This window comes from Dromiciops gliroides, chromosome 2, assembly GCF_019393635.1.
Source record: "Dromiciops gliroides isolate mDroGli1 chromosome 2, mDroGli1.pri, whole genome shotgun sequence".
NCBI classification, from domain to species: Eukaryota; Metazoa; Chordata; class Mammalia; order Microbiotheria; family Microbiotheriidae; genus Dromiciops; species Dromiciops gliroides.
In genome coordinates, this window is record NC_057862.1 from 551,718,276 (window position 1) to 551,862,454 (window position 144,179).

General features: G+C 38.9%; 1 protein-coding gene and 1 non-coding gene across 5 annotated transcripts; both read right to left on the reverse strand.

The window, feature by feature from the left end:
* Positions 1-1,168: 1,168 nt before the first annotated feature.
* Positions 1,169-69,691, reverse strand: ENTPD6 (ectonucleoside triphosphate diphosphohydrolase 6). Of its 4 annotated transcripts, none has more exons than XM_043989724.1 (14): positions 69,673-69,691; positions 42,751-43,060; positions 38,795-38,871; positions 36,633-36,776; positions 27,638-27,713; positions 25,903-25,938; positions 24,251-24,339; positions 23,031-23,110; positions 22,380-22,444; positions 20,017-20,109; positions 14,381-14,521; positions 7,577-7,633; positions 4,047-4,159; positions 1,169-3,021 (listed from the first exon to the last, which is right to left on the reverse strand). In XM_043989724.1, exons 2-14 carry the CDS (start codon positions 43,028-43,030, stop codon positions 2,923-2,925), a joined length of 1,350 nt encoding a protein of 449 aa, XP_043845659.1. In that variant the 5' UTR covers positions 43,031-43,060; positions 69,673-69,691; the 3' UTR covers positions 1,169-2,922. The 4 variants fall into 4 exon arrangements, with proteins under 4 accessions (XP_043845659.1, XP_043845657.1, XP_043845654.1 ...); XM_043989722.1 differs by lacking the exon at positions 69,673-69,691 and adding an exon at positions 58,170-58,231; XM_043989719.1 differs by lacking the exon at positions 69,673-69,691 and adding an exon at positions 58,040-58,200.
* LOC122744987 lies at positions 21,684-21,787 on the reverse strand. The gene has a single exon (XR_006355307.1). It is a non-coding gene; the product is annotated as a U6 spliceosomal RNA (small nuclear RNA).
* Positions 69,692-144,179: the final 74,488 nt, after the last annotated feature.

Consider the following 144,179-nt stretch of genomic DNA (forward strand, 5'->3'; position numbering starts at 1 on the left):
CTTTTTCCCCAGTTGGGTGTATGTGTGGATGCATCTTTAGAACTCTGCACTTCTAGCTTCTGTCTCTTTCTGTACTTCAGTTAAGCCCCATGGCCTTTCCTTCCAAATAAGATGGCCTAATTTTGGCGCCAAATAAAATGGCCTCCTAATTTTAGCATTGACTGGCTTGTTTAATTCTTCAGTGAAGCCAATTTTTAATTTTAATTTTTGCCTCAGAAAAGGAACCTTTACAGTTACATAAAAACTTCCAATTGCTTGTCTTCTCATTTTTGTCTCTTCATTAATTTTGTCATTAACATATTTGCTATTATGAGCTGGTAATCTGACTGTATACAGAAAACTAACTCTGAAATGACTTCTGTGTCATTAATCAGTCATCCCCTGTTTGTTTAGGGCTAATCAATTTCCCTTTTTGTTTTTTAGTGATCGTCACCCACAAGAAGTGCCTTCTACATTCAAAGAAAGTATTAGCATAGTAAGCAAATGGAGAAGCTAATAAGTAATCTTTTTTTTTTTTTTTTTGCCGGGTAATGAAGATTAAGTGACTTGCCCAGCTAGTACGTGTTAAGTGTCTGAGGCTGGATTTGAACTCGGGTACTCCTGTCTCCAAGGCCAGTGTTCTATCCACTGCGCCATCTAGCTGCCCCAAGTTCTCTAGTTCTATTGGTTATCACCATAGAGTACTTTTCTTTAACAGGTTTCCTCCTTTGGACTGTTGCTACTCACTGGAAATCCCTTCCTGTATGTCCTGCACCATGGGCATAGCTCCCTCATTAGGAAGGAAATAAACCTTTACAGAGTGCCTAATATGTGCCAGGCAAGGTGCTAAGTGATTTACAAATAGTATCTCATTTGATCCTTACAACCACCCTGATGGATAAGTATTATTTTATTTATCTCCACTTTACAGCGAAGAAAACTGAGATTGACAGAGGTTAAGTGACTTGGCCAGGGCCCCAGATCTGAACTCAAACCTTCCTGACTCTAAGCCTAGCGCTCTTTCTACTGTGCCAGCCAGCTGCCGCTAACTCATAAGCATTGTTTTTACTGATGACAATACAAGATTAGACTTGAGATTTAATGACTGAACCTTTTTGTACACTCACTCGTCAAGCACACAAAGAATTAAAGATGACGGTTGTAAACTTTTAAACTTTTATTTTGGGGAACGTGTACAACACTTGGCTGTTTCAGATATTTATGGGCACAGATGTTTTTTAAGGAAATGACCAATGAGTACCTAAACATTGTTTTGGCAGAACAAGAACAGTGACTGGAGGTGACCAATATACAGAGACAGTACCATGGAGGTAGTTTACAGTTAGATGCTTGGAGATCATTGAGGTGAGTTAGTACCTAATACTAGTAATTCTAGTACTAGTATTAGTACCTGAAATGCCACTGCGTGTTAATAAATATCCTACAATCTGTCTGTAACTTCAAGAAGAGTGGAGAGGAAATTTTGGGAACTTGAATCCAGTTTCAGATGGAGCAGAAAAAAATTTCACAAAGTCAGTGTTTGATGCTTTGAAACATTTCCCTTGATTTCCCTGTAGCACTGACACTGTTCCAGTTACCAACCCAGCTTGGCTGCAAACCTGGCTCAATGCAGCAATACATTCACTTGGACGAGGAAGACAATGCCCAGAGGAGGGGGAGGGACACTCAGAAAGTCTGAAAAGTCAGTGATCCTTCAAGTGAAGAATTTTTGAAAAGAAAAAAAAGTAAATGCATTTATATCCATTAATGCTCAGAATTTTGCTCATCAGTTAATTTCTTGTAGCCAGCCACACATAAAATGAAGATGAAATTCTACCACCTTTTATGGTATCTTCCCTGGAGATAGAAGTGTTTACAATCACAGTGACACCTCTTCTGATGAGGATAAAATTAAATCTAAAACCAAACCTTGTAAGCATATAACAGGGCAGGTCTCTCTGGAAAAAGTGAATTTGAATATACATACAGAGATAACCATTTTCAATTCTAAAGTTCACCATAGCCCACACACTTAGGATTAGTCTATCCTACCAGGGCTCAATTTTCACTTTGTCACCCCAAAGGGAAGACAAAACCCACCAAATTGTATGTTATCTCTTCACCAACTTCTCCTAGGGGCAAATGGAGAAGTTAAGGTCACTATGAAAGCAAACAGGTAGAAACAGAAGTATAGGACGGACATAACCCATGTTCCACTGGGGAAGGAGGGCTTCACAGTACTGGAAATGCTGGAAAACATGGGGATCTGTCAGTGCATCCTCCTTTCCACAACTTTCTGGCCAGTTGTGGAGGGGGTTGTTATCTACTGGCTGAAAAAAACTGGCCTAAACTTAGCTCACATAACTCTTGTGTCCACATAAAACTACTGAGAGACAAAAGAATCCTGTAAGTAAATGAAGAGTGCCTAGGTCCCTCATGATCCTCTAGAAGAACTATACAAGTCTGCCTTGCCATCAATATGGGTTGTATGGACACTGAACAAGTTACACACTTCAAAATTGGACTAAAAATGCATTCTGGACTGAATAAAACAAAGCAGTCTATTGCCCACACACTAACGTCAATGGATGTGTACCAGGGGTTAGCACTGAAAAGGCATCACAATGCACCAAGAGAAACTGTCCAAAACATAAATAGTGAAGTCTTCGTTAAAAATCAAATCATAATAAATTAGGATTTAATTAACACAGTTGGGAAATGTTTACTTGGTTGTTCACCAAACTGTTCCCAAATGCCATTCAATAGAAGATGGAGTCACATAAATTCCACAAAGGTGTCAGGTTCTCATGGAGACTGTAGCAATTTTTGTGGAAAAACTTCCAGAGTAATATCGCTGACTCCTCATTAAGGTGCTCAAGGGCTCTGCTCAAAATGGGTTTGGCAGTGTTCTCCAAACTAAGGCTCACATGAAGGTCTCAGGCACTAGGAGACTTTGTTCTGTTGTCTGCTGAGCGAATCAATGTAGTGAAAAGTGGCTCCCAGGGCCCAGCTGGTTTCGATGTCATCAATTTTCCGAGCCAGCTTAAAGAAGAGTGAGAGAGAGAGAGATCATGTTAAAGAGTGTGGTTAATGATCATATTAAAAATTTCACAAAATGAATGTTAAAAATAAATTATTTTTTTTAAGGTAAAAAAAGGTCATATTAAAAAATGTGATATATTGGATAGAAGGCTGAAATTGGCTTCATGGTGACCCTGGTTCAAATCCCACTTCTGCCACTTGGTAGCTGGCATAATCCTGGACAATTCAGTTACTCTCTCTCAGTCTCAGTTTCCTCATCTGTAAAATGAGGGGGTTGGGCTAAATACTTCTGAAGTTCCTTCCAGCTCTAAACTGTTCACTGGAATCTATGCTAAAGTAGGATACATACAGGATAGTCACATCTGATTACTAGCAACCAACGCATCCTAATTGATATGGGATACAAAAGTATCTGGACCTGGCCTCAGACACTTGACACTTACTAGCTGTGTGATCCTAGGCAAGTCACTTAACCCCAACTGCCTCACCAAAAAAAAAAAAAATATCTGGACTAACTCTAAAGTGTGATTTGATCACTTCATTATGTAGCTTACTTTTTCTTGTTTTCTTTTAACAAATTACCACAGGTCTATTTTAAAAGTTTATCCATCAAAAAGATTTAATTTTAAAAAAGGTTCATCCATCAAAAAGGTATAACTTTATATACAAAAAGGTATAATTATTTATTTTATGCCCTCATTTGCAAAAAAAATATGTAAAATATACTTAACTATGCATATGGTGTGACCAAATTATCCTCAGAGTACTCCTCTTGGTAGGAATTCCTTGAAATTTTTAACTCTTGGTATGGTCAGAATTTAATACTTCTCTAACTCTTAAAAGTTCTTTTGAGTTCTTGTAGCTATTTTTTAAATGAAATTTATGTTACTATCCTTTTCAAATTACCATAATAATTTCTAAAAGGAAATTATATTGGAGATTTCTGTGGTAGGATTACAGCTCTTATAATTCTGTTGTAAAGGATTATAGTGTTATTTTTGAGTACAAAAATAGCAGACACTTACCTTAAGCACTTTGGTTTTTGGAAACCCAAATTCTTGAAGTAGCAAATTAATATAGGTAAGATCCATACAAATAAAAGGATTCTCCTGTGGGTTAACATCCATGGTTCTACAAACTAGGGGAAATAAACAAGGGAAATCACACTCTATGTCATAGCTAGTTTTGAAGTAGTTAATGTAACAACAAGAATTAGCTTATTTTTCTTGATATAATAAATATGAAGAAAGCTGCATCTTTCCCTTATCTTCTCCCTTTTCTATGACTCTACACATGATTCAAAAAAGTCATTGTGAACACTATCTATTTACATTGCAAAAGCAACACATGCCTAGCTCAGAATAATTCTGTGACATTTTTGAGACCAGCTACAAAAAAAAAAAAAAATTGCTTGGCGATTTCCTTCTATGAAGGGTTATGGATAAACAGAAAAAAAATCAACAGGATCTGATAGAAATAAAAAGAAACTTAATTTAAATGATTAGAAGTTTTGTGGGGGTAGAAGATAAAAAATTAAACATCTGATTTAAAAATTAAGAATGGTAACATAAAATGCTAGTCAATTACAAGATTATTTAAATTGCAGTTTCAATTCCGTGTTACAGTTAGCTTAGGCCAGGAGAGCTTGGGCCAGAAAGAGAAGAAAGGGAGGGAGTGACTGAAGGGAAAGGGAATGGAGAAAAATGAGAAGACAGTCAGAGAGGAATAGCTTGAGGGAAAAACAGTGAAGAAGGGTTAGAAAAGAGCAGAAGAAATGGGGAAAAAAAACCCCAAAAACCAGGAGGGGAAAAAAGCCTTAGTACGTTAATAGGTAAAGTGCTATTTATTATGAAATTCAATTGAGGCTTCTCGCTTCCGAGAAAGAATATTTTTACCCTTTCCTTTTGCTGATTATGATTGTAATTCTGTCCATAGTTCTTTAGTCTGCCTAAGTATTATGCTGAGGAATTCTTACGCTATGATGCTGTTATAAATTTGCTGGAGAGAAATGTTTCTCTGGGTTGCAATGACAATGACCAGTACATTGTTAAAATGGACATAGTATACCTCTGCTTTTCCTTTCTTATATATTTATCAATAATTTGCAGACACAGAAACACTTATCAAATCTACAGATGACAAAGCTGGGAAGGATAATTAATATTCTGGATGACTCAATCAGAATCCAGGAAATTCTCAAAAGAATAGTATGATGGGCCAAACAGGTTCAAGAAACCAAGGGAAAAATTATTGTACTGAGAAGACATGGTTGGGAGGCCCAGGATAGGGGCTGCTAGGTGGTGCAGTGGACAGAGCACCAGCCCTGGAGTCAGGAGTACCTGAGTTCAAATCTGGCCTAAGACACTTAACACTTACTAGCTATGTGACCCTGGGCAAGTCACTTAACCCCAATTGCCTCACTTAAAAAAAAAAAAGAAAAAAAAAAGGAAGGCCCAGGATGGAAAAAAAGGCTTAGAGTTTTAAACTGACATCAAGCTCAGTGAGAATTAAGAGTGAAGCTGGTTATTAAAAATGCTAATTAATCCTAGGGGTTGTATTACAAGTAGTATTGTGTTTGGAATATGAGAGGGTAAATGTTCTTCTTTCAATTGATCACGTATTTTGGGTACTGTGCTCAGATCTAGCTGCTATATTTTTTTTTTAAAGTAACAAACATTTTAATTTAGTTTTGGGTTCCAATTTTTATCCCTCTCTCCCTCCCTCCCCTTCCCTCTCCATGAGGCGGTAAGCAATCAGATATAGGTTATACATGTACAATTATGTAAAACATCACCATATTAGTCATTTTGTATGAGAAAACTTGAATAAAAGGAAAAAAAATGAAAGAAAGTGAAAAATAGCATGCTTCAGTCTGTGCTCAATCAATATAGCTGCTGTACTTTTTTTTTTTTTTGGTGAGGCAATTGGGGTTAAGTGACTTGCCTAGGGTCACACAGCTAGTAAGTGTTAATTGTCTGAGACTGGATTTGAACTTAGGTCCTCCTGGCTCCAGGGCCGGTACTCTATCCACTGTGCCACCTAGTTGCCCCGGCTGCTGTACTTTTTAGAGAGTCCTTGTTAAAGTCATATAGAAGAAACAGTCTAGATAGTGAGGGATCTAGAAAGTATTTTATGTGATAAATGGTAGAAGGAAATAGGGAGGTTTAAGTCTAAAGAAGAGATCTGTTTGGGGGAGAGGGAAGTGGCTTTATAGCTATATTCACATATTTGAAGGACTGTTGCCTTATTCTTTATAGTTCTAGAAGGCAGAACTACAAGGACTTATATAGGTGCAAATTATAAGGAAGCAATTTTTGGTTCAATAAAAGAAAGAACATTCTCATAGAGGTATCTAGAAAATGGTATTTTGTTTTCTTTCACAACCTGACTACTATAGAAATGTTTTGCATGCCTACACATGTATGACTTAGAATAGCTTGTCTTCTTAAGGGTGGGGGGAGGAAAGAAGAGAATTTAGAGCACAAAGTTTTTAAAATGGACATGAAAATTGTTTTTTTTACATGTAATTGGGGAAAAACAAAATTCTAAATGAAATTAAAAAAAAGAAAATGGTATTTTATGGGGTCATTAAAAAGATTCAAGTATAAACTATATGTCAGGTATGTTACCTAGAAGATTCCTTTCGGGAAATTTTTTCATGGAGTGAGTTGAATTTGAATACAGATAGGATTCCTACAAACTCCAAGATTCTAGGTTAGTGTCCTCAAGGTCAGATGATATCCAGCCAAGGACTGGGGTTTTCCATCCCTGCCCTAGCGACATTACCTCACCATTGGCATCCAATCATGGACAATTATAAATTAGTTATTTTATACTACTGAAGATGTTTACTCTGGCTTTTCTTAAAAAGCCAAAGTACATTCAGTTCTACATCTATTATTGAAAGTCTACTATGTGAAAGGCATATCCCTTAAATTGAATAAAATCTGAAGAGAGATAACTTTTAATGTTTTTCAATATAAGAGAGAATGTAAGTTTCTTGAGGGCAGGGACTGTTTCTGTCCTCATATCACCAGAGTCTGGTGTACATTTAAGACATCTACTAGGCAGTTAGCATTTGTTGAATTAAAATGGAATTGAATTTTGGAGCATATATACAAACAATTTCAAAATTGCAGTTGTAGAAGTGAGCATTTGGAACTTACCAACCAGGTAAAGTAACATTTCTGACCCAAGTACAACTAAATTCTGTGGCATAAAGATGTATAAGACAGTGATCTCTTATCAACTGGCTACCATTTGTGTACTCATAAGAACAAACAATAGCTTTTATATTGAATTTAATGCAGCCCATATAAAATATTAGAAAATATCATGGGAGCAAATGGTGATACACAAAATTTATAACCAACCACTTTACATCTGATAGTGTAAAGATAATTAATTATTAGAAAGGTGGTATGGTCTAGTGGAAAGAATCAAGAACTGAGAATCCAGAATATCAATCCTGGCTACGTGGCTGCCTTCCATATTGCTATGGAAACTGTCCTTTGGGCCCTACTTCCCCCCATGCAAAAGGCCTAACTTTACTTGCCATATTTTGCTGCAATTTCAAAGTCTTCAACCGTGAGACTGCCTCCTTTCTCCTTGTCTGTAAAAAAAGAGAAAGAAAAATGTTAATTTTTATGAAGATTTTGGATTCCAAGTCATCACACACAGGAATCTGTGATTTCATCAGCTAGGGAATGTTCTATATGGAAATTCTTTCTACCAATGCCAGACATGGTCCATGACTTAGCAAGCAAGTTCCCCTTTGGAGCCAGTCACTGGTAAGGCTATGTGACTTTCTGAGGGTCACACAAGTTAGTGTCAGAGGCAGGTTTTGAAATAAGGTTTTCTTGACTCAAAACCCATCTCTCTAATCATGATACCATGCTGAAGATAGTACAACAATGCTAAAGATGAAATATGGAAAACTGGTGCCCTGTAGTGCTGTAATTAAAGTTCTCTACAACAATTACTATAATTATCTTTGCCTAATCAAGCTTTTAGGATAGAATGGTGCTGATAACTGAATCTGCAAAAACTGTTGCTGTATTTACTTACTGATCAAAATCTTTTCTTATGATGATAGAGCTTCATGAAAGGTATGCATTCTCTCCAAGGTCATAAAGGGAAAAGGGGGAGAAAAATAATCAAAGGGCCTTGGAGGGCTCTTTAATTACAAAAGTGTCAGGCAAGAGAGGAAAATCACCAAGTAGATACTTCCTTGCTCTACAGATCAATACAATTCTAAATCTAGGTTCATAAAAAAATTCTGATGTTCAAGTGTTTCCTTAGCTGTGGAACAGATCTGGTAGGTGCCTTCTGGAATAATTTTTCTGAGCCTAAAAAACAAACCCAGTAAACACAGTTGGCTGTTCTCAAAAATCCTCCTTGGAACAGTAAGATCTCTTTCAGTGGTATTCTGCAGAATGAGTGCAGGCATTAAAAGCTTGATTCATTTCCCTTTGGGAGGTTCCAAAGAAGACTATGAGGTCTCATTCCGAAGTCATTTGTCTGAGTTTTAAAAACAATTCTGTTTGGCTTTATACCTTCAAGAGTCACCTGGAGAGGCTCTACAGACAATCCAAAGGTGACACTGTTTAAAATATTTTTGAAACTCCTCTTTGGGAGTCTGGCATAGTTTTCTGAATATCCTCAGTGGTGGTCACTAGATGACTGTTGGAAATAATCCACAGGTTATTCAAAGCTAAGTGTGGTAATCAAACTAAATAATACCAGTTTTGGTTAAAAATAAATGAGGTGTGACTCTCTCTTGTATCTGTATGTACATAAATGTATTTGTGTATATATGCAAACTTGTATATATACCATATAGACATGTGTGTATGTGTATACATGTGCAAATATACATATATTTTACCAGACCTGCGATATTTTTTTTGGTAGGGATTTATTGGTGAAGAATTCCTGCAGATGAACACCTTCTCTGCACATTAATAGTATTACAAAGTTTTTTGGACCACCAAGAACTTAAGTGACTTCTTAATCAGGGTGGAATCAATTTTAAAACGAGATAAAAGGACAGAGCTGGAAGAGACCTTAGAGATCATTTAGTCCAGAGGCTAACAGATGCCTCAACAAGTTTATAGATTGATATCAGGGGGTACATGAACTTGGATGAGGAAAAAAAAAATATATATATATATATATATCAGTAGAATTAATTTCCTTTGCAATCCTATGCATTTTATTTTATGTATTTTGTGAAGGGGTTCAGAGGCCTTACCAGACTGCCACAGGGGTCTGTGATTGAGTTAAAAACTCCCCATTCTAGTCCAACTCTCTTATTTTATAGGCCCAGAGAGAAGCACTACCTTGCTCAAGGCTACATGGGTGGTTCATTGCACAGCCAAGATCTGAACCCAGATATTGAGACTCCAAATAAGGGCTCTTTCCAATTCTAAAACTGTTTTGAACAGTGGTTACATCATTGGAATTAAGTGTATAGTTTGCCAAGGTGAGAATACTCATTTGGATTGGTAAATTCTTCTATACTTTTCCAGGGGAGGGGGAAGTTTTATTATTTTCTTGTACCTTGAAGGACTGAACTCAAATAAGAGTATGAATGTTTTCTTCTTGTTGTTTTAGGATACATTTCCCAGGACATGAAAAATGAACAGATTAAGGGGCAAATAGTATGTATTGCCTTTATGGCTAACTAAACCAACTGTAGCCTAGATTGGAGTTTCATAACTTTTTTTAGTTTGTGACACCTGTGAATTTGTTGGGATATGAACCAGGGAACATGCTCTCCCCTCCTCCAACTCCCAAACCATCTGTCTACCCACACTGAAAAAAACATTATGTAACCATAGAAATAAGGACTACCTGTCTTCCTTTCTCTACCATCATTTACCATCCAATACTTTAACCAGCATGGTCAAAAATTGGCTACGGGCACTGAATACTAATGGACACATACAGTGGTTTAAAATTTGTAAAAGATTTAAAACATATGATCTCACTGAAAGCTTTTACAACAAACCCTGGGAGTTGCGCACAAAAACATCTTTATCCCCATTTTACAAGTGAATTTGACAAATGGTTATATAACTGGATGCAGGATTTAAACCCAGATCTTCCTGACTCCAAGTGCAGGACCCTATCAACTATACCCCAAGAAACCCAGATCATCCTATCATCAAAGGAATCTTCAAGAAGAAGATGAAGCTAAATGGAAGACTAGCTCATAGGTTATTCTTGGAGAGGTGAAAAAAGAAATTAATTGAAACATATCATGGGACATTTTATCTTCTTGTGTTTCAATGCTCCTGATAATTATTTGCAAAAAGACCACCAAAGAAATAACTGCAGCTTACACCATAACATCTGTTGCAGATTACAAAGAGGCAGAGACATTCTATAAAGAACTCTAAGATCCTCCAAGTTAAAATCAACATATATTTTGATATCTGATGACTTTAATCCAAAAGTAGAAATAAATGTGGGTGAAAATATGTTGGCAAATATAGCTCAGGATAATGAATTAGAGAGGCCAAGGACTTGCATAGTGTAAAGAAGTTTCATGTCTATACATCATTAACTCTCCCCCTTTTAAAAAGAAAAAAATTCCCAAGACACTGGGTATATAAATCACTGAATAACATCATCAAAAAAAATGAAACTGACTCTGTTTTAAAAGAGAATACATTACTGTTATGGGAGTTATTCCTGAATCAGCCGTCTGTGTACAGTCAGACAACTAACTTGTTAGAGCAAAAATCCAAATCAATACGAAGCTAAAGGAATAAAAATGAAAAAGATAGAATATACAATTAAATCTCTGACCTGTCTTATTTAAACAAACTACTGATACCAGGAAATAGAAAATGGATGGGAAAGTGATGTTAACACTGGTTATAGCTTTTTCATGCAGATATTTAATCAACTGTTATAATGAAGTCAAAAGTGCTTAAAAGCCTCAAGTCTACACTTGGGAAATAGAAAGGTATGACAGCCATGGGCAACACTCATTTGGAATATAAACTTGTTTTAAAAAGTTGTTTAGAGGAGGTTGTTGGCATTATTGCCTCATATGGGAGTGAGGAGGAATAGAGAGAAAAATTAGTTTAAAGAAAGTTTGGTAAATGTTATCCTGAGGGCATTTCAAGAAAAAAATTGTAAGGAAAACAATACATAGAAGTAAGATGGAAAATATTTTTATAACAAACTCTCCTCACCACTAAGGACAATGAAACCAACTATATTTGAACTCTAAGGTCACAGTACTGGATGTGCTTATAAAGAAAGTGAAATGGCCCTGAAGAAAGATGGGAAAGGATGGACTACACCAGGAACACACCAAGAATATCTGTGCTGTAGGTGACATAATTTTGAAGGCAGAGGCATCGATTCTCAAGGTATCTGAAGGAAGGGAAGATAGCAAAAGCACAGGGGGTGGGGAGGGGAAGGGGGAGAACAACCAAAAACTCAGACCTCATTATTCAGGAAAAAAAAGGCCAGGAGAATATCAATAATTACTACTGACCAATAAACCTATTCCCTTACCTATACAAAAACAAAAGAATAATCCACGATTAATAATCTGAATTTCCTTGAATAATAAAGGAGAGTATTCTTGATGGAATGGATTAAAAGAATTGGCAGGTTTTGGCAAGTGACATTTAACAGCAGATTACACCTTTACCATCAAACATTTGATTGAAGGATATGGAGAATGTAAAATCTCATTGTGCTTTTTTTCTGTTGATTATAAAATAGCATTTGATTCAGAAGACCTGTCTTAAATTTTTAAGAATTTGTCTTAAATCTTAAATTGTCTTAAAATTTCCAACAAGGTGACCCATAAAAAACACATCAAAATATGTAAGATGTTTGGTAACCATTAACAACAAGTGAAGCAAGGGCAGCTAGGTGGCACAGTGGATAAAGTACTGGTCCTGGATTCAGGAGGACCTGAGTTCAAATCCGACCTCAGACACTTGATACTTACTAGCTGTGTGATCCTGGGCAAGTCACTTAACCCTCATTGCCCGACCCCCCCCCCAAAAAAAAAAACCCAAACAAGTGAAGTGTAAGAAAACAAGATGTAGACTTGCCAAAGGTATATATAATCATAGTCATGGAAATCCAACACCAATTCCACAGATGAATTCTATTAATTGCATCAAGCTCTGGATTACTGCAGAGCCTAAATGAGATTCAGACATCCAGAGGAATATGTCTCATCTCACAGAAAATATACAAAGTGGATGAAGAATATTTATTGTCCAGACTATGAATAAGCAGTTGAATAGACAACCTACAAAGCTCTTTCATCAGTATATATACATCATGGACACTATAAATGGACAATGAACTGGGCATAAATGTAAAGAGGAAGAGAGTAGGGCAGCTAGATGGTACAGTGGATAAAGCACTGGCCTGAGTTCAAATCCAGCCTCAGACACTTGACACTTAACTAGCTGTGTGATCCTGGGCAAATCACTTAACCCTCATTGCCCTGAAAAAAAAAAAAAAGAGGAAGAGAGTAGGTTGTGATGCCTTTGGGACTCTGCAAAAGTTCTTTAATTAGCCCAAGCTGCTTCTGGAAACAAAGGCCCACTTCTTTAATAGCAATCTCTCTGTCTGTCTTTCTCTCTGTGTGTGATTCCAAGTCATAGGACACCCTGGATCCTAAAAGAACTCATGTTAAGGACTGCTCAAAGGGCAACATAAAGGTTCAGAGCAGACTAAAAAAAGAATTATGCAAATTATTGATGTAAAGGATGTAATCAAAGAAATGTCTGGGTGAAAAAGAAGTTACATTGGTCATATGACAAGAGCATGGGACAGCCAGTAGATAGCTCATGTGTTCTTTGGTATCATGGTAATGTCAAAAGAGAAAGAGGAAGGCTCCCAAGACACTGGGTGGACCTTCTGTTGAAAACTTATTGGAAGACATAGACAAAAATCACATGGGATGGGCAGGCACTGGTGAATTGCTCTAGACTGTTCAAAGAATATTCACATTAAAATCACAGTTCTATTGGAGTACTGCTTATTCCAGAGCTGTCAGAGGATCCTGAGACAGGTGGTAAATTTGTGTAATGATTCCAATCCTAATTTGCCTCTCCACCCCAGGCAGTATGCTTCTATTTAGGTTTTAGTTAAAAATGGAGATCAAAACTCTTAACCCTGGCTTATCTGATTAGGATAGAGAAAGACAAATTAGGTTCTATTTCTAGATCATTCTAAACTATTCAGAACAAACTGGTAAGATTGAGTAAGTAGGTCTTTTCCACTGCAAATCCTTCTTAGACAAGGAGAAACTTAAGATATAATCAGATAGGTGGCAGTGGTGATGCAAAAATAACTTGCATTTGCATAGTTCTTTACAGTTTGCAAATTTTTTTCCTCAGAAAAACGATGTATTCTACTCCAAATTCCAATTAAAGTAAAAGTTCAAGGGTGGGGACAGTGATGCTCTGTCCAAGGTGTCTGTTCCTAAGACAGGGTTAAGATGCTGCTTTGGCTATGTTCCATGGAAACTGGCTACATTTAGGGTCAATTTATAGGTATAAAGGTCACACCCCTGTCTTAAAGAAAAGTGTCATAAGGTATCTTTTAATATAAAAAAAGAAGTGATGGTTTCATGGTATCAATGAACTCACTAATTCCTAGACACTAAGCTAGTACAGCTCCTTAATTCAGAATTATGACTAATGGGGCGGCTAGGTGGCACAGTGGATAGAGCACCAGCCCTGGATTCAGGAGTACCTGAGTTCAAATCCAGCCTCAGACACTTGACACTTACTAGCTGTGTGACCCTGGGCAAGTCACTTAATCCCCACTGCCCCACAAAAAAAACAAAAAAACCCAAAAAAACCCCAAACAAACAGAATTATGACGAACACAGGCAGTCCTGGTGTAGTGCAGAATCAGCCTTAGACATGCATTCTAATTCTTCCTCTGATACATAGCAGCTGGTTGACTGTGGGCAAATTACTTAATGCCTCAGAGCACCTGGCAACTCTATAGGGCTATAAGATATGGAGAAGGTGCTAATCCACTTTTGTAGGAGTTTGCTCATTGGGAATCCCCTATAGCAATAAAATAACAGGTCTGGTCTACTATTCCTCTCCCAACTTTCATTCCCACCTCTCCCCATTCCACAACCCCACTATAATAAGATAAGCTTTCAAAAGTACTGTCAGTGATTGCTAAAACAGTTTCAAGAATATTTCCATAATCTTATCTCCCTGATTCCTCTGACATGATATTTAGTGAAGGGGAAAAAAAGTCTTTCCAGAGGTCATACAAGAGATCTGGAATTTGGAGACCACGCTAACTCTAAACTGGGCATGAAAAAGACAATGAATGCTATACTTACCTATGAGACCAACATTTGCTGCAAGATCATAATAGTAAGAAAAAGCATAAAAATCCAAGTTCTTAACTTCTTCAGTTTTATGCACCTTATTATGAAGGATTTCTGATACTCTTTTGGAGCACAATTCATACAGGTGAACTCCTAAAAGCAAAGAAAAACAGAAAGTTGGTTTTGGTTTCTGAAAATCAGTAAGCACACATATATGTATGCTAATGGTTCTCTGCATATTTAATTTGTGAAGTAGTTCAGTTACACATGAAACAAAGATGCCAGATATACCAAAGAAAATTCATATGCTTCTTGTTTTCTTAATCAGTGCTGGAAATTACTAAACTACTAAATGATGATGGAGAGAACAAGTTCATAATTTATTGGGCTCAGTGAATTTTCACTACCCTAACCCCAAATAGAAAAAAATTTATAGATTGCATGGCTAATGAGATGATGATAATAATCACTGACATCTTTTTGGAGCTTTAAGTTTTGCAAAGAGCTTTACATACTTTGATCTTCATAACAATCCTGTGACGTGAATGCTACAGGTATTATCATCAACACATTACAGATAAGGAAATTGAAACTCAGAGACATTAAGTGATTTGCCTTAAGTTACACAGCTATTGTAAGTATCATGGGTGGGATCTGAATCCAGGTCTCACTCTACTGAACTCTTTACAATATTACATTATCTCTTATACTACTGTCCATAAATGGGTGAAAATATATGAATTATGTTCTGAGAATATGAATATTTTCTGAGAAAAGTCATTGGTGTAAATTCTGTATTCTCCCCTTCTCTACAGCATATGTTCACTTAATATTATAATCCTTACTTTTGCCTCTGATAATGAGGTGGCCTTTCTTCTCACCAAGGCCACCCCCTCCACATGTGCATTTAATTGCATCCCTTTCCATATCCTTCAGTAGATAACTCCCATAGCCATCCCTTATCTTCGATTTCTCCCTATCACTGCTTCCTTGACTGATGCCTAAAAACATACCCAAGTCTCCCCTATCTTCAAAGAAAACATCACTAGACCCAGCCATCACATCACTACTATCCTATATTCTGCTTTTCTCAGCTAATTTCATAGAAAAAGCAACCCACATTCGTTGCCTCCACTTCCTCTCCTCTCATTTTCTTCTAAACACTTTGAAATATGGCTTCCAACTGTTTTATTCATATCAAATTGCTTTCTCCAAAATTACCAATTATTGCACAATTCCCAAATCTCATAGCCTTTTCTCAGAGTTCCTTTGTAACCTTTCTTGACAAGGCTGATTACCATTTCTTCCAGGACACTTTCTACATTCTGGGTTTCCATGGAAGTGCTTTCTTTTGGTTTTCCCCATACTCCTTTTCAATCTCCTTTGTCAGCTTATCAACCACATCACAGGTGTGTAACCTTGGTAGAGTTCTTGCCTACTCATTGTCACAAAGCCCACACATCCAATCAATCAGATGCTGAATCTTATCATTTTTGTCTCCTCCAAATCTCTTATATCAGCCCCATCACAACCACCATCTCTTCTTGGACTTTCCAAACAGCTTCACAAATGGCTTCCTGCTTGGGCTTCACTGCCCAAGTGATTTTTCCAAAGCTTCTCTCTTGACCATGTCTCTCATCTGCTCAAGAAGCTGAAATAGCCTTTTGTTGTCAAGATAAGGAAGCAATATCAGTAAACTTCTCAGAGATGGTGATCATTTCACCTTTGTCTCTGTGTCCCTGGCATCATGCCTGTTAGAGGGTGGGAACTAATTAGATTCTTGTGAATTCATTAAAATAATACAACTCTATGGCTCTTTTAAAAGGGACTTAGGGGATTGAGAAAACAGGAACAAAGTTTCCAGAATAATAGAGGCCCAGCAATGACCACCACAATGATATAATTTTAAACATCACAATTATTTGGACTGATTTTGTACAGTTTTTCCGAAGAGTTCTGAGTTCAAGTGGTGGTGTCCTCATTTTAAATAGAAATCAAATGCATATTAGGGATAGGTGATTTGTACTAAGTTAACACATTAACACATAGAATTAGGCTTACAAGATCTCTTGATTGGTTTTGTATAGTTAAGAAAGGTATATGAAATTAACTGAAATGAAAAGCCAAAAAGGTACCTCTAGACAAACAGGGAGACTATAGGTAATTCTAAAATCATTTATGTTCTATTCTGATACATTTCTTGGACATGAATAGGCCAAGTAGCCTACTGGTAACACAAACTTCCCTTTCTTTTCTATAGTCGATGATGGGATTTCCCTCCCTTTCCTTCTGGCTGTAGGAATTATCTATAATAGGCCATTCTTTCCCATTTTCTGCTCCATAATTCCTATTTCCCCAGAGCCAGTCAGTCCAGAATAAGGTCTGGGGTGGCAGGATTAGTGGAGATTAATCCTCCCTCCCACACCAGTCCTCCCTTCTGTGACATTTGCTTGGCAGCTTTCCCAGTCTCTGTCCTATCTTCTCATCACTGTCCCTTCAGAGGCCTGTCTCTTAACCCCAAATTTATGGTGAAACGTTCAGGAGAAGAATCTTATACATTAGCCCTTTGTGTACCCAAATATCTACCACCCTTACCTTTATTTTTTTTCCCTACAGGGTTTAAATGTGGAAAAGGAGAAAGTAGAAACATAGGAAAATAGGAGGGCAAACTTTTTATCTTCCATGTGTTCTCCATTGTTATTAGATAAAACTCTTTAAAAAAAGCCTTACATGGGCTATTTAGGCTTCCTTAAGGATAAGGGAGAAGATATGAGCCTGTGTTCTTTTTCAAACATGGACCCTGGTTAAAAGACACAGATAACTGAGATTATATAGCCCTTTAAAGTGTGCATATTTCATTTGAACCTTACAACAATCCTCTGAAGTAGGTACTGCAATTATTATCCTTGTTCCCATTTTATACATGAGGAAACTAAGGCTGAGAGAGATTGACTTTCCAAAGGCCACATAGTAAATATCAGAGGCAAGATTTGAACCGAGGACTTCATGACTCCAAGTCTAATACTCTAAGATGACTTGCTTTAGTGGACCAGGTAGCAGGAGATAAAAGGAATAATGGGAAAGGGAAGTGTCCATGAGGTTTCATATTGGCCCTCCATGGTTATTCACCCTGAAACTCTGGACCCCACCACCTCTACCTTTTGTTTCTATTTCACATCCAAACTCTTCAAACTAATACATTATTCTAGATTCTCTCTCCCAATCTCCATCATTGTTGTACTTTTCAAAAGGTCTCTGCCAAAGCTCATCTCCAACCTATCACCCCTTAACCCTGAGGTCCCTCACCTGACTCCCCATGGAGCCCCCTACCCTATGCCACAGGAATTATTACCAGTAGCTTGCAACTAGGAGAGTCCCTGCTCTCAATATCTATGTGAGGGTGGGGGTGGGGGTGGGGAGGAAGTTAAGGACTATGAGTTCCTGATCCTCCCAAGGTTGCTGTGGATGGAGATTAAGTGTCTAATGAGTAGACAGTACAGTTCTAGGCATCAGGAGGCAGAAAGCTTATATAAGACCTGGTGTCTGGTTGCAAGGACATGGTATTGTAGAGGAATAATAAATATATCAATATATCAACATATGCTCTAGAAGTGCCCTAGAGAACCCTAAAACAAGATAATATTTGATGGGACTCCAAATATAATCAGTCATGGGTATTTATCTTTTTTTTTTTTGGGGGGGGGGGTAGAATCTATGTTTTGAAATTTAGCTCAAGATGTCCAGGAAGACTTACTTCTCTGATTTTCCTGATCAGAAAAGATCTTTCTTATCTCCAGCCTTGCAAAAACCCATTTTATCTCTCTTATGTATTTATTGCTTATTCTGTGTTAGATTTATATTTGTGTAGTATTGCACATTTGTGTATATCTTGTTTTTCTTCTCTCTAGACTGTTTGCTCTATGAGGGCAAAGACCATGCCTTAATTATCTTTTCTTAATTACTGTAATAATTTTCTCCAGTGGCTTTGCAAATCACAAGTGCTTAATAGATAAGCTTTGTATAAGGGTGCAACGTGTATAAATGGTTAGATTCTCTAACATTAGACTCAACATACTTCAGGTACAGTATAAATTACATTTTGTGTGTGTGTGTGGAGTGGTTTGAGAACTTAAGGGTTTCTAACATTCTTTCTATAGGAAAACATGTTCTAATTTCTAAACTATTAACTTACAAATTATTTTTTGCAATTCAGTCTGTTCCTAAAATAGGGGACTTTCTAAAGTTGAGTAGCAAATTCACTATAACTTGAAGAAACCCATTGATAGGGCTATCTGCAGTAGTTTCATTTTTTTCCCTTGCTAGGCAGCATGGAGAGAGATGAGTGGGAAATTATTTCTGTGGCAACAGTTGCCAAAGTGAAAATGCCAAGATTCCACCCCCATTCCTATTCACAAACTTGGCAAAAAGGTTATGTTTCTTTGCCAATAGCACACATACGTTTGTTCAGCTCCAAATCCCAGGGGTGGGTGGGTTGATTGAGTGAGTGGAAGAACAGTTATTTTGCCAGGTCCCTGGGATTGCAAGAGCTTATTAGGAAAAGATACCCTTTCTGGAAAAAAGGCACAGAGAGGCCAGCAAGGGACGCAGAGAGACTTATGGAATACCAAATTGTATGCTTAGACTTAGTATTGTTGCTGCAGTGGTTTCCAACTAATTTTTGGCTTAGAACTTGACATCTAATTAATTTTTTCTTTCCCTTTTTTTTAGTATGCTTTAAAAATTGTTTTATTATGAATAAGAAAATCACCAACATGAACATTTCCATATACAAAGGCCAGAAAGAGAAAAGGCATGGGAAACTCTGACTCTTACATACAGGCTTGTTCATCTAATTAAATTTCATAGCTCAGCTTTTATTTCCCATCCAACTTCCTTCTCTTTGTGTTCTGTCCAGAACCCTGTACGTTAGGTGCATTCTTAGGCTGTGAGGACAGTGTGACTATTTAACTTGATGTTTATGGTATAGTTCTCCCCACAGCCTAATGTGTACCTAGGCACTTAGTAAATGCTCTCAGTGATTACGATGACTTTTAAGAGCCAGCCATCATGACCTTCATCTAGAATCTGGGACTTGAAGGAATTCTAGGCTCCAGGGAGGGACCCTGCACTGATAAAACAGTGAACCAATAAGTAGGGGAATAAGCATCAGAAAATGACCCCTGTTTCTGCTGTTAATTTATCACAAAAACCTGGGGAGAAAAATCACTAGAACTTTTGATACCATTCTTTCTTATTGTAAGATACAGGCTTGGTGACACTTCCTTTTTCTAAAAGGCACTGGAAGAAAATAAGTAAATAAATAAACAAATATATATATATATATATATATATATATATATATATATATATATATATATATATATATATATGGTACTAAACTTCTCAGAAGGCTGGTTTTTGTTTGTTTGTTTTTTGTTTTTGGCGGGGCAATGGGGGTTAAGTGACTTGCCCAGGGTCACACAGCTAGTAAGTGTCAAGTGTCTGAGGCTGGATTTGAACTCGGGTACTCCTGAATCCAGGGCCAGTGCTTTAACCACTGCGCCATCTAGCTGCCCCCATCAGAAGGCTGTTTTAAAATCTGTCAATATCTCCAAAGCAAAAAGAATAAATGAAAGGAATAGCCATACCTGTTTGGTGCCCTGAAATTTTGTATGTTATTTCAGCATGTTCCCATTCCCCGGCAAAACTGGGAGGAAAGCAGGGACTAACCAACTCCTCGTCTGAAACCAAAAACATAAAATATGTTTGCAACAAGACAAAGAAGGAGAATGGGCATTTGGATCCTAGCACTGAGATATTCCACTGGGCTGTTGGTCTGGAATTTCAACTCTTCTGAGGTGGTAAATAAAGAGGAAGCCATACCTAAGATTGAGAGACTAAGTTTCTACTTGCAAGGTCTCTTTCCAAAGACTGAATGGGGAATTCTAGCTTGATCAAAAGAAAAACTTGACTTGTGTTAATGAAATTTTGGGCAACACATTAGAAAAATGTTCCAGAGTATTTCTTTTTTCCCCCCTTTTCCCCCTCCAGAGTATTTCAAAATAGAAACTAGTGATGAACTAGTGACTGAAAATGGGGGAAGATATTCAGATTTGATAAACAAAAGGAAACAAAATGCCCCCCTCAATAATTAGTATTTGCACAAATAAAACATCCCTCTGGCCTTCACTGAATAGTTTTTCATCTCAGCTTCCTGATTTTTGATTTTGAAGGGCAATATAGAGATTGGGAATTAGTATTGTTGGCAGAAGAAGATGAATTAGAGCATCTATCATTTTCAAGAACAGAAGAGTTGGGAACCACAACAATAACATGACTCCACAACCAATGAGAGACTGAGCTTTAATGAACCTACTGTTAAATCCTTTATGATCAGACAAGAGTTTGCTGATCAGTGAAAAATAGATATGTATACATTATAGAGAACCTTGTGATTGGTGCCACCTTTGTGATCATGAGCACCATTATAAATGGAGATTGCTTTATGATAATGTTATTTATTTTGGGGGGGGGCACTTGCTCGGGGTCACACAGCCAATAAGTGTCAAGTGTCTGAGACCAGATTTAAATTGAGGTACTCCTGAATCCAGGGCCAGTGCTCTATCCACTGTGCCACCTAGCTGTCCCCATAATAACTTTAGACAGGGATACAAGCAAGGTATGCAAGGGAGAATTGAAATTATGATTCAGCAGACAAATTTTCTAAGATTTTGAAACTGGTGAGTGATAGAGAGGAGGTGATGCTCTGTCAGTGGTCAAAACTACAATTAATTTTGATTAGTATAAATCTAAAAGTATTTCAAAAATGACACCTGTATAGGAGAACCATCATTTGTTTAAGTTTTCAGTGTTCTACAACCATGGAAGTATGATTGATTTTCAGCAACTGAGGAAACTGGGAAGCCAGAAAAATCAGAGTTGAAACTGAGTCCCATCCTCTGAATTACCATAAAAACGTGTTTGTGGGAATAAAGCAATCTCTTAAGATAGCAAACTAAAAATGAGTCTTTTGAAAACTTGAATCATTGGGTGAAACTATAAAATATAGCAAGCTTTTGTTAAGGTATTCATTTTTACACCTAAATGCAGTTAAATAACTCAGGATCTCAAATGGATTTCCATCTAGCACATTCCATGTTATAAACCTCCCCTTAAAGGGAAAGTCTAACTTTAGCTTATTTTATGAGTTTTCATAGAACAAAAGATCTCAAAAGGTGAGTTCCCACAATGCTAGAAATCAAAGCATGTGTAAAGAAAAATAACTCCTATAGCAATTTGCAAAAGATTACAAAGTCATTCATTTGTAATATTCAGTATTTTACGTGTCATCCTTACACAGGGGCCATGCTGATTTCTGTATTGTTCTAGTTTTAGTATATGTGCTGCTGAAGTAAGCACTCGATATTTTATTTGTTTTTTGTTTTGTTTTTTTAGTGAGGTAATTGGGGTTAAGTGACTTGCCCAGGGTCACACAGCTAGTAAGTGTTAAGTGTCTGAGGACGGATTTGAAGTCAGGTCCTCCTGACTCCGGGGCCAGTGCTCTATCCACTGCGCCACCTAGCTGCCCCTAGCACTCAATATTTTAAAACTATATAGAAAGTAATGCAATATTTCAAGTCTCTGAAATTAGAGATATTCTCAAGACACTCAAGTTCAAAGCTTCCAAAGTCCATTTTGCCACAAATGACATGCAGCTGGATTTCTGAAGCTAATAAGAAGTTGTATTCCTGGGATTCATTTGTGATCCTATCCCCAAAACCTGCTTCTGACAAGCTAAGAGTGAAAGACTAAGAGCCACAATGTATTTGTTTTTCTAGAAAGGTCCTGGACACCAGATAGTGACTGCTGTGCATAGGGGCACCAGGATATACATCCCCACTTCAAGGGTACCCACAAGAGGGGAAGGAAAGCCTAACTGCTGAGTGAGCTGCAGAGATTTTTCAAAAACTATAAGCTTCAGAAACAAGTCTTCAAACTTCTTCCCACTTACCAGGTTTTCCCTCTACTCCTCCTAAGATTGCAAGCCTTGCTGACATCAAACCAAGTCCCAAGTAGCTGTTAAAAAGAAAATACTTGGTGAAAGAAGGGCTTGTACCTCAGGGAACCTACCCAGCCATTTTGCAATGCATCTTTCTGGCCCTTGTCAGAAACAAGCTGTTTGGGAAGTAGCTACAAAGGCTGTTTTCAGTCTTCTTTCAGAAACTCCCCTCTGCAGAGTTCAAGCTTTATTATGATAAGCTATTGAAGCTGATATGTAGCAATACAAAGTCTGGAAATCTTATTGCATAATTTAAAGCTTCTCTTTCCCATTTTCCTTAGATGTTGTCCAGATTTCCTTCAGTAAGGATTTACATTAATTCAGTAAGGATATACATTAATGGGGGGAAAAAAGCTAAGATGCTTCACTTTTATTATAACATTAAATAAAAAATGGATCTAGAATCTTCTTTGACAGAAATAAAAAAAAGCTAAAAAAATACACCCTGATTGGTTAAGAGGTAAGGGTGATCTCCCATAATTTTCAATATTGGAATTGTAAACAATGCAGCTCAGTTATTTCACTGATTCAAAAGGGACATACTATGCATCTCATCATTACTTCGTGACTAAACTGTAAACAGCTCTATTTCTTAGGACAAACCTGTATGAATATAGCTTGTAGGTACTATTGAACATCTGAAATGAAGTTATATATCCAGCTGGGGATGTCTGCAGAGTGACCTGAAGAGCAATAGAAGGGTTACTGTTAAAGAGCAACATTGTCACTTCCAGAAGAAACATTCTTCTTCCCACAAAGTAGAGCATTGGAAGGATTACAAACATTTACAGAACTACTTGATATAAACCATCTTGTCAAATTAAGCCACAAAGAACTTCACTTTAGCAAAGATCAAAATAAAATGTTCAAGGCCAAAATCCAATATTTTTTTTCCTTCAGGGATAACAATTCAGTCTGCTCCCCAATATGAGACTTAATCAGGATGATGAGAAATTAATTGAAACCAACGATAATTTTGATAAATTCAAAATGATTCCTGATTTAAAATGAGCAGAAGAAGCGGAACTTTTTTTTTTTTGAGGCAACTGGGGTTAAGTGACTTGCCCAGGGTCACACAGCTAGTAAGTGTTAAGTGTCTGAGGCTGGATTTGTACTCAGATCCTCCTGAATCCAGGGCCAGTGCTCTATCCACTGCGCCACCTAGCTGCCCCAGAAGCGTAACATTTTAAAAACAGTTTATGTCTCAGTTAAAACTATGTCAAATTTTCATAGGAGTTGAATATTTTGAAAAGGCTTAAAGCTTTTTATCTGTAAAAGAATATTACCTGGCTCTTCTTCATGTCACAGAAAAATTGCTGGGAAGAAGATGGCAATGCTGTAAAGTGCTTTTAACTGGCCTAAAGATACTAAGTTATTACCTTATTTATCACCCCATTATGCTGCCTGCCAAATGGTGAAAGACCAAATTTCTTTACCACAATCTTTGGTTTCTACTTAGGAGGTAGAAAACAAAGCTGTTAGCTTCAGTAAGACATTAATAGAATTATATAGATGCCTTCACATAACTTTGTCAAGGATACATTTTTTCCTGGGCAAATTTTAGCTAGGGTTTTTTTCTTGAATCCATACTACCAGTAATGCCCAACTGCAAAGTGGCTTTAAGCAATGCAGAAAGAGACTTTAATCGGATTCTCAGGGTATCGTGATAAATCCCACACCAACTCAGGATCAGATAAGGTAACTAAAACAGGAAAACACAGTTTGCTACAATAGTGACTATACAAACCAATGCTGAAAAGCTAATAAAGCTTATCTTGGGTCAGTGCTTTAGTTGCAGAAAACAGAGAATAGCATCAGATTACCTCGATTTTTGGAAGAAATGTGATTTGTGTTGATCCACCTCCTAAATCCAGCATGCCTACACTGTTCTTTCCTGGAGTGTTTAAATTGCCTAAAGTACACAAAATAGGATCAAAACAGTGCTGCCTCATGATAGCTATTAAATAGGTATCATAAAACGGTGTAAACAAAAGAATTAAAAACCCCAAACTCTTATCTGGACAGACTCAAAGGCTGTAGAGAATCTTGATTTAAAGATCTTACATGTTTTGAAGGAAATAATGGCTTCATCATTGATAACCTTATTTAAAATAATTATAGCTACAAAAATTAGCACCAAGGAAGATACTGGGATTGACCCACCTAATGGGAAGGCTTACCTCCTGGAGAATCATCCTCTTTTAAACATCTACCTACTAAACTAGTTCTCTTATACACTTATACTCTTATAGATCCTAGAAAGGAGCTCCATTCTTTGTCATTGGCAGGATAAGGCTCCATGACTATCCTAAATTGTGAGATGGTTCTTTTAAACAATTGGCTTAGATGCCTCACTAGATGCCTCAAATTATCATCATCTTAGATATTTTGAGTAATTTAAGTGAAATTTCCCTTTACCTCCCTAATAGGGGAAAAACCCCATAGCATCATGCCTTTAATGTTTCAGTTTCTTCATGTGTCATATATAACTAATACGTTTGTTGTGAGAATCAAATGAGAACATAGGATTATGTTTTTAGATCTGGAGAGCCTCTTAAAAGTCATTTAATTCAGCATCCAATGCCCATGGGGAACAGATAGGTTTTCTGTCCTTCAATATAATGAGTTTCCTACTATACCATACAGATTTCTCAACAGATTATAGTAGTGAAAATGCTTTTGAGAGCACTAATTAAATGTAAGGTGAGAAGGTAATTAGTAAGCATTTACACTATCCTTAATATTGGGAAAGCACTTCATAATTAGCTTTGTCAACTACTCCTCAGAAATGTGGCCCAAAGGAAGGATTTCACATTATCTGGGATCTAATACTGTATTTTTTTAACTCCTAAAATGATTTTGGGGTGGATGCTTAGCATTGAACAAAGTACTTGATGCTTCTGGATAAAGATGTTGGTGCAGGATGAAAGGTTAGGCAAATAGTTCTGCAATGGCATGGACTTGAAAAGTCAAAAAATTAATTCTCTTCAGCATTAAAGTACTCTGGATAACCCAGGAAGTTCTGCCTAAATGGGTTAAGTTGTTATAAGTGGAATAAAAATGCACAATGCTTAAGTCCAGGGCAATTTTGACCTTGCTGAGACATTTAGACTTTTAAAACCTATTCATTAGAATATTATATCATACTGAAACTATGGGAAATGACAAAAGAAATAACAAAATTAAAGTCTCCCACAACAAGGTCTTGCTTTCAAGAAGGTTGGTTGAAAATCCAGACTTGGAAGGTTAACTGGAGCCATCTTTGAAATAACATTTTTTTTTTTAGTGAGGCAATTGGGGTTAAGTGACTTGCCCAGGGTCACACAGCTAGTAAGTGTTAAGTGTCTGAAGCCGGATTTGAACTCAGGTACTCCTGACTCCAGGGCCGGTGCTCTATCCACTGTGCCACCTAGCTGCCCCTTGAAATAACATTCTTTAGGTCACAGCTTTACTGGACTATTAAGTTAAAGCATACCTGTTAAAAAGTTCACTGTGATCCACGCTGAAACTCCTATAAGAAAGAATTTCACAAATATTTAAGTTTGAATAAAACAATCATTCAGAAGATATAGACATTTTTTTTTTTGCAGGGCACAATCATTCAGAAGATATAGGCATTTTTTTTTGCCCAGGGTCACACAGCTAGTAAGTGGTAAGTGTCTGAATCCGGATTTGAACTCAGGTCCTCCTGAATCTAGGGCTGGTGCTTTATCTACTGTGCCACCTAGCTGCCCCCAGACATAGACATTTTTTTTTTTTTTTAGTGAGGCAATTGGGGTTAAGTGACTTGCCCAGGGTCACACAGCTAGTAGGTGTTAAGTGTCTGAGGCCGGATTTGAACTCAGGTACTCCTGACTCCAGGGCCGGTGCTCTATCCACTGCGCTACCTAGCTGCCCCTGACATAGACATTTAAAATATACAATACTGGATGAATAAATTTTAAAAAGTATTTAATAAGTGCAAGAACTATGCTAATTGGACCCTCTAATTCCTTTTCAGTCTGGAGGCCATGAATTTAATAAAGCCATTTCATCCAGTTTACTTACAGCTCTTTGAAGTAATTAATAAATGGATATATATACCTGTCTATTTATCTGTCTTTTTATATATACATGCACATATATGATATATAACTGTACCATACATATATATGTGTGTGTGTGTGTGTGTACATATATACACAATACATACACATATATGTAATCTCCAAGCAAAACTGGAAGAGACTATAAGGAAACTGGAAAATATATTTTACTATATAGTGACTACACATACCAATGCTGAAAAGTTAGAAAATATTTACTTCCTCTAATAAATATATGTTTCTCTCTTCTTCTAGCAATATGCACTTGAAGAAAACACATTTAAAAAGTCCATTGATTTTTTCAAACATTTATAAAGTTTTCATAGGATGTCAGATCTTTTTCTCGGGTTACTCCATAGATTTCCCTTCTCTACTTCAGTATCCTTGTTCCCACTCAAGAGAGGGGAGTCAGAGAAAATGTACCCTTGTATACATACGGAAGACTATTTGGCAGTTTTTCTTTCCTTCATTCCTTAAACTATTAAATTCCTTTTTAGAGATAGAGAGGAGGAAGGAAAATTTGAAAACTAATATTGTTCATTTCTCTTGAGAAGCAACTATCTACTTGGATGGAATTCTTATTATTTAGTATAATAAAAGGAAGAAAACCTATATTAGTTATACTGCAGTGTGGATTTTCCTTTCCATATAAAAAGTCCAAATATCTGGGGCAGCTAAGTGACGCAGTGGATAGAGCACTGGCCCTGGATTCAGGAGGACCTGAGTTCAAATTTGGCCTCAGACACTTTAACACTTACTAGCTGTGTAACTCTGGGCAAGTCACTTAACCCCAGTTGCCTTGCCAAAAAAAACCCCCAAAACCAAAACAAAACAAAAATAAATAAAAAGTCCAAATATGAGAGACACAAAAGTTGAAAAGTTATTCAGTTTAAGAATCACCATCTAAAGTTAAATAGTGACACCAAAATAGTGTTATTCAAAGGATTTTATGGATATGATGCAATACAAACATATTTTGAGGATTGAAGTATATGAGATATTAACTTTTACCCTACAAAATTCTTTAATCCACCCAATGTTTTACAAGGTAAAACATCTAATATGCTATTATTAAGTTTTTAAACATTAAGCAAGTAATCACTGAGGTGTTACTTCTTATCTTACCTTCATCACTTCCATTCATTATGGAAACACAGTCATCTCCTACAAGGAAAGGAGATGCCTGAAAAACTTCTCTTACCTAAATTTTTAGAAAGAAAAACAATTTCATTATTTATAATTATTTTATGTCACATAAAAGGACAGCTGAATATCATGATGATTTCTAAGTTTGTTTTGCACAGAGGGGCTCAGGGAATAAGACTAAAGTTCTCTCTTGCAGTTTCCAAATCTTTATCTATGAGATATCCCAGGCTATTATTTCAAGAATCTAAGCTGGGTTCTAGTACCACACTTGCAAAGTTTATTCCAAAATCATTCTGGAAGAGCTAGCTATAATATGGTCCTTATTCAGATGAACTATATCTAGAAGGCTAGACTGGTTTATAAGGTCTATCAGTACCACATCCTGTGAGGAAAAAAATTATTAATAATAAATTGTACTTCAAAGTAGTAATCATAAAAACTGATTAAAAGAGGTTGATCAGCAGAACAGAAAAGGCACATAACATGCAGAAACACAGTAGCACAGTGTTTAATCCAAATCCAAAGACCATAGTTACTGGGGGAAGGACTCACTATTTGACAAATCTGCTGGAAAAATTGGAAAGTAGTCTGGCAGAAATTAAGTTTAGACAAACACCTCACATCACACACCAAGAAAAGCTCCAAATGGAGATATGCCCTAGATATAAAAGTCATGTCCTAAACAAACTGTAGGTACAAGGAAGGAATTAATTTTCAGATCTGTGGAGATTGGAAAAGTTCATGACTAAACAAGTGATAGAAAATATTACATGAGATAAAGTGGGCAATCCTGATTATACAAAATTAAATTTTTTTGTACCAGCTAATCTAATCTAATAAAAACTAGAAAGGACAAAGGTAATTGGGAAAAAAAATCTTTGCAACAAGTTTCTCTTATGAGGGTCTTGTTTCTAAGACATAGAAAGAACTGACTCAAATTGATAAGACTGAGCTATTCCTCAATAGACAGATAGTTAAAGGATATGAAAAAATAGTTTCCAAAGGAGGAAAAAAACCTAAGCTATCAACAATCATATGAAAAAGTCACTTATAATTAGAGAAATGCACATTAAAGCAACTTTGAGGTTCTAGATCATATAAATAAGCCTGTCAAAGTTGAAAAAAGAAGAAATAACAAATATTGGAGGGGCTGTAAGAAAACACAGTGTACTAGTACACTAATGATAAAACCATGAATAGGTTTAATCACTTGGGAAAGGAATTTGGAAGTATGTTCACAAGGTTATCAAGTTGCATATACTTTAACACGGTTATAGTACTATTAGACCTATACCTACAAAGAAATAAAAGAGAAAAAGGATCTATACATACAAAAAACATTTACAACAGCTCTTTTCAGGGTAACCAAAATTCTCAAAACCAAGGAGGTATTTTCTTTCTTTCTTTCTTTCTTTCTTTCTTTCTTTCTTTCTTTCTTTCTTTCTTTCTTTCTTTCTTTCTTTCTTTCTTTCTTTCTTTCTGGTGGGGCAATGAAGGTTAAGTGACTTGCTCAGGGTCATACAGCTAGTGTCAAGTGTCTGAGGGAGGATTTGAACTTGGGTCCTCCTGAATCCAGGGCCAGTGCTTCATGCACTCACCACCTAGGTGCCCCAGGAGGTGTTTTCTTTTTGGGGAATAGCTAAACAAACTGTGGTATGTGAATGTAGTAGAATATTATTGTTCCACAAGAAATGATGAAAGGGATAATTTCAAACTGGAAAAACCTTTCTGAATGGATGGAAAGTAAAAAGAAAATGAGAACAATTTATACAATGATAACATTATAGAAAAAGAACTTTGAAAGACTTTAGAACTCTGATCAACTCCATGATAAATCACAAGTCCAAAATAATAATAATGAAGCATACCACTCATCTCTTGACAGAGAGATATACACAGAGGGATACATTTTCATTTTAAAAAAGGTTAGTAAAAGAATTTTTTTTGCTGTAGAGATGTATTGAGGGATTGGTATTTTGGGGTTTAAAAATTGCTTAATAGGAGGGCAGCTAGGTGGCACAGTGGATAAAACACTGGCCCTGGATTCAGGAGTACCTGAGTTCAAATCCGACCTCAGACATTTGACACTTACTAGTTGTGTGACCCTGGGCAAGTTACTTAACCCCCACTGCCTTGCAAAAAAAAAAAATTTTTTTAAAAAAATTGCTTAATAGGAAGTAGTGGAAAGGAACAATTAATTAAAAATACTTGTTTACTGGAAAAAATTTAAAAAGTAAATAACAGGAGGTTTAATTATTAATAAAGCTGAGGTTTATTTAGTACTTCAGAGTTATAAACTATTTTACATACATTATAGAATTTGACTTTCATGTTCTCTTAGGGCCAGTTCTAGATAGTAGCCATGCCTCCAAGGGTACTCAAATGTACATACTTTTTCCCTAAAGCTGCAGGGGATGGAAACCCTGGGGAGGAGCCTCCAGCTCTAGATCACTAACACTATGGTTCTGGAGAATTTAACAGGAATTCCTGGCATGACTCAGGGGCAGGGCCTCTCACCAGTGGCTTCTTAGTGGTAGTCTGAGTGGTAGGAATGCTCCTTTGAGCATTCCAAAGCAATTTATAACAGTTAAAAAGTCTGCCTTGAAAGCAAGCTCCCTGTGTCATGGGGGACTTGTTTTTGAGACTGGCTCAATAAGAGTATATATAAAATGCATTTAAAAACTGTTCATACCCTTTGACTCAGGAATTCCATTGCAAGGATTTTGACCTAAAAATATTATGAAAAGGAAGAAAAGACCTATCTGTACAAAAATATCTATATCTGATTCATTTATAACAGCAAAAAATTAGAAATGACCTATATGTGCAAAAATTGGAGAATGGCTAAATTACGGCATTTTAAAACAACATAAAAATGTGGAGGGAGACAAGGAAATATAGAAAGTCATTTATTCAGTCAATAAGCAGTTATTAAATGAGAACTTACAGTGTTTCAGGCACTGTGCTGAAGATACAAAGAAAGGCAAAATAAAACAAAACATTCCCTGCTCTCATGGAGCTACCAGTCTAATAGGGAAGACAGCAAGTAAACAACTATGAACAAACAAGATATATACAGGATAAATTGGGGATAATCAACCACAGGAAGGCACTAGCATTAAGGGGGATTGTGAAAAGAAAGAAGTCAGGGAAGTGAGGAGGCAGAGATGAGGAAAGGAAGAACTGCAGGCATGGGGGACAGTCAGTAAAAATGTAGAGTTGGAAGAGGGTCCAGTATCATTGAATGGTATGTGGGGGGAGTGGGGGGGGTGGAGAAGAGGAGCAAAATATAAGACTGAGAAGGGAAGATGGGGCCAAGTTATGTAGGGTTTTGAATATCAAAGGATTTTATCTTTAATAATAGAGGCACCACAGTTTACTGAAGGGCAGGGAGTGACACTGGGGTTTACTGAATGGGGGGCGGGGGCATCAAATTTGTACTTCAGGAAAATCAATTTGACAACTGAGAATTTGGGCAGGTGAGGCAGGAAGATCAATCAGGCCATTCCAATAGTCCAGTTATGAGGTGATGAGAGCCTGGACCAGAGTGGTGGCAGTGTCAAAGGAGAAAAAAAGAGAAACTATGATAGATGTTATGAAGGTAGAATTGACAAAACTTGGAAATAGACCAAATATAGGCTGGGGGTGGGGTGATTAGAGAAAGCAAGTTAAAGATGATGCCTAGGTTTTGAGCCTGGGTGACAGGGAGGATGGTGGTACTCTTCACATTAATAGGAAAGTTGGGAAGAGGGGAGAATTGGGGGGGGGGTGACAATGAGTTAAATTTTGGATATTTGAGTTTAAGATGTCTATGGGACATCCAGTTCAAGATGTCCAATAAAGAGTTAGAGATGTGAGACTGGAGGTCAGCAGAGAAATTTTGAATGACAAGTAGATTTGAGAATCATGAGCATAGAGATGTTAATTTTTTTTTTTTGGCTGTGCAATGAGGGTTAAGTGACTTGCCCAGGGTCACACAGCTAATAAGTGTCAAGTGTCTGAGGTCACATTTGAACTGAAGTCCTCTTGAATCAAGGGCTGGTGCTTTATCCACTGTGCCACCTAGCTGCCCCCTAGAGATGTTCATTGAAACTAAATGAGCTCATGAGATTACCACATGAAATGGCATGAAGGGAGAAAGAGAGTATAGGAATGAGCTGTGGGCACCACCCAAGTTGAGTGGGCACAATCTGGATGAAGGTCCAGCAAAGGAGACTGAGAAAGAACAGGTCATATATATAGGAGAACCAAGAAACATAAGCCACAAAAATGAAATGGAAGGACTCTCAATCTCTGTGTTTATGTATATGTACACGTATGTGTATATACATGTGTACATATGTATATCTGCATATTTTGTACATTATACATAAAAAGCAAAGAAAGCCAAGCAGAACTTCAGAAAGAGACACAAAGTAAACTTTTTGTTTATTTGCTTGAATATAGTGGAAGGCTTACCACATGTTTAGGTTTATTGTAAAATTTGGGTTTACAGTTACTTAAAATTCAAGTTTTGGTATTGGTGGATACACTAGTTTCACATGCTGACATGTGAATTGCTAAGACCATTTCACTTACTGGATTTTAACTCCCCAAATGTATTTAGAAAACTCTGAATCGTGTTTTCTAAGCACCAATCATTTGCTATATAGGATAATGTATCTGAAATAACTCTTATACTCAAAGGTTATATATTCTTCCATAGCTAGATGATCAATGAATAACTGTCAACTAGAAAACTACCCAGGAAACCTGTAAGAGGGCACACAGGTCTCAATACAGTCACCTAATTCTACCGAGCTAAACAGCACTGTTGTGTCAGGTTTCATGGATCAAAGTAAGATTTCCAGATGTATGTTACATTCTTTTTTTTTGAAACAAGCCTGTGGTACTATGTTTGGTGGGGGTGGAGGGAAGAGGAACCCATTAAAAATTTAAATTGAAATCTGTCTTTGAGCAAGCAAATGACAAAAAAGTAAAAGGAATGGGGAGGATTATTTAGCTTGGAAAATGAATGGCAGGGGACAGCTAGGTGATGCATTAGATAAAGCACTGGTCCTGGATTCAGGAGGACCGGAGTTCAAATCCAGCCTCAGACACTTGACACCTACTAGCTGTGTGACCCTGGGCAAGTTACTTAACCCTCATTGCCCCACAAAAGAAAAAAAGAAAAAAAGAAAATGAGTGGCTGAATGACTCCTTAAACCTAGGACTGTTACACCATGAATAATGACAAACTGCTCATCCCATGTTCATAGTGACCAAACTTGGCTTAAACTCAAACGTAAGGGATGTTAAGTTAGTTTAAGAACTGAGATTATTATGTCTTGGAAGAAATTACTGAGGAATAATATGAAATCTATACAGAAGTCCTTAAAAATAGAATCTATTTTTTAAAAAGCTATGTATATATACTCTTACCTGAAAACAAGGTTGACTAAATAAATATTTAAGAGCCGGTAGTGTAATTGTTGAAAACAATCAGCAAACCCTTTGATTCAATGTTTCTATGTTAATAGGAGATACTTCTTAAGAAGGGTCATTTCCTGATGAGCAGGAGGAGTTCAGAGAAACCTGGAGGGTCCTACGTGAGCTGATGATGAGTGAGATGAGCAGAACACAGTATCATCAACATTTGAGTGTTGATCTACTGTGATGGACTATATTCTTCTCACCAATGTACAGAAGAGTTCCAGGGAACTCATGATAGAAAAGGATCTCCAAATCCAAGGGAAAAAAAAAAACTGTGGAGTATAGATGCTGAATGAACCATACTATTTCTTTTGTTTTTGGTGCTGTTTTTTTTTTCTATTTTGAGGTTTTTCATCATTGCTCTGATTTTTTCTCTTATAACAGGACTAATGCAGAAATAGGATTAATGTTATTATGTGTATATATATGTGTGTGTATATATCTATATCTATATCTATCTATCTATATATATAAAATCTATATCAGATTACCTGCTGTCTAGGGGAGGGGGGAGGAAGAAAAATCTGAAATTGTAAAGCTTGTATAAACAAAAGTTGAGAACTATCTTTACATGTAACAGAAAAAATAAAATACCTTATATGTAAAATTAAAAAAAAAATAAGAAGGGTCATTTCCCCTACTTTCTTTCTTTATACAACGTATATGCCTTGAAATCAAGGCCTGTTTTATTTTTGTCTTTGTATTCCCAGTACCCACGTGCCTGACACATAGAAAACATTTAATAATAAGATGCTCGTTCAGTGACTGAAGTTTTTGTTTCTGACCTCCTTGGAATATACACCCAGTGATGGATTAATGAATGGGTCAAGGGATATGAACAATTTTAACAACTTTTGTTGCCAATTTTTAATTGTTTTCTAGAATAGTTGAGCCAATGCACAGCTTCCACAATAGAGTATCAATCTATATGCCTCTTTTACCACAATCCCTCTAAGATTGTTTCTGTGTTTGGAAATCTTGCTCAATTTTCAGAGGATAGGGTGAAGCCTCAGACTTTCTTTAATTTTCACTTAATATTAATGATTTGGAGTATGTTTTCAGACACCGCATTTCTCCTTTTGAAACTTCACATCCTTTGATCACTTATCTATGGAAGAATGGATACTTTTATCAATTTGCTGTATTTTCTTAAGATCAAACTTCGTAGTATTTGGTGCAAATATTCCCTAACCTCCTCTTCCCCCAAAATTTCTCTTAATCCTATCTGCATTATTTGTGCAAAAGCTTTTTAACTGTAAGTAATCAAAATTGTCTATTTTGTCTTTTATGTCTATCACTTGTTTGGTTACAAAATCTCTTTTAAATATACTTGTTATAGTACAAGTTATTACCTTCTCTTCTAATCTGTTCAAAGATTTTTTCCCAGCAGCATTATAATCTCTAAGCCTATGATTCTATGTAATTGAAACTGTGAATCCAAAAACTGGAGAATACTTAAATAAACTATGGTACACTAATATTATGGAATATTGCAATGGCCATTAATACCGACAAGTACAAAGAATAAAAAGAAATCTGACCTTGTGGAATAATACAAGGTGAAAAAAAGCAAAACTAGAAAAATACAATACATATGAACCAGGACCATGTAAGAAGAAAGTGAATGCTAATGGAAAAAGGATTTGATGTGTGATGAAATAATGGGATTTAGCAGATACTCAAAGACCCACCTGGAGATTAATCAAGACTGATTGAATCAAGTGAGAGTGATTGACTGCTGATTAAGCCTACTTCAAGTTAATTGGATTGTATCAAGTTAATTGGATTGTGATCACACCTGGCTATCCCTTAAGAAGGTATAATTCTCAGAAACTAGACTATGAACTCAACTTGAGAACACCTTCAAAGACAATGGATTTGGATGACGCCAACCAATCACCTTGAAGCAGGGTGTAAGGACCGCCTCTGTTCCAGATGTATAAAAAAGCTTCCACAAACAGCTTGGAGAGGATTGCTGATTAAAACAGGCTGGAAAAGGGTGTTCCTGATTAAAGCAGGCTCGTGGAGGAGGACTTCAGGAAGAACCCAACCAGACTGGAACTCTAGGCTAGACTGGAGCTGAAGCCTCTGATTTAAGGTGACCACAATTTAGATTTTAAACATCACAGTTGTGTGGGGGAAAATATGGGCCACTCCTCAAAAGCTGGTTGAAATTGTCTGGGGGACAATTAATATCTGGGAGGTAAATTTCAGCTGGGAGATGGGTGCTTACTAATGGCTCCTTTCTACCCCCCCTCCCCAGGAATCAGGATCACATGATGAAAGAGACCTAAGGCTGGTTACGTGGGTGATGAGTTTAGAGGGCTGTCCCTTTGACTATACTGCATTCCAACTGGCTAGCATTGGGTGCCAGTGTCTTGGCTTGGAGATTCTAACTGAGGAAGAAGGGTGGAGCCAGTCGGCTTTGAGTCCCATCTCCATTAGGGAGCTGGCCCATTCTCGAGTGAATGTATAAATAAAGGCCTTTGATACTTCTCCAACATTGAATCCCAGAAATTTTTAATTGGGGTTTCTCACGATATGGATTTAGAGGGGGTGATGATGGTGAGAAAAAAGTTCTTTACTTTATAAACTGAAATTAAAGTGTAAATAGTTATTAAGCAAGTTCATTTGATTGTACTGATGTTCAATATTAAGTTTCAAATAATACATTTGTGAGAAAATAATTATTAATAATGAATCACTTGGGGCAGCTAGGTGGCTCAGTGGATAGAGCACCGGCCCTGGAGTCAGGAGTACCTGAGTTCAAATCCGGCCTTGGACACTTAACACTTACTAGCTGTGTGACCCTGAGCAAGTCACTTAACCCCAACTGCCTCACTAAAAAAAAAAAAAAAAAAGAATCACTTTTTCAGTCTTTTTTCTCCCCCCCACCCCCTAAGTTCAGTTCTCCTAGAGAAACTTTATCAAATCTCATCTGGGACAAACCTAAAGGAACAAATGTCTAGAAGGGGTTAAACCACACCTAGATAATGGACTTTGCCTTAAGCAACTTCAGTGAGGGTCTTTTGCATTCTTTTCCCTAATGTCATCTCTAGAGTTCATTTTAATGAAGACCACTTTCAAGTCATGTCAACCAATGGAATTAAATCATACTAACCAATTAGTTTTGATCAATGTGTAATGATGCATCTATTAAAAGAGGATTAAAAAAAAGCCCTTGGAGGGCACCATGAAAAATGGTCTCTGAGGTACCTCTAGGAGACAGCATGGGTCTTTTGGAGCTTTTCTCCTGCTCTTGCTAACTGGCATGCTGAAGCTCTCTTCCTGCTTTCTCTACCATGTGGCCTGAGACCATGAGAAGTTAAGGAAACATGTGGTTGATCCTTTACTGGTAGAATAGTGATAAATTGATAAATGCTTACCCAAAACTGATGTCAATAGCAATAGCAAATTAATTTTAAAAAACACACATTTAATTTAAAAATACCTAATCAACAAAAATTCTATCTTATCTCAAAAGGAAACTAGACATGATTACCTTCTGTAACAACTTTTGAGCCTTTTCACCTGGTAACAGTCGCAAACCAGCTGTTGCCTTAAGAACCAAAGGTGTGACCTTCCACAGATCAAAAGGAATTTCTTCTTTAGCAACATCCAGTAGTTCTTGTATTCCCTGAGTACTCTGAGAATTTAAAAGCAAAATATGATAGTGACATTTTCAAGCTAGAAAAATGAACTTTTCTTTAAGACTCCGCTCAAATGCCACTTTTTTTGCATAAGACCTTTCCTGATCCTCCCCTGCTCTCCTTTGCCAGTGCTGACTTCCACAATATTCCCCTGTATCTGTTTTTTATAGGTTTGTATAAAGTTATACAAAATGTATAGTATCTCTACCATTAGGATGTAAGTTCCCTAAAGACAGGCGTTGTTTTGCTTTTAGATCTTCAGTGCCCAGCACAATGATCAAAACATAGAAGGCACTTGATAGATGTTTGTTGATTGAAAGAAACAGAATAGAATTCAACTCATGCTGGGAAATGTTAAAAGAAAATGGTAGTAATGACATCCTTAAAATAGGGTTGAGGTGTAGGAGAAATAGACTGGGGGAGGGGGAAGGGGAGAGATGGTCTGGGGAGAGGTTGTTCACATGAAGGAAACAAGAAAAAAGCTTATGGAGGGGAGGGGAAGAGGGGGAAGGAATTGGTAAAAAAGAAAAGAAAATAAAATGGTAGTAGTATATAACTGCACACCATCACATAACTATCATTACTGATTTACAAATCCATGGGTCAAAGAAGTCTTTTCAATATTTTACCAGTACCTAACCACCACATAGCTCAGTTAGTCACAAATCACTGCCATTTCCCTAAGCTGTTTCCCAATAAAACTGAATTGAATTCTATTCTCTATCAACTAACCAGCAATAATATGGCTATACAACTTAATTCTTACATGATATCACTATATTTATGGCCCATGCCTGAGTAATGTTGACCAAATCATTTTGTATCTGCTTTTCAACTGTAAAATGAGAGGTGAGGTAGCAGATTAAATGACCTCTGCCTCCCTGCCAGTTCCAAGTCTATGTTAGCAATCCTGAAACAAGCCTGTGGTACTATGTTTGGGACCACAATCCAAGTACCTCCAAAATAATCCCTTATTTTATGGCTTGAGATGACTTGGAAAAATCTTGTCACATAAAAGAAATAGCACTGGATTGGGAGTTCCGAAACTTGGGTCCTAATGTTAGCTCTGCTAACTAACTGACTTAAGCAACTTTGGACCAATCACTTAATGTCTCTAGAGCTCAGTTTCCTCATATATAAAATGAGAGGGTTAGTCAATGTGACCTCTTTTAGCTCTGGGTGCTTTTATTAAATAGTTTAAAAGGAACTCATGGTGAATTTTATAACAATAACAATAATGATGACAATAGCTAACATTTATTGCCTCATTTGATCCTTATAACAACTCTGAGAGGTAGGTGCTGTTATTATCCCCATTTTACAGATGAGGAAACTGAGGCAAACAGGTTAAATAACTATTCAAGATCAAACAGCTGGGTATGTATCTGAGACTGGATTTGAATCCAGGTTTTCCTGACTCCAGGCCCAGCACTCTATTCACTATAATTCTTAGTTTGATAATATTATTTCAGTTCATTATAACCCCAATGGAATATTAATCTCTAGGTAAAACAGAAACAGGCTTTAATTCTCAAATAGAAATATAGCGGTAGCTTTCTGTAATTTTGTACTCATCCTTCAATATAAACTCTCATTTGGGGAGAAGTTATTTACTACATCTTATCAAATATTTATAATTTATAAAGCTCAAAGCTGTTATTTCTAAAGGGAGTCTCATTCTTTAAATAGTTATTACTAGCTAAGATTACAAACTCTTCTATTCCCCCAAGAAAAAAAGAAGTTACTACCTTTCTGTTTTGTTTTTGTTTTTTTTTTTTGCAGGGCAATGAGGGTTAAGTGACTTGCCCAGGGTCACACAGCTAGTTAAGTGTCAAGTATCTGAGGCCAGATTTGAACTCAAGGAGTCCTGAATTCAGGGCCGATGCTTTATCCACTGTGCCACCTAGCTTTCCCTTAGTTACTACCTTTCTATACCTAGAAAGAGGGGCTGGTTTGAAAATAGTGTGAAGAATAATTTAATTCAGATACAGTGCTTTAATGAAAGTAAAGTTACCTTATCAACATCATCGGCATAAGCAGAAAGTCCTGGCTTCAGGGCTTTGAATGTCTCATGGGTCAAAGTGGGAGTTTCTAGGAGGAAAAAGAAGTTAAAAGGAAAAAAAAATCACTCTTAAATGAAGTTTGTTTAAATTAGATCTTTTTTGGTGACTGGTAACACTATGAAATTTTGTCAAGATATTTGTTAGTATTGATGATAAATTTTTAAATAGTAGATGTTAAAAAAATATCAAAGAACTAACCCCAAACTGTTGTGTAACTTATAAAACTTTATACATGGGGAAATATTTGTTTCATCATCTTTACTCTACATTTGTCCTTTCCAATCTGGCTCAACCAGATAACCCTGAAATGTGATATAATGGTGTTATTCCTTCTTTGGGATCTTAGAATATTTCTGTCCCAAAGTACTTTTACTTTCAACAAAGTTGCCATTTAATGATCTAGCCAACAGAGAGGAACCATGCTATGTATAATCTAAAACTGAACAGAGTAGCAAACATAATCTTTCTTTGGCAGATGCTTTATGGGATTCTATTGCATTACATTTAATTTTCTTATTGCCCTTTTATTTTGAAGGTTACCACGTATTTCATGAGCATGTTGAAAATAGGTAGTAAAAAGGTCACAACTTGAGTACAAATGCTTGGGATAGCTAGATGAAAGCGGAAAAACTCTGGGAAGAAAAGTATTTTTTTTTCAAAGATCCCACGGCCTCCTTCCATTCCATGCACAAATAAATAAATAAACAAGTAAATAAAATTAAAAAACCTTGCCTTAAAATTTTCTTACTCCTCCTTAAACCCCAGTTTTTACAGCTAATTCTAAATACAGTGATTGTGATAATTTTATTTGAAAACCAAGTTGGTTTTTTTTGGGGGGTAACATTTATATAAGTGTCTATTGCTCTGTAGAGTGCTTGATTTTTTTTTTTTAATTCATGCCTTTTAAATTTTTTACATCAGTCAGTTCAGGAAATTAGGCCCCTCTTTTGTAACAAAGAAAACACAACTAAGCAAAAACACCTGAAACGGGAAATGTGTTTGAAAATGTATATAAATGTTCTCCTCTTGTAGATATGTTTTATTATGTGTTCTCTGGGACTACTGTTTTTCTTATTTACTCATTGTTTGGCTTACTTTTTAGTCTTGTCACTCTCTATTTTTTTTTTTTTGGTTCTGTTGATTTCACTCTTTCATATAAATCTTTCCAAAGTTTCTCTGAATCTCATTTATCCTTTCTTACTTTGCAATAACATTTCGTTACATTTATACTTCACAATTCTTTCAGCCACTGACCAAATGACGGACAACTACTTTCTTTCCAGATGTTTGCTACCACAAATAGTGCTGCTATTAATATACAGTCTTTATTTCTATCTTTGACTTCATTGCAGTATATATCCAATAGTGGGATCACCGGACAAAGCTTTTTTTTGAGCTACTATATATATTATAACTAACTTCCCAACTTCCAACCCAAATGAATTTTATACCCATCACTATCTAAACTGGAATTAAAAAAAAAAAACCTGTCCATAATAATTCATGACAGTTCAAAGATCTGTACAAAAATATGCTAAATTACAAGAAAAATTTAATAAATATTAAATGATACAAATTTCATATGACAAGAAAAAAATTTAAAGGCACATAAATATGCTAATAATTATGTAATTAATTAAGGGAGAAAATTGCAGCAAAAGGAGGCAGAAAACAAAACCAAAAAAAGGAACAAAGAGAACAGCAAATAGCAAATACAGCAGTGGAGACTGGAAGAGGTGGTGGTGGTGTGTTAAGAAGCAGTAGGCATTCTGAAAATGGATCCAAATATATCAGGAATTATCTGGCTCCCTACCTCATTCAAGCATGCCACCATGTCTCCTCCTGTGGACTATTTTAATATTTTGAAAACAGTGTTGGCCTTGGAAGAGTAGGAAGCATGTAAGGAACCTCTACCTTAGAAGGATATTTATTCAGTACCAAGCTCTAGTCTGGCTACTAAGCTATACCTGTTATTCAGACCACAAAGCTACTAGATGATCCTTATGACATCTTATTGTCCAGATTCTGGAGAGAGCTTCTAACCTTGTACTGTACATCTACTGTATGTGATCCCCGTAAGATCACAGACATCTCACCTGCCTGAACCTTTATTGCCTGATTTTTCCCCTCTGCCTTGGCTGGAATCTCTGGACAAGACCTCTGATCTACTAGACTTTTGGTGCCTGCTATATATAATCTTCTTAATTAGCCACCATCCCCACCCTAGCCTCTTCTTTCAGGACTTCCCTGACCTGTTATTATCTACATTCTGGTATAATTAATGGACAAATTCAGGAACTGCATAAATTAGGAGAACCGGCAGGTGGGTGTCATAAGTGGAAGTCAAGGTCAGAGTCTGAGATTCAAGGCAAAGCAAGGCAGGCACAAAGAGCTCTGGATACAGTGCATCAATGTTCAGAATCAATATTTAGAGCCATGCATCACACCCTGGGATGGAGGTGGTTTTGCCCACCAGTAAAAGCTTCTGTTTTCAGATGGCCAGGTTTATTCATAGTTTGACTTCACTTTTTCTCTGGAATGGTTGGGCTGTCAAATTCAAAATACTCTCTTTTTTTTGCTACAGAGTCCTTAAGGAGTCAGGAAATCTGCAGATGCAATTTTAAACATATAGACACTTACAGAATTTTAGAGATCATCCAGACCAAACTCAAGGTATATACGAGCCAATTGCAGTCCATCACCTTGCTTAAGGAGATAACTTTTTTTTTTCCATTTAAGAAAATATCACAGGGGAAATAGAGAAAATGAAATTATCCATTTAAATATACTTCCTGAATCTCAATAAGAATGCTTAAGAGCCTATTAATACTACAATTCACTACCCTAATCATATCTTCCTTGTTATTCTATTTCTTTTCATTTCCTTCAAAATGTTCGAGTTGTACATGAATCAAGAGCTCTTGACTAAGTTCTCACTTCATTGTAGTGAAAAAGTTACAGCCAGAATATAAATTCCCAAGGGAAAGAACAGTATCATATGACTCTCTGTAGACAGAAAGCAGCATTATAACTGCTCCTTAACAAATACTTGATGATAAACTAATCAGTGTCTTCTGTATTGTGCTGAAGACACCCCACCAGAAGAATTCAATAAAAAAGTTCTGCAAGTGGTTATAGCTAAAATGACACCACTAAAGCATAATATAATATACACTTGATGCTCCCACTCTTCTTCTCAAAAGAAGCTGTGGGGAAGCCAAGAGTAGGAGTAACCTCTAGGAAGAAACAAACCAAAGCCCTATCCCTAAATCTCCATCTAATTCTTGTATGTTTCACAAAATCTTATGGAAGCCTGAACAGTAACTTTTAACCTGGGAGTTCAGAGACCATCTGAACTGAATGCCCCATTTTATAGGTGAGCCTATGAACCCAGAAAAGTTAAATGATTGTCTTCGCTTCTCTCTGATCCTGAAAAGATCCTCAATCAGTTTTCTGGTGTAGCTCTATGCTCTGGGGAATCACAGAAACCATGTGCCAGGAGGGTCCTTGGTCTATTTTGGGAAATGTTTCATTCCGACAACATGCTCTCAGAAACAGACCATCGTGAGGCAGATAGAGGGCCAGCCTCCAAGTCAGTGAGATCTGAGTCCCACACAAAGCTGTGAGGCCCTGGGCAGATCAACTGACCTCCAGTGCCCTAGGCATATAGAGATATGCCTTAGAGAGCTAAGACTAGAAGTTGAAGAAGACTGCTAATATATATTGGTAGAGAGAGTTTCCTCACTAGGCATTCCCTTGATAGAAGAAATCACAGCTCCACATGAAACAAAACCAAACGTCCTTAGCCAATAGAGGATTGTGGTATGAATAATGAAAAATGAAAAACACAAAAATCAAATATACAGGAATGAAGAAAATAAGGCCTGTGTTTTCATCTTGGTCGTACCTTTTGCAGTCTGAGTGAACTGAAAGATGTGTATTCGAGTTCCAGTGCTTCCAGCATCAAACATAATTCCATAGAAGACTGCACGATTAGCTGTCACCAGTTGTTGATTTATTTTTGTCCCTATAGCAGTCTCGGTTATGCTGAAGATTCTCTGGGTAGCAAAGGCCCACCGCCATTTTACATATGCAACATATATGAACAGACATACACAGAGTCCCAATGGATATGCAATTTTTGATATCTTCATGTTTCCATAACAATTTCTCAATGTTTTTCTCATTTCTTTGGATATCAGAATTCTGTGTTACAACTGCAGGAAAGGAAAAGCAAGAGACATATTTTAGACTACATGGTATTTAATTAAAATAAACATTTTACACATAAGTCTCATTGTAGCCAAGGAATCAAATCTCAACCAGAAACTGTTTCAAATGTTTTCTTTTCCTTGAACCAGAAATAAAACTTGAAACATTTTGAAGCTACTGTGAAGCCAATTATCTTTGAAATGGTATACATTTTAAAACTACATTGCTGAATCTTTTTTTTTTTTTGTTTGTTTTTTGGTGAGGCAATTGGGGTTAAGTGAGTTGCCCAGGGTCACACAGCTAGTAAGTGTTAAGTGTCTGAGGCTGGATTTGAACTCAGGTCCTCCTGACTCCAGGGCCGGTGCTCTATCCACTGTGCCACCTAGCTGCCCCCTGACTCTTAATAATAAGCAAAAATCTTAATAAAAACTGATCTGTGATACCAGTCACTGACATGATTTTTTATCTCTTTTATGTGTATTAATTTTGAGTACTACTCTAGTGATATCACTAATGTTTCTGTTGATCTTTGTTAATACATTACTTTTTACAAAGTTGTGATCACTGTGTATAAATTGTGTTGCATTCCTTTTTCACTTATTTCATATACATATTTTCATACAGTGATGACTTAAGTTTACATACTTGTTATTTTCCATAGCAACAAAATATTCCATTGTGTTGATATGCTTATTTGCTAGTTGCTACCCTGGGACCTTTCAGTCATTTGCAGTCTTCTGTGATTCTAATTAGTTGGAATAAAAATATTTGAATGGTCCTTTCTTTTTGAATTACATCCTTGGAGCACATTCCCCCAAATTACAATGACTAGGTCAATTAACATGGTCATTATTTTCCCAAAGATTAAACCAAATTATAGTGCCACTAGCAATTTCTTTGTATATTTATTTCTCAGTATCCTTTCCAAAACTAGGTTTCCCAATTATTATTTTTTTGCTAGCTGAATGTCCCTATGATAGTACCTTAAAGCTGTTTTGTTTTGTAGTTCTTTTACTAGATTGGATGCATATTTGAAAATGTATTGTCTGTATTTTTCCTGGAGAACTTGAGTAAAATCTTGATTGGGGGGGGGTAGTATTCCTCAATAAAGAATTGCACTTGGGGCAGCTAGATGGCGCAGTGGATAGAGCACCGGCCCTGGAGTCAGGAGTACCTGAGTTCAAATCCGGCCTCAGACACTTAACACTTACTAGCTGTGTGACCCTGGGCAAGTCACTTAACCCCAATTGCCTCACTAAAAAAAAAAAAAAAAAAGAATTGCACTCTCACACACAGTGCAATTAGAATTAAAGTGGGCTTTTATTTGGCACTAGAGAAAGTGACTGAGTGGGAAGTCAAAGACTTCACTTCCAGGGAGAAGGTGGTTTAGAAACAGCCTTCTCCTAGAACAGGAAGGCAAAAGCTTTTATAGAGGATACATGGGGTGTCCATCTGAAAGTGGAAAGTTCCTTTTGGGGGTGGGGAAAGCTTGGATGCTTGTCATATTCCTGAGAGTTGAGGGGATTTTTTTTTTTTGACTGATGGTCCTGACTACTGGGGTTGTCTCCTAGCTCCTGTCAGGTAGTAGCTACACCTATGTGACTTTTCTGCTGTAGAATTTTATCTCCCCTTACTTCTTATGTGTGTCTGTCCTGATATCTAGTTGGCCAATCTAAACTTTAATAGTCCCTAGATATGTTGGTCCTGTTATCTGGTTATCTTTGTTTTTTTGCTTCTCACAGGGGAAACTTCTTCTGAGTTATCCTAAGCCCCATGTCACTGACTTTACAAATTTGTGCCAGTTCTTTGTATGTTATAGTTTTTGTTTGCTATGTGTTATAGGGGAAATTGATGGGGGTTTGGGGTAGGGGTTCTTAGGAATTCCTCTTTAAAGAATTATACCCTCTTGTACACAAATCCAATTAGAGTAAAATAATAGTTTATTAGGTGCTAGGGAAAGGAAACCAAGAGAAGTCCTTGGACTTCTCCTGGGGAGAAGGCATGGCAAAGAGGCTTGGCTCTCTGAGATATCTATCTACTTTAGCAGGAGACAGGCAGATACTTTTATAGAGGACAGATGGTGGTCCTATGAGGTAATTGTGAGATTCAAAATTGGATATATGGAGCATAATTTTTACCACATAACCATTTGACTGTGGAAAGTTCCCTTATTGGGGGAGGACCATCCCCCTCTGGTGGTGGCTGGAGGAAGTTGGGTGAGGGGCAGCTCTGGATCTCTCAAGCCATCTCTCTCCCCCTCATACCACAAAGGCAGCAGCCACACCTAATCTTATCTCCACAAGGGAGACTGAAATGAAGGGTGGTAGTCCTGGAGCTAACTCAGTCCCAATTCGGTGTAGCTCATCTCTTTAGGTGTGCCTGTCCTTTGGTTTAGTTTCTCAAGGAGAAGGTTCTTTGATTTACCCCAGAAAACTTCTGAGCTACCTCGGGCCCATAACACTGTGTTTTTCACATACTCTACATAGTAGGTTCTCTATAAATGCTTAATTTTTTTAATTCTATTTCTTTCCTTTTTATTTTTATTCCTCTTCTATTGCAAAAAAAAGCTTATTATTATATAAAACAATGGATTGCTTTTTTTATTCCCATATGGCTTTCTTGCTGTTTTACTACAGTCAGTTACCAAGCATTTATTAAGTGCCTAGTGTGTGCCTGGCACTCTGCCAGGTGCTGGGAATACAAAGAAAGGCCAAAAAAACAAACCTGCCCCTAAGGAGATCACAGTCTAAAGGCTGGAGACAAGCTACAATAAATGATGGAAAAATAACACATATACAGGATAAAATGGAGATCATCAACTGAGGGGAGGCACCAACATTCAGAGAAAATGGGAGGGGGCTGCTAGGTGGTGCAGTGGATAAGGCACCAGCCCTGGATTCAGGAGGACCTGAGTTCAAATCCAACCTCAGACACTTGACACTAAGCTGTGTGACCCTGGGCAAGTCACTTAATCCTCACTGCCCTGCAAAACAAACAAACAAACAAACAAAAAAGAGGAAATGGGAAAGATTTCTCTTAGAAGGGGGGATTTTGGCTGGGACTTGGAGGAAACCAAGAGATGGAGATAAAGAGGGAGAGAATTCCAGGTGTGGGGGATAGTCAGTGAAAATGCAGAGTAAGGAGATGGAAGATCTTGTTGAAGGAGCCGCAATGAGACCCGTGTACTCTGTTCAATGACATTTCCCCTCCCCACAATGTATTTTGGATCACATAATACACAGAAGACCAGTAAGGTATAAGAAGACTGGAGAAGTAGAAAGGGGCCAGGTTATGAAAGGCTATAAATGCCACACAGCAGATTTGCTCCTGGAGGTGATAGAAATCCACTGGAATTTACTCAATAGGGGAGTGACATGGTCAGATGGGCACTTTTGGAAAATCAATTTGACAGTGGAGGATAGTCTGGAATGGGGAAAAGCTTGACACAGGGAGATCAGCTAGCAGGCTATTGCTATAGTCTGGCAGGAGGTGACAAACCTGGACCAGGGTGGTTGCAGTCAGAGGAGAGAAGGGGTATATATGATGCAAAGGTAGAATGGACAGAACTTGGAAACAGACTGGATATGAGGGGGTCAGAGTGAGGAGTTGAGTATGACACCTAGTTTATGAGCCTGGGTTACTGAGTTACTGGGAGGATGGTGCCTCCACAGTAATAGGAAAATTAGGAAGAAGGGAGATCTTGGGGCAAAAGTTTTGGACATGTTGAGTTTAACATATCTACAGAACAACCAGTTTGACGTGTGCAACAGGTAGCTGAAGATGCAAGGCCTGAGGTTGGGAGAGAAGTTTGGACTGTATAAGTAGATCTGCAAATCATTAGAATAAAAGATAATTACTTTCCCCCCTTCTTTACCTCTTTTTTTTTTTTTTTTGGCGAGGCAATTGGAGTTAAGTGACTTGCCCAGGGTCACACAGCTAGTGTTAAGTGTCTGAGGCCGGATTTGAACTCAGGTACTCCTGACTCCAGGGCCGGTGCTCTATCCACTGTGCCACCTAGCTGCCCCTTTAGCTCATTTAAAAAAATGGTATTTTATTTTTTTAATTACCTGTAAAAATAGTTTTCAACATTCATTTTTGTAAGATTTTGAGTTCCAAATTTTTCTCCCTCCCTCCCTCCATTCCCTGCCCCTCCCCACTAAAGCCAGCAAGCTATCTGATATAGGTTATACATTACAATCAGAACAAAAGGAAAAAACCACAAGGAGGAAGAAACAAACAAAACAACAACAAAAGTGAAAATAGTATGCTTCAATCTGCATTCAGACTCCATAGTGCTTTTTCTAGATGTGGAGAGCATTTTCCATTATGAGTCTTTTGGCACTGTCTAAAGTAAAAGGTGAATAATTCAATCCATGAGAACTAATGGGATCACGAAGCAAAACAGTACAAAGGGAGAAAAGACAGGTCCAGGACAGAGCACTGGGAAGAGTCATGATTAGCAGGGGTGATATGGATGAAGACCTAGGGAAGGAGACAGAGAAGAAGCAGATCATACAGGTATGAGGAGAATCGGGATAGGGCAGTGTCACAAAAACCTAGAGAGAAGAGTGTGCTGAGGGGAAAAGAGCATCACTGACAATGCCAAAGGCTATTTTAATAGAAATCAAGAAGAATGAGCACTGAAAGGCCATTAGATGAGGCAATTAAGAGATGATTGATAACCTTGTAGAGAGCAATTTCAGTGGAATGATAGGGTCAGAAGTTAGACTATGAAGAGTTAAGAGAGTGAGAAGAAACAAAAGTGGAGGTACCAATTAGAGATAGTCTTCTCAAGGAATGTGGCTCCAAAAGGGAGGAAAGACATGGGATGATAGCTAGCAAGGACGGATAGGTCAAGTGATGGATTTTTTTGAGGATGAGAGAGACCATTAATTCCTTGAAAACTCCACTAAGTTCTAGTTAGGGGGCTAACAGAATGTTACTTAAGAGCATTCCAGATGAAAGAAATGATTTGTTAAATTTATAGCACTTCTTAAAGACAGAATAACTTCTAAACATTTATTTTGGTTAAGGGACTTTGCTGATTAAAGCAATGCCCAATTATTCACTTAGCATCCTAATGCCATTAAAAAGAAATTACAGGGGGGGCGGCTAGGTGTCGCAGTGGATAAAGCACTGGCCCTGGATTCAGGAGTACCTGGGTTCAAATCCGGGCTCAGACACTTGACACTTACTAGTTGTGTGACCCTGGGCAAGTCACTTAACCCCCATTGCCCCACAAGAAAAAACAAAAAAACAAACAAAAACCAGAAATTACAGGGGAGCAGCTAGGTGTCGCAGTAGATAAAGCACTAGCCCTCAGGAGGACCTGAGTTCAAATGTAACCTCAGACACTTGACACTTACTAGCTATGTGACCCTGGGCAAGTTACTTAACCCTCACTGCCCCCCCCCCAAAAAAAAAAGAAAGAAAGAAAGAAAGAAAGAAAGAAAGAAAGAAAGAAAGAAAGAAAGAAAGAAAGAAAGAAAGAAAGAAATTACAAACTGCTTAGACCTGAAATAGGTTGAAGGGGCTGGCAGAACAGAAGACAGAATAACTAGTAATTGCAGCTTCAGAAGCATGGCATCTAAGGCAGTCACAAGAAGCACTTTTTAACCATTAAAGGTTTCCAAAATTGAAATAGGTTAGCTGGTAGAGTGCTGGAACTTACTAAATATTTGCTGAATGAATGATTCATAAGTTTGAGAGATCTCTACCATTGGGAGTGTTTCAAGCACAGGAGAGAACACAGAACAACATCATTTCAGAGTTAAAAGATATCTCTAGTCCAGCCTATATATCCAAGAGAGACTCGCTACTCTATCATCCTTGTAGTGTTCATATGAATCTTTGACTGGAGATCTCCAGTGAGGGGGAACCCACTCCCTCCCTGAGGAAGCCCACTCCACTCTCATCCTTAGGTTGTTTCTTCTTACATAAAGCCTGACTGTCCCTTTTAGCTAATTCTACCAAATACTCCTGGTTCTTTCCTCTTGCGGCAGAATAAGTTTAGTTCCATTTCCACACAACAGCCTACCAAATACTTAAAGACTATAACCTCAAGTCCCCTTCTCATCACCCACCCCAGTATTCTAATTTCTAAGCTAAATTGAGGTTGCTTCATCCAGTTTTCTTTTTTTTTTTTTTTAGTGAGGCAATTGGGGTTAAGTTACTTGCCCAGGGTCACACAGCCAGTAAGTGTTAAGTGTCTGAGGCCGGATTTGAACTCAGGTACTCCTGACTCTAGGGCTGGTGCTCTATCCACTGCGCCACCTAGCTGCCCCCATCCAGTTTTCTTTCATATGGTATAAGGCCCTGTACCATTTTGGTCTCCTTCCCTCCTCTGGAGGCTCACCAGAACTGAACACAATCCTTCAGACCAGGGCAGAGCATAGGAAGATAATCACTTTATTCCTGGAATTGATTCCTCTCTTAATGTAGCTCCAGACTGCACTAATTTTTTGGACTTCTTTATCACATTGCTGATTGCTAATGAACTTACACTTCATAAACCTCCCAGATCTTTTCCAGAAAAAAAGAAATTCAATCACGCCTCCCTTATGCTGTACTTGTGAAGCCGATTTCTTGAATCCAAATGTAAGACTTCATATTTTCCTTTATCAAACGTCATTCTATTATGTTCAACCCAAAGGCCTACCTTATGATGATCTTTTATGAAAAGTGACTGCCACATCATCTATTATATGCTTGCTACCTTTGTGTCACTTGCAAATTTTATAAGGATGCTCCCTATGCCTTTATCCAAATCACTGATAAATATCATAGAGCCAAGCACAGATCGCTGAGGTACTCTACTGGGGACCTCAGGGCCATTCAACTACAACCATTCAAAACTACTGAGATTAGTCATAAAATCAGTTCCAAACCTATCTAATTATACTATCATATAGTCCACATTTCCTTATCCTCTCCATAAGAATAGCATGAAATACTTTATTAATGCTTTGCTAAACTCTATGGGATCCTCCTAGGCTAGATTAGTAAACCTGTCAGTAAAAGACAGATTAGTCTGGCCCAACCTGAATGTCTGCCTGCTCTACAATGATCACTTCTTTAAATCAAAACGGTGCTTTAAAAATCTGTACTAAAATTCTGCCGGTAATTGAAGTCGAGTTCATTGGACTATAGGCTGCAGATTCAGTTCTCTTCTTTATTTTTTTATAAATCAAGACAGTTACCTCTCTCCAGTTCTACAGCACCTCTACTGTTCTCTATGATCTTTACAGTATCACCAATGGCTCAGATATTGCATCCACCAATTTTCAGCATCAGCAAATGTAGTTCATTTGGGTCAGATTAATTGAATTCATGAAGGGGAACTAAACACTTTCTTATTATTTGCCTATTAATCTTGGGTGTCAGCTTCCTAGTAGCTGTTTTTTATTTTGTTCTTTCCAGTAAAAGATCATTCTTCTTGGCAGAAATAGCAGAAACAAAATAAGAATTGGCAAGGCCAGCCTTTTCTCTGCTGTTGACTTGAAAACAATGTTGTAGAGATTATTGTACCTGATAGGGGACAGCCTAGATGATCTTCAGTCTTGAGATTTTAGAGCAAAAAAATGCATATAAAATAAAATATAAACTCAAGAGCATAGATTATTTTTCATTTTTTTTCTTTATATCTTCGATGCCTAGCACATTGGTCCTTACTAATACACAATGAATCGAGGACAGTGATTATTATCTTTTGGTTCTTTGTATCCTTAGTGCAAGGTGTCCAGTGGAACAACCCTGGTGGATGTGTACTTGGTCTTAGGTTGTTTAACATTTTTATCACTGACTCGAATAAGGGCAGAGATGGCATCACATCAAATTTGCAGATGAACCAGTGCTGGGAGAGAGAGCTAACATAATGGATTAAAGAACCAGAATGCAAAGATAAAATTTAAATTAATAGTAATAAATATAAACTTTTATGCTTGGGTTCATAAAATTGGTTTCACAAATACATGATGGGGAGAGGTAGAGAGCAGTTTGTATGAAAAGATACATATTATGGCAGCTAAGAAGGTGAATTTAACTTCTGGCTGCATCAGAAATGGCAGAATAGTAGAAATAGGAAGTCAGTCTTGTACTCTGCCCTGGTCAGACCACATCTAGGATATTATGTTTAATTCTGGGTCCTAGATTTTAGGAAATATATTGATAAGCTGGAAATTGGGCAGGAAAAGATAAGTACGATGGCAAAGGGCCTTCTGTTCATGCCAGGGAGGATTCTTATTATTTGAAGGACTGGGGATATCAAGCCTGAAGAAGACAGCATATGAAACCTATCTTCCTTTTGTCTTGTTCTGCTTTATTCAATAAATATTCAAGTAACTACATGTAAGATACTTTGGCAATAAAAAGAAATGTACAACAAAGTCCTTGGCCCTCTAGTAGCTTATAATCTACATGGGGTTATAAAATGTGTTAAAAATAATTACCACTACAGGGCTATATATGCTAAGTGCCATATTAGTGGTATGGCCACTATCAAAAAAGGAAGTAATTACTTTCAATTGAAGGGAGGTTTTCATGCCTGAAAAGATGTAAGTAGAGAAGATGCATGAGCAGGTAGAATGTAAATTTGGTGAGAACTGATGGGCAGGCAGAAAGGAAAAGTAAGGAGGGAACTCCAAGTATAAAAGATCTGAGGCAAGCAATCTCCAAGCACATTTAAGGGTAGGGAAGGAGACTATTTTGGCAGAAATAAAGGGTTCCTGTAGAGGAGTAGGAATAGGCAGGCAAGGTGGGTCAGACTTAAGGTATCTTAAACCCAACCTAATTAGTCTGGACTTTATCCTGTGGGCAGCAAGGCATGTCTGATAATTTTTGAATGGAGGAGTAACATGATGAAAAGGGTATTTCATAAAGCTTACTCTGGTGGTGAAAGATATGTTAAAAAAAAAAAAAGATGGCTCAGGAGTAAGGAATGAGAGCAGCCAAAGACTCGTGGACCACACAGGATCTTCACAACTGTGTATCATTAATAAATGATTTAGATAAAAGCACAGATGGAATGCTCATCAAATTTGCAGTTGATTAGAAACTAAGAGGCAAGTTGGATGACTAGATTTAAAAATATCTTGATAAGCAAGAGAATTGGACTGAACTTAATAGGATGAAATATAATAGGCATAAATATAAAGTTTTACTTTGGGTTCAAAAAACTGACCTCACAAATAACAAGCTGGAAAGGCATGGTTAGATAGCAATTTGTCTGAAAAAAGATCTGGTGGTTTTAATGGGTTGTATACTGGGGTGACTTCGTACCCAAAAAAGTTTCTGGGCTGAATGAAAGGCAAAGCTTCTAGGAATATGGCAGTGATTGTCCGCCCCAGTCAGTCATTATCTTGGCTATTGTTAGGGATGCCACAGTTTAAGAAGGACATTGATAAGCTGGAAAATATCCAGTAAAGGGCATCTAGAATGGTGAAAGTCCATGTCATATGAGGAATCGATGAAGGAGATAGGAATGGTCAGCTTGGAGAAGGGAAGACTTAGTGGGGAATGTGAGAGATGTGTTCTGGTAATGGAAGGGCAACCATGAGGAATGATTAGATTTCTTCTGTTTTGCCCCAGAACCAGAAGCAAAGGGTAGAAGTTGCAAAGGGGTAAATTTAGGCCTGATAAAAGGAAAGACTTCCCAAAAATCAGATTTAAAAGTAGAATGGAATGCTGTGAGAGGTAGTGGGCTTCCTCTCATAGGATGCTTTCAAGAAGAGGCTGAAAGACCAGGTATGGTATAGTGGTGATTCCTTTTCACATATGGGTTACACTAGACTATGGTCACTATGGTCTCTTATGTAGCATGCAATTAAAACAACTCTAACCTGACCTATTAAGAGAAGTTACAGGGGGCAGCTAGGTGGCACAGTGGGGAAAGCACCAGCCCTGGATTCAGGAGGACCCTAATTCAAATCCGGCCTCAGACACTTAACACTTACTAGCTGTGTGACCCTGGGCAAGTCACTTAACCCCCATTGCCTCTCAAAAAACAAACAAACAAAAAAGAGAAGTTACAGATATCAGAAATGCAAAATGGATAAAGGAAAGGACATCAATATAGATTACCATGATTTTGAAGATGTTTAACTAATGCAAACCAACTGCTATGATGGGAAGAGCCTAAAAATGACATTCATTATCAAACACTTGATTTCTGCCAGCAGAAAAAGAACAATATTTAGAATAGAAATATATTTGAAAAATCTTAAAGAGGGATGTTGGAAAATAATGAAGCAATATTGCTTCATGGTGATAATAATCATAACTAGTATTTATATAGCACTTTAAGGTTTACAGAAAGTTTTATAAATAATAACTCATTTTATCCTTGAAACAACCTTGAAATGGTTATCATCATACTAGATGAGGTAACTGAGGCAAATGGAGATTAAGTGATTTGTCTGTCTAGCATCACACATCTACTAAGCATATGAGGCTGGATTTGAACTCTGTTTTTGAGTCCAGTGCTATCTATTGACTGTGCCACCTAATTGCCTCTGAGTAACTATAAGAATCAGAAGATCACTCACTTGGGAAGCATAAACAGCTAGACTTAACTGAATTTATATAGGAAAGACCACATTAAGTAGGCCTTTAGCTGGGTTTTATAAACACTTAAAAAAGTAGCAAACAAGTCTTGCCATGACTTTGGTTTGGGAGAATCTACTTAGTGATTTTAAAAACAAGAGAAGGGCTGAGGTTTTCACTCAAATATTCCCTCTATGCAGGGGCTTCCGAAATGCCAGAAGACTAGAAGCCAAAGGAGCCAGAAAACACACTTTCTAGTTGTAGTTAATCTTATGGAAATCACAAAGGTCAGCCCTGAGAGACTCTGAGAGACAGCATAGTGCCTCAGGTACTCACAAAATGTTTTTTTTTAAACTATGCCTTTGGGCCAGGTCAGACAAGATTAGACTTGACAGGCATGTCAATAAGAAAACAACAAAAACTTGGTTCCCTTTAAAAAGTCACTGTCCTTTGTGACAGTTACTTTAGATTTGTTATTTTCATATAAATGTGTAAGCAGCAACCAATATTATCCTACATCAATACTCTCTCCATATATGTGGCTTTCACTGACCCTACAATCTATGTATCAGATTTAAAAAATAGGTCACTGGAGATAAAAACTGATTTAGCAGTTATATCTAGTGCCTCCTTTCCAGATGGGAAAGTGTTGAAAATACCAGAAAACAGGGCAGCTAGGTGGCTCAGTGGATAAAGCACTGGCCCTAGATTCAGGAGGACCTGAATTCAAATCCATCCTCAGACACTTGACACTTTCTAGCTGCATGACCCTGGGCAAGTCACTTAACCCTCACTGCCCTGCAAAAACAAAAAACCAACCCCCCCCCCCCAACAAACAGACAAACAATCAAACAATAAATAAATAAATGAAAAAGAAAATACTAGAAAACAGTTCAACTTCCCCAAAAAATGCTTGGATGGAGGTTAGATTTTTGTGTACATTGAATACATTTAGTTAAGAAATATCCATGAGGGGCAGCTAGGTGGCCCAGTGGATAAAGCACCGGCCCTGGATTCAGGAGTTCCTGAGTTCAAATCCGGCCTCAGACCCTTGACATTTACTAGCTGTGTGACCCTGGGCAAGTCACTTAACCCCCATTGACCCGCCAAAAAAAAAAAAAAAGAAATATCTATGGAAGCTCTATTTTGGAAGCACTGAACTTGGTGCCTTTGGGGTTATTATGAGAATAAAAAGGAATCACAGAATTTTTGAACTGGAAAGTTCCCCAGGTCCATCTAGTCCAAGCCATTACTCCCACCCCACCCCCTCAAAAATAATCACCATTACAATATAACCAACAAGAAGTCTTCAAGGCTCTGATAATTAAGTGGAAACATATTATGTCAGTCCATTATTCTTTTTAAGATAGTTATAATTTTAAATAAGTTTTGGACAAGGGTAAGAAAGAGGCTTAACCTGAAAAGACTGCTTTAACTACTTATTACTAATTGTAAAATTTTACCATTAATGGTTTATTAATTTGAGTTAAGGTTTGCATCCTTTTAAAACAAATATTTTTGGAAAGAGTAATACATGAAGTATCAGTCATTAACACTATAGTATGAATTAATTACCCCAAAACTTGTACCAAACAGTTCATGGACTTTGATAAGAGGGGTAATATATAGGTCCAGAACACAGTATTTGGTTTAGGATGGGAGGAAAAAGCCAGATGTAAGATGGATAAAGGACACTCTAAAGGGAAAAATGACCCCCCAAAACTTTTTTTTTGTTTGTGCCTTTCATAAAAGGTGAAATGAGGTTAATCAGAATTCACTCGAGGAAATGAACTGTGAATCCAGTCTTAAAGAGTGATAGACATTGTCCACCAGCCAGCTTTCTAGGAATTAGGTTCCTAATAAATTTCCTGAAACATTAAACATTATTTGGCTTGAGAATAAGCCTTCTACCACCCAACTTGCTCTGTAAGTAGAAATAAGTAGCCTATCTGTTAACTAAGTATACATGGATTTCTTTTAAAGAAAATGAAAGGGTTATGAAGAAAAATGACCACAATGTAACAACCACAATGTATGCTGAAAACTTGGTGACTATGGGCAGCTAGGTGGCGCAGTGGATAGAGCACTGGCCCTGGATTCAGGAGGATCTGAGTTCAAATCTGACCTCAGACACTTGGCACTTACTAGCTGTGTGACCTTGGGCAAGTCACTTGACCCTCCTTGCCCGGTAAAAAAAACAACAAAAAAAACAACCAATAGTAATTCTTTAACACCCTCAACTATGTCTTTTCCTTTCCTTTCCACAAAATGTCCATTCTGGTGTCATAGAAGAGTAGCAATTACAGCAAAATCTTACTTAGCCAAAATAGGATCCTTTAGCCCTACCTGCTGTTTCAAATTAGGGATTTCTCCACCTATGGTACTGTTCACTTTTTCCCAGTTTTCCATGAAAGCATAATGTGGAAGGGGGAAAAAACAGTAAGTCCCTCTCAAACTATTCCTTTTGTGAAATGGGAAAAGGGAAATATTTCTTGATTTGTCATTATATGAACTGTTAAGGGATCAGACTACAGTTTTTCCCCCCCTTTTTCATATTTAGCTATACTGGGAGCATATAATAATATTATTTATTATTAACAAGGAAGCGTCTCTCTGGACAAACTCAATTAAATTAATGAAATATTTATTAAATGCCTTATGCATGCAAGGACCTGGGTGAGATGGTAAAAAATAGCATATTTCTTGGCCTCAAAAAGTTTATAATGGAGTGCGGGAGGGAAAAAGGGGACACAAGATAAGTATCATGGAAGGTGAAATGTGATAAGTGAGAAGGAAGGGACCAGACAGAGACCTTTCAGTTTTGGAGGAGTAATCTGCTGCCTAGTCAAGGCTTTATGAGGGTGGCATTTGAGATGATGGGCTTTGAAGAGGATTTTGATAAGTAGTGACATGAAAGTGTGTGTCCCAGGCATGGGGGACAAATTCCAGGAATGCACAGAAGAAGTTAAGGGCAGGTTACAATCTGGGAACTGAGTAGTTCAGTCTGGCTGGAACACAGTGTGCAAAGGAAGATCTAAAGCAGAGAGGTAGGTGATAGCCAAAATGTAGAGGGCCTCGAACGTAATGTGGAAGAATCTGTAGTCTCTATGCAATGGGGAGTCCAAAGAGAAGGCAAATCCACAATCTGCAAAATTCATTTCATTTGCATAATAGAAATCTCCAGTAAACTGTGAATTTTACCATAGGCATGGCACTCCAAGCACAGGTAGATACAGACTAGCTGGCACAATGCCAACACTCAGAACAAACAACCCAGAAAGCCCTGGGCCTTCCATGTATGTGGAACAACCCTCTTGTCCCATGCAACCTCATCAGGGTGGGGCTCTGAGGTGGCTCAAGTAAGTACACCAGGGGTGGGGAAAGCATACGTCCATTTTCCTCAAATGCTGGAGCCAAGAGGACAGACTCTACCCAGTAGAATGCAACCTTCGTGAGGTCAGGGGCTGTTTTTCATTTTTGTTTTTGTATCCTCTGCTCTTAGCGTACTACTCTGCACATGGTTGGATTTTTGTTTTTTTGTTTTTGTTTTTGTTTTTTGAGGGGCAATTGGGGTTAAGTGACTTGCCCAGGGTCACACAGACATGGTTGGATTTTAATGAATGTTTGCTGAATTTGAAACAAAATGAATCTCACAACTACTCCAATCTAATACAACAAACTTTTTTTTTTTTGGTGGAGCAATGAGGGTTAAGTGACTTGCCCAGGGTCACACAGCTAGTGTCAAGTGTCTGAGGCCGCATTTGAACTCAGGACCTCCTGAATCCAAGGCTGGTGTGCTACCTAGCTGTCTCCCCTTCCCCCCCCCAAAAAAAATTTAAAAAGCACCTACTATAAGCCATAGGCTTTTGAGAGATACACAGACAAAATGAAAAACAATCCTTATAAAAGTGCTTACATTTTGGGGTGTTGAGGTGGGAGGTGGAATACAACATGCTCCGTGGCAACATCAGCCTGGGCATCAACTAGCTGGCACAAGGGGATAGAACACTGGACTTGGAGTCAGGAAAACCTGGGTTCAAAGCCTGCCTTAGACACTTACCAGATGTGTTTTCTCTCCCAGCCTCAGTTTCCCCAACTCTAAAAATGGAGCTAATAAGAGCATCTTCCTCCCAGGACTGTGAGGACCAAGTCAGATTATTAGAGCGTTTTGCAAACAGTTAAACATTATATACATGTAAGCTATTATTACTATTGCTAGGATTTGAAGGCTGACTTGAAAGGCATGGAAATGTGATGCACTCATTGGGTCCCACCCCCCAGGACCGCGCCACTGTAGGGGCCGCCTCCCGCGGCCGGTGCCCTCAAGAGGGGCGCCACCAAGGTTTCCCAGGACTACCCGGGGCCGCGCGGCAGAGCATACACTGAGCTACTGGGAGCCAGGAGCTGTCCCCGCCTAGCCCTTCTTCCCTTCCTCCCTCACTCACCCTCCGCCCGCCGGCCGCGCTCCCGGGGATACCCCCATCCAACGGCGAGGGCAGCTCGCTCCTCCCCCAACTCGTGCCGCTCCGAGGCCCCGACCCACGGCGTACAGCACAGCGCAGAGTGGCAGCTCACCAGCTCAGGTCCGGCTCCGGCTCCCGCTCCGGGCCCCGCCCCCCTCCCCCAGCCGACTCGGCGTTATGCGCCGTGGGAGGCGGAGCGTGGAAGGGAAAGCCACAAAGCCAAGGCCGAAGTGCGCAGGCGCCTTGCTCACGGTCCCGACCCCGTGGCAAGATTCTGGGAGTCGGGTCTCCTCCCCGACATGCCAGCTGCCAGAGAGTCCGGTGTCCTTCCTATCATGCTAGCTCCCTTTGTTTCTTTTCCGAGAGTCGTATGGTAGATTTTAAAGGGAGAGCCGACCTCGGAACCCTAGTGTACCACCACCTCTTCCTTGTACAAATGAGGAAATTGAGGCCAAGGGGAGTTAACTGGCTTGCCTAAGGTCACACAGGTCTCATTCCAACCCATGTCCTCTGACTCCAAGTCCAGTTCTTCCAGCCGAACTAGTTTCTTTGCTTTTCATTCATTTACACAAAAATTTAGAGCTGGAAGAGGTGTTAAAAGTCAAAACACCTCTTGGATCCCTTCTCTTTTCCCTCAGTACTGTTTTGATTGGCGGTCTCATTAGCCCGCAGGAGTTGTATTTTTAATTCTGCTGACGATTTTCAGATCTATGCATGCAGCCCTAATCTCAGAGATGTATTTAAGTACTTCACAACCTGGTCCTCTCCTACCTTCCCAGCCCTAAAAAGTTTTCTCCTCTCCACGCATTCTAATTTCCAGTTAATTATTCATTGCACCGAACATTCCATCTCTTGCTTGTGCCTCTTTTATTGACTGTCCTTCATATCCCGAGGGCTCTCCTTCCACTGCTTATCTTCCCTCTGAGATCGCTTGACTTTTAGATATCTTTTATGTACAGAAAGGAGTTGCTTGCATGTTTGTTTCCACTATTAGAATGTGAGCTCCCCGAGTCTGGCCCCCCCCCTTTTTTTTTTCGTTTTTCGATGGGGGGGGGCTAGAACAGTGTCTGGCACGGAGCTTGAAGACTTGGCGCAGACAGCTAGGTGGTGCAGGGGGTAGAGTCAGGAAGATTCATCTTCCTGAGTTCAAATCTAGCCCCAGATACTTCCTAGCTGTGTGACTCTGGGCAAGTCACTTAATCTTGTCTGCCTCAGTTCCTCATCTGTAAAATGACCTGGAGAAGGAAATGACAAACCACTCCAGTATCTTTGCCAAGAAAACCCCAAAGGGGGTTAAGGAGAGCTGAGACACAACTCAACAACAAAACACTGACTGATTCTCCTGAGGGCCTCTCCCTCTTCGAATATCCCTAAGGCATCTCAAACTCAACCAGTCCTAACAGAATTCTTTATCTTCTTCCTCTTGTGGTTCAGTTGTTTCAGTGGTGTCCAACTCTTTGAGACCCCATTTTGGGTTTTCTGGGCAAAGATACTGGAGTGGTTTACCATTTTCTTCTCTTCCATCCTCTTCCTCATCCTCTCTCTAATTCCCAACTTTACTGTCTGGGAACCACCATCTTCCCTGTCCCTAGGCCCACAGCTTTGCTCCCATCCTTTAATTGTTACACTCATATCCCATCTCAGCTGTCACATACACAATCTGTTGTTACTTATTATTTCTACCTTCTTAACATCTCTTGTATGTGTTCCCTTCTCTCACAGAGCCACTACCCTAGTACAGGCCCTAATCACCTTTCTCCTGGACTTTTGCCTTTTAATTGGTTTCCCAGCTTCAAGTCTCTCCCTACTCTAATCCATCTTCTACTCAAATGCCAAATTGATTTTCCTAAAGGGCAAGTCTAGCCATGTCATGCTCCCTTCCCACTGTCACTCAATAAATTCTAGTGGCATCTTATTACCTTTAAGATCTAACATAAAATACTCTTTCATTTAAAGTCCTCCAAAACCTAGCCTCTTCCTACCTTTCTAGGCTTTTTGCACTTGACTCTCTGGTCTAGCTACCATGGTCTATTTCTTTTCTTTCTTTCTTTTTTTTTTCCGGGGCAATGAGGGTTAAGTGCCTTGCCCAGGGTCACACAACTAGTAAGGGTCAAGTGTCTGAGGCTGGGTTTGAACTCAGGTCTTCCTGAATCCAGGCTGGTGCTTTATCCACTGTGCTACCTAGCTGCTCCCCTGGTCTATTTCTACTATTTCTCACACAGGACACTGCAGCTCCCAACCACATGCCTTTTCAGGGACTGTCCCCAAGCCTTTAAATGTTTTCCTGCTTACGTCTACTTCCTAGCATCTTTGATTCCTTTAAAAGAGCTCAAATTGGGGCAGCTATGTGGCACAGTGGATAGAGCACTGTCCCTGGATTCAGGAGGACCTGAGTTCAAATCCTGCCTCAGACACTAGACACTAGCTGTGTGACCCTGGGCAAGTCACTTAACCCCAATTGCCTCACACACACACACAAAAAGCTCAAATCCTACCTTCTACAGGTCTTTCTCTGTCCCACTCCTTCCTGGCCCCTTTCCTTCAAGATTAACTTTCATTTTGATTGTAAATTTCATGGAGGTACATAGCTATTTGCATGTTGTCTCCCCTAATTTGGGGAGTATTTGAGTGTATATTCCTTGAGGGTAGGGACTATGTTTTTGCCTTTCTTTGTGTTCTCAGTGATTAGCATAGTCCCTGACACACAGTAAGTGCTTAATAAATGCTTATTGTTGTTAATGATGAAGGCACTAGCACTGTGTGTGTGGGAGAGAGAGGAGAGAGAGAAAGAGAGAGAGAGAGAGAGAGAGAGAGAGAGAGAGAGAGAGAGAGAGAGAGAGAGAGAGCGCGCGAGAGAGAGAGAGAGAGAGAGAGAGAGAGAGTTAGTTTTAAAAGGTAAATTACGGGGCAGCTAGGTAGTGCAATGGATACAGCACCAGCCCTGGAGTCAGGAGTACCTGAGTTCAAATCCAGCCTCAGACACTTAACACTTACTAGCTGCGTGACCTAGGGCAAGTCACTTAACCCCAATTGCCTCACTTTAAAAAAAAAAAGGTGAATTACTAGAAGTTTAAATATTAGGGCATCTTTTATATTTTTTGGCCATAGCAACTCATACCATTCTATATTGAGGCAAGATGGAATGGTCATGGGGGAAATGGGGGGGGGCTCCTTAGGTATTCCTTTTTAAAGAATTTATCCTTTCTCACACAAATCCAATTAGAATAAAATAGTCTTTTATTTAGGCACTAGAGAAAGGAACCAAGAGAAAAGTCAAGGACTTCTCTAGAGGGGAAATGGTTCAGAGACATGATTCTCTGAGATACCTATTTCCTTGAACAGAAGAAAGGAAAAAGCTTTTATAGATGGTAGATGGGGTGACCACCTGACTATGGAAAGTTCCCTTTGAGGGTGGGGAAGCTTGAGTGAAGAGTGGTGACTTTGGGAGTTATCTCTGTCCCCTGGTACCAATCAGGCAGCAGCTACACCAAATAGGCTTCTCTCCCTTACTTCTCAAGGTATGTCAGTTCTTTAGCTAGTAGACCAGTTTAAACTTTAATAGTTCCAAATTCCTTAATATATCCCAATCCCATAACAGGACCACGGTGGAAAGAAGACCTACTATGATAAAATCATGGATCTTTTGATATACTTGAATTATAGAAATAATGAAGGCATGGACTAGGCCTATAGATTAATTTACTTCAAGATATGAAGAGGACATTGTATGGTGGGGTAGAAAGGGTTCTGGCCCTGGATTTAGGGAACCTGGGTTTGAAGTTTGAATCTTCCATTTGCTTCCATTTGCTACCATTCTTTCCAGGAACTGTAGGGTGGGAGAGAAGGGCACATGTGCAGTAGCATAGCACAAAGATAGTAAATAGTGCTGTTGCTCTAGGTAAATGCTTACCAATCAGAAACTCCATTTATGGGAGCCTGAATTCTAGGTCAAAGGTGAAGGAAGGAGTGAAGAAGAATGTCGGCTTGAAGATAATCAGAAGTATATCTACTTATATCTGTACATGTTGGTCCCCCCTTGCTAGATTATAAGCTTCCTGACGGTGAGGGAGTGACTCATTTTTGTCTTTGTATTCTCAATTCATAGCATTGTGCTTGAAACATTTTAGTCACTTAATAAATGGTCATTGGTTGACTGAACTGAATCTTCATTCTGTTTCAGCCACTATTATAGATGATTACATCTCAGATCTTATCATAGATAAGAATCTCTTATAACTGTGCTGCCTCTGTGATTTTGTGTGTGTGTGTGTGTGTGTGTGTGTGTGTGTGTGTGACAATTGGGGTTAAGTGACTTGCCCAGAGTCACACAGCTAGTAAGTGTTCCTGAATCCAGGGCTGGTGCTCTATCCACTGTGCCACCTAGCTGCCCCTCTGTGATTTTGAATTAAGAAATTCCCTTGGGGGGGCGGCTAGGTGGCGCAGTGGATAAAGCACCGGTCCTGGATTCAGGAGTTCCTGAGTTCAAATCCGGCTTCAGACACTTGACACTTACTGGCTGTGTGACACTGGGCAAGTCACTTAACCCCCATTGCCCCACAAAAAAAAAAAGAAAAAAAAAAAAGAAATTCCCTTGGGGCAGCTAGGTGGCACAGTGGATATAGCACCTGCCCTGGAGTCAGGAGTACCTGAGTTCAAATCCAGCCTCAGACACTTAACGCTTACTAGCTGTGTGACCCTGGGCAAGTCACTTAACCCCAATTGCCTCACTAAAAAAAAATTTAAAAAAAAAAAGAAATTCCCTCTATGATAATAGTTTGCTACATTTCCATCTCTCTCACTGCTACCCAAGTTGTAAATTTCATGACCTCCACTACTTGTTCCCCTTCCTTTTCTCTGAATCTTGCTTTGGTCTCCTTTTCTTCCCTTAACAAGCTTAATTCTATGGATGCCAAATTTAATTATACACTATCCTCTACACTTGAATCATTTGGCTTTTTGTCTTATTGCTGCTTATACCTTGCCAAAGAGTTACCCATACGGTCCTCCCTTTCTGTTTCTATTTGCATACTATTGAATACTACTAGGAATGTTATACAACTGTGTTGACTGGTTATATTACAAATTTATGATATCTCATTGCAGCTGGGCCCTCACTGCTGAATGGCAATCCTTTTAGTCTTCCTTTATTGATGATCTGTCACATTCCATGCAGCAGCTATTCCAAACCTTATCTCCTGTCTTCAAACCTATTACATCACTCTCTCTTCCCTTCTCATCCCAATGCCTTACCTCTTAATTTACTGAGAAAACAGATACCACTTACCATTAGCTTCTTCAACCTGCTCCATACCTCAAAGCCCATTCTGCATTGTTCCTCAGTCTCTTTTGTTTCAGTCTTAGAGCAAAAAGTAGGTATTGGCTTTACCAAGATCAAACTTGCTTTTTGTGACCTTGATCCCATGTCTTTCTGTCATTTTTAGGACATTTCCTCTCCTTGCTTTGTTATTGTTTTTTTTTTTTTTTTAGTGAGGCAATTGGGGTTAAGTGACTTGCCCAGGGTCACATAGCTAGTAAGTGTTAAGTGTCTGAGGCCGGATTTGAATCCAGGTACTCCTGACTCCAGGGCCGGTGCTCTATCCACTGCACCAACTAGCTGCCCCTGTTATTGTTTTTAAAATTAAATTATATTTTTCCTAATGAAGAAAGATCTGGCTTTATTCTTTCCCAGCCTTGAGAAAGGAAGAGGAACATAACCCCTGTTACAAACATATATAGTCAAGCAAACCAAATTCCCACATTGGCCTTGTCCAGAAAATATATTTCAATCTGCATTTTGAATCCATTAACTCTTTTTTTTTTTTGGGCAGGGCAATGGGGGTTAAGTGACTTGCTCAGAGTCACACAGCTAGTAAGTGTCAAGTTTCTGAGGCCCGATTTGAACTCAGGTACTCCTGAATCCAGGGCCAGTGCTTTATCCACTGTGCCCTAGCTGCCCTAATCTATTACCTCTTTATCTGGAGGTGCATATTTCATTATGAGTCCTCGAATTCTGGTTAGTCATTGTGTTGATCCGAGTTCCTGTCTTTCCAGTTTGTCTTTACTGTATTGTTGTATAAATTGTTCTGGTTTTTCCTCTGAATCAGTTCATATTAATCTTTCCAGGTTTTTCTGAAACCATCAGAAACCTTCATTTTCTTTTCAGAGTTAATGTTTTTGCTGACTTATTAAATGACCCAGAGCCCGGGTAGGTAAAATAGGGCAGAGTCCCTGCTTTTAAAACATTGATGAATTTACTTTTGACTTTTGCTATAATGTACTGATTTCTCCCCAGGTTCCCTCTCCATACTTGTTCCCTAAAATAGACCTTCAATATGAGAAAATGTCTAGTGTTGCATATACCAAAGAGGTGGTACATAGCTAGAATGTCTACAGTAACTAGCATTTATATCAGTTTAAGTTTTGCCAAGTGCTTCACATATCACCATCTCTGATCCTTACAACAACCCTGTGAGGTAAGTGCTATTTATTATCCTCATATTACAGAAGAGGACACTGAGGCACCGAGAGGTTAAATGATTTGCCCAAAGTCACACGTCTAGTAAGTTTCTGAGGCAGAATTTGAACTCCAAAATCTAGTACTCTCTCTGCACTGCACCATCTAGCAACTATTTCATGCCAGGGTTCTCAGGCAGAGGTGGGAAGGGGCACCAAATGGCTATGAAGAGCACATATATGTATGAACTACCTCTCTTTGATCTTCACCATCCCTAGAAACTGGTGCTGTGGATTTGAAGAAAGTGGCCAGTAAGATTGTGACCCAAATTACTGAAAGACTATCTTCGGTGAGGAAACTGGACTTATATGTTACACCATCATTCAGGTCTTAGGGTGGAGGAGGGGACCTAGGACAGTTTGTGGCTAAGGGAAATACCTCCAAAGGCTCTAAAGAACAGGCAGATGCTTCCAGTCTATCTGACAGAGGAAAGGAAAGAAATCTTGAAAGGCCTCTTAGGGAAACCTTTTTGCCACATGGCTTCCAACCCAATTGTCAGGGTAGGGGCAGGTGGATTCTCCTAAGAGCAGAATGTAAAGAATTAATTGTTATTTGAGGTTTTTATGACCCTATCTTTTGGCTAGAATTTAAAAAAACCTTGGCATGTATTGGCCTGGGGCTCCACAAACCTCATGGTGCTCCACCCACTGGTTGTAGCTGTTGCCATGGCGCTGGCACCTCACGTGATCACCACTCGCTAATGCCTACATGGGCCTGGAAAAGTTATAATGATTAGAAGCCCAGTGAGGGCAGTCATGTGACTGTCAGAGCGGCCAGCCAATTGGCTGGGGGCTGTGTGTGGTCAGCCTGGGGTCTGCCGGAAAGAAGGGAGGTTTTTCTGCCATTCTAGCTTGAAGCTGGAAGGTGGCAGGACACTGCTGTGTGTTCTCAGCTGATTCCTGGGCAGTGGTGTTGTTCAGGTTGTATAATTTCCCTTTCCCCATTTTATTTCCTTTCCCTTAATCCTACTGATCCTGTTTGTGGTTTTTTTTTTTTCAGTGAGGCAATTGGGGTTAAGTGACTTGCTCAGGGTCACACAGCTAGTAAGTGTTAAGTGTCTGAGGCCGGATTTGAACTCAGGTCCTCCTGACTCCAGGGCCGGTGCTCTATCCACTGTGCCACCTAGCTGCCCTATTACATTTAGATATCATAACTTGTCCAGCATTCCCCAAAGAATGGATACTCCTTCAGCTTCCCATTTTTTGCTTCAACAAAAAGAGCTACTATGAATATTTTTGTACATGCTTAGAGTTTGTTTTGCTTCTCTCCTTCCCTATTAATCTCTCCTTTTTCCTCTTTGGTACTTTTCCTATTGAATGAAATGCATTTCTGTACCCAACTCTCTCTATGTATATTCTTCCCTCCTTTGACCAGTTCAGAGAAGAGTGAGGGCTTAACATTACCTGTTCCCTTTTATTTTGGTCTTGAGGAAGACTCCTTCCTCTGCTCCTTCCTCCTGGTTTGTATAAACTTCTACTTGCATGCCCCAATTGTGTGAGAATATTTTCTTCATTCTTCCTCTCTTTTCCCTCCTATTGTATTGTATTTCTCTTTTCCTCCCTTTTTATTCTTTTCTTTTCTTTTTTCAGGGCAATGGGGGTTAAGTGAATTGCCCAAGCTCACACAGCTAGTAAGTGTCAAGTGTCTGAGGCCAGATTTGAACTTAGGTACTCCTGAATCCAGGGCTGGTGCTTTATCCACTGCGCCACCTAGCTGCCCCTCTTTTTTATTCTTTTTTGATCATCAGTATATAATAGAACCATTCCCTGGCCCTCTATGACACCTGATGGTCAGGTTCCAAGGGGAAAATCATCTGCCATTATTAGAATGTAAAAAGTTTATCCTTGTTTATTACCTTATGATTACTTATTGTTTACCTTTTCATATTTCTGACTCCTGTGTTTCCACTTCAGAATCTCTATATAGCTCTGCCTGTTCTTTTCATCAGGAATGCTTAGCAGTCCTCTATTTCATTAAAAGCCCATTTCTTCCCCTACAGGCTTATATTTAGTTTTGCTGGCTAACTTAATTTTGGTTGAAAGTCTATATCCTTAGCTTTTTGAAATATCATATTACAAGTTCTCTACTTTATTGTGGTGTCTGCTAAGTCTCATGTGATCCTGATTATAGATCCTTAGTATTTGAATTCTTTTCAGGGGCTTTCAGTATTTTACCTTTGACCTGGAAGTCCTTGATTTTGGCTATAATGTTCTTAGGGGTTTTTATTTAGAGGTTTTTATCAGGAAGTGATTGGAGGATTCTTTCTATTTCTACTTTGCCCTATGATTCTACCAGATCTGAACAGTTTTCATTTATACATTCTCTTTTTTTTGGGGGGGGGGGCAATGAGGGTTAAGTGACTTGCCTAGGGTCACATAGCTAGTAAGTGTCAAGTGTTTGAGGCCAGATTTGAATTCAGGTCCTCCTGGATCCAGACCCAGTGCTTTATCCACTGCACCACCTAGCTGCCCCTATACATTCTTGAAATATGAAGTCTATGCTCTTTTTTGGTCATAGCTGTTAGGTAGTTCAAAGATTCTTAAGCTATCTGTGAGAAAATTAATTATTAATAATGAATTTCTGGGGGACCCACAGATCCTCCCCGCCCCCCCCCCCCCCTTTAGAAAGGTCAGTTCTTAGAAGGAAGTTTTAATCTTGTTCAGGGCCAGCCCCAGGTGTACAATAGGAATGGAGATAGATTCTTTTATCTAGCTCATTGAAGGACTGAAGGGATTATACATCTCTCTGGACTTTGCCTTTGTCCTTTAGGCCACGGTGCTGTCCGCAGAGCCCATTTTAATTTGGACCACCCTCAGGTCATGTCAACCAATGGAAGTGAATGATGCTAGCCAATTAGCTTTGATCAATGCTCAACCTGCCTCTATCAAAAAAGGATAAAAGCCTCAACCAGTGAGGCTCGAGGTTGTGGCCATCTTGGCTCACACTCTTGGCTTGGAATGCTGTTAGTTGGGGAGGGCTCTCCTCTTAGAACAGTGTAGGTGTGTCAAGATAATGGAATGTGATAGATGAGATTTAGCAGATACTCAGGGGCCCACCTGGAGACTGGTTTAAACTGATTGAATTGGATAAGGGGACTGACTGCTGACTGGATTAACTAGATTGTAAACACATCTGGCTGGTACTTAAGGGTACTTAAGAAGGTAATTGTTCTCAGAAGCTAAAGACTTTGAACTTTACATCGAGACCACCTTCCGGTCCAGTGAACCAGTGAATTTGAATGACGCTGGCCAATCAGCTTGAAGAACCTCCTATTTCTGGGAGGGGAACAGAAAGGAGGAGGCAGACTCTGTGGAGAGAGCTTGGTCTCTTTTGATGAGAGAGATAGGCATGGTGGCAGAGGACTTCAGAAGTGGGAGCTTAGGAAGGTTAGGATTGCCAGATTATAGGAAATCTGTTCTCAATCTTTCTCTTTCTTTTACTATCTTTCAATAAACCCTTAAGAAATCTAAACTCATTTATCAGTGATTTTAGTCAGTTTTCCCCCAAAACTTGGGGGGACAGATTAGAACCCACATTTAGAATTTTAAATTACACATAGGCCATGTGCTCTCTGAGAGCTTTGGAACTTTTCTGCTTATGTTAACTTTCATGTGGTCAATTCTTCACTGATACTGATATTCAATATTAATAATAAATGCTTACTGCCCAAACAGATGCAATAGCCATTATTATATAAATAGCCATTAATATATAAGTAGCAAATATTTTAGAAAGTACCACCTAGCACAAATAATTTAGCAAATACATATTTCTCCTCAATCTATTGTCCAGGTCTATAAGATATATCATATTTTTTCCAGTCTTTTGACTTTGACTTAATATTCCTTACTGTCCCATGGAACCATTAGCTTCTATTTGGCTTTCTAATTCTAGTTTTCAGGGAATTTGTTGCTTGCATAAGATTTGTATCTCTTGTGATAAACTGTTAAGTCCCTATCCAATTCTTTCTTCCATAGCTCTCATTTCACTTATATAAAAATTTAAACTCTTTTAAAAAACCTTCTAGTTTTATCTTTTCTAAAAACTCTAGTTGAATCTAGTGTATATGTTGTGTTTTTCTTCATGGTTTTCCTTATAGGTGTTTTGGAGTTATTCTCTTTGGAGGTTTTGTCTTGAGTGTCCCTACACCTATAATAGTTTTTTATGATGGGATTTTTTTTCTCATTCTAGTGTACTTCCTGACTTCAGACTTGATAGCAGGGCTGAGTTTTTCAAATTTCTTGAAGGGATGTCCTTCAAGAACTTGTGATCTCTAGGTTCTTGCTACTGGTTTCTTGAGGTTATTGAAGTTTGTGTTTTTTCCAGGATATCTGGAACAGCTCAGGCCGGGGACCTGCAATCTTTTAGCTTTTTGACCTACTCTCAAAATAGTCTGATCAAGGATAAAGTCACTGCCCCCACAACTAGAGTGTTCCATGAGTCCCCCAGTGCTCACTAGCCTCTCTGTCTGTCTCCCTATGCCTACCTGGGCTGAAAAACTGGTGTGTTTTTTTTTTCTTGGATATATCCTCATCAGTACTCAGCATGGTGAATTTTCTATATCTATTTAAAGGGTTTGGGACTTAGAGCTTGGCTATACTTCTTCCTGCCACTGCATTATCTTGGCTGAACCTCCTGTGCTCTTTCCTCTTTTCTCTGTCTTCCTTCTCTTCCTCTCCTCTCCCCTTATCTTCTCCCCTTGTAGAATTCCAGCTTTCATGCTATGCTTTTCCTCATCCCCTTCTTTTGAAATTACTTGGTATATATTTTTTTTTTGCTTATGAAGTTTCCCAGAGACATCTCCCCAACTTGAATCCACAGATAAGGTATTCTAGATGTTCTGGGTACTCTGTGGTTCTGTAGTTCCTCAAATTACATGTTTACCTTTTAATAGTCAGTCAAGGGACACAATTATTTCAACACAAAGGTGCTTAATGAGAATAGTAAGGTAAGAAGAAGGTTTACAACAGAACACTCCTCCCATAATCTTAGGGTGCATTCTCCAGCAAACATACATGCCATCAGCAGGTATAGTGAACAAGTACAGAGATCCTGAATGAGGTCCACATATGGGGAATATGTAGAGATGAGTAAGTCCTACCTTCTATGCTACTAGTCCCTTATGCCCTCTCATGATGTCCCCCTCCTTGCCTTGCTTCTTACTAGGTGAGAGTCTTCACTGCACTGATTATGCTGTGGAGTTTGTTGGGACTGCTGTGGCAGTCTCTGCTGATACCATCTGCTGGCTGAACTGGAATCCTTGGCACTACTAAACTCTTCCAGAAAACAAAAACAGAACCTTTGCCCTATGACGACTAGAAAGTATCGCCAGTTCTGTTCCTTTTAAGGCCAGCTCTGAGGTCTGCTTTCTCCTAAGTGAGAGGAAGCCAAGTCTAAGAACTAAGCTTTCTCTCTTTGAGCCTCTCTAACAGGGTCAATTCCCCTATTTTTAAGCTGTCTTTCCTGATTGCCCACATAAATGAATGGTTGGAAAAAATGCAATGGGGCATCTATGATCAGAAGGATCTAGTTCATTGTCTCTCTGTCAACCTCATCCAATTTTCAGACCCTTTCATTTTCAAGTGTGATCACTCAAAGTCTAAAAACCCTACAGACTGAAAAATGTCCACTCAGAGTCTGAAAGGGGCATTGTCCTACATTCTTACATTTGTGTACCTATGGTATCTCTCCAGCTGATTATAACCTCCTGCAGAACAGAATCCATGTCATTTTTGTCTTTTTGTTTTTAATACCTGGCATAGAGACTTTCACATAAATACTGAATTTACTTACACACATATATTTAAGCAGCTACTCAGATTCTGCCTTCTTTTTTCCCATGCAGAGGTAACTATGGCTCAAAATTGTGCCAATCAGATGTTTACATCTGCTAAGTGTTCTTCATTATGGTGCCTGAAATGCTGATATTGCTCCTTGGGCATGGTATTGGGATAGAACCTAGGGACTGCAAACTCTTTGGTCAAAAGCACAGGCAAGGGTCACTTGACCTTGCATGAACTCCATACCTCACTCACCAAAAATACAATCAGCTCCAAGAACCAAACTCACATGCTCTTTCTCTGAACATGGAATGGATTCCAGGGGTCCATATTTAGACGCTCTTCTTTTCCATGCTCTGTTCTTCCCCCTGCTCCCGTTTCTTTTTCTCTTTTAGCCCATTCTACTTCATTTACTCAATAACTTCTCCATACATGACAAACTCATCCAGAGGTTACATTACTTTCATACCAAACCACCCAGGGGGAGTATGGATAGCTGCTTGCCTTTCCTTCATATAGTAGTTCAGATGATCTAGCCAGCCCCCTGACTATGTGAGGACAGAGTGATCTAATTATTACAGCAATGTTTTACAATCTTCAAATTGTGTGCCCTATAAAACTACATATTGCCTTTATTGGTAGTAGAATATTCTAGTAACTGTTGTGTCCCTATGAATCCCAGAGTTCAGAGATTTTGAAACCTGGGAGTGATTTTAGGGCAGGAATAGCATGTATTCTTGTGTTTATCCTTTGCCCAAGAAACAGCCAATTTGATCTGTTATTAAGTAAGCGTGGCAGCATAATCATTGGTTCAATTCAGATATCTATGCCACAGAGATACTTAGGATTCTTAGTGTTATGGGCCTGGGGTCCCTCAGAAGTTTTCTGGGGAAAATCAAGGAACCTTCTCCTTGAGAAGCTAAACCAAAGTACAGATACATCTAAGCTAAACCAAAGGACAGACACATCTAAAGAGATAAGTGGCACCTGATCTGGACTGAGTTAGCTCCAGGACCACCACCCTTCATTCCAGTCTCCCCCACCCCTCTGGGAGATAATATTAGGTGTGGTTGCTGTCTTTGTGGCATGAAGGCACAGAGGTGACTTGAGAGACAGAAACCCAGTCACCACCAGTGGGGGATGGTCCTCCCCCAATAAGAGAACTTTCTACAGTCAGATGATCACCCCATTGGACCACCATTGGTCCTCTATAAAAGTATTTGCCTATCTCTTACTCAAGGAGATTGGTATCTCAGAGAGCTATACCTTGGTGCCATGCCTTCTCCCCATGAGAAGTACAAAGACTTCTCTCTTGGTTTCCTTTCCCTAGTGCCTAAATAAAATATTATTTTATTCTAATTGAATTTGTGTGCAAGAGGATGTAATTCTTAAAAGAGGAATTCCTAAAAACCCCTACCCCAAATCCCCTACCAATTTCCCCCATAACACTTAGCCTAAATGATAGGCCTGTGTTTGATCCTGAATCAGGCTGAAAAGTACAAAGATAAATAAAGTAGATTCTTTTTATGAAGGACCTTGATATTCAATAGGGAAAAGGATGAGTTCACAAATAACTGCAATGTAGTTCAAAGAAGTTTATAAGAAATATTAGAGGGAACTTCCTTGTCTTGAATTCCCTATGCCAATAAAACTATAGGCCCAGGGGCAGCTAGGTGGCGCAGTGGATAGAGCACCGGCCCTGGAGTCAGGAGTACCTGAGTTCAAATCCGGCCTCAGACACTTAACACTTACTAGCTGTGTGACCCTGGGCAAGTCACTTAACCCCAATTGCCTCACTAAAACAAAACAAAAAAACAACAAAAAACCCCCCATAGGCCCAGATTACTCCTCTTTCTTCTACATTTCTCCTTCCCTTCCCCACAAGAGACATTAAATGTTAGAAGAATTTCCAGGACTGGAAGATGAATTAGGAACCTATTACAATAAATGGGGTTGTGGAAATGAGAGTGGAAAGTGTCACTGATCCTCTCAAAAAGAAGGACCAAATGTGAAACACATTATTAAAAAGAGAATAAACATGGTTTGACTGAAAAGCATAGAAAGGAGTCAAAGATCACTTGACTTTGGAGACCTGAGGAGTGCTGAATTTGGAGTGACAGAATCTGAGTTTAAATACCAGCCCTACCATTTATTACATAAGTGAGCCTGGAGAAATCACTTAACTTCTCTAGGCCACAGTTTCTTTGACTGTTAAAAATAGGGATTCAACTAGATAATTACTAATGGCCTTTTTTTCTTTAAACCTATGACTGACTTTATATGACTTTTTCATATAAAAAATATGAAAGTACTGATGGGGTGGTGGTTTCTGGGGAAAGATAACTGGTTATAAATAGAGTTTGAAATAACAAGTGAAAATATTGAGAAGGCAATGGTATGGGGCTGAAGCTTGGAATACAGATCAAAGCTGAAGTAATAATCAACTAAGAAGTTGTATTGATGCCATGAGCATGAATATTTCAGAATAACCATTAAAGGAGAGAAAAAAAATTGTCAGAGAAATAGGAGAATCAGGATATCAGCATCACAAAAGCCGAGGAAATAGTTTCGAATAGAAAGGCATAATCAAGAGTGTCTATTGCTACAAAATATTTAAGGGAAATAGAGATTTTAAAAAGCCATTGAATCGTACTTGTCTCATTTTGCAATTTTATATTCGAACCACGAGGTGGCAGTGTACTACCATTAACATAGTCTTTCATTTCTGAGTCTAAAACCTGAAACCATTTTGAAGGCTAGGAAAAAAATAAAATTAACTTTTTTTTTTTAAAAAAAAAGGTGCAACTCTCAATGCAGCCATTAATTTGTACACATAATACTAGCAATTCAATGAGCATTTTTCCGAGTTTTAATTCCTTTTGAAGCATTTAAAGAACCTGGCATTGAATGCAATTCTTGGGGAAATGATGATAATTTAAACATTCTCAGGTGCTGCTAACAATTAAAAAATAACATGAGGGGCAGCTAGATGGTGCAGTGGATAAAGCACTGGTCCTGGATTCAGGAGTACCTGAGTTCAAATTCGGCCTCAGACACTTGACACTTACTAGCTGTGTGACCCTGGGCAAGTCACTTAACCCCCATTGCCCCGCAAAACAAATAAACAAACAAACACATAATTAAATAACACGAAACATTAAGGTAATAAATGAAACATTTTTATCCTCTTCTACTTTCTCCATGAATTTTTTCAAAGGCGATTGTTGTTGATTCTTCCAGGTCTTCTTTCCACTTCAGGTCCCAGGTAAAATCTGACTTTCCATAAAAACCTCTCCCAACCCCCCTTAATGTTCCTTGTTTAGCAATTTCTTTTGCTCTGTTGATTGTTTCCAATTATCCTGTACATAAGTTGTTTGTGCATAGTTGTTTGCACTTTATTTCCCTCATTAGACTGGGAACTCCTTGAGATCAGGGATGTTTTTTTGGTCTTTCTTTATATATTCAGTGTCTGGCACTTAATACTTTCTTGTTGACTGGGAAATGTTGAAATGCCACTTTTCTTTTTAAAACACTGAAAATACATTTGAATGGTATCTTTTGTTTTGGTCTCACCTACATTTCTTACTGTATTCCTCTATGTCCAGAGAGCCACCTGTTATAATAAAGAATTAAAAAGAGCAAGAAAAATGTTTAGCAAAACTAATCAATGTACTGAAAAATTTCAATCCCATGTCTGCGAAGGATCATGGGGTGACCACTGCCTATCAGGCACTTCTTTAATGTATCACAAGACCACAGAATTTTAGAACTGGAAGGGACTCATATCTGAAAAGGAATATTTAGTACATATGCCCCATAACTGGCCATCTAGCTTCTGCGTGAAGACCTCCAATTAGGGGGAACACTCAGCTACCTGAGACAGTCTATTACAGTTTGGAATAGGCTGGATAGCTTTAAATTGTTAGGAAGCTTTTCTTGACCTCAAGCCTAGGTGTTCCTCTTTTCAACTTCTACTCATTACTCCCGTGTCTGTCTCCTGGACCAAATAGAACAAGCCTGTTCTCTAGTCCACATGATAACTAATAATAATAATAGTTAGCACACACAGATATAGATAGATAGATGATAGATAGATGATAGATAGAGATAGCACCTCTGTTGTACCAGGCACTGTGCTAAACACTTTACAAATATTATTTCATTTGATCCTTATAATAACCCTGTGAGGCATGTACTATCATTACCCCCATTTTACAGAAAAATGGGACAACCAGAGATTAAGTGACTTGTCCAGAGTCACACAGCTGGTATCTGATGCTGGATTTGAATTCAGGTCTTCCTGACTCCAGGCCCAGAATTCTATCCAATGTACTACCTAGCTGTCCAAATACCAGCCCTTCAAATACTTGAAGGTGGCTATTATATTTTACTAAACTTTTTCTTTTCTATGCTAACATTTCCATTGACTGATCCTTATATGACATGGACACAAGGCTCTTTACCATATCTCACTGTCCTCTGAACTGTCTCAAGTTTATTTATGTTCTTTCTAAACTGTGGCACCCAGAATTGAAGACAATACTCCAGATGTGGTCTAACCACGACAGAATACAGCAGACCTATTGCTCCTTATTCCCAGAAGCTATGCCTCTTTTCATTTAGCCTAAGATGACATTATCTTTAAAAAAAAAAAAATGGGGGCAGCTAGGTGGCGCAGTGGATAGAGCACTGGCCCTGGAGTCAGGAGTACCTGAGTTCAAATCCGGCCTCAGACACTTAACACTTACTAGCTGTGTGACCCTGGGCAAGTCACTTAACCCCAATTGCCTCACTAAAAAAAAAAAAAAGGCTGCTACATCACACTGCTGACATATTAAGTTTATAATCTACTTATTCCCCAGATCTTTTTTAAACAAACTGTTAACTATGACTCTCCCATCCTATATATATGAAGATGATGTTTTTCTTTTTTTTGCAGGGCAATGAGGGTTAAGTGACTTGCCCAGGGTCACACAGCAAGTAAATATCAAGTGTCTGGGGTCAGATTTGAATTCAGGTCCTCCTGAATCCAGGGCCAGTGCTTTATCCACTGTGCCACCTAGCTGCCCCCTATCTATCCATCCTTTTTCATCCTTATTGAACATCATTAAAAATTAAAAAAAAATGAATTTAACAAAATATAAATTAAAATTAGAATTTTAATATAACCGTTTCAAGTTTTGTTTGGTAGAAATGATCAAAGGGTCATTGAACATGATCTACCTCCGATCATTTCTATCAAACAAAACTTGAAATGGATATGAATACTCATCAAAGGTGTCTGCTTCTGTTATGGATGAAAACCATCATTGAGATTTGTCATATCCTTTTGTTTAAACATGATATTGTAGTGATTGTATCAATTCTTAAAATTTTAGGGTTTGCCAGCTAAGATCTATAATTACTCAAATGAATTTGGCCTATCCACTCAGAAAAAGCAGTCAGTGAAGAAAACCTGTTGTACAGACTAAGATACGGTATGCAATTGAATGGACAACCTGTAGAGCTTATCTGTTACCCCTCCCCCCAAGTCTGTCTATCTATCTGCTTATTATCTATCTCTGTATATCTTTATATCTATGTCTATATCTATTGAATTGATAGTATAAATGGATAATGATTTGAGACCAGAGTTGAACAAGAGGAATTTAGTGGGTTAGATTGCCTTTTGGCAAATTAAAAAAAAAAATTTCAAGTTTCTCTTTGAAACAAAAGCTCATTAAAAATACGAACAATCTTTCAGGAATATTATGTGATTGGAAGTCTTGGAACATTATAGTCTCTGAATAACTTAAAATGAGTATCTCTCAAAAGAGAATTCAAAGGCAGATGACAGACTTTAAAAGTATACTACATCATAAATGAAAAGAAGGGTAGTGGATAAAGTCCTGGATTCAGGAGGACCTGAGTTCAAATCTTGCCTCAGGCACTTGACACTTACTAGCTGTGTGACTCTGGGCAAGTTACTTAACCCTCATTGCCCCAAGAAAACAAAAAACAAAAAACAAAAACAAAAACATAATTGAGAAACGTTTAACAAAATAAACAAAAATATAATGCAACATAGATAATGTTAATTGGTGGTTTTGAAGGTGTTGTGTCTGTGACTCCTCAGAGTCTGAAACTTATACAAAATGGAAAGCAAAGGAAAGTGGGGGAGGGGCAGTGGAGAGAAGGCTGTCCTCCCTCTGTCTCATGAGATGAAAAGGTTTTCCAAAGCCACAAGTTCTTGCTACTCTGTCATTCAATTCTGTTCCAGGGTCTGCCTTACTTTATTAATGCTGACTCTAACTGTCCTGGTCAATAGCTTGCATCTTCACTTCTGTTTTGGCTATCAGCTCTCCCAAGCACTGGTTCCAGCCTCTTTTAGGTATGGCATGGGCAAGCATGAGCACTACCCACAACGGCAGACTGAATATCATAGCCACCCCATCTCTGAGACCAGCATGGTGGATAAGGGTCATTGGGTTCTAACAGTTCAAATTCTAATGCACAAAGGAAGGACCCAAAATGGATTTTGTAAGCATTAGTCAGCAGAGTACAGCCTTTGAGAGAGGGACAAATGGTAAACAGATTAAGAAAGGGTTCTAGTCATCCACAAATTTTATATTCTAATGTAGAATCTTGGATTTAATAATATTAAATTTATTAGTAAATGATATTAAGCTGACTGTGATACTCTAATACTACAATGAAGTAAAACCTCATGGTGACTAGCCCCATGATTTTAAGGAAAGGAAAGTTTCCTCTCAAACAGAAGGGTCAGCTTGAAGGTAGGGTTGGTTTGTCCTAGTTTTCACGGTATAAAAGTGAAAATCATGATTGAGAGCAAGAGAATAATGAACTCAGGTACTCTTGAATCCAAGGTCGGTGCTTTATCCACTGCCCCACCTATCTGCCCCTGTCAGGCTTTCTTTCTTTTTTTCTTTTTGTGGGGCAAATGGGGTGAAGTGACTTGCCCAGGGTCACACAGCTAGTAAGTGTCAAGTGTCTGAGGCTGGATTTGAACTCAGGTCCTCCTGAATCTAGGGCCGGTGCTTTATCCACTGAACCACCTATCTGCCCCCAGGCTTTCTTCTATACTTAGCTCTCACTCCACCTTTTAGAAGAGGCCTTTTCCACCCCTATCCATTCCCTACTTCTCTCTCTGCCTTTAAATTTACTCTGTAAATACCCTGTATATACATAGTTGTTTGCACGCTGTCTTAACTTGAATGTGAACTCTTTGAAGGTAGGTCCTATTCAGCTTACTTTCCCCTTTGACCTCTGGGCCCCCTTCTCCCACAGGTAAGTTTCTCCCGGATCTCTAATTTTTTCTTTCTTTCTTTCTTTCTTTCTTTCTTTCTTTCTTTCTTTCTTTCTTTCTTTCTTTCTTTCTTTCTTTCTTTCTTTCTTTCTTTCTTTCTTTCTTTCTTTCTTTCTTTCTTTCTTTCCTTTTTTTTGGTGAGGCAATTGAGGTTAAGTGACTTGCCCAGGGTCACACAGCTAGTAAGTGTCAAGTGTTTGAGGCCAGATTTGAACTCAGGTCTTCCTGAATCCAGGGCCAGTGCTCTATCCACTGTGCCACCTAGCTGCCCCTGGATCTCTATTTTAAGGAAGCCCCTGGCCAACACCATGCTTCCATACTATCTTTTCAACTCCCTTTTATGTGTTGTTCCTCACATAGAATACTCCGGCTCATGATTCCAGTTTTTCTATAGTATGCCTGGAATGCTCTCTCTCCAAATCTCTACCTCCTGGCTTTTATGGCTTCCTTTAAGTCCCAGCTAAAATCCTACCTTCTACATGAAGACGTTTCTGATACCTCTTAGTTTTAGTTCTTTTTCTTTGTTGTTCAGCCATTCAGTTGTATCCAGCTCTTTGTGACCCCATGGACTTTTTGTCCATGGGTTTTTGGGCAAAGATGCTGGAGTAGCTTGTCATTTTATTCTCTAGTTTGTCCCCATTTTATAGTTGAGGAACTGAGGCAAATAGGAGTTAAATGACTTGGCCAAAGTCACACAGCTAGGAAATGTCTGAGGCTGGATTTTCAATTTAGATCTTCCTGACTCCATGTCCAGTGCTCTATCCACTGCGCCATCTACCTGCCTTTTCCCCTCTGTGGATTATTTCAAATTTATCCTACCTATATCTTGTTTCTACATAATTATTTGTATGTTGTCTCCCTCATAAGATCGTGAGGTTCTAGGAGAAGGACTTTTACCTTTCTTTGTATCCCCAGTGCTTAGCACAGCAGATGTTTATTTTTATTTTATCATAAAAGTATTTTATTATTTTTGTTACATGGAAAGATAGTTTTCAACATTTGTTTTCATAAGATTTTTAGTTCTAAATTCTTCTCCCCCCTCCAAGACAGAAAGCAATCTGATATAGATTATATATGTACAATCACATTAAACATATTTTTGCATTAGCCATGTTGTGAAAGAAGAATCAGAACAAAAGGGAAAAACCTCAAAAAAAAAAAAAGTAGAAACAGTATGATTCAATCTGCATTCGGAATCCACAGTTCTTTTTTCTGGATGTGGAGAACATTTTCCATCATGAGTTCTTTGGAATTGTCTTGGACCATTGCATACAGCAGGTGTTTATTAAATGTTTACTGACTGACTGATTGTTGTCTTTCCTCATTAGAATGCAAATTCCTTGATGGTAAAGACTGTCTTTTTGTTTTATTTGTATCCACAGCACTTAGCATAGTTCTTGGCATGTAGTAAGTACTAATTAATGCTTGTTATGGACTTTACTGGGTATTTTCTGACCATACACTCACTGATTTTTTTTTTACATCATTTTTGATGATATTTCTTACTCTTGATGCTCTCTTTAATTGAAACCTTATGCTGGCTCTATTTGTTATAAGGCATTTAGTAAGGAGTAGAAGGTTTATCATTTAAAAATGCTTACTTTTCCTGGCTAGTTTGAACAAAGTAGATATAAAAATGATCTGTGGGCTTTGGGGACAAAGTGAAATGTGGTTATTTGTCTGGTGGAATTGATGCTTTTGATGCCAAAGGTCCTTGCCACAAATTTGTCATGACCTACATACTTGACCTATATTGTTTGTGTTTGGTAAATAAAGTTGTGCTAATTAGAAACATGAGCAAGAACATTTAAGTGTGCAAGGGTATCTTGAGCTATAATTTTGTTTCTACTATAAATTTCTATTTATGTTGAGTGAGAGTCCAAATATATTGAGGGATAAACTTATTTTTTATTTGGAGAATTTCCACACATTTCATTGATGAGGGCAAAATGCAGACAAGAACACTGTACTATTTCTTCTTATGGAGAGACTATTTTATGGGCACTGGGGATGGCCTCTCTGGGAAATAGTGCTGTAACCTATCCCAGTGTGTCTCTACCTGACTGGATTGTCTGTCCTCTGCATATCTCAACACTCCCCTACCCTGCAAATTAATTTACCTCATTATCTAGAATTCTTAATTGTATCTCTGGATTTCATGTAAATAAGTCATCCTGGATCTATTTGAAAATCTTTGAATCCAGATTTAATGAAGTTGGTGAAAGCCCTTTTCAAAGAATAAGTAATAGTCATGTTTTTAATAGCTGTATTCTAGTTGGTGCCATTGTTGTGAATTATACTTTTTAGAAAATGATATTTATAAGTTTAGCAAATTACTAACTTGCTTCATCCACTGTGTCACTTAGCTTCCCCCCAGATGTGTTTTTGAAAGATCAATTGAATGGAGGATGGACTGGAGTGGGAAGAGACTTGAGGCAGTTAGACCCACCAGAAGACTTTTGTGATATATTATAAAAGTAGAAATGATAGGACTTGACAACTGACTGGATATGGGAAGTGAAAGGGAGTGAGGAGATCATGAGGACATATACATTGTGTGACTAAGAGGATGGTGATACCCTTGATGATAATAGAGAAGTTAAGGAAAGGAGAGGGTTTGGAGAAAATGATAATAAGTTCAGTATTAAACATGCTAAATTTAATGTGTCTATGTGATATGTAGTTAGTGATATAGAATAGGCAGTTGGAGATATGACACTGGAGGTCAGCGGAGAGGTTAGGGCTAAGCAAGTAGACTGGAAAACCGTCTGCATAGAAATGATACTTGGGGAGCTGATGAGAACTTCAAGTGAAATAGTATAGAGAGAGAAGAGAAGGACCAGGATGGAGCCTTGATGGACATGCACCCACCTCTTTTTAGTAGGAGTGACTTGGATGAAGATACGGCCAAGGAGACTGAGAAGGATGTTCAGACAGGTAGGAGGAAAACCAGGAGAAGTGGTGACAGACACCTAGAGAAAAGAGATCATCAGGAAGGAGAGGGTGATTGAGAATGTCAAAGGCTATAGAGGCGTCAAGAAGAATGATGATTGAGAAAGGCCCATTAGATTTGACAATTAAGGCATCATCCATAACTTTAGAGAACAATTTCAGTGGAATGATGAGATTGGAAGACAGATTGTAAAGATCTGAGAGAGGAGCCATTGGATAGGAAGTGATTAAAAATTTATGAGAGAAGGGGCAACTAGATGGCACAGTAGATAAAGCACCAGCTCTGGATTCAGGAGGACCTGAGTTCAAATCCAGCCTCAGACACTTGACACTTAACTAGCTGTGTGACCCTGGGCAAGTCACTTAACCCTCATTGCCCTGCCCCCCCCCAAAAAAAAATTATGAGAGAGTAGGGATGATAGAGGGTGGAATGGGATAATTTGTGTTTGTAAAGGGGTTTACTTTGGCAAGGAAAAGGGCCACCTCTTCATGTGAAACAGGGTTGAAGGAGGAGATGGTGGCAGAAATCATCTGAGTGATGTGAGATGATGATGAGGGCAGAACAGGGAGGTCTCAGTTAATGGCCTTAATGTTTTCAGTGAAATATGAAGCAAAGTGGGGATTCTAGGTGGCACAGTGGAAAGAATGCTGGCCCTGGAGTCAGGAAGACTCATCTTCCTGCATTCAACTCTGGCCTCAGACACTTACCAGCTGTGTAACCTTAGGAAAGTCACTTAACCCTTTTTGTCTCAGTTCCTCACCTATAAAGTGAGCTGGAGAAAGAAATGGTAAACAACTCCAGTACCTATGTCAAGAAAACTCCAAATGGGGTCATGAAGAGTTGGACATCACTAAAATATGACTGAACAAATAAATAAATCAAGGTTCTCAACCGAGAGGGTAGGGGGAAAGGGAGTTTGGGGAGATGAGAGGGTTGAAAAAGTTTGAGAAAGCTGCTCTCATGAATTGGAGAGTGAATTCGTTAGAGAGGTATAAATGGATTGCTCTACTGCAGTAAGGGTCCAGTTCAGGTTATATGTAGCATAAACTCATAGTGGACCCTGTTTACACAGTTTTGTGTTTTTTCCTCTAGCTTTGTTCAGCAGAATGAGAATAGGAAAGAAGGCAGTGGTTGGTGGAGTAATCCAGGGCTGGGGTATTGAAGTAAGATCTTCATTAGGATAAAGAGATAAGGAACTTGAGAGAAGACATTGCAAAATTGAACTGGTTGACCAAGGGGCAGAGAAGAGAAGAAAATGTAGTCAGTTCAGGGGTGATAGTCTCAGAAAGAACTGAGGGGGTGTCGGAGGTCATGGTGAGGCTAAAAAACAGGATTTGGAGTTGTCAGAAGAAATGGGCTGGCATCAGATTATGAATAGATAAAGGAATTTCATGGTTCATGAGCATGGATGTGCTATACTTGTGGGATATGGCAAAATCAAGAATTTGACCATGTCTATGTTCTGTGTGGTGGTGTCAGAGGAATAGGTCATTGGAAATGAGTAAGTCATGGAATTGGGGGGTTGTGATATTTGAGGGAGTATCAATATGTAAGTGTGACCCTGGGAGAGTCACTTAACCCTGATTGCCTCAAAAAAAAAAGAAAGAAAGAAAGAAGGAAAGAAAGGAAGAAAGAAAAAAGAAAAAAGAAAGGGTGGTGGTGGTGCAGAGTGCTCAGACTGGGGTGAAGCAAGCCTTGTGGCTGGATAGGGTGACTAGAGTGCAATTATATGTTAGTAAATATTTAACAAGTGGTTCTCCAAAAAAAAAAAAGCATGTAGTATATATTTGTAAATTTAACCTGCATTATTAACATTTTCTTCATTACTTATGTCTAAACAATACATAGAATAATAAACAAAGACCTGATTTAGAGCATTTGCCAATTTCTTTTTTTGTTTGTTTGTTTGTTTTTTATAGGGGCAATGAGGGTTAAGTGACTTGCCCAGAGTCACACAGCTAGTAGGTGTCAAGTGTCTGAGGCCGGATTTGAACTCAGGTACTCCTGAATCCAGGGCCAGTGCTTTATCCACTGTGCCACCTAGCTGCCCCTTCATTTGCCAATTTCTGAGGTATAAATGCTCACATTGAAAATTTAACAATTGGCTCAGAAGACCAGGTTCAAGCTGGCTCCAGTATACATATCCCTGTTGGAGTTTGTTAGAGGCTTGAAGTCAGAGAAGACCCTGTGGAGGTGTAAGTGGCTGGAGAGGGGCTTGCTGGAGGATAATGGAGGTTTGTGGGCAAGGCAGGCTCTATGGAATGGGAGGGGGAAGGAGATGATGAGCCATTCAGGTACTCTAAGTGGATACTGCCTTGTCCCACAAACCTGTCTTCCACCATTTAACCATTTAATCAAATCTGTCTAGCAGAGGTTTTATAGAGCAAATAGTGACAGGCTTGTTGTATGGGGAAGAAAGAGCAGTTTGGCTAGGGGATTGCTTTCCTTATAAGAACAGACTACACAGCTCTTCAAGCTGATGATAGCAGTCAGTGCATGATATTCAACTTCCTCCTATTTCTATTTCTCCACCTCACACAATGGTAATGCTGCTAAATTACCCAGCACCGAGCAGGGATACATTAAATGGACATACTCTCTTACATCAACTCATAGTCCTATTGGTTAAAGAGACCCCTGGTCTTGAGTCTCAATTCCTCTGTATTGTATAATAAAGGATTCAGTCAAGCACTGCTGATATTGAAATGCCTCATGCTTCTAGATGAAAGAAAAATAAATCCATGTAGACATCCACTGAGGTACAGCTTCAGGGCTGAAGGGCAGACACTAGTTGGGTAGAAGGGTTTGAAAACCTCCCCAGTGGAGTTCTAAATCCCATTTGACCTGCAAAAACCTGTGGATAACCTTTTTTTTCCCCCTTAACCAACAATCCTGGCATTTCTTTGTTTTTTTTTTTTTGTTTTGTTTTGTTTTTGCGGGGCAATGGGGGTTAAGTGACTTGCCCAAGGTCACACAGCCAGTAAGTGTCAAGTGTCTGAGGCCGGATTTGAACTCAGGAACTCCTGAATCCAGGGCCGGTGCTTTATCCACTGCGCCACCTAGCCGCCCCCGATCCTGGCATTTCTTACTGACATGAACCTAAGCATGCCTGAGGACTCAGGAAATCCCATGTTTAACAAGAGGAATAGAGATTACAACTTCTCTTAAATCCCTGAATGGAATGTCTCTGGTTTGCTTATTGGAGAAAAAATCATTTGCTTTTTTTTTACTTGTCTACTTTTAATTTGCTTCTCCAATTAAATTCTGCTTTTCCACTAAATTTAAAGGCATCAGACTGTACTAAGTAGGTTGCAGTTGCTGCACAATGATTTATCTTTGATGCCAAGCAGTGGTTACTGACCCAAGCATGCTAGTTCCTAAGTGGGATGTTCCATTTCCATTATAGGGGAAATAGAACTGGCACCCTAAAACATATACACATGCTTGCAAACACTCAGCATCAGAAGTGTTAAGCATGAAGCTACAGGAGAAAAAAAAGTGACTCTCAAGATTTCTTTTGCTCATCAGACATCAAATCCAAGCTTTAGTTTTTAAGCAAACTGTTGTCTTTCGGCCTGTTGAGCACATCACTGTATCTAATGGTATGAGGTTTTGGGAAATCATGTGATCTTTCATTATCTTGGCAGAGTAAAGAAAGAGCAAGACTGTTGCAAATCATTAAAAATGGCCTCAAAAATGTTTTAAAAGAAAAAAAGAGAGAAAAAAATGCAGTTTGTTTTGACATTGGTACTGTCTGGCTTATTCCTTTGCTTTCCTGTCTGGCAAAAGACGCTTCACCTCTCCATTGTGTTTATGAATAGCAGGGGTTTAAAATTTACCAAGCAGGGGTACACAGGCCTTCCAATCCTTTTCTATTCATTACTTCAATTAATAATTAGTCGCCTGAAAAAAAAAAAGAGCCAATCTGTTTCAGTGAGGAGGAGTTCCATTAAAAGAATCATGAGCCAAGCCAATTAGCATCTTGGTTCTGGCTGCCTTGGGAATTTAATTTAGTTACTCGGCTGATTTAAGGTATCCAAATATTGTTGTCTTGTGAAGGGGAAAGTAATGTTTGTTAAATGAGAGAAGTCCCTCTGGGCCCATATGCTGTTGATATTTCTGCGTTGTTCTGGGCTGGAATGGGTAATAGGGCCAGGCTGCTTTTGTTTCGCCCACATGTCCTCTGTATTCTCATGACAGGACATAGCAGCTGGCCTCAGGCTGCCCAAACCTTTGCCACCCGTGGTGGGCGTAACTGCTTCCCCTTAAATAGTTGCACACTTGAACAAGTCCATTGTTTGCCCAAAAAGCATTTCAACTGCCCATTACCAGTCATCCTTAACACAAAAAGATGTGGGATCACTGTGTGGACAACCTGTCTGTACAGCATATTGTTCGGGGGCAATTAATCTGCAAATTGGCAGTTTGCAAATTGTCCCATGCATGAATTAGCTACATTGCCCTGAAAGGACTGTGGGACTCAGGGAGATGGGGCCAGAGGAGATCAGAGAAGGAAGTCACATGAATAAATAGGGCAATTTAACATGTGAATTTTGAAGAAATCATAGAATCACAATTTTAGGTCAAGAGGTAGAGCTTCAGAAGTCATTTTGTCTGTCTCCCCCACCTTCAGTCAGTCTCATTTAAGTCATCTGAGCTTGATGAGATTTTATCCTCTTTCTGAAGGCAATTCCATAGTCTTTCTTAGTCATTCATTCCATGTTTAACAACTGTTGCTTAGGACGTTCTCACTTAAATCTAATGAAAGCCTCTCATGTAGTTAAAACCTGCTTCCTCTGATTTGTTCCCCAGAGGTGATTAAGAACAGCTGATGAATCATTCTCTTTTCAAGAGTCCTCTTTAATTTGAAGACACTGATTAAATCAGGCTACACAGCCTTCTCTTCTCCAGGGCGAATACTCCATAATCTTTTTGGCTCTAGATGGGTTGAACAACTTAGTTTTGATGCTTGCTTTTAAGTACAGTCTGGTTGGACACAGGTCAAGTTGGGTTCTGGTCTGAGTGACAGGTCACAGGAATATAGTAATTCCCTCCTCATTTTTACTTGCCTTTCTTATGAACATTATGACTAACCAATACTAATCATTCACGTGAAAAAATGAGAAACACAGTAGATGATCATTGTCTTTATTTGATCAGTTAATAACTTCTAGCACTTGGTAGAAGTATTTTATGATAAAGGAAAAATATGATAACAAAGAACAAAATACCAATTCCCCAGGAACCTGCTGTAAAGCATTTGGGAAAAAATTTGTCTGGGATAATCCATCATTGAACAGATTTTGCATGAGCTGTAAAAATTTCTGTTTTTCAGGGAAGAGTATATGGGTTTCTGTTTATATTAAATGAAAAAGGTTGCCAATCCCTTGTTCCCCTAACCTTAAGTAACAATGATGGTTGATGAGAGAGAAATCAGATATTATTCTCAGCTAACCATGTAGCCTGCACTATAGCATTATTGAAGTCTCCTAGAGCCAGTGTTAGGACAAACTTCCACTGAGATTGAAACATAATGTAGAAAGAGCAATGGACTTCTATCCAAAGGACCTGGGTATGAAATCCTAGCTCTGCTGCTTGCTATCTGTGTAAATTATTTCACTTTTGAGGGGTTACAGTTTTCCTCAACTATAAATTAGGAGGTTGAAATAAATAAGTGATTTCTAAGGTCCTTTAGACTTCTAAATTTATGATCCTAGAGAAATAAAATAAAGTCAATAAAACAAGCACTTATTAAACACCTACTATGTGTTAAATGCTGTGCTAAGCTCTGGGAATACAAAGAATGGCAAAAAACAGTCCCTGTCCTCAAAGAGTTTATAATCTAATGGATAAAGTAAAGTGGTGAGTACATTTGTTAGCTTTCCTATGTCCTTTTTTTGGTCATCTGCCCAGAAACTGAACTCAACTCTAGTTATTTGACTTTTCTTCATTTCTGTAATTGTATCAACATGATCATTGCTTCTGGAATTTTGTTGTTCAGTAATTTTTCAGTTGTGTTCTACTCTTCATGACCCCATTTGGGGTTTCCTTGGCACAGGTCCTGGACTGGTTTGCCATTTCCTTTTCCAGCTCATTATACAGATGAAGAAATGGAGGCAAAAAGGGCTCAGTGACTTGCCCAGGGTCAAACAGCTTAAACGTGTCTAAGACTAGATTTGAACTCGGGAAGATGAGTCTTTCTGACTCCAGGCCTGGCATGCTATCCACTGTGCCACCTAGCAGACATAGCTGCTTTTGGGAAGAGCATGCCAATTGACTGTCTTATTGTTCCATTCACCATATCTGTGACTTCCCAGACTGTAACTTCCTTCCTTGGCCATGACTCTCCCTAATGTGTTATCTCTGCATTAGAATATAAGCTCAATGAGGACAGGGATTGTTTCACTCACATATTCATATCCCCAATGTAGCATAGTGCTTGGCACAAAGCAAACACTAAATAAATACATTTAATTAATTAATTAATTAATTAATTAATTAATTAATTAATTAATTAATTAATTCATTTTCTTGGTCATAAGAGTGAAAGGAATGAGGAAGTGTGGCTGGCTCAGTGAAATAATTTCTGCTCTTTGGAAGAACAACGAAAGAGCTTATGGCATTGTAATGGAAGTTGTACAGAACACATGCAGATATTTCTTGCCTGCTTTTACCTGGCCAGTTGAGCAGCTCAGCACTTAGACCCTTTGGAGATGTTTCTGGTCATCTGGTGGCTCAGCACTGAAAGGACGTGTTGCTTTGGGATGAAGAAAGTAGAAGACCTTGAGTGGTCCCCTTGGTTTTCTCCTGACTCACATTAGTGATAGTAGAATAAGGGTGTAATCTTGGTTAAAAGGAGAGACATTCTTTATCTTCCTGCTTCCTTTGGGTCTCCAGTGTGCAGAGAAGTTCTCTGTCTCTAGACTTCTTATAAGATGGTGTGGGGATGGGTGGTAGTCTTTCACTCTTACCTAGGGCTGCTCCCATATGAAGTTGGACTCTACTAGGTAAGCTTGTTCTTAGATCTCTGTTACCTTTCCCACTTATTTTTTCTTTCCTGAAAAAGAGTTTGGATATCATTCTTGAGATGGTTATGTCAAGGCTTGGAAATAAGTTTGTGAATTTAAGAGGTTTTGAGATTTTGAGTTCCACAAATGGGTTTGATTGACAGAAAGGGAAGCCTCTTCATTGGAGAAGATAGCCATCAAAAAGAAGAGGACCCCAAACCCCATAATTGGCTTCTCAGAAGATATGAACTCTGAAGGAGACAGTGAGGATTCAAGGTGAAATGTAGTCATGCAAACTGCTTTATGTTCCAATAAGGTTTAAGTATCAGCCTCTTAATAGATTATAGTAATTGGTTGGTTGATTGTTGTCCTTCATTCTCAAAGAGGACCAAAATGACATCACTATGTAGAAGTCAAGATATAGTGTGTTTGACCATGGCTGATCAGACCAATATGAGCTTGGAAGGCTCCACCATAGGTCAGGCACAAATAGTCCGCATAAACATTTGGAATGGAGATGTCTCTAAATTTGGGCATCTCACTTTTCTTCTGAGTTACTGCAATTCTGCTTTGCTCATAGAGCACACCACCTTCTTTGGTGCCAGGTGGTCCTTCGCCAGTGTCTCCCATGTCATGAAATTGATAGTTCTTTGAGGGCAAAGATTATCTTACTTTTCTATTTGTATCCCCATTGCTAAGCACAAAGCTTTGCACATAGCAAGCACTTAATAAATATTTCTTCCTTCCTTCTTTCCTTCATGTAAGTTGTAGAAAAGGAGGTGATTATACAAGAAATTATGTGGACTGTGTTTTACTTTCAAAGCTCTCTTGCTTGTCTGTGCTTCTTTCTGGCCCTCCTTTTGTTCTTTCTCATTTTTTTTCATTCCCTGTCCACAAGTTTCCTCTCCCTCCCTCCTTTCTCTCCCAACTGAAAAGAAAAACATGTAACAAATATGCAGTCAAAATGGCAGAATTTGTTATAAAATTTCCATAATACTTACTAAATCCTGAGGAAAGTCTTTGACTCTTAAAGAGTCTTTGAATGTGGCCAACTGATGAATGCTTCTATCTTCTTTGGCTCAGTACTTGTTACTTTGTGACCCATGTACTTGACAGAGACTGTACAGAAATGACACTTGGAAAGTGATAACTTAAGACCAGCAACTTCTTTTTCTCCCAATCTTAATAGTATTTTATTTTTTCCAGTTACATGTAAAGATAGTTTTTATCATTTATTTTAAGATTTTGAGTTCCAAATTTTTCTCCCTTTCTCCCTTCCTTCCCCCTTTCCCAAGACAGAAAGAATCTGATATAGGTTATATATGCAGCAACTTCTTTTAATTTTTTTCCCAAAGACTATAAGATTGTGTGGATAAGAGGTTCTTAATCATTTTTTGTGAGTCTTGAATCACTATGGACTTCTTAAAATAATGTTTTTAAGTGTCTAAAAATACAAAGGCTTACAAAAGAAGTCAATTATTCTGAAATGGCTTTCAAAATATATTAAAAACCCCAAATTCAAGAGCCACTGAAAACTATCCACAGACTTCATTAAGGGTTATGAATCCCAGGTGAAGAATGCCTTAGCTAGATATAGCAACACTTCAGGTAGTTCATATCTCCAACTGCCTTCTCCATAAACCTTTGAAAAGTGCCAGGTGTTCCAAAATTATTTCCAAGATTCCAAGGTCAAATGCTCAAATTATCATCCTACTGGCCATATGAAGACTGTCTTCCCCTTGTTCTTCTCTTATATGGAGTTCTGATCACATACACTTGCACAGTGTACAGTACTGAATACCACTGACTGCCCAGCAGACAATACAGGGATCCTTGACCTTTGTCATGTTGTAATTGTCAACTTTAGTTATCTTGTTCAAAGTTCTACTGGATCTCCCCAGTTTTCTTTCTGACTACCACTATAGGCAAGGCATATGGATTACAGGTCTCTGAAATCATGCTCTTGGCTAACAGTTCCTTCAGATGGTTTCTAAGGTCTTCCATCTCAAAAAAGGCATTCTTTGGTGATCACTATCTCAAAGACTGGGGATCATTGAGGTAGATTTCTATGGGTTGTTCCAATAGTGTGTTCTACAATTCTAGAATAGATTATTACAAAGATAGTTAAGGAGAATTTAGAAAAGGAAGTGATGGTCACTAAGAATCAGTATGTGTAATTATACTGACCAATTACATCCAAGTCTCAGAGGATGAACAGTATTTCTGTTTTCAGTCCAAAATGTGGAGGCTTGGTGAATCTACTTCTGACTATGAACAACTGATAAACACATGGACATTAATATGAAGACTAAAAGCCTTCTAATTGACTTTGGAGCCAGAACTGAGTTTACATACCAAAGAGTGATATATACTTCCTCAGGCCTTTTTGCACTTCTCTCTTTCTTGGCAACTTTCTAGTGAGGAAGAACAGCGTGAGATTCTGGGTGAAGGAAGGGACGCTGGCTTCACTTGCTTTTTCTCTCTAATCAGCCACCATTCATACCTGCATGCATGGTGCCTGTTTCTTTCATGTTTATTCTTTCCTGATCTTAGATGAATGAACATCTGGAGAAAGAATGGCCTACATCAAGATCCCATGAGCTTCAGAAAGTAGGAAGAGCCATCAGAGTCCTTTCAGCAGGTGGAGTCAGAAGCAGAGATATTGGAGCCCATAGCAGCAGTATCTGAGGTTGCTGAAGACTCAGCTAAGCTGTCAATCAACCTGTCAGTTGAGATATCTTACAAGGAACCATCCGGGCTAATAGATGAGTAACTCTTTCATTGGCAACAACACAACAAGAAGTAAGCTTGGCTTGGACTTTGGAAGGGGAGAAAAGGACTCACAGTGCTATCTGGGAGTCTTGAGGTATCCATGAATTCCATATATGTTCCCTCTAGTATCCTTAGAAGCAACTAGGAGGCACAGTGAATAGAGCCCTCAGCTCAAAGTCAGAAGACCTGAGCTCAAGTCCATTCTCAGAAACTTCTTAACTGTATGACCTTGGGCAAGTAACTTAAACCTCTTTATGCCTCAGTTTCCTCCACTATAAAAGGGGTATTATAATACCACCTACCTCACAGGGTTATTGTGAGGTTTAAGTGGGATAATATTTGTAAAATGCTTAGCATGGTACCTGGCACATAGTAGGTACTATAAAAATGCTTATTCCCTTTCCCCCTCCTTTTCCTTACTTCCAGTTTGATACCACTTTCTCTGGGAACTTTGTGTGTGTTTATGAAGGAGAGAGACTATGCCACAAAATGGGGACAACGTCTTATAACAACAAATTTAAGTTTGAGTCCACTTTCCCCAAGGGAGAATGTACCCTCTTATTTGGGGGTGGTGGTGGCATTTTTGTTCTTCTTTCCTTGTTATAACTTTTCAATAAATAGTTTTTTGTAAAAGCTAATTGAGACCAACTAGTTAACTGATATAGAGAAGAGCACACAGCTTAGGGACTCATGTGTTACTGTATTAGAAGCCACAATTCCTTAGGTTTACCTCTCGAATTCTGATGGTAGAAGTAGCCATTTTTAGACTTTGGAAGTGAAGGTTGAGAAGAGTAAGTCCAGAATGGATGCTGCAATGTTGAAGAATAGCTCATAGCAGATGAACAGTTTTATGGGGTTATTGAACTGGTAGATCAAATGAATGCTATAATTGTAGACTAGTATTGACTAGTACAAGCTGGAATAGGCATAGTTTTTCAGACAGTAATTTGTTTGAAAAAGATCTGGGAGTTTTGATCGCAAATTCAATGTAAGTTTGTAGGGGCCAAATTTAATATGGGGAGAGTTAATTGGGTGGCTTTCCATAATATTGAGATTCATAAAATAATGAGGGATCTCTAGGTCCAAAGCTTCCTCCCTTCTGAACTGCCTTTTTTAGTTATTTCTCCCAGGCCAATAAGAAAAGAGCTTAACAGCCTCTTTTCCAAAAACAAATCAGGTTTTATTTAATGGGAATAAAATACACAGCATAGGTGAAATTAATAAAGTTAAGGACAAGGGAATAAGGAAAGAGGAAAATGGATAATCTTCCTGGTTCTAGCAAAGGCTGTCTCAAACCCAAACTCGCTTTTAGCTCAGCTAATTCAAAGTGCTGGATTTAACTCACCACCAGGGGTCCGTAATTTCTATGGCAGCCAGTCTGCTCCAAAGCTTCTTCAAGGTCAGAGAGCGAGTGAGAGTGTATGTTACTTCCTGTTCGGGTCCCCTTTTCTACCTTTTTCTCCCTCCCCCGAAGAGGAGGTCCTTCAAGTAGTATGGCTGAGACTGGTTACCTGTTGATGAGGCAGTCTACAGCCTCTGAGGACACTCCTTCTCAGGGTTGACTAAGTTTAAACTAGGTGGCTAAAATTCTAATTGTCTTAAGTGGGTACTTAGTAGTTTCTCATTCACACCCAATTCAAACACTACTAAATCAATCAAGTCGGACCCCTGGGCATCTGCCAAATTCCATTATTTTACCACAAGTTAAAATGTTGAGGCATCTAGGTGATGCAATGGATAGAGTATCAGGCCTGGAGTTAGGGAGACCTCAGACACTTTCTAGCTGTGTTACCCTGGGTAAGTCACCTTAACTCTGCTTCAGTTTCATCAGTAAAAAGGGGTTAACACCTACCTCTTAGGATTGTTGTGAATATCAAATGAGAAAATTATTGTAAAGCACTTAGCACAGTGTCTGGCAGAAATACTATATAAACGTTATCATCATCATGATGATGATGTTGATGTGGTAACCCAAAAAACTATTATCTTGAGCTCAATTAAGAGAGAGATATCTTTCTGCAATACAAAAGTGGCAGTCTTGCTATGCTCTTCCCTGTTTAGATGACATCTGGATTATTGTTTTCAGTTCTTAGCGTTACAGTTTTGGAAGGACATTGTTAAAGTGGATAGAATCTGGAGAAGGGCAAGTAGGATGGTGAGGAGCCTTGATTTGTGTCATGTGGGGATTGTTGAAGGGACTGGAAATATTTAACTTGGAGGAGAAAAGATTCTGGGAGAAACATGATACCTGCCTTCAAGTATTTGAAGACATTGTCTTGTGGAAGAGTAATTAGACTTGTTTTGTTTTGCCCCAGAGCACAGAATCAACTACAATGAATGGGTGGAAGTTCCAAAAAGAAAAAAATTGAGACTTAATGTCAGAAACAAAACACTTCCTAACATTAAGAGCTATCCATAAGAGGAATGTACTGCCTGAGGAAGTAGCGAGTATTTATCACTGGGGGGCTTTAAGCAGAGACCAAACATGTCATAGTGAGGATTCCTTTCTGGGTAATGGTTGGACTGAAGACCACACTAACAAAAATTTTGTGATTCTCAGAATTAATTTGGTTTGTAAAAGTCACATTTGAAAACCTTGATGTCCACTTGTAGTCTAGGAATGGAAAAAAAAAAAACTTCAACAGGCCCTTATCATTCTTGGGCACTCAAAAGTAGAAATCTGATTATTCTCCATCTCCATCTACAGTACCTGGGACATCCCTCATATACGTGCCCCCAGAAAAGCTATACTAAGCTTAAAGAATTCTGTGTTTTGCCATCTACTCAAAACTATAGCTCATGAGCCCCCAGCAGTATTTTTATTTTTATTTATTTCTATTTTTACAAAGCATACCATAGTTCAAAGCAAAGGACGTTTATTAAAAAAAAGTTGTAACATTAAGCGTAACAAGATTCAACTTATGCACACATTCCACAAAAGAGCATGAATTTATGTTACACAGGTCAAGAACACTGCAGCCATGGTGCATGCATGGAGAGCATGTACATATAGGAATGTATTTGTCCAGGTCACACTCCAAGCTGTGGCAATCAGAACCTCTGAATGTACAGAGTTGCCAATTTTCTCTGACATTTATTGACACTCTCATTCTGCCCAAATCATCATACTTCTTTCTGCTAGGCCCCACATCTCCCATTTCCACCCCATTGTTTCCGTTGGGCCAAGGTGGCATTTCTGCTGTCCATTGGGTGTTTCTGGTAGTTTTGAAGTTGCTGAGCTGTTCTTTGCCACCATCTGCTGGTCTTCAGCTATTCAGTCTCCTTAGGCCATCTGGTGATGCTTTTTGCAATGGTTTGTAAGCCTCTCCCTTGCAAGGGAGGGTTAAAATTCTTTTAGTATATGGCTAAGATCTATATCCTACCACATGTAGCTAGACATGAATCAAAAGCCACCAGAAGTTCCCCAAGGTTAACTTCATTCTTTTGAGGTTAGAAAATTCATTTAAACCCATAGCAAATCCTTGAGTGTCAATTTGCATCCCCAAACAGTACTTTGGCTACTCTACTCAACAAAAACTCAGGAGACCTGTGAGAGATGTGACAATGAGGCTCCTCTTAGCTGCTTGATTGGCATAGAAATGGAACCAGGGGCAAGAACAAAAGAGTTATATGAAGCTGTTATCATAATTAACTTCACCTTTGTGCCTTTACTATGCATGTCTATAGGCATCAAATTGAGGTGGTTTGTGTGTGTGTGTGCGCGCGTGTGCGCACGTGCGTGCGCTTCTTTATGGTCAACACAAACCCAACCAGTCTCTTACATTATAACAAAATTATCACTAAGGTAAATTAAAAAATTATTAACTATTTGATTTGGTTAGAATGAGAGTTCCTGTAGAAGTCAGAATAATTGAAGTCTCCCTACTATGATCATGCCTCTATTCCAGGCTTATGACCTGTTTCTTGACTCTCTTGTGGATTTCCTCTTTCTGTTCAGGGCTGGGGTCTATAGTATTCACTGAGGACCATCTTGTTTCTCTTTCTGCCTCTATTGATCTTTACCCATATGCTTTCTATACCTTCTCTGGTTCTATACTTTCCTGAATTTCCTCACATGCATATTTATTGTTGGTTTTGACCTATGTGAGGAACACCCAAAGAAAGAACTTGCTCTATAATTGCAGCCTTGTAGATTAGCAGCTGTTTTGCAAGTTGTAGTTTTGGAGGGTTGTCAGAGGCACCAGAAAGTCAGGTGACTTGCCTAGGGTTACATAGCCAGTATCCTCAGATGTGGGACTTGAAGTCACAGAGATGCAGACTCTCTCTTTACTCTGTGTAGGTTGCCTCTCACTTGAATGTATCTTCCTAATATAAAGGATTCCCTCTTCACCTCCCTGTCCTTTCACCTAAACTGTTCTTTCCAAGTGAGGCATGACCTTCTAGAGTCATCAAATCTGCCTTCTTGCATAAGGTTGTAAAATTCGCCTTTCTTGTCATCCAGATAGTGTATTACTGCACAGACATCTGAGACCATTTCCTTTAATTGCTGTCTCTTTTTAAAATTTCATTTTTTTTCCAGCTTCTATGTTCACATGAAGCTATTACTAAGAATCTAGTGCTTAGATTTTGGCCTTTGGTCTGAATAGCTAGACTGTTTATCTGAGAGGGATTCCTTTTTAGATATGATTTTAAATATAAGTGAAGTTTGATTTTCCTCTTTAGGGGCCAAGGCATCACTGTAATCACTAGAAAATGCAGAAGTATCCTTAGTAACTGAATTCTGTGCATAATGAAGGATTCTATTTAGTCGAAGTTGTGGAACAAATGCTGAGAAAGGAATTCCAGCTATTTCAGCAGGAAAATGCAACAATAAATGCATATGTAACAAGCTGATCAGCAGCTTACTTCCTGTCAGACGATTCTACTCCTGCATTATGCCATTTTGTGTATTTCCTCCTCCAAAATCCCTGTATGTCAAATCAGATTGGGATTTTATTCCCTACCATTAACACTTTGGCATTAGGGAGGACTATGCTTCAAGGCATCAATTCACTAGAATAAGGATTATGTTATCAGGGAAACTAATGTGAAGTTCTCAAGGTGGCTTTGATTGCTCCAGTAATCAGAAAATCACTTATCTGTAAGCTGAAAGAGGGGATTGAAGTCTTTAAAAATGAGGTGAAAATGCTTTTAAGGAGATTTTTAAAAAATCATAAAAATGGCAATATTCTTAAAGCCACAGTAATTATTATCTCCACCTGTTTTTCCCAGGTAAGCCTGCAGGGAGCTTCCTTTGCTTTCATATGAACAAGAAAGCACATAATAGGATTGAAGGAGAAAAAATAATATTAAAAGGAAAACAGATTAGACTAGTGACCAGCAGAGCAGCCCAGAGGTAACTGTTAATGAATTGAAACTTTGAGGTGGGATAAAACTCCAGTTTGGTCATACCTTGGTTAACCACACAGCTAAAACTGGTTATGTTTTAGTTTCTTTCCTATTTTAAATGTTAGAGAAATTAAGTCAGGAGCAGTCCACCTTTAATAGCAAACCTCCTATCATAATCTTCTCTAATACTCTGCTGAGCATTAGGAGGTATAATCTACCCTGCCCAGGTTACTGGGGATGGACTTATAGACATTTAAAGCCCTCTTTATGAGAATTAAGTATTTTCTCATTATGAGGAGGATATATTTTCAATAAACGTCAAAGAATTTTCAAGTAAATATATGTACTATGACAGGCATTTTCTTTTCTTTTTCTTTTTTTGAGGGGTAATGAGGGTTAAGTGACTTGCCCAAAGTCACATAACTTGTAAGTGTCAAATGTCTGAGGCCAAATTTGAACTCAGGTCCTCCTGAATCCAGGGCCAGTACTTTATCCATTATGCCACCTAGATGCCCCCCATGATAGGCATTTTCTCACATACAAGGGACTCCCCCAAAGCAATATGTCCACTTAAAATACATAAAGGGCAATATTGAGTCTTGAATTGATAAATGTTTGATTAATTTGTGAGAAGAAACATAACACAGTGGATAAAAAGTCAGTCTTGGAATTACGAAGACCTGGGGTTAAGTCCTTCTTCTGACACGTACTACTACTATGTGACCACAAGCAAGTGCTGACTTCTCTGTGTCCCTGGCAGCTCTCAAAGGGTATAAATTACAAATAAGTAGCTATTTTGAATGTGTGGAAAATAATTCCCATTTTGGGAATACCTGACACCAATGAAATCAGAGGTTCAGACCATTAAAAAGTTAAGTAGTAAGCTGGGACCCTTCTCACGTCTCCAACAAGGCCCCTGAAACCTATATGTAAGTTCCAAGTAGTCTTTGAGTCACCATCTACTTAAATTTATAGCTTGTAAGCACTGATCTGATGCTTGCCTTTTATGAGACCAAGTCCTATCACACTATTTCAAAGAAAAAAAAAGTAATGAAATAGGACAGCAAGGTGATAACAAGAAATGAAATTGATCAGCAAGTATTTCCAACAGTCACACTTGGGTGACTACATGCCCAGACTCCAAGAGAGGCTCTGAATTAAATCCCCATTCCATTCCCTCTTCATCTACATCACAAGAGGGGAAAGGACATAGTTGGTTTAAAGTCACAAGGTTGGTGCTGCAGGCTGTGCTACCTAATCACCTCCCATTCTTTTGAGACTTTTGACTCCTTAGGCAGTCTGGTGAAGCATATGGACCCCTTATCAGAATAATGATTTAAAAATAAAGAAAATAAAATACATGGAATAATAAAGAACATTAATTATATCAAAGTAAATATGTTATTTTTTTCTTCTTCCAAATTCATGGAACCACTGAAATCTATCTATGGGCTCCTTGGAAGTCTTTGTCCCCTAGGTTAAGAATCCCCGCAGTAGAGAGTTCCACTTACTTTTGCAACTGTTACCTTTGGCCATGGGTTCCATCTCTTTATAGAATCCAAATGGGATGCTAGAGTTTAGAAATGCTGTATCATATTTGCACACACTATCTTTCTCTGCACTGCCAGTACAGAGTCTTTCTTTCTTTTTTTCTTTTCTTTCCTTCTTTCCTTCCTTCCTTCCTTCCTTTCCTCCTCCTCCTCCTCCTCCTCCTCCTCCTCCTCCTTCTTCTTCTTCTTCTTCATGGGGCAATGAGGATTAAGCGACTTTCCCAGAACACACAGCTAGTGTCTAGTATCTGAGGCTGGATTTGAACTCAGGTCCTCCTGAATCCAGGGCCAGTGCTTTATCCATTGTGCTACCTAGCTGCTCCCCCCTCCTGGTGCTCCCTTCTCAATGCAGGTCCAGTGTTCCAGTTATCCTACATCTCATCATCCTTGCTCATCAGTCTTTGTGACTTCATGGCTTACATTTTCCCATTCTGTCTCCCTCCCACCACACCAGCTGCTTGTCAGATTTTCCACATTCTTTTTTTTTTTCCTTACACACTGTAGAACCTATATGTAGCCTTTAGGGACATTGGCTCAAAAAATTCTCTTCCAATGAATAGGAAGCTCCCTTGGCTTCTAAGCATCATGGGAACATGAAGATTCTACAAAGAGGAACTTTATAAATTATTACAATATTAAATATAAATTAAGATCCTATAATATAGTCTATATTCATACTTATCTTCATATAATATATTCTATATTTCTATATATAAATATTCTGTCTGTAGAATATATTCTACATTCTATAATATATTATAGTATATAGAATATATTACAATTTAGCATTTAATTATACTTGGTCTGGTATTGTTGTCCAAATACTTCCTGTGTGTTAAGCTTATCTCTCAGGACAAAACACAAGCTCTGTTAAGGCAAGTTATACATCACATAATTCCTTTGTACTTGCCCACACCACAAAAGGACTGAATACATAGTGAGCTGTATCCTGACACTTGTGTGAACATGAGCAAATCCCTTAATTTCTCTGATTCTTGCTCTCCCCATCTGTAAAATGTGAATAATAATTCCTGTGCTTACTTAGCTCATAGGATTATTGTGAGGATTAGAAGAGATAATGTATATAAAGTGCTTTGAAAACCTTAAAGTGCTATACAACTGCCAACTGTTATTACTATTATTATTCTTATTTTTTCATTATGTATTCTATGTAAATCAGATAGAAATGGTTGTGGGATAAATCCCAATCCCACTACTGTTCTTTAATACTTGCTAGGGTGAATTGGCATGGAGGGGGATAAAATGATTGCTTTTTGTAACTGAATAAAAGTGTTGGGACAAAAGATTATCTGAAAGCAATTTGAGACAACCCGAAGAGCATCTTGGACTACAGGAATGATATGTACCTCAGTCCATGTCTACCTGGCTTTAATTTCTTCTATAAAATCTCTCTATTTTGAGAGCCTTGAGGGCAAGGACATTTTGCTTTTGTCTTTTAAGTGCTTAGCACAGTGCCAGGCACATAGTAGTCAATTAATAAATACTTCTTGATTGATTGATTAATTGATTGAAGGTAACTTTGTGATAATGCTCTAGTGCTTATTTTGTTGAATTCTCCAGGTATTTGTTTTTTTTTAAAATTTATAGTATGTGGATTTATTGTCTGTTCATTTATGAAGCGTAACAAGCTTATGGTGTCTAATTCTGGCCACTTCATCATATCTTTCTATGTGTTTGTTAAGTACTAAAATTTTGCAACCTGCAGGGATATGTCACCCAATTTCTACTATTTTTTGTATAATCTGCATTGATCACTAAGCCCAGGGTCCTTAAGGAAGACCTTTCTGTAACTTCTTGTAGCAATAACCTGGTCTTATAACAATAAGTTCCAGATTTAAACTCAGGTCTTTTTGACTCTAGGGCTCTATCCATTCCACTAACAAGCTGCTCATTATTACTACCATAAACTCTTCTGCTTCTGTAAGCAAATTCACATGATGATGCCATTTGTTCAACACTTCTTTTTTTCTTTTTGACATACTTTGACTGAGTTCATGTAGATGTTACCCATGAAGGGCCTTTTAGTTACACTCTTGGATCTTAGAGGCTCCATTATTGTTTACATTTGGTAAGCCCAGTAGCATGTACTTACTGTCTTTTTTTTATTCTATTCTGAAAATATTTCTGGGTTTTTAACTTATTTATCATTTGATCTGAGAACATCTCTCTCTCTCTCTCTCTCTCTCTCTCTCTCTCTCTCTCTCTTTCTCTCGGCAATGAGGGTTAAGTGACTTGCCCAGGGTCACACAGCTAGTAAGTGTCAAGTGTCTGAGGCTGGATTTGAATCAGGTCCTCCTGATTCCAGGACTGGTGCTTTATCCACTGCGCCACCTAGCTGTACCCTGAGAACATCTCTTAGTCACCTTCCTCATTTGTTAATATTTGTATAGATTCCTTGGGAGAATGGGCCCCGAATTTTCATTAATATTATACCAGTTTTTGTTTGGATACCTTCTAAATCTATTGCCATCCATTTTAATTTTCCTAAAGTGTGCATTAAGATTAGAATTGTGTTAATTGCTCTACATATATTTTTCCAATTGAGCTTTGACTTCAGAATACCAATGAGTCTTCTGACATACACAGACACAGTTTTTTTCCTTGATAATTTTATGCTCAATGTGTCTTGCCTGAAGAAGACTGTAGATATGATACCGGTTCTATTTGATTTCTAGTTTCAAGCTCAAAGACTTGAGATTCTTTTTTTCCCCTTGGTATACATTAAAATTTTTACACTTACTGAGTCAAAATGACATTTTGATATCACTAGAGAAGGTTTTTATGAGATGAAGAAGCTATTTAATGTGTTTTTCAGTGGAGCCATAAAACTTGATGTCATGAAGCAATTAATATGATCTTTTGGGGCGACTTCTTCTTTGACTTTGAAGTCACACTCATTTTTATTCAGGAAAAGTGATCATGGATTTATGGCTGGGCAGAACTATAATAAACTTATTTTCCCCTGGAATATGCCACATTTTAGTTAAACCCTTTTTGGTATAATTTTGTTAGAAGCATGTTTTAAATAAAGAAGAATTGTCCATGACATCATTGTCATTATCATCATGATGATTATCAACAATATAAGTAGCAGCAGGATATAAGCTTATCTTCTGTAGGGCAAAAGAAAGTATCTTAAAGACAACTCCAGTAACAGACAGTAAGATGGGGATGGTAAGTATCTCATCCTGTTCCTACGCAATTTGGCTTCTTGTACTAGGTCTTCATATTTTTAAGACTTCTTTCCATGTAACTTGAAGAATAAAGATGTGTTAGGGTGATATCTATTAACAATGCTGTTTAAAAATTTTTCTGGATCAGTGTTGTGTCCAGGCAATTTGGGGCAACACTTTTGTCTGTGATAATAGTCTAGTTCATTCATTCATTCAATAACCATTTATCAAGTGTCTGCTCTGTTCTAGGTATTGTACTAAGAACTGGAGACACTGTTCTAAGCACTGGGCAGTTCCAGTATAGTTGGTTTGTTGCATTTTGTAAGATATTTTGAGGACCTTATGATGACAATTTAGGACCAAACATCATAGACAGGATATCCTTAGAAGCCTGAGCTTACCAATCAATGCAGATTATATGAGGAAAAAGGTTTATATTATTTATTTATTGTGGGGCAATGAGGGTTAAGTGACTTGCCCAGGGTCACACGGTATGTGTCAAGTGTCTGAGGTCGGATTTGAACTCAGGTCCTCCTGACTCCAGGGCCAGTGCTCTATCCACTGAGCCACCTAGCTGCTCCTTGCAGGGATATTTAGTCTCTTAGGAACTCAGGATTACCTTGAAGTAGCCCCCAAGGGATGGATTGGCATCCATTATTAGGAACTTTAGTCTTTGACCTATTGCTCAGGATCATAGGATCTAGAGCTAGAAATGATGTAAGAGGCCATCTATTCCAAGAGCCTCATTTTACAGATGAGGAAACTGAGGCTCAGTGAGGTTGTGACTTGCTGAAGATCACATATATAGTATCAGAGGTCAGGTCTGAACCCAAGTCCTCTGACTCCAAAGTTGATGTTCTTTTCACAGTACCATACTTCTTCAGAAAAGGAACTAGAAAGGCAAGAGGTAGCTAAGAACTCAAGGCCTTTATGCATTCCTTTCTCAGGCCACATGGATAGGCATAAATTGTTTGTCTTATAATTTTTTTCTTTTTCTTTCTTTCTTTCTAATTCTTTTTGCAGGGCAATGGGGGTTAAGTGACTTGCCCAGGGTCACACAGCTTGTAAGTGTCAAGTGTCTGAGGCCAGATTTGAATTCAGGTCCTCCTGAATCCAGGGCTAGTGCTTTATCCACTGCACCACCTAGCTGCCCCTAACCTCTTTTTCTTTTTTATTTTTTGCGGATCAGTGAGGGTTAAGTGACTTGCCCATGGTCACTCAGCTTGTAAGTGTCAAGTGTCTGAGATCAGATTTGAACTCAGGTCCTCCTGAATCCAGGGTCAGTGCTTTATCCACTACACCACCTAGTTGCCTCCATATACTTTTTTTTTTTTCAAGTCACCATTTTCCACTCCTGGAGTTTTGTGTGTGTGTGTGTGTGTGTGTGTGTGTGTGTGTGTGTGTGTGTGTGAATTAGAAATCACTGCCCCTTTAGACCACCCCACACTGCACTTAAATTTGGAAGTACACAGGAGACCACTGACATCTCAGCCTTTGTATATTAGAGTGAAAATAAGAGTCTTTAGGGAAGTCTACATCTGCTGACTTTCAGTCACCAATCATCTTGGAGGCAGACCCAGTCATTGGTAACCAATGAATAAAGTGACTCAAAGAATGCCTAAAATCACATCTCATTATCTTTCCTCCTAAACTTGCTTCTTTTTCAAACTTCCCTATTTCTGCCTTGAGTCCTTCTTGAAAAGCCTCTGATGGGGAGGGGGGAGGGAGGGGAGGGGGGGAGAAAAACCTGAAATTGTAAAGCTTGTATAAACAAAAGTTGAGAACTATCTGTACATGTAACGGAAAAAATAAAATACCTTATATGTAAAAAAAAAAAAAAAAAGAAAAGCCTCTGCTACAGTCTGGTTCACATTCTATGTCACTTCTTTTCTACACCTGGGTTGACATCCAATTCTACTTGCCCTTTAGCTCTTTCAATCGTTACTTCAGGAGACAAAACAGACTGTGTCAAAGGCATCAAAGTTACCAACATCCTTCCATTCACTGAGGTTTGTAACATTACTATCAACCTTGATGCTTACTCACCCCATATCCTACAAGTTACCAAATCTCATTTCTATCATCATGACATCTGTTGCATTTTTCCTCTTAATCTCTGCTCACTCACACAGATACCAACTTCATTCAGGTCCTCTTCTTCCCTCTAATGGATTATTGCAATAACCTCTTGTTTGGTCTTTAGAAAGCTGCCAAAATAATTTTCCTAACGCTCGGATCATTCCATGTAATTAAACAGGGGCAGCTTGGTGATGCAGTGTATAGAGCACTGGCCCCAGAATCAGGAGAATCTGAGTTCAAATCCAACCTAAGACACTTGACACTTTACTAGCTGTGTGACCCTGGGCAAGTCACTTAACCCTTAGTGCCTCAAAACATCTGGGGCCATATCCAGTTGTCCTGGTATATAACTTGCCACTGGACCCAGATGGCTCTGGAGGAGAGAGTGAGGCTGGTGAATTTGTACAGCCCTCCCTCACTTAAATCCAATTCATTGCAAGTCATGACATCACCCCCCAATGTCACAGTCTTCTTCAAGAATGACAGACAAACAACATGTATATAAACACAAATATACATATATGTATATGTTATATCCCCTGTATATATACACATACATGTGAGAGTGTTTATACAGAGACATCTATACATATATACACACACATGCATGTGTGTATATGAAAATATACATACATGTGTTAAGGGCTAAAATTCTAGCTAGTCTGTCTAAAATATCTAATGAGTGGTCGCCAATAAATTATAAGCTTTAGCAAGAGTTAGACTTTTAAGCGTTTATTAAGGAAAACAAGAATTTGGTAAAGAGAGAGAGAAAGGCCTAGATTCCTATCTATTAAAGGGAGAGCACATTTCTAGCTCCGCTCTCCACCAGAGTCCAAAGGAAAGAGCGCGAGACTCAGCGCCAGTCTCTTCCTTCCTCCTCCCACTAGCCCGCATCACTTCCTGACACCAAAGAAAAGACTCCTGGTCTTGCCCTCAAAGACCTTCGCTTCATGGGTGAAACTCTTCTACAGTAAGTCTCCAGCAGGTGGCGTCATTCCAATCGTTACACATGTATATATGCATGTGTATGTATGTGTACATCTATATTTATATAAAAATCCCCTGAATGTAAGTTCTTTGAGGGCAGGGACTATTTTGCTTTTATCTCTGTATCCAAAAAGCCTTAAACAGTAACTGAAATAGCACATGCTTCATAAATTTCTGTCGATTGATTGTATTCCTTTCCTTGCTTCGTCCTACTGGGGTAGGTGGAGGAAGAAGAACAATTCAAGAAATGAGTCTTGAGCAGTTTCTCAGATTGGCTCTGTTTGTTTCGGCTCCTGAAGCAATGACAGAAATAGCTAAAGATCAGTTGGTAATGGGTGTCAGCCCAGGTGTAGGAAGTGACATAAGATGTGGACCAGATTGTAGCCTGGGCTTTTCAAGAAGGACAAAAGACAGAGAAGAGAAAATGAGAGTAGTGCCATTAGGTCACTAGTATATTTTATACCCCCTGGTCACTTGGATAGGACTGGGAGACCAAAGCTTATCACATTCCATAAATGTTCCTTCACTTCTGACTGATGTAAAGAGAAGCATAGAGTCCTCTTACTCTTTGAACTTTCCAGTGTTACAAGAAAGAGCATTGGGACACCCCAGGACAGGGTCAAGTTGAAAATTCTGTTGCTTTACTGTCCATATTTACCCCCCACACACACACACACTTTCATTTCTGTAGATGGGGCAGTTGGGAGGTCAGAATCTGATCAGTTGAACTGTGATTTTTTGAACTCCTGAGATTTTTTTGAGGGGTAGTTTACCTATAGACAAAGAAGAAATTAAGATCAGAATGCTTGAACTGTGTTCAGTCCTGAGCTCTTGGGTTTTTGCTTGCCTGAATTCCCAAAAAAGCATGGGCTACTTGATTTGGGAGGAGCGTGTATGGTTTGTCATTTTATGACTTTGGTTTTATTTATGGTTATGAGTAAAGAACTGCATATAGATATGTCGTGCTTATATGATTGACTTTATTGAAAAACAGTAGAAAAGATGAGAGGGTAAAATTTTTTCTGGCACGTGGGAGCTGAGCCAAGAATCTAATTGGGTAAATTCACAAACACTAAACCCTTATACTAATGAGGAGTGCTCTGTACCCAAGGGGGGAAGATCTAATGGATAGAGGTAGCCAGCTCTATAATAGCCATAGTTTCGTGTTACCCCAGAGTTTCCTCTGATGTTGGATGAAATGTACAGACACTGGATTGAGTGTGTGTCTGATAGTACTTGGACTTTATTATTGAATAGGATCAGGGGCATAGTTAATAGTATCCTCTGATGGTTTAACTTTGAAACACTGTCTAACCACATCGTCCAAAGTTTTCCTGGTGCTGCTTAATTCACTTTGGATCAATTCATATGTCTTCTCATGCTTCTCTGTATTCTTCATAGTCATTATTCCTTACACAAGACTAATATTTCATTATGTTCACATGTCACAATTTGTTTTAGTTACTCCACAACTTTATATCTTGTTCCTTGTTGCTCTGAATATTTTGTTGTATGTAAAACCTTTCATTTTGTCCTTGACCATCTTGGGCTATACCTAGTTGCTACACTTAGCAGAGGGGTCCCTGAATTAAAGAATATAGATATTTAGAAAGGATTGGATTCTTTCTAAGTTTATCTGTCCTATACCACCACCATCATCATTATTAATCTTGCAATAATCATATATTTATAGATCCTTCGTTAACTACTTTTGCTCCTTCCTGTTCCTATTCATTCTATTCCAGTTTATAGACTGTCCTTTCCATTTAATTATTTTAAAAAAATTTGGGGTGAATCACCCTACTATTCTCTTTTTTTCCATTTTGTTAATGTTTTTAGCTATATAATGATTCTTCTGAGGACTACTTTATCTGAAACCTACATAGTTATGACATCCTGAACAATGAGTGGGTCAAAGACCAAATCACTGATATAACTAATACTTATGAAAAAGACAATGATAACAATGAGACATCTACCCACTGCTCTCAAGCCACAGGAAGCACATCTTATCTGTCGTTGTATCCTTCAGTCTCTGTCAGTCAATCATTTTCTTTCTCTACTTATTTAATGTACATTTCCATACCTTCCTTCATGGATCTCTATCTGACTAATGGTCAATTTGCCTTTACTTTTTAATCTTTATCTGCTCTTCTACCCTTATTTATTACCTCTATCTATCTGCCCATTTATCTGTCTATCATCTGCCTTTTTCTATAAAAGGAGAATTGCTGGGTAAGGAAAAGAAGATTTAATCTGGAACAATCAAGGTTCTGCCCCCACCTCTCATCTCTACAGGGCAACAGGCAGCAGAGTTTTTGTAGGTCAATCCCAGGGTTATTTTGTAGATGGAAAAGGGTTTCCAATGTAGCTGCAAGCCCTTTTGTCTCAAGGACCTAATTCCTTTTTTCTTTCCTGGGGGATAAATTTGCCTATTGGGCATGGTGCCCTAGAGTAAGCAGGTCAACACAGCTCTGGGGAGATGGATGGTACAGTCCCTTCAGGTCAGGCATTTTCTTGAAATTACATGATTCTTTCATGGAGACAGCAGCCTGGATGTCCCACATTTGGTAAAGAAAGACACATACTCTATGGGCTAGTGCAGCCTTCTAGGCCCCTTTTGAATCATTAGGCCGCCATGATCCTCTCTAGACCCAATTTGTTGAGGAGAATGGTTAAGTCAAGAATAGTACAATTCATCTTCATATAGAATTCCACCCACATCTCTTATCCAGCGTGATCAACCCCAACACTTTCTAGGCAGGAAGAAAATAATTCCCACATTGAAACTGAAGCCAAAAGCATAACTGCAGTGCCAGTATTTATGTCACTTTGGGCAGTCTGAGAAAGTGTGGATGATTAGTTGGTTCCCTTGGTTTTAGGGGAACACTTTAGTTTGTTATACCTTTTCGGGAGTGGCTGTTTCTTTTTGTGTGAAATATCAATGGAAGTAGCCATTGTGAACAACATGGTATAATGGAAGGAATTCTGGATTTGGAGCCTGGGATCCTGAGTTTGAATCTTGGCTTTTCCATTTATTGTGTGTCTGACCTTCCACAAGTCATTTAACTTTTTAAGAACTCTGTATTTTCTTTCTTTCTTTCTTTCTTTCTTTCTTTCTTTCTTTCTTTCTTTCTTTCTTTCTTTCTTTCTTTCTTTCTTTCTTTCTTTCTTTCTTTCTTTCTTTCTTTCTTTCTTCCTTCCTTCCTTCCTTCCTTCCTTCCTTCCTTCCTTCCTTCCTTCCTTCCTTCCTTCCTTCCTTCCTTTCTTTCTTTCTTTCTTTCTTTCTTTCTTTCTTTCTTTCTTTCTTTCTTTCTTTGTGGGGCAATGAGAGTTAAGTGACTTGCCCAGGGTCACACAGCTAGTAAGTGTCAAGTGTCTGAGGCCAGATTTGAACTCAGGTCCTCCTGAATCCAGGGCCAGTGCTTAATCGGCTATGCCACCTAGCTGCCCCCAGACCTCTGTATTGTCAACTATAAAATGAGGATCAGATTGGATTAGATGACCTTTTATGTCTGGATCCTATGACTCTATGTAGTGAGAAGCAGGGATCTAACTAATCTCAGTCCCATCTTATTTTCTCATCTAAAAGTAGGACTATGCTAGGAATAATCTGTGAAGAATAGGGAGGCTCTTTAAGCCCTGGCAACAGAGGAGAATGGAGCTTATTAAAAGGAAAATCCTTTATTTTAAAAGGTTAAATCAGAAATTACTTAAAATAATTTGATCTAAATGTAGCGAAGTAGCTCATTTATTCCATCACAGCTGCTCTGGCTGAACAAGGAAGAATGTCTATGAAAAGAGGTCGGTGGGTCTTTCCCAAAGTATATTAGATCTGATATGCTGGGGAAAGGAAGGGGGCTTCTGCATAAGAATAAACATGAGGAGAGACAGGACTTTCTGGGATATGGTTGTGATGAGGAATGTGAACTGGTAGAAGCAGATAGAGGCAGCAGGTGCCAGTGACTGGGAGTTCCTGAGACAAGCTGGCAGCTGGGAGGATAGTGATTAGGCTGAATGACAAGAAAGAAACCCAAGAAATAGCATGTAGATCCATGGATTAAAAGGGTCAGGAAGATAGTCAGGACCCAAAGGAGAAGCAGGCAAGTAGAGAGACACTGACACGAATCTTCAATGAGGTTTTCAACAATCACAGAAGCAAAACTTTTGAGAGAAGGAACTATCTAGTCCAACTCAGACATACAAAGAATTCTCCATTATAACACCTCCAGCAATAGATTACCCAGCCTCTGCTTGAAGACCACTAAGGAGGAAGAACTCACTCCCTTTTAAGTATTGCTTTCCACTTTCGGATAGTTCTAATTGTTAGCAAATTTTTGCTGCCATCAAACCTAAATTAGCTTATGGGCAATTTCCAGTCATTGCTCCTGGTTCTTCCCTCTGGGGCCAAAGAGAAGCCCTTTTCTTTTCTCTTCTTTCCTTTTCATTTCTTTCTTTCTTCCTTCCTTCCTTCCTTCCTTCCTTTCTTTCTTTCTTTCTTTCTTTCTTTCTTTTCTTTCTTTCTTTCTTTCTTTCTTTCTTTCTTTCTTTCTTTCTTTCTTTCTTTCTTCCTTCCTTCCTTCCTTCCTTCCTTCCTTCCTTCCTTCCTTCCTTCCTTCCTTTCTTTCTTTCGAGAAGGGATCTCCCTATTTCATCCTGGCTAGAAGTGCAGTAGACACGCATGTGTCTGATTCCACTACCAAACCCACTGCTAATTGGCATGGGGGCTTTGACTTCCTCTATTTCTGACTGTGCTGGTTCATCCCTCCATAGGCAACCTTGTAGTCCATTGCTGTTGGAGGCCCACGATATTACTATTAGCTTTACCACTTTAGCTTTAGTCCTACTGCAACTTAGAACTCCCAAGCTCAAGGGATGGATCCATCAATCTCAACCTACTTAGTAGCAAGGAATGCAGGTGTGCATTGCCACACCCAGTTTAAACAGAACAAACCTAAACCCACTCATTTGACCATTTTTTCGTATATTTTATATTTTTTCATATACTTGCTATCATGCTCTCCCTGAGTCTTCTTTTACGACTTCTTGGTTGCCTTCTTCAGGATTCTATCTTATCAGTGTCTTTCTTCAACTGTGGTGCCCAGAACTGAACAAAATACTCTAGATGAGGTCTCACCAGAGAAGAGGAGCATGGGACTATTACTTCTCTATTCCCACAGACTATGTTTTGTGTGTGTGTGTGTGTGTGTGTGTGTGAGAGAGAGGCAATTGGGGTTAAGTGACTTGCCCAGGGTCACACAGCTAGTAAGTGTCAAGGGTCTGAGGCTGGATTTGAACTCAGGTACTCCTGACTCCAGGGCCGATGCTTTATCCACTGTGCCATCTAGCTGCCCCCAGACTATGTTTCTTAATGCAGCCCCAAATAATGGCTGCTGATGCACATAGAACTTGCTGTCCACTAAAACTCCTAGATATTTTTCAGAACTGCTGTCTCTACCTTCTTTTACTTGTGAAGTTGATTTTTCTACCTACAGGTAAGATATCACATTTATCTCTGCTTAATTTCATCTTACTAGATTCAACTCAAGATCTGACTGGATCTTTTTGGATCCTGATTCGGTCACCCCTTGTTAGTTAAGATTTGTCCTCCCCGCCCCACTCCCCTCTGCCCTGCAGAATTAGCTAGTATGTTTACTAAAGCACATTTCTCCAAAATAATCTCAAAGAAGAGTAAAGATGCAAGAGAGTGAAAGAGGTCAAGTTACAATATGATATAATACAATAAACATCTTTAAGTTAATAGACTAAGAGATAAAACTAGGAAACTATCAATATTTCTTTCAAGCCTTGAAATATGTGAGCACATAGCAGGCCAACTTTGAGCAGCAATAACACTAACAAACAAGACCCTTAAAAGAGAGGTGTAAGTCAATTCTGCCTTGCAGCATTATTTGATCATATGTATTGATTAAATATTAATTGTTTGTTGATGGCTTGATTGCTTGATGACAGAGTTCTGGAATATAAGGATTCAATGAGAATGGAAAAGTACTTCAAGCCCTTATCATCTCTCACTTGGGTTTTCACAATAGCCTTTTTCTTTTTCTTTTTTCTTTTGGTGAAGCAATTGGGGTTAAGTGACTTGCCCAGGGTCACACAGCTAGTAAGTGTCAATGTTCTGAAGCCAGATTTGAACTCAGGTACTCCTGACTCCAGGGCCAATGCTCTATCCACTGCGCCACCTAGCTGTCCCCCACAATAGCCTTCTAATTGGTTTCCCTACATCTAGTTGTTTACTTCTCCTCATCCTTCACATAGTTTCCAAATTAATATTCCTGAAGTATAAGTCTGACTATGTATCTTATCTGCTCAAGATGTGTTGCTGGTTTCCAAAGACTTTAGGGTAAAATATAAACTCCTCTATATGTCATTTAACACCCTTCTGGATTCACTTTATCATTATGAGATAATTACACATCCCTTCTCCCTTAAAATCCCCTCCAAGAATATTATGATTTAGCTAAATTGACTTGCTTCTTATTCTAGGTGCATGCTAATATGTATTTTGCTTCAACTTTCACTTCTGGGCATTTTTATAGGCTATACTTCATTTGTGGAATAATTCTCCTTCTCACCCCAGCCTTTTGGAACTCCTAACTCCCTCCAAGAAGTAGCTCAAGTGCCACCTCCTCCAAGAAGCTCTTTCTTTTCCCCCTAATTGTTAGTTCCCCAACATTGTGTATTATTTTCATTTTCATTTTATTTATTTATTTATTTTTGTGGGGCAATGAGGGTTAAGTGACTTATCCAGAGTCACACAGCTAGTAAGTGTCAAGTGTCTGAGGCTGGATTTGAACTCAGGTCCTCCTGAATCCAGGGCCAGTGCTTTATCCACTATGCCACCCAGCTGCCCCATTGTGTATTATTTTCTAGATCTTGTAATTTTACTCATATGCGGACATGTTGTATCCTCCAAGTACAATATAATCTCCCTGAGGGCAGGGACAGTCTCTCTTTTGAATTTGTATTCCTAGTGCCTAGTACAATTGCAGGCCACACAGTATATGATTAATATATTCCTATTGATTAATTGAAGACATCAGTAGTAAATCATTTCAGGCCTCACCAAGAGCTAGGACTCGGGGAATATCTGACTCAAATTTTTAACTCACCTCTAGGGACCTTTTGTTCTCCTGAAATCATCAAGATAAGAAGGCACGGAACATACAGTAGTTTTATTCAAATGCATGTGAAGAACAGAGAAGGGACCTGGCTCTTGTAGTAAAACAGTAGTCATATCCCCCATTTTGGTAGATTTCCAGTTCCTTCTTTTCTTCCCTTCCTTCCTCTTTCTCCCAGCCAATGATTTGAATAGATGGTCTTAGTGGAGTTGGACCTCACTGAAGAGTAGTGTTTGTATCTCTATGCTTGCCTTCTTCTCCTCGGGGTCCTGGTTGTCTCCTTTACTCTGGCACCCGTGGATTTATATCCTGTCTCTCAGTTCTCTTTTCTGTAGCTTAATAGTGATGCCTTATCTACTACTCCCCTATCTCCCAGCTTGACTCAGGAACTCCTTGACACTCCAGTGGCAGCTTTGGTCCCTATCTGCTGCCACCAGTTCATATTCTTCATTATAACCATGATCTAGATACCACATATTTTTCAACTTTATTCTGACCTCTCCCCCCGCAGTCCTTACATACATCAGACCTAACACATAGTGGAAAAGGGCTACTTAGCTCTTTTTAGAGAGGCTTTGTTTCTTTTCTAGTCAGTACAGCTGGGATGGGAGTTTCTGACCTGATTTCTCTCAATGTTAGAAGAAATGAGCTTCTCTATTCACTACATTTAGTAAAAATTATTTTTAGAGGGTTGGATTTTACAGGGATTTTACATCTATTCTCTGCATCACCACTGTGTCAAGGGCTCAGGGTCGAGCTGGGTAAGAGGGATTATAGAACAGCTGATATTATTACTATTTTTTAGACTTCCAGTGTTTCTTCTGTGTTTGGGGAGCAGAAGTCTTCTTTGCTTGGGTTACTTATTTGGTGTTGATAACACATTATAGAAAGAAGACCCACTCATGTACATGTGGTGCTGTGGAAAGAAACTCCATTTGCCATCCGAAGATTTAGGATTTAATTTCAACTTTCTTATTTACTACTTGTGTGAACTTTGGCAAATTACTTGACCTATCAAAATCCAGTGACAAGAAGAAAGTCAAGATGATTGATGACAGCCTAGGATGCAGTAGATGACCTTGGCATCTTCAATGCATGACCAAGCTCTAAGTACTCCACAGCACCTGCTTCAGCTGCCTTCATGGGCATTAGAATAAACTGTTGTTTGTCCATTCAGCCGGGGTGGGGGGGGCATCTTCACATGCTTGGGTAGACATTCCCCTAATTCACCAAGGAGTTTGAGGACTATCGTTACCCTCAACCTAGTTTAGCCCTTCTGCCCTGGAGAGGCTCATGTTCTACTGGGGAAGATCCAGAGTAGTCACAAGAGAAAACAAGGTGAAAAGGATGTGGGATGGATAAAGAAACAGAAGTAGATCTAGAACAAGTTGCTATCCTGCTATTATACTTTTTTTTTTTTAAGTGAGGCAATTGGGGTTAAGTGACTTGCCCAGGGTCACACAGCTAGTAAGTGTTAAGTGTCTGAGGCTGGATTTGAACTCAGGTCCTCCTGACTCCAGGGCCGGTGCTCTATCCACTGCACCACCTAGCTGCCCCACTGCTATTATGCTTTAAAGTTTAATATTCAATAGACTTTTGCAGAGGGGGACATAATTATTGTAGTTCATTTTCTGTATACACACTGAAAGCATATTATTATCATTTGTTCTTCTCATCTCTTTTACTAGAGTCTTCAGATAGAAATGATCCTGGGACAAGTTGCTATACTGCTATACACATACACACACCCCTGCTCACTCCCCACTCCCTCTGCCAAATGGATACTGCTTTTCCCCCAAGATTATTTGTATATGATTTGAATATGTTTATCCATACCTGTATATGTACATGCTGTCTCCCTCATTTGAATGTAAGTTTCTTGAGGACAAGGGTTGTCTCACTTTTGTCTTCAGGTCCCCAATGTGTTAACATAGGGGCATTGTTCCTAGTGCTGCCTTCTGGGGCTTAAGCACAAGTCTAGAACCATTTGCAATTCTTGAAGTTTTTGAGTATAATAGGGTCGGTCCTGACTTATAGTGTTCCATCAGTGGAGCATGGGTAGTGGGCTCTGCCCACTGCCAGCTGCCATGAGGGAGGCTGGGTTTTCCCAGCCTGATTCCAGAAAGGCATGATGACATGTAGTGAAATGGCATGACTTCCTAATTAGGAGTGTTGTGCATAGATGTTCTGTAACTTGTCTGGTTCACTAACCTGAATCAAGAGACAGTGTTGACTGGCTGCTAAGCAAGGACTGGGCTGCATTTAAAAGACATTAAGCAGCTAAAGAGAGCAACTTGCTCTTGCAGTTCCTCCCTGGCTGCAGTTCAGGTGAGAAGGGTATATTCTAAGCCTCCAGATAGGGAGAGGCCTCAGGCATAACTCTCTTGGGGTTGACATGTGGTTTGCGAACCTGAACTTCTCTTCTTTTCCTCTTTGTTTTTCCTGTTTGGGCAGAAGGAGCATTGGAGACAGCTATGACCTTGTGAGTTTGGAAGGGCCAGAATGGCGAAGCATCAGAGGTTCAGGAGCCAGTCTGCTAGATTCTGTGGCCTGCTGAGATGATAAGGAACGAAGTCCCAAGTGACTTGTTTGATTCATCATAGATTAAAGGCATGTGAGAGAGAGATACAGAGATTCATCCATCAACTCTGCGGACTTCTAAGGTAAATTTGGTGGGGTGGATGATTTGCAGCAACTGCTCTGACTTTCACTCCACTCTCCTCTGGGAGTAGAGTATTATAGGAGAGAGTGTATCCTCAGATGTTGGGGGAGAAATCATTTATAATTTCTGTTCTTGCTATGTCTTTGAAGTAAATATCCCTTTGTAAAAGCTAAATGATGTTGATTGGTTGAGTGAAATTGGGCATTAATCACTGCCAGTTAACATTGCAAATAACACTCTGAAATGAGGGCTTAAGTTCATAGCATTAGGCAAAAATATCCCTAACTCCTCAGGGGTAGCCTAGAACCATGAGCTAGCCAGGGAGTCCAGAAGAGTGAGTCCAGAGCCTTGCTATACTTAGATGGAGTCTAATTAGCCTCTCTGCAACTATCACCCATTGCTTCTTGGCTTTGCCTTCAGGGGCTAAACACAAACCTAATTTTTCATTCACATGGCAGCCCTTCAAATATTTAAAGAGAGTTATCATGCCCCATGTTGAATCTTCTCTTCTCTAGCCTAAACAGTCCCTGGTCCTTTAGCTAACCCACATCTGGCATAGTCTTGAAGTCCTTTGCCAATCTTACCCCTTCTTTGGAGCTGTGCCTCCTGAAATGGATACAACATTTCAGACATATTCTGACCAGGCCAGACTACTGTCACCTTGTGGCAAGTAAAGTGCAATAACAAGGAAACTGAGGCATATTTTTTCTGAGCAAGACCAGTTTATTAACAGTAATGCATATAGCTGTTGATAAAGTGAGTCAGACTGGCCCTCTCAGAGAGGTCAGTGACGCTAATGAGAAGAGAAAAATCCCTATTTATTGAGACACAGAAAAAGAAGAGTTCTTGGTGGCTGGGACACATCTGTAACATAGGTATGACATAGCTATAACAACTGCGACAGATGTGGAATAGATATGTGGCACTGGCATGATCTAGCCATGACATAAATATGACTGAGGCAGGACACAGCCATGACATAGGTGTGACAGATAAACAGCATAATCATGACACAGGTGTGTTGCATATCTGTGGCATAGACATGAAAGGCATATGACATAGTACAGCAGAGGCATGAGATACTTATGACAGATTATGCCAGAGGCATATGTCATGGAAGTCACTGACATTTAATTAAAGTCTGTGGACCCCTTCTTAGAATAATGATTTTAAAAATCTGCCTAGACATCTCTAGCTGGATTTCCCAGCAGTTACTTGAGTATGATATAGCTAAAATCAAGCTTTCATCTTTACTATAAAACCCACTCCTCCTCCCAAATTCCTTTTTCTATTTAGCTTGGTGGCACAGTAGATAGAGTGCTGGTCCTGGAGTCAGGAAGACCTGAGATCAAATCCAGCTTCAGGGGCAGCTAGGTGGCATAGTAGATAAATCACCAGCCCTGGATTCAGGAGGATCTGAGTTCAAATCTGGACTCAGATACTTAAAACTGACTAGCTGTGTGACCTTGGGCAAGTCACTTAACCCTCATTGCCCTGCAAAAAAAAAATCCAGCTTCAGACATTTATTAGCTGCATGACCCTGTTTGCCTCAGTTTCCTCATCTGTAAATGAGTTGGAGAAGGAAATGATTAGCCACTCCAGTATCTTTGCCAAGATAACCCCAAATGGGGTCTTGAAGAGCCAGACACAACTGAAATAGTTGAACAACAATAAATAAGGTGTTTCAGAGTGCCTGGCACGTAAGAGATGTTTAATAAATACTTGTTAATGAGTTATTTTTTAATCATCTTATCTTCCTTATCTTTTTTTCAGTGAGATTGAATAGAAATGGCCCTGTGACGTTACTATTCTGCTACTATTCCTTTTAATTCAATGGTCTACAGACTTTTAGCAAGTGAATGAACTGTCTCATTCTTCTCATTTTTCTCAATGGGTTTTAGACAGAAACAATCCTGGGAAAAGTCACTATCCTGATATAAATTTTAAAAAATTCAGTGGACTATTGCATAGGTGAATAAAGGGACTGATTTTTTTTTTTTTAGTGAGGAAATTGGGGTTAAGTGACTTGCCCAGGGTCACACAGCTAGTAAGTGTTAAGTGTCTGAGGCTGGATTTGAACTCAGGTCCTCCTGACTCCAGGGCCGGTGCTCTATCCACTGCGCCACCTAGCTGCCCCAAAGGGACTGATTTTTGCAGTTGAATAAAAGTATTAAGATGTAACATATCCTCTGTAAGCTTACTGAAAACATACCACTCCAGTAGGAAACAGAACAAGAGAGAGGATATGTAAGTCATCCTGTTCCCACATGATTTTGATCTCTGTTGCTAAGTCTTTCTGTTTTGAAAACTTTTCATCATATGTAGCTTGAATATTATGAAGATTTGATAGAGCACCATTTACAGTATTAAAAACATCATTTTAAGATGTTATGGATTATTTTTATTAGTAAGATTAATCCCTCTCCTTGCCTCCATTGCTAAATTTCTGGAAAGAGCATTTTATGTTTCCTCATCTACCTTCTCACTCCTCATTCATTTTTCCATTTCCTGTAATCTGGTTTCCAGGCTCACCACACTAATGGAGCTGCTTTTTCTAAGACCATAGATGCTCTCCTAATTACCAAATCCAATTTTTCTTTTCTCAGTCTTCATGTGTTTGACACTGTCAATTCTCCATTTCTTGGTTCTCTTCCCTTCTTTAGATTCCATGACACTGCTATCCTGTTTTCCTTCCTTCATTTATAACCATTCTTTCCCCCACTCTAAGCCTACTAGTTCTGCTTCCAGGCCAGTTCTTGAAGCTTTTATCCAGAGAAGCAACTTTTGTGGAGAAGAGGTCAGCCATCACTGACCAACTACCAACCAATGGTTACTCATGGGGTGGGCAAAGCACTCAGAGGGAGAGAGAGGATGTCGCATATGCTGGTGTCTCAGGCCACGACTACCACCTTGATCATCATCTTTCAGACCCTAGTGGAGACAGACCAGGACCCTGACCCCAAGAGCCTTGGAAATTGCAATCCTTCCAGTGTGGTGCCCTCAACCATCAACCTGGGTGGAGATACAATTTGGTAACTTCTCCTGCAAGTGTTACAGACACAGCTATTGGAGACCCAGGAAAGAAAGTTCTTGTCACCAAAGTCTTTTGGTATTGGCAAATGGTTCAATATTAGAAATGGATATGATTTTATCAGTGGAAATGACATTAAAGAAGAGGCATTGCTATCTACTTTGCTGCTGCACCCTAAGGACCATGGGACATTGCCATTTGACTTGTAGGTGAATTTTCTGTATGTGTCATCTCTCTTATTAGAATGTGAGCTCCTTCAGAGCAGGGATTGTCTTACTTTTCTATCTGTATTCCCAGGGCTTAGCAGAGTTTTACACATAATAAGTCCTTAATAAATGCTTCATTCATTCAAATATTTGGATATCATCTTACTTGGGGTGAGATGGGCCTTGTTTCTATTAGATGTCTTTTATTGTATTTGAAATCTACACATTGAGTGTTAGGACTTAATTGTCCTTTAAGAGTCTTGTGTATTAGTTTTGTTCCCTTAGTGTCCTGAAGTCTTGTATTTTTCTATATTCCCTATAGTACCTAGTGAAGTGCTAGGCACACAATAGGTGCCCTATAAAAACTTGGTATTTAATTGATTCTATGGGCTCCAGAAGCTATGTCAAGTTATACACTAGAAGGTGATCTATTCAAGGAACATTCACCACTATAAACATGTCTAGGAGAAAGCTTTTAACCACTTTGATTCAAATTCAACTTTAAAAAATCATTTACTATCTACAAGTCATTGTACTGTCTTTGTGATATAGTGGAAAGAGGAAGGAAAAAATGTTTAAGTGCCCACTATGTGTGAGGTACTGTACTAAGCACTTTACAAATATTATCTCATTAGATTCTCAAAATAACTCTGGGAGGTTGGGTGCTTTATTACCTGCATCTTACTGTTGAGGAAGGTGAGACAGAAACGAGTTAAATGACTTTTTTGAAGAAATAAATCTAATAAATATCTGAGGCTAAATTGGAACTTATGTCTTCCTGGCATCATACTGTATGCCACCTAGCTGCCTTGGAGTCAAGGGAGATGAGTTCAAATTTTGCCTCTGTGTAATGCTGTCATTTTACCTCTCTGTGCCTCAGTGTTTTCTTCTGTAAACTAAGAATGATCAATTAAGTAATCAACCAAAAAGCATTTATTAAATACCTACTAAGTACTAGGCAGGAAAAGTAAGTTCAATGCAACATTTATTATGCACTGTTTGTGTGCAATAAACTGTGTTAGGTTCTTGGGTGCAAGGACGAAAGGGAAGCAGTTCCTGTACTCAAAAAGCTAGCATTCTATTGTGATAGATGTTGTTGTTTGTTCTTTGTTTTCAAAGAGGACCATGACATCGAGGTGATGTCATGACTTACAGTGAATTGGATTTTAGTGAGGGAGGCCTGTACAAGGTCACCACCATCATTCTCTCCTCCAGAGCTGTCTGAGTACAGCAGCAAGATATATATATCAGGACAACTGGAGATGGCTCTGGATGTTTTTAAGGCAATTGAGTGACTTGTCCAGGGTCACATAGCTAGTAAGTATCTGAAGTGAGATTTGAATTCAGGTCCTCTAGACTCCAGGGCCAACGATCTATCCACTGTGTCATCTAGCTGCCCCCAGTATTTGAGCTGGGATTTAAAGAAAGCTGGGGATGCTAAGAAGCAAAAAAGAGGAGGACTTGCATTCCAGAGGGCGATGGGAGATGAAAGATACCATATTGGAAACAGGTAGTGGACCATTTTGACTATCATGAAAAGTATATGAAAGGAGAAGTAGACTTGAAAGTTAGATGACAAATTTTAATTGCTAGGCTAAGGAGTTTGCATTTTATCATAGAGGCAACAGGAAGCCTATGAAGATTTTTGAGGAGAATGAAGTGTTTTGAGTAGAAGAATGAAAGTCAAATCTATGTTTTTGAAATATCTCTTTGGTAATGCACCAAACCACCTTGAACACAGCCCTGAAAGTTTTGTGGTGGCTGTTGTTCTCCCTCATGGTCATCACCATTTTCCTTGTAGTGGCAGCTCTCCTTGGAAGTACCCAAAAGCTTCAAGAGTGGATCAGGGAATGTGAATGATGTTTTGGACAAAAAGATTCATTTGCCAATAGCTAAATGATCAAAGAAATTGAATTGAAAGTTTTCAAAAGAGTAAACACAAGCTATCAGCAACCATATGAAACGTATGTCAACTCACTAATAGTATGACAAATGAAAGGTAAAACAACTTTGAAGTTTTACCTCATACTCAATGGATTGGCAAAGATGACAAAAGACAAAAATGATAAGTATTAGTGGAGTTAGAAATAAAGGCACAGTAAGACATTATTGGTGGAGTTATGAATTAGTACATCTGCTTTGGAAAACAATTTGGAACAATTTGGCTACTTCCCCAATTCTTATTCACTTAGGTGGACCTGGTCCCTAGAATGCAGATGTCTGTAACTTTCCATTAGGGTTCTGGGAACAACCCTGAGCATTTCTGGCATTTCTATACCTCCTGAGCCCCCACTGGCATATTCTCTATTATTAATCAGACTCATTTTAAAAAATGAGTCAACTGAAAAAGTATAGCAAGAACAATGATTAAAAAACAATCTCTCAGGGGCAGCTAGGTGGCACAGTGGATAGAGCACTGGCCCTGGATTCAGGAGGACCTGAGTTCAAATCTGGCCTCAGACACAACACTAACTAGCTGTGTGACCCTGGCAAGTCACTTAACCCCAAATGCAAAAAACCAACAAACAAACCAAAACCAAAAAACAACAACAACAAAAACAAACAACAATCCCCCCCCCCCACAAAATCTCTCCTGAAAAACTAGGAGCACACTCTTCTTTTTCACATACAAGGTATTTGGGGAGAGTGGACTCAAACTTAAAGTACAATGGCATTGAGTAATAGGTATAGAGAATGTATGTATTGAAGTGGTACCCCTCAACTTCTGGTCCTCAAAATCCACTTTTTCTCTTTGTGGATTTCTCCTGACTTACACCCTGGGTATGATATTCTGCTGAGCTCTGAGGATCAATACTGTTCAAGAACTCACTTATCTTCATCTCAAGGGATCATGATCCAGAAAGCTGCCACCGTTCTTGGGTGAACATTATCTTTCCACATCTGCAAGCAGATGCTTTCTTTGTTGTTATTCACTATCACTCTGGTGGCCACAGTTATTATCTCTTATGAATTTTATTTTGTTTTGTTTTTTGGTGGGGCAATGAGGGTTAAGTGACTTGCCCGGGGTCATACAGCTAATAAGTGTCAAGTGTCTGAGGCCAGATTTGAATTCAGGTCCTCCTGAATCCAGGGCTGGTGCTTTATCCATTGCACCACCTAGCTTGCCCCCTATCTCTTATGAATTTTGATACTGATTCTTATTGTTGGTGGGACCTCTGAGAGTTCTGATAGGTCTCCTGAACTCACTTGGTTGCCTAGGAACTCTCCTCTCAGAATACTTATTTACTTAAGATCAGGAAAGTGTAAACAAAAAAGAAACAGAGGTGTTATTTGCTCATCACCACAGGACCACTGGGGGCAGGGCAGCTGTCCTTCCCCCTCCCAGAAGCACATAGCAGTCCTTGCCTTACTCTCTCCAAGGAGGAAAAGAGACTGAAAAATTCACAGGTTAAACCTTTTGTTTGTGTATTCATTCTGACTCTGCACCTCCTGAATAATCAGTTCTGTCTCCACAGTTGAGAGGACTTTTGTAAACCACAAGAGTCCCTCAGTCACCAATGGCTGAAAATCAGCTCACTAAAATTCCATATGCTATGTTAGAAATAGGCAGGTAGTATTTGCATGTGCTCTGTTTAACCCACCAGGAAGGATAAATCCAAAAATTCTCTCAGGACTGGACCTTCATCGGCCGGTTCCTCCATTCATCTTTTCCAGTTTCACAAGTTTGATTCTTATACATTTCCACTTTGGGGATTTGGATTTAAGTCATCAGGAACATTTCTATGGGTCACATACATTCCCAAATAAAGTTACCTGTGTTTGAACTTCTTTCTTTCTTTTTTCTCAGTATCCTTCTCTTATTCAGAAGGAGAGGACCCACAAAAGGGTTAAACACTTTATTTAGATGGCTTTGTTTGTTACATTAGTGCTTTGCTTGTTCTGAGAATTAATGGAAGATAAGCTAAAAGTTCATTTATAAGAGTATTAAAGGATAATTATGATGGAGTAAATGCAGAGAGTCAAAACGCATTATGATGAAGAGACTCATAATATATGGCTCAGGAAAATAGGCTAAAATGTATTCCATAATACAGTACCCAATATCACCCCATGAATTCCATTATATATGTAGGGAGGTTTTCCCTTTTCTTTTTCTATTTTAATTAAAAGTATAGCAATTCAGCCCCTGGCTTGGTCATCTATGAACACATAACCATAAATTGATTCCAGTAACTTAGATTAAAGTTTGAGGCAGACACAAATATGTGACCTTTTAATATCACCAAAATAATCAAAAAGATTTCTTAGGAAATCTGTTCCAATCAGATTAGAAGAGAAGTGGGTAAAGCTGATTACAAGCCTACTAAAGACAGTATTTGGACAGTATTTGTTCAGAAACAATAGTGTTAATTCTACTTTAACAAGTATTATCTAGAAAATCAATAATTAATAGGAACCCATTATCAACTTGTAACTTAGCACAGCTCTTTACCAGGAGAGAAAAGTGAAAGCCATGGGAAACTCTTTGAACTTGCCTTCACTCATCAATGGAATATTTCTCATTGCCCCAAATTCCTAAAATTTTGGAGACAATAATAATGACTAGATATAAGCCTTTTAAAGACAGCAGGTTATATTAGAGATTAGGGCTCAGTTGGAGGGCTTTCTTAAGATTTGTGGAATGCCATTAATATAGTTGTTCATGTTTTTTGTTTTCTGTAACATTGGAGAAGGGCTTCTTTAAGAGTGGCAGAAGCTATGGCAGAAGCCATACAGCAGCCATATGCCAAAGGAAATGAAAATTTAGGCAGATTACCAATGTTTTGGCCTTTATGATGCCAAACCAACAAGTGAAATGATTTTTCACCAAATAGATGGAATTATACAGATGTTTGGGCACCGTGTAGACACAACCAAGCAGAAAACCAGCCAAGGGTAGGGGTGCTGGTGGTGGGGTATGTGGAAACACATGAGGACATTTATTGGTGATATTCCCAGAGTATCATTTCTGTGTTCCATTCAATTTGTCTTATTTTAGTCTATGTCTTTTTTGTGTTCCCTCATTTCTTCCTTATAACTCTTTACAGATAGCATTATTATGTCAGCCTTCTTTTCTCCATTGAGAGTAGAAAGATGTGAAAAACATTCACCAAGCTTCTGCAGAACCCTCAGGGAACATCTTAGCTGCTCTGGTGGCCTTGCTCTGGACCACAATGTGGCAAGATTGACTTAGAATTGCTATAGTAGCCAAATTCTACCTTTTTTCTTGCCATTGATTTGACATTACTTGAGGCTAGTGAACAACTGGGCTCCTAAAAAATTTAACTTGTGACTCTGAAAAACAAATAGGCTTATTATGAATAATTCATTCTCAAAATATATTGCATTTACCTATCTGCTTACTATTGTGTCCACACTTAATAAAGCAAGCTCCTTGAAGAGTGGGATTTTTCCCCCTACTGTTGCCTTTGTGTCCTCATCACAGCACAGTACCTTACACATAGTAGGTACTTAATAACTACTTGTTGAACTTAACAATAATAATAAACACACATGCATACTACTTTTCTCATAACATTTCTGTGAGGTAGACAGTAACAAATATTATCATTCCCATTTTACAGGTTCATAAAGCACTATTCATATTGAGAATAGAAGAAATTCTATTGTATTGTTATTGTTTAGCCATAGTAGCTATGTTATTACGTAGCTATGGCCATCCATGTACAATACCATGAGTCCTCCTGAACATTCACCAGGATCTTCAGAAACTCCATTTTGTTCAATTGCCTCAGTTTCCCCATCTGAAAAAAGTATGTGAGAATATGCTCAAATAATCTTGGTTAAACTCTTAGCCAATAAAAGGCTTTTATGATTGTTTCAGCCCTAATTTTCATTGAATTCTTATGTCAACAAAACATTAATATCAAGACCAAAAGTCTTCACATAACTAGAAGGAATTTTAGGACAATGGCAGACAGATAGTTGAGGATGTGTGACATCATTATCAATATAACTAACACACTGGGATGCTTACTCCCATGGAAAATAGCAGTGTCAGGATATTCATTTTGCTGTGAAAATCTGAGAGCAAAAAAGGAATCAAGACTACCACAATAAGGAGAGAAGGGCAACTAGGGTGTCAAAAGACCTTGAGATCATGCCTGAGAGAATACCTACCATACATTAAAGTTGAAGGAGGGGCATCAGTGAAACATTTCATGTAGGGATATTCAGTCTGTAGAAGAGAAGACACAGAGAGGGTAGGATAATGATCTTCAAATATTTGAAAGGCTGCCACGTGCAAAAGGGATTAGATTTAATCTGTTTGGCCCCAGAAGCTAGACATAGGACCAATAGTTAGAAGTTGCAGAAAGGTAGGTTTCAACTCCATGTCAGGAAAAACTTTCTAATAAATGGAGTTACTCCAACATGCTGTGGATTGCCATGGGAAATAATGAGTTCCTCCTCATTATTCTATCTTCAAGAAAAGGCTGGATGATCACTTGTTGGAGGATATTCTAGAGGTGATTTTTGGTCATATTCCAGTTGGAGTAGATGGTTTTTTGAGGTCACTTCAAGTTTGGTGATTTTACGGTAGATATGATTTACTAAGAGGGCATAAGTCCTATGCCAGAAAGAAACCTCTAGGGATCACTTAGTCCATCTTGCTATTTCCAGAAAGATTAGTATTTAATACATGCCAGTAAGAATGCTAACTAGAAACTCACAGGACATCGCATATTCTTTTGGCTACCCTCAATGGACACTGGAAGAAAGGTTTTGAAGATCAGAGAATTAGGAAATCACATATTTTTAATTTGGTATAAAGTGGGCAGAGAAAGGCTTCAATGAATTTTCCACTTAAAATCAAACGTATTCTTTTTAAAGGTATAGTATCTTACAAATCAATTAAATAAGACAGTTATAAAAATATAATCCCACTTATCCAGTATAGATGTAGCTAATATCCTATGAATTGTGATTTGTAGGGCATTTCTGGTCCTGCAAAAGGGAGCCAGTGTGGTATTATGGGAAGAACCTTAAATTTTTCAGTCAGAAAATTTGGGCTCCAATTTTTCCACTATTGCTTATTACATAATTATCCTTGGAAAAGTCACTTCATTTTTTTAGGTCTAAGTTTCCTCATCTGTAAAATGAAGGATTAGATTAGATGCTCTCTATAGTTTCCATTCTGGCACTAAATCCAATGATGCTGTGATTTTCTCAGCTGTGTACCATGGTACCTAAGATTCCAACTATGAGAATAACTCTTTTGGATGATATAAATGTGACCTGTTATTCAGGTTGGGTAACTAAATGGTACAATGGATAGAGTGCCAAGCTTGGAGTCAGGCAGACCTGAGTCTGGCCTCAGACAGTTACTAGCTGTGTGACCTTAAGAAAATTACTTAACCCTGCTTACCTCAGTTTCCTCATCTGTAAAATGATCTGAGAAAGGATATGACAAACTACTCCCATATTTTTGCCAAGAAAACCTAAAAGGGTTGGACACAACTGAAAGGACTGAAAAACAACAAAAATCATTTAAGGTAGGATCTCTAGAAGGGAATGCAATTATGGCATCTAGTAGTTAACACTTTAATATCTATTATGAAGTTATATGGTTTAATTTATGACATTTAGCAGGCAGAACATGGGCTCAGGAGAGTGGGACACAAGGACAGGCACTTTTGGGTGGGTGGACAAGTAGGGGAATGTTTAAAGATGAATGAAGACAGCAGGCCTTGATGGGACATCCCAGTGTGAAGGTTTGGGCAGCATAATGATATTAGATAGTAGTGCAGAATTTTGGAGGGGACAGGAAGAGGTAATTTTTTTTCTGGGAAATTTAATCATTTTATTAATAGGCCATTATTATTATTATTATTATTATTATTTTTGGTGAGGCAATTGGGGTTAAGTGACTTGCCCAGGTCACACAGCTAGTAAGTATCAAGGGTCTGAGGCTGGATTTGAACTCAGGTCCTCCTGAATCCAGGGCCAGTGCTCTATCTACTGTGCCACCTAGCTGCCCTGCCGGCTATTATTAATAAAAAGGCATCTACTGGCTGTCCCTCTCAGACCAAAGACATTTAATGGCTGTGGGGTCTCAGTTCATATACCCTTCCAACTGTAGGAGGTAAGAGGTAAATTTTAAAGGAGGGATAACAGAATGGCAAAAATTAGTTTTAACATCTGTGAGTTTTGCCTAAAACTGGCCTTGCCCCTGGTCTGGTCTAGACCCACTTTCATGGTGTTTTTCAGTTAGTGGTGACAGCTCCTTCATTTGTTCTTACTGTATTCCTATGAGTTCCAATGAAGGGGATCTGAGGAGTTATGCCTGAGTGAGGAGAAGTATTGTCAGACCTGAACTGGCCATTGGAAAAGCCATACTGATTGCATGGAAATGTAGATGTTTTGACAATCGGGTGACACTGCTGGCTTTCAGCAAAACGAACAGATTGAAGCCAGATTGTGTGGCTGAAGAGGGAGCGTGCCACACAGAGGAGGAGTGGCTTCAGCTATGACATTTAATCATTCAACATTAACACAAGACATCTGTCACCATGCTTCTCAGTGATGAGGCAGCACCGTGGCTCCCGATGCAGCAATATGTTCTGGGCCTCATAATCACTTGAAAAATACTACTTTTGTGGAGGGTTCTTTCAGTGCTTGGCACTAAATCCTTATATTTTATTATAGAAATCCCAAGCAAATCCATTGCTGGGGGAAGTTGTGTGTGTGTGTGTGTGTGTGTGTGTGTGTGTGTGTATTTAACATGCAGATGTTAAGTGAAAAATAAAATGAGGGGAAAAAACAAGCCTGAATCCCTAAATAATCACACACTGACCCTGTGAATACAGTAAGATCAAGAGGATGAAAATAAAGGATTTATTGCTCTCTTTCAAACAGCAAAACAAAACAAATACAGCAGTAGACAGGTTTGAGGAAAAACCATCAAAGCTCCTGCTGCCTGAGTCAAGAGGTAAAAGGGTTGCTTCCACAAAAGCTGTTGTTGCCTGATAGGTCTGTTTCATCAATTCAAAGGAATTCCTCTTGGTGCCCTGCTGCAGTCTGCCCTTCTTCATATAGCTCCTCTCAAGTCAAGAGCTCCCATTGACTCCAGAGTCAAGTCATAGCACAGATGAGGTATGCAAAATGAATGGACTCTCTCTTTCTTTCTTTCTTTCCCTTCCTCCCTTTTCTTCCTCTCTCCCTCTCTCCCATCCATCCTTCCTTCCTTCCTTCCTTCCTTCCTTCCTTCCTTCCTTCCTTCCTTCCTTCCTTCCTTCCTTCCTTCCTTCCTTCCTTCCTTCCTTCCTTCCTTCCTTCCTTCCTTCCTTTCTTTCTCTTTCCTTCCTTCCTTTCTTCCTTCCTTCCTTTTCCATTCCTCTCTCTGTCTCCTCCCTTTTCTTTTATTGTAAACAATAAGTTCCATTCCTCCACCCAGCTACTAGAATACTGAAAAAAAAACCAACCCACAAATCCATCTTTGTTTCAGTTCATATCCTATCATTTAAGAGAGTGAACATATAGTATTTTAAAATTTACAAAGGACTTTCTTTCACCAACTCTGTGAAAGTAGTGTATTATTTTCTTCATTTTATAAATGAGGAAACACTGTTGGGGTGAAGTAATTTTAATTTGTTCACGGTCAAATTGCTAACAAGTTGTGGAGCCAGGATTCGAGCTCAGTTTTCATGATGCAAAATCTAGTGCTTTCCTCACTGTTGTTGTTGTTCAGTTGTATCTGATTTTTTGTGACACTATTTGGGGTTTTCTTGGCAAAGATGCTGGAGTGGTTTGCCATTTCCTTCTCTACCTCATTTTATAGATGAAGAAACTGAAGCAACAGGGTTAAATAACTTGCCCAAGGCCACACAGCATTCTATCTACTCTGCCACCTAGCATGTCAAAGAGCATGTTCTGTCATGCTGACAGAAAGTTTCTGAAATGGAGACAGAGGAAAAAAATAACCATTTTTTTCTTTGTCACAATGGAAGAACTAATAGGCAGAATGTCCCAAGAGACAGAAGTTTCCCCTTTTTTGCTTATCTATTTTTACCATATATGGGACTTTTTCTATCCTTCAATGTGTGTGATTTTCTTTCAGACATTCCGCAACACCAATGAGGTCTTGAAATTTTTTGTTGTTGTTCAGTCATTTTGGTCATGTCTGAAACTTTATGAATCCATTTGGAGTTTTCTTGGAATGTTTGCTATTCACTTCTCCAGTGGATCCATTTTGTCAGGCAAAGAGAGGTTAATTGACTTGCCCAGGGTCACAAAGCTAGGGGGAGTCTCAAGCTGGTTTGAAAGCAGGTCTTCCTGACTCTAGGCACAGTACTCTTTCCACTGAGCCACAAGCTGCTTCTAGCAAAAATGAAACCTCAAGAACCCAGGACCTCCACATTACTTGTTGCAGGAGTGTAGAGATCCTGGGGTCTTAAGGTTTGGTTTTTGCTTATTGTTGGAACTGGTTCTAAGCAAGATTTATACGATTTTGGCAAAAACAGCTTCTTTAGCAACTTGGACTTAAATGAGAACTTCAGCTGTAACCTGTTCCTCAGTGCTATGGGCTTAAAAGAATTGGGTTTAATTTTGATAGAGGAGCTGTCCCCCAAATCATTCTCTTTGACATGTTTGGCTCCCAGTTTTCTTTTGAAACCTCAACATTTAGCTTGAGTCTAGGCCTACAAAATGCAAATAAAATAACCTGTGCAAGCACTCAAGGTATCAATGTGTATTAGAAATGAGACAAACTCATTCTTTCTCACTCCACAGACAAAATGCAAAAAACAAAGGATTTGCAATAGTCTATAAACAATTGATATAATTTTCATTTCTTGCTGTTGAGTTCTCCCTTTATCCAGCACTATTACAGTGTTGCCTTGGAAAGGAAATCAACCTGAAATTTCTAAAGAGACAACCCCTAGACATTTCTAAGAAGTACAATCTGTATCTTAGGACCTATAGTGGTTTCTGACCTCAAGATAAGTTCACTGAGTGCTTAGACTCCCCCTGGAAGGAAATGAACTTGTAGTTTCTAAAGAGGCAATTCCTTCCCTTTAGACCTATACACTGAAATGATACATAGGAATTTTTTTTTTTTTGGCGGGGCAATGGGGGTTAAGTGACTTGCCCCAGGGTCACACAGCTAGTAAGTGTCAAGTGTCTGAGGCTGGATTTGAACTCAGGTACTCCTGAATCCAGGGCTGGTGCTTTATCCACTGTGCCACCTAGCTGCCCCCTTGTTTTTGTTTTTGTTTTTTTTGTTTTTTTTTTATACATAGTAATTTTGAAGGGCAAAATCCAGGTTTTTGCTACTCTGTATTACGACTCTTTCCCTTGCTACAATCTTTTACCCAGTAGCGTGCGTCATGTGGCTCTATCCACTCTGGGGTCATATGGTTGAAGGGCTCAATTAATTTCTCTTGCTGCCACCTCTCAGGTCACATGGATGAACAGCACATGTACCCAGAAGAACTTGCTTCTCCAAGGAACACCCCACTTTTCTCTAGATTCACATGGATTCAAGGTAAAAATGTAGGGATATATCTTCAATGGAAATTAATCTCATCTGGCTCTTTGTGCTCCCATCCTCAAAACTGAAGTTATTCAGGTCTTGATAGTCTGTTCTCCATAATACTAACAAGACCAAGACAAAAGAAAGCATCTAATCTATAAAATGTTTAATTAGGTCTAAACAAACAGTGAAGAAATGGAACCAATTTAAAACATTCTTAAGTGAGTTAAATCTTGTCCCTTCCTTCCAAAATAGTTTGGGAAACATGTTCCTCCAACACTAATGGCTTCAGAATTCTTATTGTTGCTTCTTGAAGTCTGTATCTGCCATATCTATAAACTTTCTCATTTTGTGTCTCCCCATAACTAGATGGTGTTTCAGATAGCATAAGGCCCTGCTTAGCATCCTGGGTAGTGTTATTTCGATGACTCTTCCCATCTTATTTTACTCATGGTCACAAACCCCAGCACTGGCTATTATTCTTTTTTTTTTTTTAAGTGAGGCAATGGGAGTTAAGTGACTTGCCCAGGGTCACACAGCTAGTAAGTGTTAAGTGTCGTATTTGAACTCAGGTACTCCTGACTCCAGGGCCGGTGCTCTATCCACTGCGCCGCCTAGCTGCCCTACTGGCTATTATTCTTATCACTTCAACAATAATTTGCTCATGACCCAATCACAATGCACTTCAGGCACACAGTCTAATGAGAAATAGAATCCTGGGAACTTCACCAAATGTACTCTGGACTCTGGGAATTATGGGAAATATAGTCCCAAAATGAATATACCTATAACATCTTCCTCTCAGTCAAAGAATTGTCAGTCCTTGGGTGTCTGTGCATATAGATTATAGATACATGATGTGTGATATCCATTTTAAAATTGGACTCTAAACACAGAGGTCACATGTGAGTACCTAATGTTTCTGTGCTACTAAATACTGCGGGAGAAAGTCAAGAAATTGTGCTGATTGGGTTCACTAAAAAGTATGTTATTTTATTTTAGCAGAGCCTTGACTTCAATCCTTTTATTCTTCCTTGATTATCATTCCATAAGAGGTATTCCAAACCTGTCTACTGAAGGTATCACCTCATTTTTCACTAAAAAACCTGAGGTTATTCTCCTCGTCTCTTTATTTTACTTTTCTCAGACATTGTCCTCTACTATTTCTTCCTTCATTCCATTCTCAGAAGATGAGGAGACCATGGCTAGATGGCATAGTAGATAGAATGCTTTGCCGGAAATCAGAAAAACCTGAGTTCAAATTCAACCTCAGACACTTACTAGCTATGTGACTATGTACATGTCACCTCTGTTTGCCTCAGTTTCTTCTATTATAAAATGGGAATGGGGGCAGCTAGGTGGCACAGTGGATAAAGCACTGGCCCTGGATTCAGGAGGACCTGAGTTCAAATCTGACCTCAGACACTTACTAGCTGTGTGACCCTGGGCAAGTCACTTAACCCCCATTGCCCTGCAAAAAAAGAAAGAAAGAAACATAATCTTGATGTAAGAAAATAAAATAAAATGGGAATGAAAATAGCTGTTGTGAGGATCAAATGAGATAATGTTTGTAAAGTGCTTAGCACAGTGCCTGGCACATAGTAGGTGCTATATAAATGCTTGTTTCCTTCCCTTTTTCTGTCTCTGTGTACCCTTGATCCCATCCCATCCTATATTTTCTAGCATATTGCCTCCACTATCTTTCCATTTTCTCTAATCTTCAATCCATCCCCATGTACTGACTCTATCCCTGAAGCCGACAAATACACACAACTGTCCTCCATCCTCACCACTAGATATTTGCTTTATAGTGCTATAAAGCACATATATTACCATATAATGACTGGTTCCCATATCCATTGAATTCTCCTGGTCTCCTAAGTGGTCCTCTTCTTACTTGCAGGGGGACAGAAAGCATGTGCCAGTTTCTTAAGCTGACCTTTTTCCACTTTCAGGACACCCTTTCTGCTTGCAGAGGACAAAGCTATTTTATTCTGCTCCCTCCACCTATCTCCTGGAGAGGGCTGCCTACTGGGAAAAGAGAAAATGACATTTACTCAGTTACCTGACACTGGGCTCCTCAGCTGCCCAATAACCTGAAAGGACACCATGCTGAGGCTGAATCCCTAGTGATGTTGATCCCTGAACTCATTTGGCAATAATTAACAAATTCCCACTGTTATACTTTCCCCATTCCAGTGATTTTGAACCTCTCAGCTGTCATTATTCCAACCCTGTTCTCCATTCCTTACTTCCCACTCCTTTATTTTCATCCTCCTCACACTCCACACCTCAACAATGCCCTACTCTAAAGCTGCCCTACCCTCCACTGTACTCTCTGCAGTGCCTTTATACTAGTGGACTTCAACAGGTGTATTGTTATACTCTGTTAAGGGCTAAAATTCTAGCTAGTCTGTCTAAAATATCTGATGAGTGGTCGCCAATAAATTATAAGCTTTAGCAAGAGTTAGACTTTTAAGCATTTATTAAAGAGAGTAAGAATTTGGTAAAGAGAGAGAGAGAAAGGCCTACATTCATCCATCTATTAAAGGGAGAGCACATTTCTAGCTCCCCTCTCTGCCAGTGTCCTCAGGAAAAAGCCCCAGTCAGAGCTCCAGGCTCCTCCCTTCTTCCTCCCACAAGTAGACGTCACTTCCTGATGCCAAAGAAAAGACTCCTGGTCTTGTCGTCAAAGACCTTCACTTCATGGGGAGCTTTTCTACAGTAAGTCTCCAGCAGGTGGCATCATTCCAATCGTTACAACTCTCAAACACCCTAACTTCCCTGTTCCTCAACTTAGTCATTTCCCATGATCTACTCTTCCACCTATCTCCTATATACAGAGATGGCCATGCCTTTGATCTTGCCAACACCCACAAAAGCACTGCTTCCATGTTCATGAATTCTGAAATTCTCTTATCTGATCACAGTCTGTTGTCATTCTACTTCTCCCTCTGCCTTTCAACCCCCAAACCCTGTTCTTTGTTCTCACTATGATCTCCAATTCCTCGACTCCTTAGCTCTTTCCCAGACCACCACCCTTGTACTGGCTATACCATCCTCCTTTCCCTAGCCTGACCCCTTGATAAACCAGTTCAACTCTATGCTGTATCATGTGTTCCTTGTTCCCATATCTTATTGCCAATCTTGCCCTGCCAAGCCTCAGCCTGAAATTACTCCTGCCATCTGCTGCCTTTGGTTGTTCTCACATACTGCTAAAATAAAGCTGGAGAAAATCATGAAACCATGATGACTGCATCCGTTACACATTTACATTACATACTTTCAACTGGGACCTTACTCCAGTAAGGCAATCTTTTTACACTTCCCTAGATGACTCATTAGGTAAATTGGGCAGCTAGATAGCACAATAAATTAGGTATCAGGCCTGGAGAGAAGAAGACCTGAGTTCAAATTCAGCCTCAGACACTTACTAGGTGTGTGACCTTGGGAAAGTCACTTGACCCTTTTTGCCTCAGTTTCCTCATTTATAAAATGAGTTGGAAAAGGAAATGACAAAGCATTCCAGTATCTTTGCCAAAAAAAACCCCAGATGGCTTAGTCAGACATGACTGAGCACCAAAAAATTGACTCACTGTCCCACTGACTGAAGTGGTTTTTCCAAACCTTTCCATCCCTTCCCAAATCTTTGACAGCTCCCACTTCCCACCTTCTCATCCAAGAAACCTGCCTCTTATTTCAATGGGAAAAAATTAAGGCCATTCACAGAGAGCCCCCTCCTCATTTCAAATCAATAAACATGTATTAAGTATCTTCTATGTACCAGGAACTGAGCTAAGAAAAAGAGGCAACACACCCAGCCATTTGATGTTCTTCAAGGAGCTCCAAAGGGGATCCTCAAGGAACTCATACTCTAATGGAGGAGGAGCTTAAAGACTAATGATGCTAACATTACCCAAGTGCCTTCTGCCACTTCCTCCACCTTCATCCCCATCTCACATTGTGTGGTGGCCCTTCTCTTTCCAAGGCAAATCCCTCTCTACAGATACAATTGATCCCATCCCATGCCGAATTTGTCAGCACCTTGCATCCTCTATCATCCCTACTCTCACTAATCCTCAGTCTCTTCCTGTCTACTGGTTGCTTGCCTACTTCCTGCAAATACATTCATGTTTTCTCCAACCTCAGAAAGTTCCTATTTCATGTGTCCATCCCTACTAGCTATACCCTGTGTCTCTCTTCTGTTTTGTGGCTAAACTCCTTGTGAAGGCCATCTACAGTTGATGCTCCTGTTCCACCCCACCCCTTCATTCTTTTCTTAACTCTCTACAGTATAGTTTCTGACTTCATCATTCAGCTGACACTACTCTCTCCAAAGTTATCAATAATCTTTTAGATGGGAGATGTGTTATTTGTATCAAGGGGATACACCCAACTTTGTGGAAAAAAAGAGCTTTTTAATAAATAGGATGGCTCCCTTCACCTCCCTCCAAATCATATTGCACAGGCACATAATATGATTGTTATTCAATTAAAAAAACCAAACCATTACTAAGCCTCTATTATTTCCTAAACAATACAAAATGAAAAATGGAGGGTCAATTATCATCTCTATGCAGATGATGTCCAGAATTATATATCCAGCCATAGTCTTTCTTATGGCCTTTGATCTCAGATCACCTCCTGCCTATTAGATAGACATTTTGAGTCATCTCAAACTCAACATGTTCAGAATCAGAATTCATTTTCTTTCCTCCAAAACCCACCCCTCTTCTGAACTTCTTTTTTATTGTTGAGAGCACCATGCTCCTCCTGGCTATCCTTGTCATCCTTGATTTCTCAACATCTCAACATCTCAACATCCTTACATAAATCTCCAACTCTTTACTCATATGGTCATGTCCCTAGTTCAGGTCTTTATCACCTCTTGCTTGGACTATTGAAATAGCCTTCTCATTGTTTCCTTGCCTCAAATCTCTCCCCACTTCAATCCATCCTCAATTCAACTACCAAAGTGATTTTCCTAAAGCATAGGTGTGACTGTGTCATCCATTTCCTCTTAATGTCCAGGAGTTTCCTGTTAACTTCAGGATAAAATATAAAATTCTCTCTTTAGAATTTAAAAGGACCCTAACAACCTGGCCTCTGCTTACCTTTCAAATTCTCTTACTCTATACTCCCCATTCACACTCTGTGAACAGACATCCCAGCTCCTATTCTGTGCCTTTGCAATGGATATTACTCCTCCTGGGTCAGTCAGCCTAGTTCTAGGAGTAAAGTACCCCAAGGGAGAGACAGGAAGAAAGCAGATATTGCCAGAGTTTAGTACAATGCCTGGGCATTGTGAGTGATTAATAAATGCTTGCTCTTTGGAAGAGTATGCTAACTTCAAAGAGTTTAAATTTCAGCAAGAAGCACATTGCCTCTGAAGTTAAGGGAGGGCTACTCCAGTGTCTGATAGGAAGGTATGGTTGGCTATAAAAAAAAGCAGCATGTGGAGTTCAGGAGACCTTCTGATTTTACCACTAGTCTTACTAGCATTTATATAGCACTTTAAAACTTGGAAAGTGTTTTAAAAGCGGGTATCTCATTTGATCCTTGCCACAACTTTGTGAAATAAAGTGTTATTATTACTCCCTATGAAGCAATTGAAGCTGAGAGAAGATTAGGGGCCTCTTCAGGGTCACATAGCTAGCAAGTAAGTGTGAGGCAGGGTTGAAACTCAGGTCTTCCTGGATCAAGGCTAACACTTTATCTATTGCAGTATCCAGTTTTGCCCATAGGCAATTAAATTTGATAAGTTAGAAGATCACTGATGACCTTTGAGAGAGCAATTTCACAAGAGTGTTAGGGACTGAAGCCAAGATATAAAGAGTCAAAGAAACAATAGTTGATGAGAAAGTGAAGGCTTTAGTTATATACAACTCTTTCAAGGAGTTTAATGATGAAGAAAATCAATCAGCATACCAACAAGCATTTATTATGCAACTACTTTGTAGCAGGTAATGTATTAGGCTCTGGAGACAAAATCTAGACACTACCTCCCCTCAAAGGGTTTATACACACACACACACACACACACACATACACATATATATTCTCACACACATATATACATATATAAAATTTTTTTGTTTTGTTTTTTGTTTTTTTTTTCTTTTAAGGGCTATACATACATACATACATACACACACACACACACACACACACACACACATATATATATATTTTAAGGGATATATATTTGGGAGGGGCGGGGCAATGAGGGTTAAGTGACTTGCCCATGGTCACACAGCCAGTTAAGTGTCAAGTGTTTGAAGTTAGATTAGAACTCAGGTCCTCCTGAATCCAGGGCTGGTGCTTTATATACTTTGCCACCTAGCTGCCCCCGGGGTTTATATTTTTAATGGAAGAGACAAGGGCTAAAGGGATCAAGAGAGGTATTTCTTAGGATTGGAGCACACAGAACTCTCCATAAACAGGAAATGCTTGATAAATGTTTGTTGAAAATGAAATGATGCATGGAAGTGCTATCTATGCTCAGGATTTAGAATTATAAAGATCTGACTTTTCTTATTTCTAGGGGTATCATTTGATTTCCAAATATCTTAGTTTTTCCATCTGTAAAATGGGGAGGCAATTCAGTTGAACAACTATTCATTACATAGCTATAAGGTATTCCACTAGGCATACAAAGAAAATGAAAACAATGTAATCCCTGTCTTCAAGGAGCTTACATTCTATAATTAACATTTTTTTGTTGTTTAGTTATTTTCAGTTGTATCCAACTCTTCATGGCCCCTTTTGGCTTTTCTTGGCAAAGATACTGGAATGGTTTGTCATTTTCTTCTTCAGCTTATTTTATAGATATGGAAACTGAGGCAAATAGGGTCAGTGACTTGCCCAGGATCACACAGTTAATAAGTGTTTGAGGTCAGATTTGGACTCAGGTCTTCTTGGTGGCCAGGCCTAGTGCTTTATCCATTATGCCACCTAGTTGCCCTCCAACAATTATTACCCAAGGATAATGGGAGGGTTAATTAGTTTGTGCTCTTAAAGTTATCCTTAAATGAAAAATGTGATTTATACATAAGGTGCAAATATTGTGGTCTGATATTATGGTGTCATTTCAAATTAGGTCAATGTTCTTTACTTTTATTGGATTCTTCTGGGGTCATCACTCCATAAATCAAAGCCATATGTTGCATTACTAAGATATCAAACTCAGAGCTTAATGAAAGGAGAAATAATTCTGGTGGTAAATCTGGAAGTCCCCATAGTGCTACATCTGCTGTCTAGGGATTGAGAAACCATATTGAAACCAACAAATTTGATTATTTGCTGCCCACCAGACCATGCCCACACCCATATCCTTTGGGCATTCTAAATAAGAGTTTCTTGGGCATCTCCTGAGATTTTATCCTCAAGAGATAAATCACTTTCCCCAATGGTAATAGGCATCCTGGTCAAGGGACAAACTACATTTTCCTTTGTAAGAATCATGCAATCTCAGAATTGGAAGGAATGTCAGAAGTCATCTAATCCAACCTCTATTTGAATATGAATGCTCTCAACAACACCTCTGACTAATGCTCATCAGAGCCCTTTCTTGATAACTTCTAGTGGGGGTAATCTAGTACTTCCAGAAGCAGCCCATTCCATGTTTGAATAACATTGTTAGTCTAGCTTTGAGGAGCTGTTTCAGGGCCCACTGGAGCTAGAGTACTGTGGCACTTATTTTTCCATTAAGGAGACCCAGGCATGCAGTTTGGACCTAGTTTAGTATTAGGGGACTAAACCCCAAAGGATTGTATCATTAGAGCCCTGTCTCTAATAAGAAGGCACTAGGTTCTCACATTTATTGGCTTGTTAAATCCCACCCCCCAAAAAGAGGAGAGTAAAGTTATTCAGTATAAAATATGTATCAGATATGGGACAAGTAATTTATTCCTAAACACAAAAGGAATGTTAAACACAGGGCACTCACAAGCAAGCATTACTAGAATAGGATTCAGTAACAATATACCAGCTATTATAATCTTCTGGGAGACTGACTCCAAACCTCATTGAAACATAACAATTTTCAGGACTGCTAATTAGACAACTTATCTCACCTTAGTTAGGCACTATCCAAACCACTCCAGCTATATGTCTGGCTGTCCTCTCCCATGCAGAAGCTTCACTTGCCATTAGTTATTTTTTAGGTTGGCATTTCCACTGGCTGCAACTGTAACTAGAAAGCCCAGCCACATGCACCTCAAAGTTGCTGATTGATAACCTGCTCAGGGAAGGAGAAACAAAAGAGGAATGAGCAGCTAGGAGCCCAAGCATGAGCTTGTCTGCTTGAGTTCCGCAATACCAGCTGTGCCAACAAATGTGGAAAATACTCCAAATTACTAATAAGAGAAGTGCAAGTTCAGACAACTTTGAGGTTTCCACCTCTGACACATCAAATTGTCAAGGATGACAAAATATGAGGGACCAAATGTTTCTGTTGGTCAGTGGGCTCTGTAGCCTTCAAGAGAGGCTTGTCTCTTGTAATACTGACGGCCCTTGCCCCAACTGTCCAAAGGCCAAATAGTACTTTCTCCCCTTCTCTAAGGTTCTGCCTCAGTTCTGTATCCTTAAGGTGTCTAGGCTCTCTGAAAATAGCTCCAGCCCCCACCATTGGTGTTCCCCCAAACATAGGGGGTAGTCCCTTGCTCTCCAATTCTATTTAGCCAGTTAAATCAACTTTTACAAAGGAATCTTTATTTTGAAGGTATAATAACAAATACACTGACATATACTCCCCAACATGTGGATCATAATTTCTCCCCTCCCCTTTTGCATTGCTTCATACTCTGGGAAGAGGGAAGAGATTAGGTGTCTATTCCCATAGGAGAATCAAAACTGACTTTGGGCCCAGGCACCCTAGTTTTACTGAGCTTCCCTATCAAGCAGGCTACCTGTATCTCATCACCTGTAATCATGACTCCAAGGTCACCACAGTTGGAATTTCTGGGTCTGGTGGGAATTACCATCTTCACCTGAAACTAAGAGTGATAAACAAAACAGAACAGAGAAGGGGGAAAGGTATCTCTTCTGCTACAATTCATAGCTCCCACCCTCTGGGCTATAAGGTAGCACAGTAGATAGAACACTGGACCTGGAGTCAGGGAAATGTAAATTAAAATCCAGCATTAGATATTTACTAGCTATGTGACCTGCCTAGGTAGGTCACTTAATTGCTACTTGCCTCTGTTTCCTCAACTGTAAAGTGAGGAAGAATAGCATCTCCCTTGTAGAGATCTTTTGAGGATCAATTGAGATAATATTTGTAAAGTGCTGACCCCAATTTTCAGAAGGACACTGAGAAGCTGGAAAGCAAGAAGATGGCAATTATATGATGAAGAATCTTGAGTTCACAGCATGTGAGGATTAGTTCAAGAAACTGGGGACAGTTATCTTGGAGAAGAGAAGACTTGGATGTAATGGATATGGTGGAAGATGTGATTGCTACCTTCAGGTGTTTTGGAAAAGGGAATAACTTGTTCTGCCTGACCCCAGAAAGCATAATTAGGAATAGTGGGTGCCAGTTGCAAAGAGGTAACTTTAAACTTGATATAAAGAACAAACTTTCAAAAAAATAAGAGCAATCAAAGAGTGAATGGACTTTGTTGGAGGTTGATGGATTCTGCTTCACTAAAGGCTTTCAAGTTGTAGGTCCCGAATTTAATTTATGGAGAGTTAATTGGGTGACTTGCCAAAATATTGGGGTCCTGGAAATAATGAGGGACCTCTAGGTTCAAAGCTCCCTCTCCTCTGAACTGCCTTTTTAGATATTTCTCCCAGGTCAATAAGAAAGGAGCCTTACAGCTTCTTTTCCACAAAAGGATCAGATTTTATTACTTGGGAATTAATTAAACAACAAAGGTGAAATTAATAAAAATTAAAGATAAGGAAATAGGGAAAATGAAATACAGATAAATTCTCCTAGCTCTAACCTAAGTCTATACAATCCCCAGCTCATTTCCAATTAAGCTTATTCAAAGGAATACAGGGCTTTTGTGTTCACTCACCACACCTGGGACATCTGCTAGTTTCTCGAGCCACCAGGAAAACCAAGGAGAGAGAACAGGAGAGAGTGTTCCAGAAGCGACTCAGCCTCCCCTCAGCAAGCATTCAATCTTCCTCCCCCAAAAGGGGAGGTCCTTCAAAAACTGTCTACGGAGAGGTTTCTCCTTCTGACCTCAGTAGCATCTGTAACTTCCGGGTGGGCCAGGTGTGGCCCTTCCCAAATGAGTCAACTAAACTCCAAAAATTTTTACCACAAAGTAAAGACAGGGCAACCATGTTTATGGGCATGTTATATAGAAGATTCTTTCCAGGTATAGGTCTAGATGACCAATGATGTCCATTCTAACTCAGAAGTTCTGTGATTCTGTGATATTGGGTGGCCATTCTGAGGGCCCACCCAATATGTGAAGGGCCTTTCTCTCTTAGTCAACCAAACAATCAACCAATCAGGACTTTGTTCAATGACAGGTACTGTACTTTGAACTTTAGGTGGCGACCAGTGCAATAGGTGACTATCCATGTATTTTGTCTCCCTCTATCTCTACCACTACCATTTCTAGTCATGCATTTTTTAACAATTATTTTCATGTCTTTTTGTCCTAAGTTTGTAAAAGGCTATGTATGATAAAGTACTTTAAGTGATTATTGCTTGTCCTTCATTTTTGAAGAGGACCAATGACATCACAGAATGATGTCGACTCATGAGGCAGAATTGCATCAAGTTGCTTGTTTTACTCTCTCTTTCAGAGTCATCAAAGCCCAGTGACAAGACAAAAGCCAGGATGACTGGCAATGGCCTGGGATGCAGTCAATAACACAGATGTCTTTGATGTCTAACCAAACTCTAACCATTTCACAGAGTCTGCTTTAGCAGCTTTCATGGCCTTTGGAACAAATTGTTGTCACCTGTCCATTCCACCAGGAAAAGTCTTCATGTGCGTGGTGTAGATACTCCCCTAAATCACCAACAGGTTTGTGGCCCCTTGGTTACCCTCAGTCTGGTTTAGCTTTTCTGCCTAGATGGTTTACTGGGGTTTGGCTGTGGCATGTGCTTGCTACAGCTTCTTGGAGCCACAGGTGAGACTTGGGTGACAGGTAGACCCCAAAGGTGAATGAACAGCCCTGAAAAGGACTCAGTAAGCTCTCATACCAGAGGTGTTGTTCCTCCTTGAACACCCATACACCCTACTTTAAGCTAAAGTGTTAACTATTGGAGACCCAAGTCTCCCAGATGCCTTTATTCACACAGATGATTGATTGTAGTGGTAATGTCAGGAATACCACAAGGCTGGTGGGGAAGTTACTTTAGGACAGGGAGAACCTCCATAAGGAGCCCCTCAAATCCCATCACAGAGCAGGCAGCTATCTAATTTGCCCATTTTTAGCCCTGGTTGGCATGGTTAACCCTTCATGAGAGTGATTCCAACCAGAGGAAAGACTTCTCTGTGGGAAAATGGAGAGAGGCTGTCACTGGGCTTCATTGAGACAATGGCCATTTCTAAGAAATGGTAATAGAGAACTTATTACCTATTAGGAATTAAGCTCCACTGGAAACAGGGGTTACATCTTATTTATCTATGAGTTTCTCTTACCAACTGGTAGTTACCTGCTATAGGCACTTAAGTGTTTGTGGAATCTTAAATGAATACCCATAGCTTTCTCTAGGGTCAAGAGCTATTCTCCAAAGGAAATAATCATAGCTAGTATTTATGTAGTGTTTTTAGAGTCGCAAAATGTTTTACACATCCTATCTCATTTGATCCTTACAATAACCTTTTGGGGAGGTGCTATTATCATTCCCATTTAACTGGTGAGGAAAACTGAGCCCGAGAGAGGCTAAGTGACTTACTAAAGATCACAGCTAGTAAGTGAATAAAGCAGGATTTACACTCAGGCCTTCTTCATTCCAGGTACTCTATTCACTTCACCAAGCTGTCTCTGGAGATTCTAGAGGTGGCCAACCTTATGTTTAGGCTGAGTTGTCTACATAAGGTCAATCATCTACATATGGTAATATAAAAAAATCTACTTCATCAAAATTATCTCTTTTTCTTGCCTTCTTCTGTTTCTGAAATTCCACCATTACAGATTTAGTCTTTTGGTTAAAGCACTGCAAATTCTTCTTTCAAAATGCAAACACTCCTGGGAAACTAATAAGGTAAAATGAAATCCCTAATACTTCATTTGAATTATTTTGCTTTTATAAATAATAACTAGCATTTATGTAGCACTTTAAGGTTTGCGAAGCATTTTACAAATATTAACTCAGTTTATCCTCATGACAACGCTGAGGTAGGTGCTATTATGATCATCCTCATTTTACAAATGAGAAAACTAAGGCACAGAGAAGAAGCCAGTAAATATCTAAGGTGGGAATTGAACCTAGATCTTTCTCTCTCCAAGCCCAGTCCTTTATTTACTTCACTGAGTTTCCTCTACCTACATAGAACATTCTATGGATATAAAACATTGTCACAAACATGATCATATTCATCCTTACAATAACTCAATGAGGTAGGTAAGAAGGTAGGTGAGATCAGAAGATTGGGGGGTGGGGTAGCTAGGTGGTGCAGGGGATAAAGCATTGGCCTTGGATTCAGGAGGACCTGGATTCAAATCCAGCCTCAGAAACTTGACACTAACTGTGTGACCCTGGGCAAGTCACTTAACAGTCATTGCCGAGGCACTCCCCCCCCCCCCAAAAAAAGAAGAAAATTGGTGGGTTGAAAGATTAGTGGGAAAGAAGATTGGGCTGGAAAATGGGTGGCTCTGAAGGTTGGTGGCTTGGATTAGTCAGTAGTTTGGCGTGTTAGAAGGTTGATGGCTTGAAAGGTAGGGGAATGGGGATGGTGGTATGCTGGACCTTGAATCAAGAAGACTCTGGTTCAAAGCCTGCCTCTGATAATTAAAAGGTATATTATATGGTTCCAGCAAATCATTTAAACTCTCTGAGCCTGTTTTCTCACAAATAAAATGAGAATATTTTATCTTCAATATCTATCGCACAGGTTTTTATGAGGCTCTAATATGATAATTGACATAAAGCAATTTGTGAACTTTGAGGTGCTATCTACATGTCGATTTATTATTAGTCCTCAGTATCTTACTTCCTTTGGAGGCATAAATCAATTAGTTCTGAATTTAACTTGAGGAAATAAAAGGCCTTTGATATTTGCCAGCATTTTCTCTGGGAATTTGGATGATTAGATATAGGTGACTTTGTTTCTTTCAGGAGTTAGTGACTTAATTCGTCAGGCAGCCATTGTATGTATAGGGTCCAGAAAGCCCTACACACCCTTCTAGGTCTCTCCTTCTTTTCCTCTCCCTCCTCTCTTTAATGAGGGTTTCTCTAATTGACTTAATGATTTCTGTTTAATTAGCACTTTTTGGGAGAGTGATCAAGAACAAGTAAGATAAAGTAATCAGACAAGCATGTCGCACTAAAATAATAGTCCTTTTGTCAAGCTAATCAAAGTGGACAGTTTTGTAGTAAGTCTGTGACCAGGCACAGTTGGCCATCTCCAACTCAACTCTGCTATGTGTCGGGAACTTCCAGGCACTCATAAAGGCACATAACTCTGGTTGTCATTTCAATTAACTTTAATTAGATAAAAACTAGGTCTGAAGATAGTTTTTTCCAACGGTATATATTGGTAAAACTTAAATGAATTGGGGGGGAGGGGAAGAAATTAAAAAAAAAGAGATACACGGAAATGAATTTGATCTACCACCCTTACCTGTGCCTTACTTTGTGCATGTGTAGATGAAAAGAAGATTTAGTAAAGTGCAACCTTGGAATTTATCTCATCACCCATAAAGTGAAGGGGAATAGACTCGATTGCTTTTAAGGTCAAATAAAATGTAAATGCCTTAAGGTCAGGGACTGCTTCATTTTTGTTTTTGTGTTCCTAGCACAATGTGTTGCATGGCAAGTATTTAGTAAAGTTTTCTTAAATTGAATCATTTCTAGAGCTGAAAAAAATTGTGAAAATTTCAAAATCATTATTTTCAGTTAAATTTCTTTTCTAAAAAGATTTATCTTATTTTTTATTGATGCCTTTTGTTTGAATACTATATTTATTTCCAAAAATCTCTTAACCAGAAAGCTATCCCTTTAAACAAAGGTCTAAGAGGAACAAAAAGCAATCCCAGGAGGGACAGCTAGGTGGCACAGTGCATAAAGCATTGGCCCTGGATTCAGGAGGATCTGAGTTAAAATTTGGCCTCAGACACTTGACACTTACTAGTTGTGTGACCCTGGGCAAGTCACTTAACCCTCATTGCCCCATGCCCCCCTCCCCCACAAAAAAGCAATCTTAGTAAAAACTAATCAGTTACCCTGTCTGGAAGTATAAATAATATTTTATAATGTTAGTTGAACACCTTAGCAATGGAGGGAGGTTGTTGTTCAATCGTTTCAACTGTGTCCACTTCTTTGTGATTCCATTTGGGGTTTTCTTGGCAGAGATACTGCAGTAGTTTGCCATTTTCATTTCCAGCTCATTTTATGGGTGAGGAAACTGAGACAAACAGGTTTAAGTGACTTGTCCAGGATCACACAACTAGCAAATCTGAGGCCAGAATTGAACTCGGGTCTTTCTGACTCCAGGCCTGACACTCTATCCTTTGGGCCACCTAACTGCCCATGTAGAGGGAGGTACATTTTCTCAAATCTTCTCTGGGGCCAACTCTGGTTTCTATGAAATATTCAAAAGAAAAGTGATATATGTGCTACAGCTAAAGTCCTTTCCCTGGCTAATGTCCACCCCAAATCAATAGAATTCACACAAGCCATCTCCATAAAATGTTTATCTTTCTTGTGTTAGCTTAGGTAGCAACTTTTCAATGAAGCATTCCCTGATTCCTGCCAGATGTGAGAGGCTCTTTCCTCTTCACATCACCTTGCCTGTGCTTAGCTATATGAGTGTTGTATTCCCCAGTAGAATGCAAATTCTTAGAGGGCAGGGACTGTTTGATTTTTGCTCATGCATCTCCACTGCATTAATATGACAGAAGCCGAACAAATATTTCTAGAATTAAATTAGATAGTAGAGTGCCCATGTGGAGAGTTATTTTCTTAACCAAATTCTACTTAGGTGTTTACCCCATGGGTTCTTGGCATGTCAAAAAAGGTTTTTAAAATCAATTCTGTCATCCCCCTCCATCCTTCTCCACGGCAGAGATAATTGCCCTTGGGGAATAAGAGCAAATACAAACACAGTTGATCACTTTGTCAGGCTCAGTAAATATAATTTTGACTTACTAAGAGCACTTAAGGAAGATAATAGTGCTCAGTTAAATAAAGAAACCACTACGTTCAGAACAGCTAAGTCAACAAATTGAATTCTATTTAATTGAAGAGGTATTTACTAATGGCCTGCCATGTGGCTGGCACTGTGTTAGGGGTACAAAGATAATGAAATTATCCCTGTAGACAAGAAGATTACATTCTACTGGGGGGAAGCAACAAGTAATAATAGCTAGAGTAGGGGCAGCTAGGTGGGGCACTGGCCCTGAAGTTGAGAGGACCTGACTTCAAATATCACCTCAGATACTTCCTAGCTGTGTGACCCTGGGAAAGTCACTTAACCCTAATTGCCTTAAACATCTGGTGCCATCTCTAGTTGTTGTGATGTATATCTTGCCACTGAACCTAGCTGGCTCTGGAGGAGAGAGTGAGGTTGGTGACCTTGCACAGCCCTCCCTCACTTAAATCCCCTTCACAGCAAGGTATGAAATCATTCAATGTCACCTCAGGAACAAAGGACAAATAACAACAATGGCTAGAGCCCATGGCTTTAAGGTTTGCTTAGGGCTTTACAAATATTGTCTGATTTTTATCTTTACAAGGACTCTGAAGTAGCAGAGGTTAAACGACTTACTCAGGGTCACACACCTTGTAGTGTCTGAGGCAGAGTTCGAATCAGCTCTTCCTGACTCCAGCTTCAGCACTCAGTAGATACACTACTTAGCAGCTTCTGGACATAGATATATAGTCAACTTCCCAACCTTTTTATTAAAGTTATATTCCCCTTCTCAAAATGATGTTTTTTTGGTGCTTAAATCAAAATACATTGTA

Excerpts from the sequence above, each read along its gene's own strand:
- ENTPD6 (XM_043989724.1), bottom strand. The coding sequence starts at position 43,030 with ATGAGAAAAACATTGAGAAATTGTTATGGAAACATGAAGATATCAAAA. Across the intron at positions 22,445-23,030 it reads TACAAGCTATATTCATACAG|CTACTTGGGACTTGGTTTGA; the intron begins GTTTGTCCTAAG and ends TCTTTTTAACAG. Across the intron at positions 3,022-4,046 it reads CAAAAACCAAAGTGCTTAAG|CTGGCTCGGAAAATTGATGA; the intron begins GTAAGTGTCTGC and ends CTCTTCTTTAAG.